Source organism: Pygocentrus nattereri, chromosome 17, assembly GCF_015220715.1.
Source record: "Pygocentrus nattereri isolate fPygNat1 chromosome 17, fPygNat1.pri, whole genome shotgun sequence".
NCBI lineage: Eukaryota > Metazoa > Chordata > Actinopteri > Characiformes > Serrasalmidae > Pygocentrus > Pygocentrus nattereri.
In genome coordinates this window covers 24932326-25076504 of record NC_051227.1, presented here as the reverse complement: position 1 = coordinate 25076504, position 144179 = coordinate 24932326, and the positions used below count along the sequence as shown (strand labels likewise).

General features: G+C 38.3%; 3 protein-coding genes, 1 long non-coding RNA gene and 1 other non-coding gene across 5 annotated transcripts in view; 3 read left to right on the top strand and 2 right to left on the bottom strand.

Annotated features, from left to right (window-relative positions):
* crppa (CDP-L-ribitol pyrophosphorylase A) overlaps positions 1 to 35596 on the top strand; it is a 37723-nt gene extending 2127 nt beyond the window's left edge. Inside the window, exons 3-10 of the mRNA XM_017696873.2 lie at positions 1400 to 1549; positions 4744 to 4848; positions 4977 to 5022; positions 6706 to 6803; positions 9162 to 9236; positions 9408 to 9500; positions 12110 to 12241; positions 29818 to 35596. Coding sequence (XP_017552362.1) covers positions 1400 to 1549; positions 4744 to 4848; positions 4977 to 5022; positions 6706 to 6803; positions 9162 to 9236; positions 9408 to 9500; positions 12110 to 12241; positions 29818 to 29922 — 804 coding nt within the window. The 3' untranslated portion in view covers positions 29923 to 35596. The remainder of the gene's footprint in view (positions 1 to 1399; positions 1550 to 4743; positions 4849 to 4976; positions 5023 to 6705; positions 6804 to 9161; positions 9237 to 9407; positions 9501 to 12109; positions 12242 to 29817) is intronic.
* An 18057-nt stretch (positions 35597 to 53653) lies between these two features.
* Positions 53654 to 64894, top strand: meox2a (mesenchyme homeobox 2a). The gene is made up of 3 exons (XM_017696874.2): positions 53654 to 54737; positions 60719 to 60891; positions 63461 to 64894. Exons 1-3 carry the CDS (start codon positions 54248 to 54250, stop codon positions 63677 to 63679), a joined length of 882 nt encoding a protein of 293 aa, XP_017552363.1. The 5' UTR covers positions 53654 to 54247; the 3' UTR covers positions 63680 to 64894.
* A 3749-nt stretch (positions 64895 to 68643) lies between these two features.
* Positions 68644 to 69308, bottom strand: LOC108427009. The gene is made up of 2 exons (XR_001857817.2): positions 69185 to 69308; positions 68644 to 68822 (listed from the first exon to the last, which is right to left on the bottom strand). It is a non-coding gene; the product is annotated as an uncharacterized LOC108427009 (long non-coding RNA).
* agmo (alkylglycerol monooxygenase) lies at positions 69299 to 118615 on the top strand. The gene is made up of 13 exons (XM_017696875.2): positions 69299 to 69655; positions 76635 to 76765; positions 77015 to 77166; positions 97943 to 98046; positions 98523 to 98618; positions 99937 to 100003; positions 100112 to 100177; positions 102266 to 102345; positions 103006 to 103140; positions 105934 to 106050; positions 108717 to 108799; positions 110259 to 110364; positions 117618 to 118615. The coding sequence occupies exons 1-13, from the start codon at positions 69533 to 69535 to the stop codon at positions 117693 to 117695; spliced, it is 1338 nt and encodes a 445-aa protein (XP_017552364.1). The 5' UTR covers positions 69299 to 69532; the 3' UTR covers positions 117696 to 118615.
* LOC119265827 lies at positions 116367 to 116523 on the bottom strand. Its single transcript, XR_005131758.1, has one exon. It is a non-coding gene; the product is annotated as a U1 spliceosomal RNA (small nuclear RNA).
* Positions 118616 to 144179: the final 25564 nt, after the last annotated feature.

Below are 144179 nucleotides of genomic sequence, written 5' to 3'. Positions count from 1 at the left end.
GTACAGTGGGTTTAGCAGGGTCTGTGCTTCCATCAGTCATCATTCATAGTGATTTGATGTGAAATGGTGTATTATAAAGAAACATCAACTCTTTACAGTGGTAATAACATTAACAAGGAATAGGAACAACAAGATGTATCCATTTGTTTACAGTCCAAAATGATAAGTAAACAAATCTTCTGAACTTTTATATATACGGCTGTAATATAAAAAAAAAGTTTAATTTTTTTCTTTATAATGTTCTGTGTGTACATATCCATCATGACAGATTTACAAAAATTACATTTTAGACCAAAACCTCATCCCAAATCTATCATAAAACAATGTTTCTGGCAACATGCAGTGTATTTAATATTTCATGTGAAAGCTTTCAGGCATTAAACACTTCGGACATCTGGTTCCTGTCACAACCTTATAATTGTGACTTTCTTTAGAATGGTTTCACATCAAATCACTGATGGACTTCTTTCATTTGATTATGGAGAAATTTTGAAAGATCTGTGCAGTTAAGTCTTGAGTTGTGGCTTTTTCACATCTACATTGTGAAAACCTGTCAAACATTTTCTTGACAGGTGTGAACACTCCACCCATTTTTAGGTGCGTGCCAAACAAATGAACCATGGTCTACCAGAAATCATTTGTCTCAGTTCACTTCCAAATGAACCCTGGTTCAGTTTGCTGCTGGTGGGATCACATTTTTTGTGATAATCCACACCAAACAAGGGAATTCAACATCATAGCATTGTTTTCTGCTATGTCAGTGCTGTACTGACTGAGAGTTGCTCGTATTCTCCTTGCTGCAAGGGCTGCTGCTAATTAGGCAGACAATGAAAAAATAATAGCCAGACAGTGTATTTAATTTTAGCACATGGATCATGAAACGTATTGCATCAGCGACCTTATAGGTTAGATTAAAAGTAACAAACCAAGAGCAGACAGCAAGTAAGTTTTATTATTCCTGTCTTGATTATGATACACATAGATGATAAACATCTCTTTTTTTTGTTGCAAAGTAGGAGTTTTTGCCAAATGTGTGGTAAGTGTAAAATAGCAGTGTTTACATCCCTGCAAAATTCTGACCAATAAACAAGAACTTGTGTATAATTTCGCTGCGAACAAACCAAATAAAATCGATACAGTCACAAAAACCCAAACTCTGCTTTTAGCAAACAACCTAGGAATGAAAACAGACCTAGCCTTCTTCAAATGCTGTTCTTTTTAAAAAGTTGCAGAAGTAAAGTATGTTTTTTGCAGGAAGAAGGAATATGTTTGTCTTGTGCAGGAAGAAGCTGTGACTTCTGCTGTAGTCCATGTTTAAAAGTATCTCAGATAGTGTTCAAATTTTCCATTGTGCTGTTTGAACCTGAGAATGAATAAAGCATGTAGACTCTTTTGTCAGGCTTCAGGAGCCATCCGTCCTCTGGTGTCTACGGTGATTGCCACTACCTCAGAAGGCTACTTGGATCATTCTCTGGAGAGAACGAAATACAGAGCCAGTGAAATGCCCCAGGGCTTTCTCTATGACATAATCTTTCAGGCCTACCAACGGGTAAGAAAAGCGTATCTGTCATAAATGTTCCATGAAATGTGTATTGCATCTACATGCCTCTTGATTTACTTGCTAAGATTCCTTTTCAGTACTGTTTTCATCATTTTTAAACCATCATGTATGTCTTTAGATTGAGAATAATGAACAGCTGTCTGTTTAAAGGGCCTTCAAATCAAATCAAATCACGTTTATTGCCACATCACATTTACATAGGTGGAGTGAAAGTGAGTGAAAATCTTAGGTGCGTAGGATTAGAGTGAGTCTGATGGGATGTGGATGAGGTGGTGATTGTCCGTGGAGATGATGACTCATAGGTGCAGTGACAGGCCTATATACTGATAGACCAGTACTACTGGCTGTTTATCAGCCTAATGGCCTGAGGGAAGAAACTGTCTCGGAACCGGCTGGTTCTGGACTTTATGCTTCTGTACCTCCTCCCGCTCGGCAGCTGTGAGAACAGACAGTGGCTTGGGTGGGTGGAGTCCTTTAGAATCATCCTGGTCTTCCTCAGGAAGCAGCTGGTGTATAAACGAAAGGTTTGGGAGCTGGACCCCGGTGATGTGCTGGGCTGTCCACACCACCTTCTGCAGAGCTTTCCGCTCAATGGCAGTGCAGTTTCCATTCAGTAATGTTCTCTTAGACTAGCATATTGCATTTGTTCACTGTTGCTGAAGGTTACTGGAACTCGGAGGCTCATTTGCTCGTGAAATTGTGTGTTCAACAATAGTCAGGTTTCCATCCAGCTCTAGAATGGGATTCATTATCTAAAATGTCTCAAACAATATGCAAATTATGCTGAATTTCCACCACCCCTGTACAAGAAAATGAAATATGTGTCATATTAATAAATATAGACCATGTTTACAGATAAAGCTTTAATGTAATTCTTGTTGCTTTCTTGTTTAATTTTATGCCTGTGTTTCACCCATTGGCAGATATAATGGCTCTGGACATGCCTGTTAATAAGCTGCAGGTGTTTTAGCTCTGTTTGTCTAATCAGAGTTATATTTTCCTTTAATGAAGTACATTTAAATTTCTTTGTCAGTAAACTGGAACACTACTGCCTTTTGTTATGGGGTGGGGGGAAAAGCGAAAATGTGAGCGATCATGTGACTTCGTTATTTATTCTGTAACTGTGTTTTGATGATAAATTACCACCTTTCTACAGCCCCTTGTAGATTATCTGCACACGTTCATTGTTAACAAACTTTTAAAGTTCACAATAATACTCATACTGTGTCTTAAACTACATCAACATGTCTGTGTGACCGTATGTGAATGCTGTTTGCTGGTTGAAAGAAGTTTTGATGACACATTCTTACAGAAACAATTCATGCTATTTGGGGGATTATTGAGTTCTAGTGTTTGCTAGGAATTATCATTGCTGCTCCAGTTCTAAGCTAAATAAGCAAAATTTAGACTCTTAACATGTCTGGGCTGATTGACTACATGTAGGGTAAGTGGAAAATGGTGTAACCTTGATTTTTTTGCCTTTCTTATGTAGTGAGTTATGTAGTTTAAGTAATTTGTTTATTTTTATCCAAGCATGTAGTGTCAAGTAAACATACAGACTTTTTTGCAATTTCTTTACTAATTTCTTTCAACATTAGCTGCTTCAGGTAAGTCTTCTCAGTAAAAGAATACATGGATGGAAACTTGGCTATTGTTTTTGGACTCTGTCAGAAAATCTTGCATGGTCTCTCTCAAAATCTGTGAATTTTTTTTCAGTCAGCTCATTCTCAAAAAACAATCTTGGCTGTTTTTGTGCTTAAGCTCAATTACCTTTGTATAAGTTTGATAGTACACCTAAGAAAGAGAAGGAAACTGCACATTAGGTATAGAAAACCAAAACTAAAAGGCCTTTTTCTGTAGATATATTTTTACCAGTATCAAAAGTTCATACATCATTTCCTGTGCTAAATTGTCTAGATTTTTGTGCTGTAGGACTTGAACAATGACATCATGTGTTATCAGGTTAGAGTATTTAACCAAAAAAATGTACAAACGGGGATATGAAGGAAGGATAGGAAGATTTTCAACCATTTTTCTTCACTGGCACATTGAACGTACGCATTTACTGCACAATGTATTGTCTTTGGCTCTGTTGTGGAACATTAAGAGTCTTCTTGGTATGCCATGATTGTCATGTTGCATTTTAAATGAGAATGAAAGTCTGCAGATAACTGCCCTAGCATAGAGGCGTTGTCAGATGGCTAGCTCTGTCTGTCGAGGCATGCACTCGGCTGATATCCGACACTCTGACACTTTAGCACTGCTGGGCCTTTTTTCATTCATCTTCTGCAGTGAAATCCTTTTAAGAGTGAATATATAGCTCACTGCTTTTCAATCCAGAAGCTGTAGATCTTCTAGCAAATGACATGAGGTAGTTCAGACATCATTTTTACTTCATTTTAGCTGCATTTGCGACTTCGAGGTTGTAGGTTATTGCGGTCTCTCTTTAAATTTCAAAAAGAGCCATCAACAGACTGTTCCATTGTGGCCAAAGGCCATGTGTCGGAGCTTTTGCTGAGGTGCTTTCTGTTTGAGTGATGTATTCACAGTGTGACATCCTTTGAGGCTGATGGAACTGTGGTAGAGGAAAAATAGACACCCAACCCGCGGTGTGGTATACTTTAGTGAAAGCAAAAATGCCAAAGGTTAAATGACTGCAGGACCCAGAATGTTTTTTTCCACTAATTTGCCTTGAAATCACTGATCCCTGTGAAGGAACCTCACCCTTATGCTGGGGATAAAATATGGCCATGCATATTGCCTTCATGATATCTCAGGTGGCATGATTTAAACCCTGTAATATAAGTGCTGTCTCAGAGCTGTGAGCTAACAGTTCAGATTTAGAGCATTTACTAGTGTCCTAAGATTCCTTTTGGGGTGGGGAGGGGGTAGACAGTGACTCAAATGGCAACAAGGGGAAACCAAATGATTGACACTGAATGGTTTAAAAAACTAACATGGTAAATGGAATAAAAAGGCCTCTGGGTGAATGGGTTTATCCTGTCTAGTTTCTAGTTTCATTTTGAGTGGACATTCAATCTGTGTGCATATTTACCTTCCTCCTCTTGTGGTCCTCTTTGGCTATTCTCAGTAAATGAGTAAATAAGCCCACTTCAGTATTTACTAAACATGAACAAATGGGACGGTGCTTGTTTCTGTTATGTCTTGATTTCTCTTCACAGTGTAGCGAGTTTGACTTTGAGTTTGGCACGGAGTGCCTGCACTTGGCCCTGCAGTACAGCGGCACCAATGCCAAGCTCATCGAGGGACCACAGACACTGTGGAAAGTAAGAGATGATGTTTTCATTTTACTGGATCTCAATGCGATTAATGTTGTCTTTTCTTATTTACAGATTAGTTATGAGCATTAAGTGGACATTCTTTTGTTTGTTTTGCTTCTGTTGCTCCTGTGCAGGTGACATACAAAAGAGATTTGGCAGCAGCAGAGTGTGTTATCAAAGGTATTTCTTTTTGAATTACAATTTTTTAAAGTACTTAAAGTACAATTTGGGATTAACATTTAGTTTTAAAAACACACTGGCACGAAGTATTGTTAAACTTTAGAAATATTACTTTGTAGTAAGCAAACAATGTCAAATCATGATTCAGGCATGTTACATTAAACAAAAAACTACGCAGAGCGTACAATACACCGACAGTACTGTTCTAAAGTCAGAGACCACCCCTCATTTATGGAAACAACAGTAGTTTCCAAAACTGGAGTTCAAAAAATTATTAAAAGATGTTAAGAAAATGGGACTTCCAACAACCATGCAAGACCTGATGGATCACCAAAACTGAATAAATGTTTTTTTCTTCTTTGAGAGATCAGGCTCAGCTCTTCAGATCTGAAAAAAAAATCCATAGTTATTTGCATCCATCTTTCAACTGTGAGAAGAGAACTCAAGGCTATGGATCTGTTACCTAGAAAAGGGAATGTACTAAAGAAAAGAAAATAAGAAAATTTGCAAAGCTAACAAAAAGGCTGCTGGTGTTTTCTGAACACTGGACGGACCACCCCCTGTCCTCAACATCACTGAAAATGTTGGTAACTTGGATTGTGAGAAGCAGACAATTTGCAATTTGCAATTTCTGAATGCAATGCATCTCTTGAAGAGAAGGGAAGCTGAAATAAATGCAAAGTGTGAGCACACTAAATACTGAAAATTGTGATATTATATTTAGCTTTCAATTTTATTTAAAATTCAAGTTTGCCACATTTTCCCTGATGCTGAAAAATAAATAACTTTAACTGAATGCCTGTTTTGACTGGAAATTAAATGAAGAGTAGACTTTTTGTGAAAAATTGATAGATATGCAACAATAGTCCCCACAAACAGCCCACTTGATTCTGTTCAGTCCACATCAGAGTATTGGAACTGCTGTGATAAATTATTTTTTCAAAAGGAGTTGTAAATGCACCTCATGTGCTTATTACTCAGGATGTCGGTGATATTTTACTGGAAAATCTCAGCGGTACCTTTGCTAGGCCTAAGGTTATAAGGTTTTTTTCACTGTTATATGATGGTTTAATTGTGTGTGCATATTTATGTGATTGTGTGGATTGATGCATTAAGGAAAATTTCCATTCTGTCACTTGCTCTCCTGGCTGTTCTGCCTGGGTATTACTTTATGCTTGGAGGGCAGCCCTGTAACATAATGCCAAACTAAGTTTAGAGTGGAAAAACAACAAATTCTTTAAAGACCCCATCCATGGAGTGCTCAGCTTAAGCTCATGGTTAATGACTTTCTCAGGTCAGCCTTTATGATGTTGGATCTTTGTCTGCATTTTTGAGTGAAGCAGTGCATCTATAGTTATGGTAAAAAATGATTAAAAAATCAAATTTAAGTGTTGTTGAGTTTTAAAAACTCTTCAGAGGTTTTCTTTATATTCTTATTTATTCTTTGTTTGCAGCCTGTGAAGAATATTTGTTCATTGTAACTATTGATGCAGTTACTTGGTGTACAATTCTGGGTGAAGTAATGAGGTGTAAAATAAATGAAGGGTTTAGTGATTTCTCCTTCACAATCTAAAAATCAACACACTGCTTTGCTAAAACAATAAATCAGATCTTTTTTGTCCAAAATTCATTTGCAGGTGTGTTGAGTGAAAGACTCTTATGTTCTTTATTATCTATTTTCAGAGACTCTCTCGCTGTCAGCATGCCTCATCTCAGGAACCATGGCAGAGACCGTTGAGCTGGCCAGCAAGCTCCAGAAAAACTTGGCAGCTCACAGCATGGTAGGTAATGAGAATGATTTTCATAATAAGTCATGAGATGATGATTATTGCCATAATGTCTTTTGGAATCGGCACAACTTCACCTCTCTGCTTAGCAAAAAATTGTTTCTGCTTGGGTGGGCTTGGTGTGTCAGACGTTCCGAGCCTAATGTCTACTTGGGTAAGCTTGGATCCCCCCTCCCCCACTCAGAAAATACACACACGCCACAAACTCTCTCCCCATGCTCTCACCTGCACCGCATGAAAAGTTGCAGATGGGGAGTCGCTATGGCAGTGCTTGCAGATGTAATGCTGAAATGGATATGACAACCTGCAAAACTGTGACCGCCCTGCCATTTGTTTTCTTTTAATCCTGGAGCCGGCCCAACTCATCTCAGGTCCCCACATTGTGGTCCTGGCTGTGGTTACCCTGGACAGCTCAGGAGATCCATCCTTTGAAGGCAGGCATTGACAAAGGGGAATATGACGTGCCTCGCCATGGTTCTACATGCTGAAAGTCCTTCCTCCTTTGTAGCTGTGCCAAGATCTAAATCATACAGTGCCAAGTGTCCTCATTTTGGTAGTATTTCGAGCTTGGAGACACCACAAGTCCATCTTCACCTGTTTTGACTGATTGTCCCCAGAAGTGAGTTGTCATTCAGGTGGCAGTTTACATGTTATCCTCCTTGTATGCTTGCATGTGACTTGATGCAGCCCTCTGCAGGACTCCAGGGAGATGAAAGAAAAGGAGGAAATGGTAGATGAGGGGCTAAGTTTGTAACCAAGCCATGTGCAAATCTAATCCACATTAGCAATGATACTCTCGCTGATACAGGACATCTGTGATACAAACCAGTTCCACGAGTGCAGGTGGTGTAGGCTCTGGGCAGGTGTTGTTTTGTGCCACATAGAGCTGAGGGCTAAGGGAAAAGATAACGGCAATCCTTTTAGCAAGATCTAATAATAATGGTCTTGGATACAGAGGGTGCCATGTGAAACTGCCTCTGGGGAAATGCGCAGTAGCTGTTGAAAGGTACTGTTTTTGACATTTGATGTAATGTGTCAGGGCAATTGGAGGTTCTCTACATTCTAACCCAGTGGACTAAATCCAATTGTTTTATCCATGCTTCACCCACAGATACTTTCATTCATAGTGAGAGTTACAGGGTTGGACAGGCTTTATAGAATGTTGGCAATATCGCATCAACTTAATGAGAAATTGGAGTGCACAGATAATTTTTATGAAAATACTGTGTTAATAATGTCATGATTTTTTTATATGTATGTGTATGAAATGTTCATGGTCTAACACTGAATATACATTACAGCAAAGTAAAAAAAAATATTTTATTTATAGTTTATATTACATTAGATTACATTAGTCTTGATGGAAGACCTGTTTATTTACTACCACGGGGAAAATGGTAAGTTAGCCTGGTAAGTTTCTCCATTAAGACTTAGCTTGTTTGAAGCATATGGAGGCATGCTAGCATATTGGTGAATTAATTGTTGTGGTTTCCAGTCTGCTTCGTTTCAGTTACCTATGCCAACACAGCCCGGTACTGGACCCACACAAATTATTATTGACCATCAATTTGTAATCCAAAATATGACTTTTTCTGGAAAATTTAAATGATTATCTAAAAAGCCTCTCTAGAATTTACTATTCCATCGTTTGTACAGTTGATTGAGTGGATATAAAACGGATGTATTCAGCGGCCCTGTAATCGTTACCAGTGTTTCCAATGTTTGTGTCATTTCTTGAGGGCAAACAGCAGGCCTTACGTCCATTCACTTAGCATTTTGCAAGAAAAGCTGTAACAGCTCATGTTCAGTCCATAATTAAAAGACGTTTCATACTGAACCCGGTTTAGATCAGCTCGGAAAATTTAATCTCATGGCTCTACACTCCAGGTTTTAATGTTTTTGTTTTATTTGAAGCCATGGTTGGTTACTTTTCAGCAGCATTAAAGTGCCCACATGTGTTTCCTGTAACTGTTTCTTATTTCCTATTTACTCTGTTCTTTCACCATTGATATTGGTCAAGCTTGTGTCAATCACAGATCACACTTGTTTATTTCTGTTTATTTCATCTCTGTGGGGGAGGTTTGACACGATTAGATTCAGACAATGTACTGAGTAATATTATGTTTATGTTGAAATAAAATGTAAGAAAGATTGTGCTCATGATTCATATGCTGAGCATGTGTTCATAGGCGAAGAGCATATGTTTTAAAATACTCTTTTGAGACTCATTTAATAGTGTGATTTACAATTGAAGACTGATAATTGCCTATTAGGAACTGAGTAATTGTCAATTAGTTAACATTACAGGACTGTCTTTTGGTTACTCAATGCTTATTGTTTTGTGTTTTGCAGACATTGGATCTCCATCCATTTGTGAAGGGAAATGATGAGTTGCTGTCAAAGACCAGGAACTTCATCCAGATATCTGTATGTATATTCCACTTTGTGCTATATGCCAAAATTATAAAGACTGCACACAGGTTATTGCGTTAGCTGAAAAAAAGTAATTAGACATTAGACTTCTGAAGTAATGTTGCAACTAAGAGCGAAGCCTGTCTTATTATTAACACGTTTTATTGAGCTGTGCTCTTTTTATAGGCCAGAAGGGAAAGTTTGTCTGAAATCACAGAGATGGTCAAGGTTTTGGAGGAGATGAACCATGCCCTTTTGTATCCAGTGGTTATTATATGGGTATGTGTGTATTTGTCATGTTGGCTTTGTCTGTGCCAATAATTACTAAACACAAATAATTGATTTAATTTATTTGGTTAAACAGGGTTTAACCAGTTTATTGTACATTATTTAATTGATTTTATACAGTACTGTGCAAAAGTCAAAAGCCACCTTTCATTTATAAAATTTCCAGTTTAGGGTGCTATCTAGTAGAGTGGGCAGGATGACAGAAACATGCAGTACTGACCCATGATATGCTTAGAAAAGCATATTGTGACATATTCTGATGTATTTTATCACGCTAAGTGTTGTGATGTAACCCAGCCCTAATATTAAGTACAATTTCTTTTTTCTTTTTTTTTAAGGTTATTTTTATGGAGTTTAAGGATGTCTAAGTAAAAAAGGAAAAAAAAATGAGAGCAAGATTTTGGGTGGACAAACTAAAACTGAAATGATTGTTATATTTAGTTGTTAAAGCTCTGTGTTTAACAGAAAATAACATATGTTTTCTGCTTTTTTCCTGATGCAGAAAGATGGATAACTTGTACTCAATTGGCATTTTTGACTGGAAGTTAAATAAAGAAAGAGTGGTCTCTGACCTTTGCATTGTACTCTATATTACTGTTTCTTTTGCTCATCTTACTCTTAGCATGCTAGCCAGTAAAATGCATGCAGTGCTGTTAGATTTTACATTCTTAAAGGCATTTGAATGAGAAGAGTATATATGAATACAGGTTTTTAAGCATGAGAAAGACCGAAAGTATTTTCTTGTAATTCAAATATGGAGGTAGCGTTTGTTGATGAAGCCACCATGTATGGACCTCTTTCACATAACTGTGTTGCACAGTTGACCATTAAACCCCTGCAAACACTGGTGGAGCTGTTTACTAAAACAAGACTAGCTACACTTGTGTTGAAATTTCACAACTTAAAGTGACTTTTTATATTACCTTAGTGTATACCTGCAACAAAAATATTAAAAGTGCATGACCGCTAATCCATGATGGACATGTACTGAAGGTAATTGTAACTTCTGACTGAACTTTTTATTCCATTTGGAGCCAAATGGCAGCAGCAGGAGTTGGAAAAACTTTGGACAGTCTGCATGTTGGTCGTTTTCCAGTATGTCTACTGCAAAACAAATCTGTCTTAATCATGATAAATGTCATCCCAGTGCGACTTGATAAACCCTCAGCATGATTTGTGAAAGAAATCCTAGCTTCTCAAACATATTTTGAAAACACACTCCTGTGATCATAAGGCTCAACGCCAGTGCAGCCAGTGTTTCAGAAAGGAAGTGTTGGCGTTCCCATTATAGCTTTATCTAAAACCCAGGTGGAGGTGAACCCTCTTTCACTGTGATGGCACCTAGTTATCTTCACATGAACCCTGTATGCTTAAGATATAGTCCATACCTATATTATAGTTTTGTTTTTGATTATAACACAAAGTTATCTGAATCTTTAAGGTAATGTATTTATATACTTTAATCCTCCATCTGCTGCTTGCCATTTATTGCATTCCACTTTAGGGTAAGGCGTGTTAATCAAGTTTTCTTTGCAAAGTCACTTTGCTCACAAGAGCTCACTTTTTTCTTGCATTTTATTTTTTCCCCTGATGTCAACATAGGACATATAAACGTTATGTGCAAAAAACAGTCATTTTTACTTGAACATTTTCCAAACTCTCGTCATCTCTTTGAATTAAACAGACTGCTTATGTTATTGTGCCATATTAAGACTGATGTATATAAATTAGCTCTGTTCTGATTGACTGTCCTGCATTGTAGCCATTTGTAAATCCATCTGGGCTGAAACACTTTTTATAGCTTCAGCTTGAATGGACAGTGGTAAACTGCAGTAGCCTAAATAGAAAGATACATTTGTAAGTATATTGGTTTTCATCATATCACAAAAACGAACAGGTTTCTTAGTTTTCAAATGTGGACTGTAACTGTTTACAAACTACATTTGACTCTTTAAATGTTTTAATAAAAAAATGAGAAACGTCTGTTTTCCATTGCTTGGGCCTTAGCGGTTAGTTTCATGGTAATGCAAAGAACACAGTTGATAATACTTTTGTTTCATTTGAGGGTTTTCCGTGTCATGAGATTCGGGTTTAATTTGTCGTTTGTCAGCTTTTGTTGTAATCTGTCATCTTCCATCATTTCTCAGTACAACATGAGCTCTGTGATGAATGCACTCCAAATTCATGGAAAATGAAATGGTAGTTAATTGACAGTATGCTTATAGTCCGCCTATGTCAACAGCGCATTTTGTTCGAAATGGAGTTGCAGTAAAAGCTCCAGTGTTTTTAATTGCCTACTTTGAAGTTTTTTTGCCATTTACACAAGCACCAAGTTTCTGAATAAACAGAGAATACTGCAAGATGGATTATGTTTTAGAGACAGCAGCAGCTAATTTGAAATCTGTGTCAGTGGAAATACGTGCTAACATGCATCTTTTCACGCCCAACACCTGGAACTAACTGGCTTGTTGAATTACCAGATACTAAATGTCTTTTTAATAATGCAGGCTTTGTGTTTATTATTCCACATATAAGTGTTTATGGCATGGTGGTCTCTTTTGTTGAGAGATGTTTTATGCTTCTCAATTTTATGTTTATAGGTTCATTTATGCATGTCAGAAGAGCCATTCCATAGACAAAACCCTGATGAGCTGAGTTCCATCATGGACATCTCCATGAAAGCCAAACAGAGGAATATATTACTCTACGGTATTGAGGTTATTCACTCAAAGGTAGGTCTCCAGATGTTATTAATTATATGTAAATCACATGAGTTAAATTATTTATATTACACTTATATATTAAAGCACTCAAAACATGAGAAATGATCTAACTGTTGTTACATTGCTGGACTTTTAAAGATTAAATGGCCATGTTGTTATGCATGGGAATGTTCATATCACAAAACAGCTGGGAGCTGTTGGAGATTACCTAGGTGTCTTTTGACAGAGCCAGAGTTGGCCAGAATGTAAGTCTATGAACCACAGAGATTATATGGATTCCCAATTAGTAAGCCGTTCTGCTGCATGTGTCTTACACTGACGTCAAAGCATTGTGTAATTAAAAACGCTGCACCCTACATTCGTCATCCGGAGGCCCGAGAGGTTCCCCTTCCACATGTGAGTTTGATTCGCCTCCTTGTAGCATGACCCTTCTTCACGATGCAGAGCATTCCAGAGTTCAGGGTCGTGTCATCTGAAGCGATATTGTAATTCGGCTCTTCCAGCTGCAATCTCTTTTAGGCAAGGGAGTGGACGGAGATGATGTGTGTTCAGCATGATAAAATGCTTATCATTATGAGATAACGAAAGTGTATAAATCATTCTTGTGGACCCAGCGATAATGAGTATAATTCCTCCCAGATGCTTCTTATTCATATTTTTCAAAAGAACTGCCAAGACACTTTTGCGAGCTTCGACCTCATGTCCAGCTAGGTCCGTATTAATTTACGGTTTCATAATTTGGAGGCCATGAGTCTTTATCCTGGATGTATTATTATACACCACATTTATTTGTGAAGCAGTGCACTGAGTGTTGTTGCTGTGACTCACTGTTGTAAACTGTGCTCTGAAATGATTATGACAAGCACAGAGGTTATGAAATGGCAGGCAGCAAGACAGTTGAAGAATGTTTCATTGGAGCCGTTAAAAGACAGATTTTTTTTTTTTTTTACACAACCAAATGTTTATGTGGTGGGGTCTCCACTCCTGCAAAAGGATTATTATTTTAAAAAACACTGGTATTTGATAAAGATCAGTAAACATTTTATTATAAATAAAGTTTCAAATGTCTTTTTAAAACATCTTGCTTTTTTAATCTGGGACATCCTTGTTTTTGCCGTTTCCTATTAGTAAAATGAAGCTTCTGTCATGTCCTATTTCCTTCAAGGCCAAGATATGTTTGCTATTGCCTCTAGCTGCTGATGTATTTCATTATCCCACTGCTTTTTCAACAAATTCTGCTTGGCGAGTTGTATATAATTTGACAGATTCACTCAGCACTTCAGTGGGTCTCTTTCTGCTAAACCTAAAGAGACCTCATTGTGCTGTGAGGGAAGGTCTCATAACAGATTTAGCTCAAGAGTTATAATTGAATTCAACTTGTCCTGCCACCCCTCCTTGCCTTCATCTGTAATCAGTGATCATTGTATGGTAGGAAACACCATATTAGGTCTTGTCTGGCCCTTCCATGTACAATATGGGATCCTAAATGTGTTAGAACTTCACATTTGCTGATCTTGCTAACAAAAATTACTCTTTAAAGGTGAATTCCACCATTTTTAAAATTTCTTTGTAATTTATAATACCAGTCTTAAAAAGGTTGAAACATTAGGTAAAATGCAAATAAAAACAGAAAGCTATGATTTTTAAATTCACTTTGACCTGTATTTGAATGAAAACAGTGCAAAGACAAGATAATTGATGTTTTGCCTTATCACCTTCATTGTTTTTTGTAAATATGCACTCATTCTGAAATTGTTGCCTGCAGCACATTCCAAAAAAGTTTGCACAGTGTCAGTTTAAAACTATAAATGTTGCTTAAATGTTCAAAAAACGTCTTTTTAACAGGTGGTGCAATCATGCTTGGGTATAAAAGGGGCATTAAGGAAAGGTCTAGTCTTCTATGAGCAAGAATGTGTCAGGGTTCACCACTTTAGCCAAAAAATACAACCTCTTAAGAATAAGGTTCCCCAGTGAAGGTTGCAGAGATTTTTGGTATTTCACCCTCTGCAAAGCATAATAACAAAAGACTCAGGGAATCCAGAGAAATCTCTGTGTAAAGAGCAAGGCCAAAAATCACTAAATGCCTGTGACTGTCAAACTCTTAGGACCACATGGGCTCAGGAATACTTTGACAAACCGTTGTCAGTAAAAATCATCCATTGCTGCATCTACAAATGCAAGTTAAGACACACACAGTGGACACACAGTTATGCACAGTGGAAATCATATGTCCTCAAAGAATACAGAAGCGGTGCCAACTGTCTGGGCTCAAGCTCATCTGAAATGGACTGATTCACAGTAGTAACGTATTGTAATGTGATGTGTCAACCTTTCAGATCATTTATAGAAATAATGGATGCTGTGATCTCTGGGCCAAGAAGAAAAAAGACATGCCGATTGTTTCAAATGCTTTCAAATGCCAGCATCTGTCATGGTATGGGGAATATAAGTGGGTAACTTGAACATCTGTGAAAGCACCAATAATGCTGAACCCATTTTAAAGCAACATACACTATATTTCCAAAGGTATTCACTCCTCTGCCTTCACACGCCTATGAACTTGAGTGACATCCCATTCTTAATCCATAGGGTTTAATATGATGTCTGCCCACCCTTTACAGCTATAACAGCTTCAATTTTTCTGGCAAGGCTTTCAATAAGGTTTAAGAGTGTGTTTATGGGAACTTTTGACCAATCTTCCAAAAGTGCATTTTTGAGGTCAGACACTGATGTTGGACGAGAAGGCCTGGCTTGCAGTCTGTTCTGAAGGCTGGGCTTGCAGGTGTTCTGTTGAGTTGAGGTCAGGACTCTGTATAGGCCAGTGAAGTTCTTCCACACCAAACTAGCTCACCAATGTCTTTATGCCCCTTGCTTTGTGTGCTGGTTTGCAGTCATGTTGGAACAGGAAGGGATCGTCCCCAAACTGTTCCCACAAAGTTGGGAGCATGAAATTGTCCAAAATCTCTTGGTCTGCTGAAGCATTAAGAGTTCCTTTCACTTGAACTAAAGGGCTGAGCCCAACTCCTGAAAAACAACCCCACACCATAATCCCCCCTCCACCAAACTTTACTCTTGGCACAGTGCAGTCAGACAAGTACTGTTCTCCTGGCAACTGCCAAACACAGACTCGTCCATTGGATTGCCAGACGGAGAAGCATGATTAGTCACTCCAGAGAACACGTCTCCACTGCTCTAAAGTCCAGTGGTGGTGCTTTACACCACTGCATTCACTGGTTTGCTTTGCGTTTAGTGATGTAAGGTTTGGATGCAGATGCTCGGCCATGGAAACCCATTCCATGAAGCTCTCTACACACTGTTCTTGAGCTAATCTGAAGACCACATGAGGTTTGGAGGTCTGTAGCAATTGACTGTTGCACAGGTGGCATCCTATCATGGTACCATGTTGGAATTCACTGAGCTCCTGAGAGCGACCCATTCTTTCACAAATGTTTATAGAAACAGTCTGCATGCCTAAGTGCTTGGTTTTATACACTGTGGCCATGGAAGTGATTAGAACAGCTGAATTCAATGATTTGCATGAGTGAATGAATACTTTTGGAAATGTAGTGTATGCTGCCTTCTTGACAGCATCTTTGTCAGGGACGTCCATGCTTATTTCAGCATGACACCACCAAGCCACATTCTGCATGTTCTGCACAATAGCAAGAGTGCAGGTGCTAGACTGACCTGCCTGTCTTCAGCTGAAAATATGTAGCATGTTATTAAGCTCAGAATATGAAACAAAGCTCTGAATGCTTGCACAGCTAAAGATTTATATAACAGAAGAATGGCAAAACATTGTTTTCAAGACTGAATCAGTTTGTCTTCAGTATCCAAACAGTTATTAGGTGTTGTGGAAGGAAAGATGATATAACACATTGGTACACATGCTCCCATCCCCACCTTTTGGAACCTGTTGCAGGCAATACATTTTGAATTAAATTTACTAAAAATCAACAAAGGTAAATCATAAAATATTATGTTTTGTATCATTTTTAGTTTAAAATAGGGCAAACAAAATGTACTAATCACTGCTTTCTTTTTTTATTGTAATTTCACATACTGTCTCTTTTTTGGAATCGGGCTTGTAATGGTTGAAATGTAAACCAAATCAGTCACAGAGTTTTGATGTGAAATGATGCACAGATGTAGTGATTGTGGGGATGCAAGTAAAGGACAGGAATGGGACCCACTGGATGCACATTTTTAAAATAATTGAGTTTCTGGGCTCCTGAATGATATCATCTTACTCTGTGGCAGATAATTTTGCTTGTTTTAAATAGTAATGTGTAAAACAAACTAAATTATCTGCCAGTATAGTGAGATCATTTGTCACAAAGTAATCCACAAATAAAGAAATGAGTAGTGAGAATACTTTACTTTATTTACTTTACTTCCAGGAAGTAAAAAGTAACATAATCCTATTACATTTTGAGAGAAGTAAGTACTAACTTGGAGCAGTTTCCCTGCTGAACTTGCATGGCTTCATTTGATTTTCCTTCTCAACACCCAGAAATTACAAGGACAAACCTCCTCTTCATAATGTAGATTATCACTTAAATGCCTTGTTCAACCCAGTCTATTGGTTGTGTCATCATGTAATTTAGAATAGTCTATTTTAACCATGGCCGGAGGTGGAGCTGCACTTAAGTCACTAAAAATGATTGTAAAAATAGCTATTTTTAAAATGTGTATTAATATTTCAGAATGTTATTTATCAGTTTGTACAGTGCCTAATTTTTATTTTCAATGGCCCTTAGCTTCAGTGGAGTTAAACTAAAATGTCTGGTTCCCAGGACCACTGTAGCAAACAGTTCTGACACTGTAGGTTTCACTAGAATTGCACATTTTATATCAAACCACAGAATTTCCTGAAAACAGGAGAATTCCCCATTAATGACCCGTCCATTGAGAGGTTCTTTAAGACCAGAGCACTCCAATGGGGCAAACGCAAACAAACACAAACATTCTCAAGTTGGCAGTTGTCTTGTTCAGAAAAAGAGCTACCAAATAAAACATTCTAGTGCCTTTAAACAATCAAACAGGAGTGTGGCACACCAGCCAAAGTTTCTGTTTGTTTGTGTTTATCTGGTTGCTGTACTGTAGCTTTTTGGGAACCAGAAGAGGTTTCGCTGTGACATCGCTCTAAAGAATCCTTTGTTTTTAAGAGTGTCAAACTTGTATTGTTTTATTTTACAGTTAAAGTATGCACCTCAGTTTTTGTGGAAATCTTATGAAATTGAACCGACTACAAACATAACATCCAAGTCCAGGGTTCATACCACTGTGTTATGAAGATGATCAGATGGTGTGAGTAAGACGATTTTTGACCCGATCAATGTTTCCAACAGTGACAGGAAGTGTCACCGGATCCCTGTTGCGCTGGGCCTCGGTGACCTGTCACTCGCTGAAAAGGCTTGTCACGATGATATATGGACCCACTAATCCCTTCAGTGAGAGCCCTGCTGTTTACCCTCCCTCCGCTTCCTTCTCCTCAAAGAGCCTGGCCAAGGAATCCTAAACCTGAGAGGAGATTAGCTGCTCCTTAAAAAAGAGAGAATAAGGGAGACTCTAGAGAGCCATTCTCTTACCTGCTCAGATCCACCACTGAATGGCAGGTTGTGAAATAGGACACTTGGAAAGTGGAGTCTTTTCACAGGAATTTGGCGCATCCTGAGTTCTATATTGCATTCTCCCATTCTCCCAAGATCCTTTAGGTAGTCTCTACTGTAACCTTCATCCTTTGTATACGAGAGCTACACTATATAGGCCTGCATTTCATGAATTCCTGCAAAACCTATTCTATTCTACACATACATACACCCCCCGCCCCCCAACAGTACATTGCAAAGGGTTAGAAACTTGAGAAAATGACTTTAAATGATTTTAAAATGCTGTTTATGTGGTCATTAAGTGTTTATTTGCTGAGCAATAAGCAATAACATTAGAATTAACACATAATGTTACATTAATAACACAAACAGTAAGTAGTGATTATACATATCAGTTTGTCCTTTTAACCATTTCAAAATCTCTCTTTATGCTTGCCCAGTATTATTTGTAGTTATCATTCAGTACTTAGTTTGGCTCAATCGGTGCTTCATTATGTTAAATTGAGAGTGCTGGTGATGTAAAAGAACAAATCCATGTGATGGAGCATCCAAGAGACATCTGTAAAATTGTTCTTCAAACTAGCTCAGAAGATAGCAACTGCTTTTTTGAAAATAAGAGATTCCTATTACTTTTTACAGTGTTTATGCTGTACTGGTGTTTATTCTAATATGGCATTTTTACAAGCAAAACAATCTCACTGCCAAGATTAATCCTTTAAACAATGTATTTAGGTGCCAAAGACTTTTGTACAGTGCTATATATACAGTCTGTGCAAAAGTCAGAGGCTACCCATTTATTTATGTTCCACTTAAAATGTCCATTAATTACATGTTATTCATTTTTTTGTTGCTGGAGGGAGAAAAAAAGCAGAAAACATATTGAACATAAATTTACACAGAACTTACACGTTAACTAACTAACTAACTATCTAACTCACTGACTGACTATTTTACTTTTTAGTGTGTCCACTAAATAGTGGAAATCAAAGAAATCTGCAGAGCTGTTTATCCACAAAGTTCAGGCTTAGAAGTTGGTTGCAGTTTCTGTTGCTTATGATCCAAGTATTCCCAAATACACGGATGTTGAGGTCAGGACTGTAGAGTGACCAGACCATTGTTGTGAGAACATCAGCAGTTTCTTTGTTTGATTTCCAGTTTTTCTTTTTTTCTTGTCTACTTCCTTTTCTCAGCGGATTCTTGACAGTTGCACTTCATTTTAGACTCATTTAGACTATTTTTTCAGGTGTGAAGCAAGAAGTAGAGCTTAATTTTTTTTTTGGTCTCACTATGATCAAAACTTTAAATACAGTTGAAACTTTAATTAAAGTTAAATCTGCTGACAACAGTTTTGGTGGTCTAACAGGTCTTGCAGTCTCATTAGGAGTCAATTTTTTCCTACATTATCTAATAAATTTAGTATTTAAACTGCTGCTTTTCCACTTATTTGTTAGCTACTGAAAAATTAATAACTTATTATGACTGATGCTGTTACACTTTTGAAGTGCTGCAGTGAGTAATGTTTGATTATTTGAGCTTGAGCAAAAAAGTCATTTAAATTTAAGACAATGTCTATGTACGCCAGTGCCAGAATATAAAGAGCATATGTGTCTAAGAAAACAAAACAAGCTCATTTTATCACATCGGTCAATGGAACGCGTTCCATATCACATCAATCAAATGAAAAATACACATGGTTTCTCCTCAAGGCATACTTGTGGGACACTCTTTTCTGCCTTAGATCATTAAAGCATAATTGATCTGATTTACAGTCAAGTGGTCATCATTCATACCCAAAATATTTCCACTCTGTACCGATGCCTAGTTGTTGCACGTTTGTTTTCCATCAAGTGGAAAAGCCAGATAAGTCTCTCTAAAGGCCTGATACATCTGCACTGACAGTTCCAGAATCAGCCTACTGTTCCCTGATGTATTAACATAGTGTTAGAGGGAAAAGCCACAGGAGATCACAGGAGACTGTGGCGACTCATGCTGGATATCACGAGCGATCTTTTTACGCCTGGAGTGCTCCAGATGTGTGCTGGCATGTGCAAATGTGAGCAGGCAGGGGAAAAATGTAACTCATTGAACCACTGTTTACCCAGCTTTGATTTAGCAGATTACACAAAAACCATGGATGGGCTGTCCGAGCAACTTTCACGAATACTCGTGCTTAGTCTCGTTGTGAGACAACATTCCGACCTGGAATAATCACAAACAAAAGATAAGTTCTTATGGAAGACATGAATACTTACTAGGTCCTCTGAATTGGTTTGTAAACATTCAATCAGCAAAAGAACACTGTGGTGCACTTTGTACGTGCAGCCTACGTTCTGGGAGCACTTGTTTTAAATTTGTGCCGACCACCCACTGTCATGCGCTGAACATCCAGTTGTTGGTAATCTTGTATTAAGTTTTCAGCATTTAGCATGAGGCTTGGTTAAGGGTCTTCAGAACAGGCTTCACCCTCATCAGTCTCCTTACTCTATATCCCTGTGCTCAATTTTAGATATTTTTATTGTTTTAATAATTTTCTTTTCTATAGTATTAAAATACTCACCTGCCAGGTTCCTGGGTGAGTAGTTCAAGTGCACTTCATTCAGGTTACAATTGCTTTTATGTTTTAAATAACTAATCCTATTACATGTAATCAAGTAGTTGGATGCTCTTCAAACCAGCTGCATATATGCAGCTGTTCATATATGCAGCTGTTCAGTTTGTAATCACTTGTCATATTCATAATTAGTGCTGTTATACAATAACTTTTGCAAAGCAGTACTATAAGCTAAATATGTTTCATTCAATATATGAATTTTTGTTGTTTTTAAGGTTTAAGAATCTTCAAAAGGTTATTAAATTATAAATATTTTGTGATGATCTGTTGTTAGTAATTTCTTAGTAAGTTCCCTTAAGATTTGGTCACTGTATTTAAAATATAATGCATTCGGGGTGTGAGTTTTAGTATAACATTATTTTTGGTTTTTATAGCTTTCTCAGTCATTATGGAGTGATATACTTGCATATTCTCTATTCATATTCTAAATATAATAGAATCAATTTAGCAGACAGGTTTTAAATGATTGAAAAACGCTGTGTATGTTGTAAACACATCTTGTAGTTTAATTCATTAGTATGGCCTCTGATGCTGTTTGCCAAGATTTGACCTGGGCTCTGAAACCACTCATCTGATTTTTGACTCAAGCATAGATCTATTAGTTCACCATGTGTTAGATATGTGCTTTCCATTTGGACCTTGTTGTAGTATTTTGGAATATTCGTTGAGAGTATTATGTACTGACCATCTCCACATTCCCACATGTTCACTTCCGCTTGTCTGTTAATCACAGTTGTTTAGTCTAGGTTGCAGGCTTGTTTTGACAGCCGTGTAAAATGCGAAGTCTGTCACCAGTTTTTTTGTCTAAGGCTGTGATAAAATACCTAACAGTTTTTCTTCCTGAGTTAAGGTGCTCTGCTGCTGCATGGAGAGCTGTGAGGGATGCTTTTTGGTGCTATTTCAAAAGTTTAGTCACTTAAGGAAATAATATACATGACCCTGTTTGACTGCTAATGTGCCGTGTGTATACATGTCATGTATGTTGCCAGTGGTTCATTGAGGGTGTAATAACTATGGAAGTTTTGTTTCTCCATGAGGGCTTTGGGATGTCATAACACATATTTTCACCGTCCCTTCAGCCCAGCAAATGTAAGAGAGGGTTGTAGTCATTGTTTGTAAGTGTGTCTGTCGCCAAGTCGTACAAACACAGTAATCACTCACTTGTTCAAATAGAAACGCATTCACTTGTAAGGCAACAAAAGCTTCCTGTATTTTCTTAGCTCCGGTGCAGTGTATGTGCCTGATTATGTCTAAGGAGCTCTAGGTAAAAAAGAAGAGGATATGGACCCAGACAGCACAGACAGGGCATTGTAGAATCCTGTTTAGTTAGACGTGGTGAACTCTATAGATAGCCATGTTCTATTCAAGCAGAAGGCGGAAATTTGCCTTATCACGTTTTTTTCTTGCTTTACCTTAGTTTATCTGAGCTGCTCATGAATCAACATTGTGGAGAGCAGGGCTTGAATAGAAATATAAAAGTGCTGGCAAGTTTGAGAAGCACACACAAAAGAAGTCAAACAATCCAGGATCTTTTTATATGAGGTGAGAGTGATTAGGGATGACAGGGTCATCATAAGTACAGGTATATATTTAGACACCGTTCCACACAAGTATTATTCTTTGGATAAATAAAAAAGATTTTTTTTTTTTTTCAAAAAAAAAGGGAAATTAGGCTATACATATAGGTATATAGGCTATACCTGCTAATTAAGCGATTATACGGTGTGGTAAAGTCTTTTTCTGCTTTTCTGTTCCTTAAGCAAGGTTCTAGGGCTAGATTCAGATTAAACTTGCTATGAAAATAGAACTGATTATTTATATGGCCAGATTAAGTAAACAAGCTAAGACAACACTGCCCTTTGTCCCATAGCTCTACTTTCAGTGCTGTCTTACTAGAATAGAATAGCACAGTCATAAAGGCAATCAATACCTGGTTTTGAAAAAAAAACCTTACTTCACTCTTACATCAAAGATTGCCTGTTAATCTACATGTCAACCCTGTGTTAACCTTACTGCTGAGACAGATTTGAGTCCATCTATAAGGAAAGTACCCTCTTAAATACATGGCACTACACCAAGGACTACAGTGGGGTTTAGGCCCATATCAAATCTCTAGAGCTGTCAGTAAATGGGCTTGAAATCTCTGTCATGGTCTTACCCTCCAGCTACTGCCCACTGAATGGGTTGGAGATGGGGTGGGGGTAGTCTGTACCCAGCACTATCATAATACCCTAAAAGAAATACACTGTCAGAGAAAGAAACATAATACTGGTTAGCCAGAGACATGACTGCTTTTAAGTCTATTGTGGCTCCTGTTCTTATGATATAGTGCAGTGGTATTGGGAGAAGTGCAGTGAGAAGTTGTTTTGCAGTTTTTCTTGCAGGTCACATACCATCATGAGTTCAGCTTCTAGACATCAACCATTTAACTATGGCTGATGTAAGTAGTGATTGTCCTTTTAGTAACAGTAAGTTGTTTTTGAGGCTTGCTTGACATTGTGTCTTGGTAACAGTGCAGTATATTCAGTTGTATTGCAGTGTATTATACTGTATTGTTGTATTGTGACCAGCATGTTAGCTTGTAGCTTTTGTGTTAGTTTGGCACAAATGCTTGTAGGGTGCTAGATCTGGACATTATAAGGCGTAGCTTTCGTTTCAAATACAATACTTTTAAATGTTTAATGCTCAAGTGAAGTGAAAATGGAAACATCAACATACGGCACATTTTTTCACATTTCTTGTTGAAAAATGTATCACATCTAGACACAATTGTATAGTATTGAATACATTTTAAAATATTACAAATCATTACATCCATATCCAGCACTAAACTACCTTCTGGTGGTACACTCTTATATTTAAAAGTGCTTAAGGGTTTGTTTGGAGCAATGCCATAGAACAACCATCTTTCAATAGATGGCTCTTTGAAGGAATGCTCTGGTGCTTTTCAACGTAATCTCTATCTGCCACATCCTTCCTTGTACTTAGTAAAAGAACAGAAAACCTGTTGACTCAAAACACACTTACAATAGAAGCATGGGCAGGTGCTGTAGCAGGTACCCAGTGTCTTCTTTTATGTGTTTTTTAAGTTAGCCTGTTTTTGTTGAAATTGCTGTCCATGGTAATCGAGTGCTACCAATGCTGCGGGTAGAGATTAAGTCGAGAAACGCTTTAAGGAACAACCCATTGAAAGGTCTTCTTTGATATTGCTTGAAGGAACCCTTGTGGTACCTTTATTTTTAAAGTGTTGTTAGAGACCGTTACTCAGTCACACTTGTGTTCCAGCCGTAAGTAATTTATGTAGATTCAGATTTGGAATATGTGAGCTGGTGGTGAACTCATTTAGTAGTGTCTCTCTCTTATTGATCTGACGCTTGCGCTGGGTATTAATGTTCTTCTTCCAGCTTTCCAGTGTAGCTGGTCTTAGGAGGTTGAAGGCCATTATAGCAGTGAAGCTGGCCGAGATTTAGGGAAAAAGAACAGCAGAGAAGCCGGGTAGCTGGCTGCAAAGAGGCTGATTTAACGTGACTGAGTGGTGCAAATTGTCACTGTTAAGTTCCTAATTGCTGAGGCTCCGTCTTCAAAGGAAGCGTTGGTGCGAGGCGGTGGTGGGTCGCTCCGTGCTGATGGAAAGGTTGATTGCAGCTGTGGAATTTTCAAGGACAGTTAGAGAAGGGCTGCTCACTGTGTGGTCTGTTGGCATCACCGGAGTCCTCTTTTCTTCTGTGATTTTTCCATTGTCAAAAAAAATCCAGTCTCGCTTACTGCCTCTTCCTTTTTTTAGTAATGAGTGTACAATGCCACATAATTCAAATGATGTATATCGTAATCCCCTACACAATAGATATGTCAATTAGCTTGTGTTTATCAGACCAGTCACTTATCTCAGTCCCGTCACTCATAAATCTTTCATCCTCTATTGGCCTGAAAGCCTGAAAGAGCAACAGCCAAATTTTGCTTTTTACAATTACACAACATTGACTCACCTTTTTACAATCACACCAGTAATAGAAACCTAAAATAAATGGAAAAGCAATACTTTACAGTCCAAATAGTAACCAAATATCCAGTAATGATCAAATTATTCTGATTTAAATAGTTTATGTTAAGCCATAACTGTCATTCAGTTACCACTATCCAGAAAGTAGTCAAGGGTAACACACAAATCTTTTTTATGTCTTTCTATTCTGAGAAAATGAGATGAGTCATAACTGCAAGTGGTCCAGAGTGGTGACCAAGTTATCTTCAGATGTGTTGTCCATTTACAGAATATTTGCGGTCAGTGGAGATATTAAAATGACGGGAGACAAATATCTGAAGGGACCTTTCAGTGAATACTCTTTATTAAGGAAGCTTTGATGTATTGCAGGATTTTGTAATGTGTAATGTGCAAAGGAAGCAACTGCATAGGCTTGGAGCTACATGGAGCACCACTGAATGTTTTATTCATCTCCTAAGCCTGGAAAAGACACTGAGAATCAGTGGAAAAGTCCTCTCACTTACAAACGACAAGGTCATTGCTTCTGATTAGATGGTTACTTTCAGAGAAGTCAGAATTCCAAGTGTTATATTTCCTCTTTCTTTTTATGTATGAGCCATAACAATAGTCCAGAATAGAGCTCATTAGCCAAGCCTCTCTCACTCCCCCTGGCCTGCTGTCAGTTCAGGGTGGAAATATGGCAGAGTGGGAGAGAGAGTGTGTTCTTCACACATCACTTCTTCTCCACCCAGCTCTGACTGATTTACAATGCGCTGAGTGTTCAGTGCTGGACCACTTCAGATCGGAGTGTTTTTAACCACCAGCATGCCTGTCTGACCTCTCTGTGGTTCAGGTTCACTTTTGAGGAAACCAGTGCAACCAGAAGAACAAGGAAAAAACTCACAAGAAAACCAGTGCAGAAATATGTTTTTTATTGGCCTGAAAATATTGTTAGATTGTGTTTATTGTAAAAAAAACAAAAACATCTTTTTAGTTGTAGAGCTGCACAAAGTTCAGTACTTTCTCAGTGCTGCAGTTTGGCAAACTGTTCTCTAAATTCCCAATATCCTAAATTTCAATACTTTCAGTTATTTATTTAAATAAGCTTGCACTAAATTGACATTTTATTTTACTCAAGTTTGAGTTTTGTATAGATTAAAACATTCAGTCCACCTGTTATTTATACAGTGAATGTCTTTACATGCATTTAATAATCCAATCATATTCTGATTTCTGCAGTTGTCTGATTGTTCAACTGGTCATGTAAACTGATATATAGAACATTGGTTCTGTATAGAGCCTTTTTGAAAATGGTTCTACATAGCACCAAAAATCAATTTTCTACTATTATAAGCTTGACATTATAACTATAGCAGAACTCTTTGATGCTATATAGAACCATTTTCTAAAAGGTTCAGTATAAAACCATATACAACACATTCACCATCAATCTGAAGAACCATTTCACAATACAAAGAACCCTTTAAGCCTGCAAATGATTCATGAGTATTCATGGTTCAAAATAGAACCATTGTCTTTACTGAAGAACCCTTGAAAAAACATCTTTTTCAAGAGTGTGGTAACTTTTAAAGGTCAAAATATGAACTAAAAGTACAAGTAGTAAATTAGTATTTTAAGTTAGTAATACATTGTTTTGGACATGTTGAACCTAATCTGACAATCTTGACATTTTTGGATTTGGTTTAGGAAACTAGCAGTTTCTTTGACGTTTTCATACGATATGTAATTTATATTCCACTGTCAGTATTCTACAGTGTATATTTCAGTATGGACATTTACAGACTTTCAATCTTTGATCCTCCTTGGTGATCTTTCACTGGTTTTCATGACTTGTCTTTTTTTCTTTCTTTCTTTTTTTTTTTTTAATTTGTGTTTTTCCAGTGTTGATGTCGTGTCACCCCAATAACAGAACTAACCACATGAACACTGTTGTATTTAGTTGTGGTTACACTTTTTTTAGCATTATAGACAAGGCTGAAAACATTTCTGTGCAAAGTATTTTCCACTGACCTCAGTAACACTTGGGTGGCTTTCTCCAGTTTTGTTTTTGATTCCCTGACTTAAATGCCCTGTGCACATATTGCAGAGCAAATTGCAACAAATTCTTTTGATAGTTTTATGTATGCATGTCTTATTTTCATACAAACACACTCTGATCAAATGGAGGGACTCCATAGGGAGTTGAGGGTTAACAGGCTTTTAAAACAACTGTGCCTGTTGACTGTGCACAGATGTATTGGCTTCAGACCATCTTTTTTTGGTTGTGTGCTTCTTACCATTAATTTATTAAGAGGAATAGTGACTTTGTCACATCCTTAAGAAAAACAGGAAACCTCTTTTAATCATTTCCATATCAGGGTTAAATGTAAATTTTAAAATTGTACTGCAGTTCATGGGAAGTACTGGGTTTGGGCACATCGTCAGATCATATTCAGATGTGCGTACAGAAAGTATTTATTTAGAAAGTGAGTGGTGATTCCTCTCCAGGCTTTCTAACAGACTCTTCTGCAGAGAGAAATAAGACATGTGTAATAAGACATGTCTTTTAAGTCATATAGAGTCTGATATAGATGCGTTTGTTAGTGACATAGTGCTGTTACAGTTGCCCAAGTAAATATCAGCTCAAAGAACCAGCAGTGATTAGCTGACAGTTTGCATGATGATAATGCATAAATTTAAATAAGAGACACGTAGGAGACAAGAGAATCTGAGCCTAATAAACTGATGCATTTATATTCTTTTTTGACATTGTGTCTTAAGTTGTTTAAATGTTGGCATTTTAAAAGCCCACCTTATTTTTAGTAAGATATTTGGAGTTATTTTCATGGTTTTTTAAGTCCATTATTAATATTTGACTTTCTTTGACTTGAATTATTCAAAGAGTTTCTCAAATAATCATTCAATTACTGAATTACTAATATAATCAGTTATGACAATCATACATTTCACTCTCGGCACATCTTTTCTACATTTCTTGTCACTACTTTATAAATGAAATGTTCTACGTCGTAGCATTTATTATGGTCTAAGCAGTTATTATGAAAACCATGACCAAACCACCAACTTCAAAACCAATAAAGTGTGTGGTCAGTAGCCCTTAGGAAGCCAGTAGTGCTGTGCTTTAAAGGGGCATTCTACCAATTTTTCTAAAATTGGTACATAATGTAAACAAATTAATTCAGAGCGGTTTGATGTGAAGTTAACCATCCTAGAGAAACTCTATAGTGTTCACAGCAGTGGTGACAGGAGCCAACTGTCCAGCTATGTAAAGACTACATGCAGAGCAAAATATTACCTAATGATTTTCAAGTGTTTTACCATTATGGACATAATATATAAAAACTTAAAGGACAAATGCAGCTTCATTGGTCATTTTGGATAAATAAAATGGCTTTATTTGTGTTGTAGACATTATGACCTCTGGTTTCTATCACCACTACTGTAAAAATGTCTGAGTCAGGTCAGTTTCCCTGCAGTTGTTGTTCATCCCTCCTCTCTTTTTTCTCATACTATATTTAATGCTGTTTTATCAAAGCTGTTTGCTTTTATGTGTGTGTTATTTTACCACTTGTGTTGAAAAGCATCCTTGAGTCTATGAATGGCATTCTGCATATTATAAGGAGTGTTTCAGCATGAACTGCTTGAATGAATCAGGAGACAGGCCAGCCAGTCAGAACAGATATCGTTTACATACACTATATTTCCAAAAGTATTCACTCACCCTTCCAAATTGTTAAGTCCAGCTGTTCAGATCACTTCCATGGCCACAAGTGTATAAAACCAAGCTTCTAGGCCTGCAGAGTGCTTCTACAAACATTTGTGAAAGAATGGGACGCTCTCAGCAGCTCAGTGAATTCCAGCGTGGAACCGTGATCGGAAGCCACCTGTGCAACAAGTCCAGTCGTGAAATTTTCTCGCTAATAAATATTCCACATTCAACTGTCAGTGGTGTTATAACAAAGTGGTAGCGATTCGGAATGACAGCAACTCAGTCACGAATTGTTAGGCCACATAAAATGACGGAGTGGGATCAGCGGAAGCTGAGGCACATAGTGCGCAGAGGTCATGCAAAGAGGCTGCAAGAGGTGGGCCGACATCATATTAAACCCTGTAGATTAAGAATGGGATGTCACTCAAGTTCATATGCATGTGAAGGCAGACAAGTGAATACTTTCAGCAATATAGGATATATCAATCTAGAAAACACAATAACAAAGGCAGCCTGATTAATTCCAAAGGATAAAGAGAGGTTGGAAAAGGTTATGTAAAAATGAGTTATGATAGTTTTAAGTATTTAAAATCACAAACGTCATAAGTGGACTTTAGAAAAAAAGAAAATGCAGGATACAGCCAATATGTGTGCAATATGTCATAAATAAAGATGTTTTTACAACCCAGTTAGTGTATAATGTTAGGAGTCAATGCTTTTGTATTAATATTGAAATATAAGTACCAGAAGTGGGATTTCTATCATGAGTCGCCAAAGTGTCATGCAATTGGAATTTATTTAAAATAAACCCTGACAGTATGATACAGTTTATTCCTGCGTGGAAGTGACTTGAAAGTAGTATGTCTGTTGAGTTCAAATGAACCTGAACAGGGAAAGTATTTTATGTGGAAACTCCTAATATTATATCCAAATGGATGTTCCATTCGATTTCTACGTTTTTCTTTTATTTCCACACACTAAACCAATTCAGGTGACAAATTAGAAGCTGAGAGACTTGGATGGACTTTATTTGTTGGATGCCCGTTAACAGCTGGTGCAAGGCACTAAAAGCTCTATAACTGGCCATTAAAAACATACATGCCACAGAAAAAGAGGCTAGACAAAAGGCACAAACGAAACACGAAACCAGAAGTCCACAACGGGTGGGCAGGCATTTGAAAGAAAGTGGAGCATGACTGACTAAACGAATAAAAGCTCTTTGGTGTCTAGTGTGCGGTCTTCTCTATGCTGCCTAATATCATGGCCTGTAAACTGTAAAGAATGCTGAGGAAGTATCAAATGAGACATCTTTTCCATGAAGGGCCTAAAACACTGTAGACACTGATCTTTCTCTGATGCTGTTTAGGCTAAATATTAAACATCTGTGTTGCTCAAATGAACCGGGCCAGATTATATAATAAACTTGATTATGGATCACTTGTTTTATTTGAACTGCTTTCTCACAGTGATTGGGGTGGTTCCTGTTGACTCCTTCAGGCATTCTCTAAGCTTGTGTGGTTATCTGAATCATGTGTTTCTTTTTCAGTGTTTTGTTCCTGAGTTTAACGTCTTAGTTAAAGGACCAAGCTTCGTAGAAGGGTTATTGTTAATATTTTGAACTAAAAAGCTAAAATTATGTGTTTATTGTTTCAGATTCCTGAGCTGTGGGAGAGGTCTGTAGAGAGACTGTCAGAGATCACAGCAGCTCTCATCAGAGACAGAAACCCTGCATTTACTGGACAATTGCTACAAGCCTGAGATAAACACATACAGACATGCATTACACATCAGTCATTCACTAAACCTGCACTACTATTTATCTGCACCATGCATTATCAAGCCCTCATACACTAAGACAAGTTGTTTAACAAGAAGTTTGGTTGTTTGTTTAAAATTGACGGAAGATTGTCTCTTATAGCAACTACATGGAAGTTAGGCTGGAGTTTAATCCTTTCAACTTTAGCCTTATTATTCCATTATTGATTGTAAAGGAATGAATCAGTGAAAAACTAACCTTTCTACTTTTCCTAGATGTCGGCAATCAGCCAAGACACCTTTCAATGCAACTTTTGCTCTTTAGTTTATTGCTACAAGTCTACAAGTCTAACGTTGCTAAAAATCATTAGAATTCAATAGTTACCCAAATCATTTCTAAAAAAAAAAAACATTCCCGAAACTTCTCTCAAACTGCATCCAGGTCCTCAATAAGGTCCCGTAGACTTGTCAATGTGGTTTAGGACGTGACTTACTGTTAAAGTTGTGCTGTGTCTACTCCCCTTCGCATGTTACACAGGCATAGGGAAACTGCATAATGTTTGTGATTTCTGTTGATTTCGCACAATGCTGCCTAAAATGAGTGCCTGCTGCGTTCGTGAAAACTGTAAAAATTGTTCACTTCTATAGCTTGTATAAGTCGCTCTGTGTCCTAAACCACATCATCAGTCTTTGTGACTTTAATGAAGACCTGGTTGCGGTTTCAGTGGGTTGAGAGAAGTTTTAGGGATCAATTAATAGAAAAGTGTTGGTGACTTTTGACTTCTAGTGTTTGTTAGTAATATTAGCCTCATAGCACTAGCACTAAACTAAAGAAGGAATGTTTGGACACCAAACACGTCTTGGCTGATTGTCCACATCTAGGATAAGTGGAAAAATGTGTAAATTGTTTTTTGGTGAACCATTCTTTTAAGGCTTATTGTGCAGTAACTGCTTTGAAACTGCTGTGTATGTTCTGTAGTCAGGGAAGTCAGGACCCATCAACAGGTCCATAGACATTGAGGTTTACCAGTGACTCACTGGTGACTCATTATTAAAACATGATTCATAAGTGGTAATGCGCCCTAGATATATCAGACTTGGTCAAAATCATGTTTTATGGTTTATGTATTATTCTTTGTGTTTTCCTTATAGCAACTGCAGTGCCCTGCAATGTGAATGCTGCAGTCTGGTCCAGTCTCAGTTCAGGGTGAAAGCATGAAAGACCCTGTTTTTAAGCAAATATTGCCCTCTTGTGGAATAGCATGAGAAATGTATCCCTCTTTGGCACATCACACTATTACCATTAGGGGCAGTATGGGCATAGAAAATAGAAAATCAGCAAAAATGGTGCATGTTTTGCTCAAACTTTAATATCACAATGAAGATGAAATATTTTCATGAAAATGTGTGACTGTAGTTTGAACTGAGTGTAGACCTTCCTGATCATCATCTTTGTGACTAACGTCAGGTACAAACTCACTACTCTTACCAGGTATAATCGTTTTGGAATAGTTTTGAAGCTTTATTTCTATGTTCTTATTTTCTCATGAAATTTAGTCATAGTTTAGTTTTTGTTACTTTTAAGAGGCCTGTTTTCCTTAATATATATATTTTATATTGTATACTTTGGTTTTAACCATCAGAGTACGCTACCCAGATTTGTAGCCTTTTATATACTGTAAGTTTCTAAGCAATCTTTTTTCTTAATTATCATGAGCAGTTGTGCATTAGTGTGAATCAAATGCCTGTTTACTAAGAAATGTCCACTTTTTAAATATTTTTATACTGCTTTAATTAACTTTAATGACTGATTATTCATGTAGTTTTCATTTTGATGTGCTTTATGATTGAATTTATGACAATTTATAAGAGGTTTTGATAGGATCAATTATACAGAATTACTTCTAATGGAGTGAATGCAATTTAAAAAAATGTTTGACAAAATTACTCATACAGTTTTACTTAATTGTTATAATGGGGAAAATATAATATACCACTCGTAATACTGCCCAAACAAAAAAACAAAACACAAAAAAAACATCTTTGAGAACATTGCTGTAACAAAGATTCTATTTTTAGGTGTGTTTAGTTTTGCGTATGATGTTATTTCATAGCAGACACTGCTATCCTGATGCTTCTTTGGGACTTCAAACAGCAGCTTTCCAATTTGTTTGGCGGTTAGGCTTAACACTAGCCAGACCAGAGGGATCCTGCTGACCACATTTCATAAACTGGGCTGTTTTTATAGCGTTACCCTGGCTTGAGGAAAACAGGGCCTCAGATGAGCCCCTAAATTTGTGTCGGCACTCCGGGGCCAGGCTGGCCTCTCGCTCCTCCTGAGCCAACCGCTGATTGCTAATTGATTATGGCCTTGGGTTTCCCGTTGGCTGAGCCAGAGTGTGAGGTAATTATGGAGGGTGGCAGGAGAGCAAGAGCGTATTCTAACCCCCCCATCCTTTCAGCTAGCCATGGAAAAGAACAGTGCATAGAGCAAGTAGAAACCAACAGAAATAATCAGGAGCCGGAAATCATCCTTTAGTTTTCTTTGAGTTACGTCTACACCTTTGGCAAGAAATGTGGGGGGAAAAAAAACCCAAAAAATAATTTTTTTTTTCCTTGCAAAGCAAGACTGTATGCACAAAAGTACATTTTTGTAAAATTCAAATCATAATAGCATAGCTCCTCTTCTACTTACAAACACACTTGAAAGGTTAGAATGTGCACTTTTTACAAAATGTCTCTACTTGTTTCAAAGGCATATCAATATCAGCGGGAAACCGTGTCGTAACAAGTCTGTCCCGAAATAGCTTGCACTTCATGTTACCATGTGTTGTTGGATATGTGTTTATTCTTGTGGTATAGTAGAGAGCTTCAGTTTGAGCATTAGCTTATTTGAAAGCTTAACAGGAACAAGCAAGTGAACATATCACACTAAATCCTGGCATCATTTCACTGGCTTCCAGTGTCTTTCAGGATGGATTAAAGTACTGCTACTGGTTTTAAAGCACTAGATGGATTAGCACCATCATGCATTGTCTGTCTCTGCATACACCGAGTCATTCTTTAAGATCCAGCACTGCAGACCTGTTTAATGTTAGACAGACGGCATTAGTACAGAATTTTAAGAAGCAGTGAAAGACATGCTTTTTTACAAGCTTTATTTTTTGTAAGTTTACTGCTATTATTTCTGTTATTATTGTTGCTGATTTTACTTTTATTACTGTTTTTGTTATTCGTGTTTCTTATTTTTGTGTTATTTTACCATATTTTTGTTTTTTCATGTTCTTGCATGTTTTTATTTTTTTAATCTTTTTTCTAAACAGATTAAAACATGCTTTTTTGTTATTACTGGTGAGAACTATGACTTCTAACGGTTAATGTGCTCTGTTTTCTATCAAAAGCCCTGAACAGCTGTAGCTATAGAAGCTAAAGAAAACAGCTCTCAACTTCAGTGCTAAAACTTATTAATGTGCTGTGTTGCCCTCCCCTCACTTATTTGATTCAGTCTTCCTATGGGCACTGTTTTAATTTGTTCCACATTTTCATGTGACATATACATATGTGAAGTGAGGGTTTTTTTTCTTCTTCTTCTTCCCTTGTTCTTGAGACTCAGCAGGGTACAGGCATGGTGAAAGACAAGAACGGCTCTCAGTGTGAAGCCACCGCTCGTGATTGAGATGGATTAACCACTTCTCAGGCACTCTGGATTGTTTGCCTCTGAAGCTTCTTGGTGAAACGCACACAAAAACTCTTTCTGTTAATACTGATATCACAACACAACACATTTTTTTATTAATAGATGTATGAAGATCAGTTTCAATTTGTGTAATAGCATAATGGTACCCTTTACTATACACAAAGGCACTAGAACAGATTCCTTTCCACTTCCAATATCATGAGAAATAATTTTGGGAGTTGTGTGGTGGTTGTTGTATGTAGCCGAGGTGTCAGTTATAAATTATTATGTAAAACACAACTCTTAGAACTCATATTAAACCCAAGATAGCTTGTTGCTTTGTTTAGCTATAGTCAGTAATGACAGAAGGAAGAAGCTCTAACCTGTTCTACAGTCATTTTCAACACTGCTTTCCTGTGCTGTGATCATTTGTTGACTAATGTCATGACTGTTACAGGTAAAAGTCCTTATTTTTTCTCAATTATTGTCATATTTATCATTATTGGGATACTTTGCAAGGATGTTTATAACAACTTGCAGATGATCTTGCAGGATTTTAATGACACAATAGAGAGAACGAAACAATGGAATAGACAACAAAATTGAATTGCTATATATCGTTAAGCACAGTTGAAGGTGTACTTTGTTCATATAGTTTTACATTTTAACTGTCGTAAGTTGTAAACCCAAATTTGCACAAACGCAAACTGACTGCTGATTAGCTGAGGCTCAGCAATGGCTCACATGAATGGAATGAATATGCACTGATGCTTTTCTCTTTAAACCATTCAGTAGATTTCCCTGCATTGAGTCTTTTTAATGAAACACAGTCACCTGCTATGTTTTCAAAATGCAGTACTGAGTCAAAATCATATCGAGGTGATCTGATTCCCATGTTCTCCTGTTCTCCCAGCTGTGAGAGTTTGTGGGAAATTCACTGTGATAGCTGCTAATTGAGAACAGCTGTGATTCAAACTCTGAAGTGCTTGAGATATTTATTCATGAGAGCGGCTTCAGTCATTTTCTGATGTTTGAGTTGTAGCATGTAAAATGCATGGTGCAGTCAAGATGGAGTTCAGCTGAGGGTTCTGCTCCCCCTGGAGTTGTGCATTTCACATTCAGCAGTTTAACTCAGTTTGTGTTCTGAACGTCCTTTGAATTCCTCTGGTTCCCACCTGCTTAGAATTATAGGACAGTTCCAGCAGAGGGAGAAAAGACAGGAAAAATAGACTGTATGGAATGTATTCACCTAATGTACCTGTGTACGTATGTTTGGGAGATGTTTGTTATTTATTTAGTACAGGTGCATTTTCAGAAATGTTTTTTTTTTCCTTTTGCATTCCCCATGTATGAAAAGTAACAAAGGTTGAGTAGAATATGAGTGGAATGAGGGGGTGTATGTGAGATGGCCTCAGCAGAACATGACCGATGCTCAGTGCCTGGCGGCCTCCCACTGTCCTGCAGAAATGATTTATGACTGCAAATCACTCACACTCACCGCGGCCTGTAGAATCTGCAGAGACACCGCTAGACACCGTATTCTCTTCTGCACAAATGCACAAGCCACAGATCTCATATTAGCAAAGTTACTCTTTATATTTTAAATACAATTTATATAATTAGAGAGGCAACACTTCTTACACCTTCTCTTCTTTTATAAGAGACTTGCTTTCAGTTTTTCTGCAGGATTTTTTTTTTCTACACCTGCAAAGTTCAGTAAAGTTGGTTGCGTTTCCTGCTTCTCACGATCCAAACACTCCCAAATATATTCAGTGATGTTGAGGTCTTGGTTCTGGGGTGGCCAGAGAACACCAGCAGCTTTTTGTTTGATAAATACATCTTGGATCTTCACAGCAATGTGACTGGGCTGATTATCTTGCTGTAAAATGAATTTCTTCCCAAACATTCTTCAAACATTTTCCAGAAGATACTGCACGATGAGTTGTTTGTACTTGTCAGCATTCATGATGCCTTTCAATTAAAAACAAATCCAGTCATCAACTCCAGACTTACATACTGCCTTCTGTTTCTCACCAAGATCTCACATTCTCACAAAAAGCTTACTCTACATCTCAGATGCCCAATTTCAATGATCTAGTGCATCTTTTCTCAGTATTGGCTTCTTGATAGGTACACATCTTTTCAGACCCATGTCACAGAGTTGTCTTTGCACAGTGACTGGACAGAAGCACCTGTGGATTGCTTTTTTTTTCATATCTGAAGCAACAGTGAAGCTTTTTTTTAATACTTACTTTTCTTTGACTTTTACTGTCATTATGTATTATCTTAGATTTGGGTCTGTATTTACAAAGCGAATCAAAGTATGTGTGCCAGGAAGGGAATTTGAAGGCATCTGAGGTGTGTTTGAGTAATTGCTTGTGTGAATGTTAGCTTCTCTTTGAAGAGTAACAATGTCAGTGAAACCTTTGGAAACAGCTTTTGTTGGGAGAAAACAGCTGTAAGTCATTGGTTTTAGGATTGGAAGCATGGAGGAGTTAAAGTGGAAGTAGGAGTGAATAAATTAAATACTGACAGACTTGATGGTAAATTTCATGTTGGAGGCGTTGGTGTAATTTTCTGTTAAATATGTTTCCTGCTTTTTTCTGTCCCTGGAAAATGAATAACTTGTACTTAAACGCCATTGTGACTGGAAAATGAACACAACAAAGAGGTGGTCACTGGCTTTAGTGTGATGTGTTAATGTTGATAGTGTTTCTGTATAACTGTTGAATAAATATAGGCGACTCAGCTGCTGGAACTGAAAACATTTTACAGTATTGACACTTTCATACGAACTTATCAAGATGTAATAATAACTGTGTTGTCAGTTTGTAAATATAGACCTCGATTACACTAGGCAGTATTGTACTGGTTTCATGTCACCAGGGACTTTAAGGCCCATTGCCAAGCCAGTGTTTGACAGTTTCTGCTGTTCATGAGAGAAAATCGGCTTAAGGACACAGAAAGTACAATCAATAAACAGTTATAATCCAATTGTAATAATATAAATATTTATGACATTTAAAAGACATTGGCATTGATGATGCATACTGATATATAAAACAAATAATTGGATGACAAAGATATTCAGCTTTTGCCTCAGTTTACCAGCACTTGACTAATCCTCCAAGAGCACTGAGCTTTCTAATTGGCCATTCTGGCCTTGACCTGGCCATCAGGGCTCGGTGCCCTGCCTGACCATAGCGCTGCATGCCTGTCCTCTTGGGTGAGCGTTACACACTGCGCCATAAATCCTGGTGAGGACTGCTGACTTCACAGAAGCAGTTGTGTCAGCACACCATTGGGTGTAACAGAATCCCATCTGACCGCCATTTAGGTCATTTCCTCCCTTTAAGACCCCATATTACAGCTCTAAAGGTAGGTTTTGCCCAGAGTGGAGCCCTGCGCAAAATGGAGAATCTGGGTAATCTAATTAGAGGCCGAGGATGGAGGCCCACAGGCCCTGAGGCTGGGGTGAAGTGGGGAAACGCAAGCCCAGAAACTATGCACCGCAGGCTGCAATGTGGTAATGTCTGAGGGGCTAATTCTTCCGCAGGACACAAAGCAGGACCCTCGTTGGATCTGGAGACGACGGCCATTTCCCCCTACCCTGATGAGAAAGAGAGGCAGAGAGAGATGGAGGGAAAAAAAACGAGCGAGAGAGAGACGGGCATGATTTATGCCCTGTGATTGAGACACAAAAATAAATGCAGGCTCTTAGAGAGAAAAACACAAGCCATAAAACAAAGTACAAGCTCAGACGTTTTCTCTCTCGCAACCTCAAATGATTGCAGTCCCTCTCCATCATGTCAAAGCCAATCCTTTTGGGTTTTGTCACAAGGGCTTTTATGATAGCGTCTTAAGCGAAGAGGGCATTGTTTCTCTTTAACTCCAGTTTGCCTTGGATGGAATAATTACAGATCTGGAGAGCTCTTCACTTTTATCAGAACTGCAGTAATAGCAAGAGTAACCTCATTTAAACAGTGACTATTTCCATCATTCTTCATTAAGCTGCAGCGCACTATTAGATGATCCTGCAAGTGCACCTCGTGTGGCTCTGTGTGGATGACAGGCAGAGTTCAGCCGGAGCAATCAGAGAAGGGTCCATCAGTCTTTAGATAAACATGCCGGATGGGTGTGCTACAGCCCATTTAGCGAGGAACTAACACATCATGGTGTGTTTGATCAGCATTATTTATATGACTCACCACAAGTATGGCATTGGGAGTTTCCAAGGCTTTCATGTGCTGGCAAGCTTTTAAAATGCACACATACACAGTCAGACACACACTCAGCATTCCACTCTCTCGCTTCAAGGTGTTTATTTACGTTGAGAGAAGCGTAATGATGTCCTGATTACACGTTAACAGATCTGACATCGTTTTTGGATGCTTGAAGTGACTAATGTGGGGTTAAAGGAGAATTCACAAATGATTCTACCACTTAAATTGCACCTTGAAAAATAGAATGTAAATTTTAAAGACTCAAACCACGTACTGATCCAGGGATGCTGCTCCATGTTTTACATGTGCCAGTTTTGTCCATCTTCAGTTGAAGAAGGGGGCTGACTTTCTGCTTTAATTTTAGGGGAACTTCAGCTGAACTTCATCCAAATCAGGTGAATGGAGTAGGAATTACATCCATTTTCATACATAATAATGCCCATTTTTAGGGGCTTGGACAATAGCCAGGTTCCATAGCCAGGTGTTATTCCCTCATTATTTCATTTAGGAGTAGCAGATAAAAACTCCAGAGTTTACTTAAAGATACATTTACACTCTGTTACTATTTACTTTTAATATCAAGTCCACAGACCAGTCACTGCTAATGAAGCAAGCTATCAGTAGGCTGAAAGAAAATCAAAACAAGCCCATCAGAAAGACAGCAAAAAACATTAGGTGTGGCCAAATCTACCATGTGGTACATTCTTAAAAAGAAAGAACACACTAGTGAGCTTGGAAAAACCAAAAGGCCCAGAAGACCACATAAAACAACTGCGGTGGATGACAAGGAAATTCTTTCCCTGGTGAAGAAAAGCCCCTTCACAACAGTTGGCCAGATCAAGGACACCCTCCAGGAGGTTGGCGTATCTGTGTCAAAGTTAACAATCAAGAGAAGACTTCAGTAAATACAGAGGGTTTACCACAACATGTAAACTGTTGGTAAAAACAGGAAGACTCGATTGGAGTTTGGCAAATAACAACATCTAAAAAATCTTCACCATTCTGGAACAACATCTCATGAACAGATGAGACCAAGATCAAGTTGAAGAAGAGAAGGAAGTGCTCTTGATCCAAAACATAGCAACACATCTGTAAAGCATGGTGGAGGTAGTGTTTTAATTGATGATATGATTGCTGACAAAAGCAGCAGGATGAATTCTGAAGTGTATAGGGCTGTATTATCTGTTCAGATTTATGCTTTGACATTTTCACAAAGCTCATGGCAGAATTTGTAATAAAGGAGCATGATAAGCTACGCCCTGCAGTAATATCCATAGAATACAGCCTGCAGTGTTAACCAGTACCAGATTCATGCAGTCGCACTGAATTTGATTCGCTAATCTCCCTAGGCTGAAGTTAGCTTCTTATTTAAATATCCAATCAACCTTAAATAGTGCAGCAGTTGAACACAAGTACTCATATCTGAACATGATTTCTGCATAATTTAAGATGAAACAGGAAATGAGAACTTCAGCTTCAATCTCTATCCACTCTATGAGTCTCAGAAAACCGGGGGCATATCGCTTGAGGTGGGGGCTGCTGGTTAAATGCCTTAATTTCTACAGATATACACTTGGAGGTAACATTAATAATTGTGTTTATATGTATGAGGTTATACTTTATCTCACAGTATCCAGTCCACAACACCTACCAGCTCACCAGGAATTCTTGAAACACTCCCGATTACCCACTCCAGCATTTGTTGCTTGTGTGAAATAAATCATTTTACTTAATGGCTGTTTTGATCAGAAACAAAAAAGGGTGATCTCTGACTTTTGCACAATAGTGTAGTCATAGGCATCAACTATGGAGGCAATTGGGTCATTCGCCCCCTCAAAACTAAAGATGGGGGGCAATGCTGGAGAAAAGCCGCGGTAGTAAACTGCAAAGATAGGTCTGAGAACAGCACTACAGTGAAACTGCATTTATCAGTAGAGATTTTAAGCATGCAAGTTTGCCATGGCAACCAGAAAAGAGTGCAGTTTTCCAGGAGTGTTTCACTTTGGGTTCTTTCCCCTCATTCAGGGGTGGCAGATTCATGGATTTCTTGATAAATTCAGCTGGTTTAAAAGAACAATATGGGTGAATATGTTTTTTGTTGGACAAATTTCTAAATGTACTGCAGCAATGGAAAAAGTTATATATTTTTTTTTAATGAATCGTCTTATGAATGTATATTGATCTTTGTGCTCAATAGCTGGAAACCTAATGGTACAGGCGGTATACCAGGCTGTATCATTACAGGCTATAAGCACAAGCTATAGGAGTTGATGAAAAATTCTGGTAAGTTTGAAGTAAAAATTTCTGCTGTCTGTTCTGTCTAACGCTGCGGGTGCACGAGCGGCGCGGCAGCGTGACTCCTACAGATTCACGCGTACACGTTTAGCCCTTTGTGCTGAAAGAATTTGCATTCTTGAAATTATTTAAATAATGACGTTGAGTCCCTTCATTGGTTTGGGCTGCTGTGGGCGCATGGGAGGTGTGGCCATGCAAAGCAGGCGCATGTGGAGGCTCTCAATTGGCCACACTTGTGGTAGAAGGGACATTTAATGTTCATTGTTGTTGTCGTCTGCTTGTTATTATTGTAGATGTGTTACTTGTGCTGTTCTGTGCTGGGCTGAGGGGTCTGTCATGAGATGTGTGTGTGTGTGTGTGTGTGTGTGTGTGTGTGTGTGTGTGTGTGTGTGTATATATATATATATATATATATATATATATATATATATATATATATATATTAGGGCTGTCGAAGTATTAATTAATTTAATAAGCATTAATTAACTTAATAAAGTATTAATTAATTACGTATTAACGCGATCTCAATTTAACGCGATAAAAAAAAATAGTGCCGTTAACGCAAATCCTATTTGGCCCTGTGAGTCATGCGTAGTTCATGTTTAGACTTGACCGTGCGCGGCATTACGAGTAGAGGAGTGAGTGGCTGTTTACATGCAAAGATTTTTGCCAATCCGACTGAAAACAATCGGATTAGACTCAGACTGAGGTGTTTATGCTCCCTCGGTTCAACTGTGTGATGAAAATCTTCGTTTACATGCCCACTACAAGTAATCCGACGCAAAGTGACGCGCATGCGTGGAGTAGCGCTACCATGACAGCGAACATCACGTGGCGCGCTTTAAACTGATGTCCGACTCAGAAAAACGTCCGTGCCACGCCGTCTTTTAAAGCTCAGACCATAAACTTCGTCTCTGCAGACCAGTTTCTGCTCCGCCATGTTAAACGGTGTAAGCTTTTCGCTATGACGCGCATGCGCAGCACGTACTTGCCCGTTCCGATTGGAGCGTAATCGGATTCAGGCGTTTACACGGCTAATATTCTTCTATTTAACGGCTTATTTAGAGGTTTACCCACCTCGTTCAATCGGATAGAAATTATATTCCAAATGGCCTCAATCGGACTATACTATTCCAATTGAGGTGTTTACATGGACGTATTATATTCCTATTGAGCTTTATTCGGATTATTAATGGATTATTAGGCTCTAGTGAGTAGCCACGATTACATACTGTTTACATGCTGTAGCACTGTGGTACGACACTAAATGTCTTTAATGAAGTCCAACTTTGGGACATTTATTTTTGTTTGCGCAGTGCTGTGAAGTCCTATAGGCTGTGACTGAATACAACTTCAGCACAATAGAAGTTTTATTTAGTTTTTATTTTATTTTGGTACACATATCTGAACTGAGACACAGTAGTGTGACTACATGTCTTATATTTGAGACTACAGCTTCCTGATCTATTACAAATCCAATGTTGTGTTTTGTAGGTTCAGTATTACTGAATAGTCTGTGAGTGAATAAAACTCCCTTACAGTTTTCTCTTGTCCCAGCAGATTTTAACATAAGTACATGTAGCATAAAATGTGCTCACCATTTAAATTTTAACATTTCACTTAAAAATCCTTATTTTCTATAACATTTACACAGATAAAAAAAAGGGATTAATTGCGATTTACGATATTCTGAGTGTGACAGCCCTAATATATATATATATATATATATATATATATATATATATATATATATATATATATATATATAATATCCATGGGCCATATTCTCAGGGTGGTGAACCAGTAAACCCAGCTGTGACACCCCGCTGTGCCTGATTCGCTTCTACCAGTGGCACAAACTAAATTTGCTACATTTCCTTTGGGATCAATAAAGTATCTGTCTATCTATCAAACACTTCAGAATCACTGCCATGTCACTATTACTAGCTATAGTCCACTACTCAAATAATGTCTGGTAAACAGCTGTCCTGTGGTCAGAAATTGACCAATAATGAATTAGGTAGAGGGTGGTTGACAAATTGTGGACGACAGCAAATGGACTACAGTCTGTAATTGTGCACCTATAAAGAGGACCTAAAGTGGTCAATGCATTTCTCATAAAGTGTATAAGCTAATGTGGGTATTCGTCAGTGGAGCCTATAGTTTCAGACGGTAATAACAGGTCTGTAATGAGAGAGTCTTTAATAAGCCTGCTTTGGGCATTGCTTTAGATACTGTTTGATTGTAGGAGTAAAGTTAAGCAGCCTCGATCTGTCTCAGTTACAACAATTATTCTGTAAAGGAGTCTGGAAACAATCTGAATCTGGAACAGACTGGAATTGAATCTGATTAGTGTTCACAACCGAAGCAGTCAAGGTCAGAACAACAGTGTTAGGTAGTGTTTAGTGTGATTTTTGCCCTGTTGTCTTTAATGACTGCTGTCTAGCCATGGGCAGAGAAGATCTACTCATATTCAAGCAAACTTGAATTATTTCACTTTGGTGAAAAAATGCCTGAAGCAAAAGTAACTTTCCAAAATAACCTGAGTAGAAGTTCGAAAGTAGCCACTCAAAACACTCAGATACGGAGTAAAAGTGAAGCACAACTTCTTAGTACATCCAGCATCAGTCAGCATGGAAGTGAAGACTGTTAAGCTCTATTCTTCTCTGACTGACTCACACTTATAACACAGAATGATGAGGAGGTGTGCAGTACAAACGCTGTCAACAAAATACCATCATGGAATTTAATACAAAAAGGAGTAGTAGCTAAATTACAATGGCATACCTACTCAAAAAATGTGTAACGATTTTCTATTTTTGTTCTTCACACTAGTGCTTCCTGTACCTTAATGCAGCTTTACACCTTCTTAGCGTCCTCTCAAGCAGCATTGTAAAGGAGATATTTCAGAAAAATGTTTTTCTTTATTTTGGAAATGAATTCATAAATCAATTTGTGTTTATATTTGTTTTAGAAACACAGATTCCACTGATCTTTCTATAATTAAATATATAAATATGCATACATTATGTGTGATGTATGTATGATTAAACATTTATTCAGAGTGGTTTACTGTGACATGCTCAGTTCTTGAGAAACTTACTGAGACAGATGTGTTCACAGTGGTGGTGCTAGCAACCAGGCATCTGAAGAGTTTAATGTCTGTGAGAAAGTTAGTACATGAAATGGTTATGAATTTGCTGCCAGATGCTTGAGACATTGATTTATGATAGTTTTGAGATAAAGTTTTGGCAAAAAGTGTATTTACTGAAGTGTATTTTCTCATCTAATTTATAGTGGAGAGGTACATGCAGGGCGTTGCAAGACAAAATAGTGTCCAAAGAAAACTGTTATTATTCCTTCTAAGTTCTGTTTTACCATTGTCAACATTGTGCACAAAACTCAGAAGATATGTGTAGGTCCTTTTGCCATTTTGGACAGTAAATCAAACAGATATATTTGCATTATAGACATTGTGTCCCCTGGTTCCGATCACCACTACTGTAAAGAAATCTGAATCATTACGTTTCACATTAAACCACTCTGAATGACTGTTTACATCTCACCGCTTGAAGCATGCAGGAATTTAAAAAAATCACTGGAATTCCCCTTTAAGCATAAACTGTTTTTTTCAAATTAAAATATATTTAAGAGTAGAAAGAATAGAAAACTCTGGAAATTAGTACTCAAGGATGTATAAATCCATTAAAATCTTACTTAAATACATGACACAGTGTACATGTAACTAGTTACAACCCACTTCTACAGCTCTGCCAAGATGTTTCTGAGAAATCACGACAATGGAATGAGTGGCTTGACTTTGGATTTCTTTCTCTCTTTTTCTCACAAACAAACACGCACACAAACAAACACATTTACGGCCATACACTGAGACTCATGCGGAACTGAAGCTGATGAGGTGAAGCACTTAACCTCTTCTGCATTCTCCATTTGCCCCCTAGCTGGAGCTGGCAGAGGCTTGAGGGGACTTTCATGGAGACTCCAACGCATTTCAATATCCTTCCATTGTCCTGAGGCTGCGTCATGGCCTGAGCATGTAGCTGGAGGTGGGATGAGGATGGAGCTGGCTACTGGTCCAGGCCTGATTAGGACCTGATGGGATTGTTGTGTAGGGAAATGCTCCAGAGTCCCGCTTCCCACTGTAACAGAGGGAAAGGCCGGCATAACGACTCCCCTGGGCAATATATGTGTGTATGTGCATGTGTGTTTGACCCCAGCCAGAGAAAAATGTAAGGGTCACTGAGTTCTGTTGGCTTGGATCTAAATTTGACTGACAGCACACGAGGCGAAACCAACCATTTTAGCTTGGCTCATTCCTCACAAACCATTACACTTCCATTTGATGGAGGTTATTTTTGTTTCACATGCCAGATACGTGTACAGAGCTACTGGATCATCAGTCGACATGCATACCACACTTCTGTTATATTGAACTGTTATGTCTTTTAATTCACCAGAGGTTGATTTCAATTGTAAAATTCAACATTAGATTTTACACGAGTGATAAAAACTTCATGAGCATTTGAAAGAAAACAATGTGGTGAACATTACAGTTCTAGTGTATGTACTCATACTGCATGACACACTTTTATCTGTTTTTAATGACTTCTGTGCAGACCTATACTCCAGTAAAAGCACGGTTACTTCTGTCAAACAATTCTAAATAATTATAATATCAGATTTTCAGTATTTACTGTGCCCACGCTTTACCTTTATTACAGTTTCTGTTCTTTTCAGGATGCTTGCTTTTACTTTTACAGAAAAATCGGCATGGATATTTTTCCACACCTCTAAAGTTCAGTCTTGAACATTTCTTACATTTTCTGCTTCTCACAATCCAAGTAATCTTAAAAACATTCAGTGATGTTGAGGTCTGGACTCTGGGGTGGTCAGTCCATTGTTCTGAGAATGCCAGCAGCTTCTTTGCTTGATTTGCAACTTTTCCTCCTTTTCTTAGTAAGGGTTTCTTGACAGCTACACATCCTTTCAAACTCATAGTGTTCAGTTGTCTTTTCACAGTGGAAGGATGGACAGAAACACCTGTGCATTTTTGTAATCTGAAGCAAGAGTGGAGCTTGATTTAATCCTCAAATATGAAAGCTTTCGTGCTGTTTCTCTAATATGACACATGGTTAGCAGGAGCCCCTTTTTCTCTTTTAATTATTTTTTTATAAACTCTAGTTTTCGAAAATTCACATTTTTCACTTTTTTCCTTTCACTTTCTCCTTCCTTATGCAAGTAAGTTATCTTATTTAATTCCCTCATAAATATGGCCAACTACATTTAGGGGCAAAATTGTGTAAATTAGATTGGAGCATTGCTTTAATGTACACATGCAGGCTACATCGGTTAAATCTGCTACTGTTTCTGTATGCCATCCTCATAAGCCTGGTCACTGCAAACCTACAGCAGTTATTTCCCACCCTCATACACCCTGCCAGCTCTGCACACAAACATCAGAAATCACACTACCGATAACCTGTACAGTCAGAGATTACAAATCAAGGCAGGGGCATTGCTAGGGCAGTTTTTAATGTTATTTAGGCCCCCTTCCCATATAAATATACATTACTAGTTCAAATCATCTATAGTTTATTCTCAATTTTCAGCTGCATCATTGTATCGTTATTACATATTATTGCCCCCCCTAGTATGAGCTTAGTCACCCTATTCATGAACCCCTAGTGACACCCCTGAATAAAGGCATGATTTTCAGACTATTTAACAGTCCATCGTTGTTTTCCTAAAGATGAAAGTCAAGTTTACAGCTTTGCTAAAAAATTTGGTGTTACATTTTGTGAATATCTGAAAGCAGTTTTTTTGCTATTATCATCTAATTGATCTAAGTGCATCAGAGTGGCTTACTGACTTTTGCATTTCATTTCAAATGCATTTCATTGCATAAACTTTTAACTTTCCATAGAGTAACGCAGTGAAAAATGAACCCAGTGACTGCAGTGGGTTGTGCACCAGTAGGGGTCACCAAATGCATTCAGAGCAAATTACCAAACTATTAAATTGCTGAGCACAGCAATCAACACATTTAATATTATTTCACTGGCTATGATTAGGCCATAAACAGTACAATGACCAATCAGAGGCTATAATTTTTCAGGTTTTGTACATAATGCTTAATAACAGAGTCACCAAATATGTTCTTTAAATGTATTTACTTCTTCAAAGGTTACCTTGCTGGTGTTAGTATTGTTATGTAAGTTAATGACAGATGAAAAACTAATTTGATGAGCAAAGCAGCTAAAAATTCTGTCGTGCATTAAAGTATTGGGATTCATATCAAATCAAAGCAATTTGGTTTTATTTCCTCAGAACTGAGTGACGTGTGGACTTTATGAATGAAGCGTACATTTGGAGTGGCGCCTACAGAAAGTCAGAGCTTATGCGGCTGTTTTTTCTGATGAAGTTCTACCTCCACATTGAATATCCATTAGTCTGCTCTTGGAAGGAACCTCCCCCCCAGTAGTGCAGTGGGAGACCTCCGGGACTTGCACTAAGGGACTTGGCCTGCACCATAGGCACCAAAAGAGAGAAGGAAGCCATTAAATCATAAAAAGTTGACTTCACTTTTCAAAATGATTGGCCTTATTGAAACAGTATGGTGAATTGCGAATAGGGGGCTGGTGGGGGGGAGATAAAAAAGACTCAGTTGGTGATGTAGTTGGCTAGTACTGTATCTGTGCAGCGACAGTAACACTGTTTGTGGGTGAAAGGAATTAGCCAATTTGTGTGACAGACAGCACAAAAAATGCTGCAATTGCACTGAAAAGCTTTTATGATTTATTCCCAAACTGTAGTCAACACAATTGATGGACAGGCCTATTTTTTAAGTGTCCTCACTGTGAGGCAAAACAGGATGAAGGCATGCAAACTACACCAGCCAATTAGTCTCAGAGGACATATGTTTAATGCCACAGTGAACACGTGGAATCTGAGGCTGGGGCTGCTGGGTTTTGTAGTCCCAATTACAGCACATTTGAGTGGTGTTTGTGGCAAGGCAGTGCTATTGAGTATGTGGTGTGTACAGAATACATCTCGGTTCAGTCTCTGTTGAATTCTCTATGTTTAGAGAGTATGTTAAATATAATTCTATCTATCTATCTATCTATCTATCTATCTATCCATCCATCCATCCATCCATCCATCCATCCATCCATCCATCCATCCATCCATCCATCCATCCATCCACAATAAACTCTTCTATATCCTGCCCATCAAAGTCTGGGGTCTAGCTTTTTAGAATGTTTTAATATAAATGAGCATGGTTTCTACATAACAACTTAACATCTATATATAATTACGCAACATAGTAAAGATCAATCCACTTTTTTTTTGAGGAAAGCAATATCACATGTATAAATATGTGTGACAATATCTGTGACAATACTCCGTAGGGGGGAATAACCAAAGGCAAAGTCCACACATTCTATCCCCTTGTTTTGATGTCGGCACTCAAACTTTACAGGTGTTAAACAGCTTATAGATCCAAAGAGTTTCAGTAAGTGCTTTTTCTGCAATATTTTGGAATGTGTTAAATCATTTTTAAGGCAAAACCTGCTCTTCTTATAGAGTAAGATACGTTAATGAACTTTAAGGAAGCAAAATAAACCAAAACCATGAGAAAATAACTTTTTTTAAATGTTAAGTCAACCATTGTAGGTATTGTTTCTTACTCTTAAGAGACCATGAAAATCAGATATTACTTTACTTTTAACAGGGAGTTGGTAAATTGCTGTTTATATTATCATGATTTTAAAGCCTCCACTGTTACAGTAATTAAACTCTCCTGCTAGTTATATTTATTCTTCACTGGAGGTTCAAAAACTAACAAAGATGAATATGGTCTTGATTTGATCAGTTATAGTTAGAGAATGTGCTATATGAGTAATGTCGTACGATCAAAAGCTCGACTTGACATTAGAAGAAAATGCAACAAAGGATTAAGAGCTCAGTTATTAATGTCTAGCATACTGTAAGGAATTCAGGAGTATCTGTAATATTTATTTGTATTGTAAATATGGGCACAATTTTAAATCATCAGTCGTCTTGAATATCAGACAACTAAAGAAGTCAGGGAGGGAAAATTTACAGAAGAGAAAATGAACATTTCACTGTTTTTATTGAGTATTTTCATCTTTTTGTGCAAGAGTATATCTGTCAGGTCTAAACATTGAATATTTACATAATTTGCAAACACAGGCTGTCCTTAATATGGTGTGAATATTTCATACTGAATGTTTTTTACATTAAATTAATAAAGTTTTTTTTTTCTTCTCCTGAAAACTTACCATTTTGGAGAGTTTTGTTATGACCTCAGTGATAGGCAATGCATAATCCAAATGAGTCTCAGCCAAAAACAAATTAAGATGAATATCTAGAGGTTTTAAAAAGCATGCAGATCATAACATAGAAATTAATAATACAATTATAATCTCTGCTTATCTATACATTTGTTGGTCTGGCATTTACAAGTTGTTCAATCTCAGTAGAAATAACAAGCAATTTTCATATGTACATTATTACAAATGTCCAATAACAACGTCTACATGCTTACTCTTATAATCCAGCAGATCTTCACCCGCAGGATGGTCATCAGATCAAGTCTGAATGACATAAAAGAAGTTGAACTTAACTGATGCTACTTTTATGATTAAAACAAGACAGGATCAGGATAGCTCCTCGCGTTTTAAAGCATTTCGGCTTTGTGAGACTTGTGAGTCTTAGTTGGAGCATAATAATGAACGGTCTCGAGCCACATTTAACATGATCCTGTTACAGAATACAAAGTTTGTAAAGCATCATCAAAAAATTTCATGAAAAATAGAAATGACATTTTACATTACGGGTTGTTTTATACATTAAAAATGATTAATATATCTGACTACAGACTAATATTCACCCTGTGGTCATACATAAATGAATATCAGCGCTGATATTCAACTGATTATTAATCAGTAGCTCATAAACTCACATAATGCCTAAAATGTGATGGAGGCCTTAAGAACTTCTACAGGAAATTCAACAAGCACTATTCACTCTTCACAACCATTTTTGTTTGTCGCAGTCTTAAAATGTGCCGCTTCAAAAAGGTGCTATAATGCTTTTGTTATGATGTTATTTAATAATGAAGGACAGTGACATGAATTGATAGCAACGTAATGAAAGATAGTGGCTTGCATATTGTGATGATGTGGAAACTTTCATCCTCAAGACCCATATCTGATGAAGAGCCACATTCTATTTGTAGAGTGAAAGCAGACAGAAAGGTTTATTTGCTATAGTGTCACTTCTTTTCAGTGAAGATCGGTGAAGGAACATCAGCATTCAGCAACCTGTCTTCACTAAGCCTGCTTTCCTTTTCATCCTCCATTATTGAGTGCCATGCAAAAGTTGACATGACAGCGAACTATGCTGTGCTGTGTTAACTTAGCACGCACGGAACACACAATATCCCCCTTTTTAAATCATCCAATTATCCTATCAAGACAAACCGTAATGTGCACTTCTTTGCTAACGCTAGCTTTTCCAGACATCTTCATGCCCTAAAGTCAAAGCTTTATACATTTGTTTTGATTTATTGGTGATAAATCAAAGTTCTTCTTTATGTGTATTTTTACATATGCTTAAGTCTGTGTGCAGTTCATGTGCTCACTGCCAGACAATAAACTGTTTGTACTGTACTATACCAAAAGTCTTTGGCAACCAACAAAAATGTTTAAAACTAGTTATCTCAGTAGTTAATATGGTTTTGCTGGTGAAAACACAGACAATTAAACAAGTTCTTATTAGGCTGTCAAAGTTTTGAGTTATTTAAACTTCAAATAATACGTTGAAATAGCATAAAGCCAATTTTTTATTTGTTAGCTTACTATTTAAAGTTTTATTAACTAAAACTTTAGTTAATTAAGTGAAAAACCTGATAAGACTTGTTTTTAGAAAGTGTTGATTAGAGGAACACAAAAGAAAACAAGTTTGGTTCCGGAGTTCTTGTTGCACTTCAGCCATTAGATGAATTTGTAAATTTATATCAGCATCACAGCTGATTTCATCTGATTTCGAATTAATGGCAGGTGTTTTAGGGCAACTGTAAATACTGGGCTTCCACAAAGAGTGGTTCAAAATCACAATGAGTTGCTTATTTGTTTATTTTTATTTATTTGAGCGGATGTTAATGCTCACTGCCTGGACAAACAGCTTTGCATCCCATTTTCTCATTCACATAAGTCTTTTGCACAGAACTATATAGTATCTTCTAAAATTACGCACAAACTGCTGCTTTAACAAAAACTTGCACACACTACCCCCGCTTATTTCTTTGGCCTTAGCCAAACAAATATAGTCCCTGTGTCTCCATTTTTGTATTTCTACATCATTTGAGCACAAGAGTTGTCTTTTACATGGTGTGAAAATTTAATGATGAATGGACCAATAGAAATGCTCCAAAATAGCATTTCATTTTGGATCTTGACAGTATACTAGGAGTATCTTCCCCAACATTACTTTCATCCATGTGGATGACATACAAAAAGTTTTCCATTTCTTTTTCTCTCTCTTTCTGTCTCTTTCTCATCCATCACACTGCGGGTCACATTAGTCCAGCTGACTTCATGCTGAGAGCAATAAGGTGGTGCCTTAGGCCTGTGTCTGGGCCCACTGAGTGCACTGACTCAACAGACACCCTCAAGCCATAGAATTACCCTTCACAAGAGAGCAATTTCTCATACACAGGTCTGCTCAGCATGTACTGTGTCCTCTATCACAGCTAACACAGCAAACAAACAGAAGCAAGCACTCACCTTAGCTATGTTTTATGTGGCGCGTCCTTACGAGCATGTGATGAGAATGATGGTCTTCTCTCGTCTCTTTTCTCCTCTTTTCTTTTTCTTCCTGCAGTTCAGGCTTGTATCTCCCCCTCAACTGTCTGTTAAAGCCATTTCCCCCAGCGCTGCCTTTTATTTCCTCTCTCTCATGGGCAGAACAGGCCTCAGTCCCTTTGCTGTGGCCGGGTGATGCTGTCGATGGGGGATGCCACTGTGTGCTATTAAGACACTTTGTGTTTAGGGACACATGCAAAATTATTGCCATATGGTCATGTGGAATGACTCTGATGACGACATTTACTTCAAATCATAAAATAAATCAAACAAATCTAAGAAGCAAAAAAAGACAAATGCAATACTGTGCAAAAGCCAGAGATCACCCTTCACTTATCTAATTTCCAGCCCCAGTGGCTTAATGTAAGTTTTTTCAGCACATTTCGTATGGAAATATATATTAAATGATCCACTTGCATGAGTGAAAAAACACCAAAACTCCCCCCATCAGATAAACATGTACTTGAGTTAAAGTAGAGCTACCCAAGGTAAAATATTGCTCCAGTAAAAGTAGAAGTTCCTCCCTTTAGACCTCCACTTGAGTAAAAGTGCAAAATTATTTGCCTTCAAATGCACTTAAGTATTGAAAGTAAAAGTACTAAATGATTAATTATGACTTTAATGTCTTTTACCATATTTGTAACAAGACTCTGGCTTTATCAACTCATTTTAGGTGAAAATACTCCAGTGTCACTCCTGATAAACCAGTCTTTTAATAAAATGTCATTAATCCGTGACGCTGATGTGCATTAAACTTATCATAAACACAAAACGCTGAAGGCAAACAATTTCCATTAGTAGAACCAAGTGGCTATGAAATAACTTTTTTTTGAACAAGCAAAGTTTCAGTGTAAGATTTATTTACAACTTAGTTACAAGTTTAAGTTTAATAAAAATTTGCTTTAAATTCAGGATCACAAATGAGTTTCCTTTACTATACTGCATCTATAGGTCTCTGTTTATAAACATAAACTAGCCAAAACTAATTTACTATAAAATGAAATAGTTTTTGTATAAATTCAGAAAAAAAAACATGCCAGTCACGACAGCATATGTGTACATTTTTCTATAGTGTGGTTTATTTACACAAAGTTGGGTTAGTTTCCACCAGTTATGTAGGAATAGACACTCACAAACATTTACACTGCTGCACTGACGCTGAACCATGTGCTTGCACTGGGTCGGTATGTCCAACAGGTCAAAACAAGCTCAAAACAAAGTGTGCACTGTGCCCTGATTGGCATTCTTGCTTCATGCTTGTTTCTTTTTGACATGTTACGGTTTTATACAGACATAAATCAAAAGCATTTTTGATTTCACATAATGTAGTTTAGTAAAAAGTAAGATATTTGACTTTGAAATGAAGTGGTGTGAAAGTAAAAAGTCACCCAAAATGGAAAAACCTCAGTAAAGTACAGATACACAGAAAAAATACTTACGTACAGTAACAAATTACATTTGCTTAGTCACTGTCCACCACTGCAGATAAATAGTACTGTCATCTTTGGAAGAGAGTAGAAAATCAGACTCCACTTTTGCTTCAGATCAGAAAATATCCACAGGTGTTTCTGTCTATCCTTCCACTGTGAGAGGACAAAGACATTCGCAAATCATTGGACTGGCCAGACCTCAACATCAATGAATATGTTTGGGATTATTTGGATCATGAGAAGCAGAAAATGCAACCAGTTTTAAACATGTTTGCATTTCTACAAACCGCACTGGTGCCTTGGTTCATTACAAATTGCTTCAGTTCCATCAAAAGTATATAATAATACAGCCAGCTTAGCTCACAGTCATATAACACTAGTTGGTTGTGTAGTTCGGTATCTCACAACACTTTACAGAATAATCAATAATATTTTGATCAGCAACAGTTAAAAATATTCAACTGATTCAAACTACAGATTAGTGCTGTCAACATAAGATCAAGTGTAGTTATAAACAGTAAAAATGCATGTAGATATAAGCTGAGAGACTGTCTCTATATGCTTGTAATGGTGGAAAATGTCACAAAATATCAGGTTATTTATAGTTATATCCGGCACTAATTTTCCAGTCTTGATTATTTAAGTAATCATCTTAAATACAAGAAAAGGCTCAGGCCACATCCCTGCATTCTATTCCCTAAAATGAGGAATCATTTTGAGGAATATTGACTCCTCTGTACCAGATTAAAACATGCATCCATGCCCTCCTTAGCTAATACTATAATTTTGAAGAAGAAGAAGAAGAAAACAAAGAAATTGTTAGAACAAAAAAAGACAGGTTCCATCTGCAGTGTTTGAAAAAAAAAAATAGCAAAAAAAAAAAAAAAGCAAAATAAATGAACGGTATCTCATCTATTGGTACAGATGATGAGAGTCAGATCACACAGTCTAGAATGGATCTTTGTCTGAGCTGTGGCCATTCTCATGGCCCACTCTGTAGAGCTGCTCTGGGCCAATGGTGTGTATGTGGTCAGTTAGTGGTAGCATGGGCTCCATGACCCAGCCTCCCTCTCACATTACAGCTCTATTTATAACACCCCCAACACCCCCCCCACCACACCCCACCCGTCCATACACTCCCCTCCCAGTGTGCAGCTCTAAGCCCCAGCCCATAGCCCCAGCCCCGGGCACTGTGAGGAAGCACCTTCCCCTCCCGTCCTGCTCCGCTCCGCACTCCGCTTCAGCTCGGCAGCCGACATTCTGCTCTCATACAATCCTCAGCTGCTGCTGCTGTTTACTCAGCGCCGCCTCACAGCTCTCACCCGCCGCACGCTCTGGATTATCACATACACACTGGGGCATGCAGACACACAGGGGCAAACACACACATATATATGTAGATGCAAACACTTTTCTTCCTTTTTTGTCATATTTTTTATGAAGTGAGAAGAAAACTTTTTTTTTTTTTGGTTGAAAGTTTTTTATCTGGGATTTGACTTTGGAAGAAGAAAGACTTCTGTGTGGCCTGTCTGTGTTTTCATTGCATTTTTAGGAGTCTACTTTTCAGTATCTATATTTTTAATATTGTAAATCGTACAAAGTACACAAAATGGTTTGTTTGCTGAACAGTCTGTAAACTTCCGTTGTTTTTTTTTTTAAAGGTTCTGCTTAATATTCGTGTTACTTTTTAGGACACCTTTTATGAAGTGAGAAGAAGGGAATTTATTTAACTCTTATTTGGGAGGGGCTTTTTTGTGATTTTGCATGAAGAAATAAAATCTGGTTTTGCATGCAATGGATCACAGTCTGTTCGGCTGCCTGCGCGGCCCTCATGCCCCTCCTCAGGCCCTGCACCCGGCCTTTGCTCTGCATGGACGCCCCGAGCACCTCTCTTACCCCGACCTTTCCTCTTCCTCCTCCTCATCCTCCTGTATTGTGAGTGGTTATCCGGGTCAGGACGGCCTATTCGGGGCTCACGGGCACCAGCGTGGACCTCCAACCGCCCAGCAGCATCACCCTCCACCACAGCAGACCGGCTGGCACATCCCGCAAATGCCCAGCGTATCGTCAGCTAGCGCACGCCTGGGCCTGGGCATGACGGCCCCTGACTCTGGCTCTTCAGACATGGCCCCTGGAGGCCCCAGCCTCTGTGCCAGCACACCCAGCCTGGTCGGAGCCGTGCCCTCTGGGGCCTCCTGCCTGCCTGGGGGAGATTTCGGGCGTCACACACTTTCTCCAGCTGAGGCAGAAAAGAGAAACGGGAAGCGGAGGAGTGATAGCTCAGGTAAGGGGTGGAAAAAAAACCTAACTGTAGCTGATTTTCTAAAAAATTCAATCAGGCGTTTTAAAGAAAGACTTGTTTATGGACTGCATTTTTTAGGTGGATACATATTAACATTAGGGGCCAGATTAAGGAACATGAATTATGCCTAGTCTTGGACTAAACTGTGGGTGGGTGACTCACTATTGGAAATCCTTTAATCTAGGAATAGGCTTAATCTGTGGTTTTCAATTTTTATTTATTATTATTATAATTTTTTGTTTATTTAAAAAGCTATAAGAGATAATTTTTTTATTCAAAAAAGCACACAAAATATTTCTTTATATTATTATTATTATTATTATTATTATTATTATTATTATTATTATTATTATTATTATTATTGCCTTCCTTATTTACAAACTAAATTGCTTATCATTGAAGAAAATGCCTGAAACACAAGCATCATGGAATGTTACTTTTCCATTCAGTGTTAAACAAATAGTAATAAATTCTCACAGACGGCAGGGCTTTCAGCCTGGTTTGTAGTAGCGTTTTTGGAAAATTAGTCTCCCACTGCTCGGAAATGTGGAGCAGTATTTTTGTGCGAGAGACTTTTGTAGGTGTTGGCTGACATGCACAGAAGCAATTATTTTGACTAGAGCCGGGAGCAAAGGCCAGACTATAACTCTGTGTGGGCATCTTACTGTTCGCATGTTTCACTTTACAAACCATCTGTTTCATCTCTGCACTTTTTAGAGAGCAGAAAATGAGGCTTACTGTAAAAATTAATGTCAAGGACTGTAAAGCAGAACACCACACCTATGCAGCACCTATGAAGACGCTGAGAGAATACAGGCTTATAATATAATAATGTAATATAAGTCTTAATGCAACAGTTTTTAATTCTGTGTATTTTTTTAATGAAGTAGGTTTAACTGCAGAGAGAACGCAATCTCTATAAAAGAGAACAGAAGTGCAGTAATAGGCTTCTGTACCACATGTGTTCTTTCACTTTTTTTTGTTTCTTTGACTGTGGAAGCTGTTCCTAAAATGGAAAACTGACTTTGCCAATAGTTTTACATTTAATTCTAAATAATGTGTAATTTATTAATAGGCAATCAAGACTGTACATGCTATAACAACACCTGTTATCAGAAAAAATAATATATATTCAAATGTTTAATATAGGTTTGTTTATCAGCAATTATATATATGGCAGATTCTAAAAGCCAGAAAATCCATAATTATCTTAGTGTTTGATGACATACTGCAATATCATTACTTTTATCATTTCTATACTTTTATATAAAAATCCATCATTTCAAAAAATTGACATTGGTCATTTTTCTCTCTGCCGTCCTTTTGTGCTGCACATTTGTAAATCTGGTTGAGGCATACACTTGGAATGTCAGGGAAAAGGTTCAAGTCACTCAGTGAGAGCTGTAATGTTTTCTTTGTGTGGAGAGTGCATGTAGCAGCTCATTTTTGGTGTTTGTGGAACTTGGCTTCTAGACCTCTGTCAGTTTAACTGGCCGGCATGCACATAAACTAACAGTAGATGTGAGGACACCACTTGAATGCTGATTGAGATTTCCCCTCCACAATGACTACCACTGCTCTCCTGTATGTCGGTATAGAGTGCAGCACTAAAGTATTAGTTCTAACGAATAAGCTGCTCAAATCATTTCTGCCATGCTGCTGGCTTTAGGAGAACTATAGAGAATGGAGGGTGGATTTTACAGCATTTAATACACACTTCCAACTCCATAGATGTGAACTGAACAAAACTAAGTGGAGATAATTTCCAGATTTTTGAAAAATATACACATTTTAAGAAATGCTTTATGTTTGTGTTCAATTAGGAATCCTACAAAATGTAGAACCACCACAACTGATGTTACATTAATCTGTCCCATAAATAACAACCCAATGTCTCGAAAAGCATTGCTCCCTTCCAGGAACTGATTCAATATATAAATGCATAAATTATTTGCAGCACAGTTTCTTCCTCTATATGTGCATTGATAACAAACTGCACAGTCCAAAGAGCAAAGAGAGTCCTATAATAATGATCAACAAAAATGTCGAAGTTTACCTTGTACACAAATATCCAAATAATCACAATAGTAGACCTGTCTGTTTCATTCAATAACAATAACAACACTGAACCAAACGCTTATTTTATAAAGTAGGCCTTTGACCTCACCCCATGTACATTCACGCACACACATTTATTCCTGCGTACTAAATATGGTGCTGATGAAGCGCTCCTCACACAGCTGAGGCAACAAGCTATTTAAACAGTACTGTTGATTGATTCCACTGAGATGATAATGTTTCTCTTCTGGTCATGCAGAAGAGGGGAGACGAGTCCAGCACAGTTTAGTCCAGCACAAACTCTAGAGGACTTAATCTCTCTAGAACCTGAATTGGTCACTGCTGGTTTTCTGGAAACTATATTCTTCAGTTTGATGCCCTTCAAATGCATAACAATGTACAGGGTGAGTCAAAAGTAACAGGACACCGTTTTATTTTATTTTTTATTTTATTATCGACTTTTATCTCTGGGGTCATATCAAACAAATTGTGTATGCTGAGGAAATCCGCAACAAACACCACCTTCAGCACCGCATCGTGGAGGCTTGTGACAGCATAAAAAAAAATAAAATAAAACGGTGTCCTGTGATTTTTGACTCACCCTGTATACATCAGACTTCCAGATGTTAGTCTGACGTTTACTGCCTTTATTAGCCTTAGTAGGTACACTTAAGAAGCTGCATTTTCCTCTAAAGTGCGGACAGATGCTTTAAGTGACAGGCCTATATTTGCACAGTTACTTTTTTCAGTCTTGTGCAGCAACGCAGAACATATGCACTCTAAAAAGTAATGTATTAACTAACAAAATGTTTACTTACGTTACCTGTTTTATAACTTTTTTCTGTCATATTGTTTTCTGATTTAATGTATTCTGTGTTAAAAGTGTCATCTCCAACTGAACACAGTGATGTGTCTAGGTAGACAGAATTTGTTGTTTTTAACACATCTGTTTTAAGAGTGTAGCCTGTTATCACAATACAGAGATTTAAAAAATGATTTAACGGAAAAGAAAAAATGAGATCTTTCATTTCTTTCAAGCGATCACACTGTAAAGTAATTATAATGCACCGTGGCTGGGGAACAAATAAAATGGAACACTTATTTTACTGTTAAGGCCAGATAAAACATTCACATTAGGACATCTGGAGATACAACACAGTGTGTCAGATGTGCATTTCTTTAATAAATCATCTTCAAAGTAGACTTAAGGGCAAATTAAAACCTTCTGCAAAACTAGCAGTGGAACAAGTGAAAAACAAATTACTATTAGACTCATCAGCTGTTTTTTAACTTAACTTCTTCTGCTGCCTAAAATCAGTAGCATTACGTAATGATGTAATAACTTCAAAATAATCTACTGAATTTTAAAAATCATCTACAGATACACAAAGGCAAAGAGGCAACGTGTGGCACTTTTTTCCAGTGCAGCTTTTTTTTTTTTTTTTTTTTGAAGTGAGATGAAAGTTAAGGCGCAGGCCTAATTGCTGCGGTGTAGCCGCTGCATCGTAAAGCTGAGAAAAAGTCGTTTTAACTTGTGGCTGCGCTGTTCACAAACAGCTGCTCGTGTTAGTCTTTCTTCTTCCACAATGGCCGTGTTTAACCCACAGTAACTGTGTCTCTCAAAGCCTGTTTCAATCAGACCAAAACGCAGCTAGACACAGCGGCCAGAAAAGGCCTGCTAAAATTACAGCCTGCTCCTACCTCTGGAGGTCAGAGAGAAACGTGACTGCTGAAATGGACCATTCAGTGTCCCAGCCATGGAAGAAATCAGTACATCTATAATACGCTGCACCTGACAAAATCATCAGTTTAACGAAAGCATCATAGCCTAAAGTGCACATTTGGCATGATTTCTTTATTTCAGTAATCTTGGCTGTCCTACATTACTCCAACACTCCTTAGCTTTTATTAGTTGCTGGATGAAATGTTCTTTTAAGGAATATTTAGTGAGAATTATTCTTTTGAGGAAGTAGTCATATGCAAATATGAAAAAGCAGTTCTTTTGATACTCCATATGTTTTTTGACAAAGTGCACATTACAGCCACATAGCTATGAAGTGCTTCTAAAACCTTAATGGTCTCTTTCTGAAATCCGTCACTTTTGGAAATGTCTCGTGTGCGTTGAAATAGCAGAGTTGTTCCCATGACTTGTGGATGGGGCCTCGTTAAAGTGGGCTCTATTTACAGCTGGGTTTAGGATTGCCAGTTGGATTAGCACAGTCTCTACAGCCACATATGAATCAGAGAGCAGAGGTTTTGTTGCCTTGATGTGCAATTTGCAACTGAGGCATGGCCTCAAAAAACATACCGCAAGATCTAGTCAAGTGAAGGGCATACATTTCTTCTTCTCTTGCAATAATAAAAAAGGACAAAGAACTGATTTTCTTCCTTGCAGTTTCAAAACAGCAGAAGCCACTTTCTTAGTTGCTTAATTTGACTTTTCAGCTTTCTCAGCCCACTGTTTGACATCTGCACTAACTCAGTTCACTCTTTAGAGCAGCTTAACACTTAAACTTAAACAGTAGTATCACATAGGCATATGTGTGAGCATTATGTCATCCATAGAAAATTCAGAAAAACAGAAAATGCACTGAAACAGAGAGTGAGGTGGGGGCCTGAGAAAAAGAGAAGGGAGAGAAAGGGAGTGAGAGAGAAAGAAAAGACAGACAGAGAGAGAAAGAGAGACAGAGGAAAAAAGAACGAGATAGAGAGGAGATCAAGAATAGGGGAGAGAGAAAGAGAGTGAAAAAGGAGAAAAGAAACACAATAGACAGTGAGATGACATTGAGAAAGATAGACAGAATAGATTGGGAAGAGAAAGTGAAACAGAGAATAGATAAAGAGAAGAGACAGAGTGAGGTAGAAAGAGAGAGCAACAACAGAGAGAAGAAGAAAACCAGAAAGAGAGAGAAGACAGAGGGAGATAAAGAAAGGGAGGGGGGGGTAGAGATTGAGAGAAAGGGAGGGAGAGGAGAGAGAGAGAGAGAGAGAGAGAGAGAGAGAGAGAGAGAGAGAAAGAGAGATGGGGAGGCAGGAGAGAAAGAAAGGGAAAGAGGGGATCAAGAGAGTGGTAGAGAGACACAGATGATAAAGAAAAGCAATGAGAGAAAGCGAGAGAGAGAGGGAGAGAGAGGGGGGGGGGGGGAGAGAAATAACACCACTGACACTGATACAACTGAGAATGACTGTGAGTGAGTTGGCAGTTTGCGAGTCACGCAGTGAAGACGCTTGTAAAACGTTGAGGTAAATAAACTAAGGAAACATATTTTTACACTTTCTCCAGAGCTGTTTTGTTCCATATTAAAACTATGAGGGTAACAGATTCCATTAACAGTAAGGCAAATTAACTCTGCACTGGAAAATGCTTTGTCGAAGGCCAGTCTATTGTAAGAGCTCAGTGACCAGCAGCAAGCATATGACCCCTCACTGCTGGACACGGCAACATTCAGCTGGCATTAAGAAAGCTGATATCATATAAGAGCACAGTATTTTCCCTACTTTTCTTTTCCTCTATTTTATAAATAATGTTTTATCAGTTAACACAGCCTCCTTCTACATATCCTGTACATGTCCTGTTGATTTGACCAAGACAGATATATTATCATTTATAATCTATGAGGAATTTTGTTCTTTGCCATTCCAAAGAATTATTTTCTTTTGTATTTTCTTCCCTTAAGCTCTAAGATTGCATCAAGAGAGAACCTCAGTATTTATTGTTCTTCTTTTTGTTCATCTATACCAAATGTTTTATGGCAAGCATAATCTTTTTGTCATATGAAAGTGACAGAGAAGTTGTTTTATTTGCTTTTAGATGAAAACATGGCAATCGTTTGGAATCATTCAGAAATTCTGCTCTTTATGTTTCGTAATACATGCAAATATTTTCCTCCTTTTTTCATGCCCAGAATCCCAAGATGGGAATTACAAATCAGACGCAAGTAGCAAGCCCCGGAAGGAGCGGACGGCGTTTACGAAGGAACAGATCCGCGAGCTGGAGGCGGAGTTTGCTCATCACAACTATTTGACCAGACTGAGGCGTTATGAAATAGCAGTAAACTTGGATCTCACTGAAAGGCAGGTATGACAACTCCAGGCAACTTCATACCTGGCCATCCATCATTATGTCTAAAGCTACTGTGACTCTTTTTTATGGTACGGTCTGTGTGCTGTTCTATGCTGCTGTGGCGATGTAGAGGGACTATCCTATTCCAGATGTTTCTGCAAGCTCCCTCAGTCAGGCTATAGAGAAGAAATGAAGACAGGCAAAGCATATGCTGTCCAGCTAGACACTTCCTCTACAATCTTACAAATTGGCCTCAGTGTAGGAAGTCCCTTTGTGTAGCCATGTGTGAAATAAATAACTCGAGACACTTTTATTTGGCTAGAAGAAAACATGGAATGCTGTAATCTTCAAATTGCACTGTAACACATCTTTAACCATGAAATAACTGTAGATCATTGAGTCCTAAAGACCTAACCACAGTCTTGCTAGTTACATGTACATTGACTCATTGTTTTGGATCACTTATGTGACTTATCTCTACAGTTCTAGGATCCAACCTATTGTCTGTATAATTCATCATTCATTAACCAAGTTATATATAATAATAATGTTTGATAATAGTATGATTGTCTAATTAATGACTAATTTTCAAATTCAATTTCTTTATCAATGAAAAATCAAATTTTAAAGAAATAAAATAAGTGACTAAGTACTATATCTTAAGACCATTTAACATGTTTAACATGTGAACAGTGCGATGAGGAAATAAAATATAGCCTAATAATAATCTAAATAGCAGCGAAACATATTTACAGTAAAAAAGGGACAGATTCTGACTCAGTTTCAAAACTTATATTAAATTGATTATAGCTTATGTCCATTGTTTTTGGGGGCATAAAGGCCATATGTTATGAATAAATCTCCTCACCTGTATGTTTCAGATGTTCATCTGAGTCAGTTTGACGCACTTACAGACCGAATACAGCATCAACATAGCGTTAGCCCAAATGTTGAAAGTTGTGGCTACTATGTAGTAGCATTGAAAAAGCATGTAACGTCTGATAAATCGTGCAACAGGGTACTTCCAATCCTTGGTATTTAATGTAGCTCTCAGCTCACATGGTGGGTTTGACATGTGAAGTCTCTGATTTGGAGACTTTTTTCTTGGGTCACATTCTGTCAGCATAACATTAACCTTGCCACACGACGGAGTAAGTGAACCCCATCTTGCTATGTGATCCCTGTGTGAACCAGCTCCCAGTGAACGAGGCCGTGCAACCTCTGGAGAAATATGACTTTACTGGGGCCACCAACACTGAAGCTACTAATCACATCATAATAATTATAGGAACAATAATACCTTGTAGTAGTCATTATAACATCTGTGAGCCTAATTATAATAGCCAGCCTTCTGGCTCACTCTGATGATTTTTTGAGGAACCAAGTGCTTAATGACCCACCAAGAGAACATAATAAGTACTCTTAACTTGTCAGGAGTGGCATGGAGAACTCTCCATGCTGTGGGCAAAACTGCAGAGCTGGCAGATATATTTTAAGGTCAGTCATCTTACGGTGCTGACAGCAAGGGCCCAGGTGGCACATCATATGACAATATTCAAAAATACAAAATACTTTTAAACACAATTAACTTCAATACTGCTTTAAAACATTCTTTTAGTTCCTTAAATAATTTAATAAAATTCTGTTAATTTTGCATTCAGACCAAAACTTTGCGTTTGTGGTGGCATAACTACTTTTAAACAATTAAAAACAATTACTTTTAAATTACACTTTAAATGTGTAATAAAAATGAGTGGTCTTGTGGTGTCTGTTAACTTTACATTTAGCCAAAACATGCAGTTGTGAAGATATGGTTAAAGCAAGGCAGCAAGTGAGAATATAGCTGTTGCTGCTTTCGGATACTTAAAAAACATTGCTCTCATTTGGCTTAGCAAGATGGATAAAGTCTGAAAAACCCATACTGATTGATGGCACTGCATGCACAAGACCAAACACTAACATTTGTGCTGTTAGCTGATTTCCGCATCACATGATCCTCGTCTGCGTCCCACCAAAAATAAATTTTAGAGGAGGGAGGTCCAGTCCCCTGCACGCTGACGCTCATGGCCATTGAAGCCTCGCTCACACTGTGCTGACCATTTAAGAAACAGCTTTGTCATCATTCTGGGAAACGTAAATACTGGTCCCGACTTGACGAGTAAGGGGAAGTGTTTGATATCACAGAACAGATGTGCTCTGTCAGTTAATTACTGCTAATATGGAAATGCCTATATAAGACCACTTTCTGTTACTATGTTATGGTATGTTTATTAAACACCTTTAACACACAACACTTCAAAAATGTGTGTATGAAACTGCATACATGTACTGCACTCATTTGATTACCTTATTTAAGCATTTGCATCTTATTTAAGCACTCACTAAGGGATATTAACTTACTTAAGGTCAGTGAGTCATGCTCACTGTGTGTTTAGCTCAAACGTTAACTGTGCCAAAAGTAAAGCCCATCAGCGTACAGTGTGGTGAGGCATACTCTATAACCTTTATTCCTACCAGTTAGTTCATGTGTTGTGCATTTTCAGGGCAAGATAACGGCACTTTGCTACTCTTTTTCACTCTCCAGGTGAAAGTGTGGTTTCAGAACAGACGAATGAAGTGGAAGAGAGTGAAGGGTGGACAGCAGGGGGCAGTGGCAAGGGAGAAAGAACTAGTCAATGTGAAAAAGGGGACCTTGCTGCCCTCTGAGTTTTCGGGCATCGTTGGACTTCACCACACAGCGGACTCCTTGGTCAACGAAGACAGTCATGACAGTGACCTGAGCTCTGAGCATGCTCAGTTATGATACAAAGAAGCAACAGCTGCCCCTGAGATGCTGCTTTGGGGTCATGTTTTGTCCTAGTGCCACGGTGGTCAAGGCTGCTCTTTATGAAGGAGGGCCCGATAATAGATCAGCAGTTCCCCCAGGGCTGCAGAGCAAACCACGCAAGAAGACAGCGCACTTGTTTTCTCTCAGGAACGTCCCTATTACGACTGCTGGTAGCTGATAGCTGAGTGACAACATGTATGTGCACATGTACAAGGAACTGGTGTGTCATAACTGACCTATGGTATGACTGTGACATATACTTTGACATTAGGACACTAAGAGAAAATTTATGATTATCAGGGTCAAAGTTCCTTGCCATAAATTGATAAACATAGTTTACAAGCTGAGAGGGTTTCGATACATTGCACTCTCATTAGGTTTAAAGAAATGGCTCATAGAAAAAATCAAATATACCCAATTTACTCCTTACCCCAAACATACATATCTACCTCTGTCCCAGTATAGACTCTGAGAGTTCTTTGTTTACCCTAAAATAGAATTTAAAACTCTAAAATCTTTCAAACTTGCAAAAGATGAATTCAGACTTCAGAATCTGAATTCAGCTCTCACTCGTCTCCTCTTAGTATTATTTCTTAAACAGCAGTATCTTCACACACATTAAAGCAGCTTACACATGATCGCAGCTTTCTTTGTATTTTAAATAATCCAAAATGAGGGACAGAAAGCTGCTTATGAATTATGAAAATTATAACAAAAGAAGATGAAAAATGCTCAGTGTTGCATGACTCTTAGCAAACAAAATGCCTTGTAATGGTACATTTTAAAAGTTAACAAGGGAAAAATCTTATAATCTTATCCAGATGCTCTTATACAGAGTGACTTACAATTTTACAAATTTTCTACAGAGCTAGGTGAAGGTAGTAGTGTTGGGAATCTTGCCCAGGGACCAGGATTGGTGTATGTATATATAAAAGCCGCTCCTTTTAGGTTGCAGGGGGAGGTGCCAGTCCATCACAGGGCCTAATTGGTATAGCATTTAAAATGTGTAGAAGTTTAAAATGCATAAATTCATTAAAATGATTACTGCAGACTTCATAATCTGAACAAATCTGACTGCTACTATGGGGAAATATGAACAAACATACAGTCACATGCAAAAGTTTGAACACTCCTGGATAAATGACTAATTTTGTTGCTTTTCTAAGTGGAAATAATTCATCCTTCACAGGGAAAAAAACTTAAGTATGGCAAATGTGTAGAAGTGTGTTCACTGTAGAGGATATGTCACTATTTTCATTCAATAATGATAATAAATAATAATAAAATGATAATCAATGATAATAATAATTTTTAAAAAATCAATAAAACATACCATTCAAACAGGGGTTGCACAAACTTTTGCATACAAACAATTCCCTTGGTTAGGAAGAGCATTACAACCTGGTAAGATATTAAACATCTTATAAGGTTATTGTCAATAGGCAAAACTACTCATTGACCAACATGATCCATATGCATATGTATATTCATAGCTCTCCCTCATTGGATGGATGTATGGCAGTAGACATCATTGCATGCATAAAGGGCTTCCTATAACTAATTTCATCTGTTAAACTGAACATTTAACAAAAGTAATTGCCATTTTAACAGTAGTAAGGCAAATTTTGTAATCACTTATTGTATTAAACGTCTAATTCTAACTGTTACACATAAACTTGTCTTGTCTGATCAACTATGCTTGGGGTAAATGGAAACATTCTGCACTGAAGCCTAAAGGCTAATGTAGCCTTGTAATGGGCATAATGGAGGTCTATGTCACACAAAATCTTTAGAAAACTAAAGAAGCTAAGAATGTTTGGAGTGAGGATAAATTGTGTAAATTAGATTTTTTTGGTGTGTCATTTCTTTAAAATGAATTAAAAAAAAACCTTAAATGTCATCTGTAATTTGGTCAAAAAGTTGAACATTCCACAAAATGTACCTTTCATTGCAACATTGAGAAGAGGTCAGGTCTGTGCTTTGGTTTGCACTGTTAAATCGTGCCTTCATTGGTTTTTACTGTATGTTCTGAATCGCTCAGTGTAAACAAAGCAAAGACGCTATCAAGCCGGCAGGAGAATCGAAAGGTTTTCCAGTTGTGTAAATATCAGTATCAGTATTTTCTTATCACCCATCAGCTGTCAGTTTCATATACAGACTTATACGACTTACATCCTAAATAAAAATGCCTTACGTTGCTGCCTTTATTTTTTTCCAATCTGTAGTTGCTTTCTGCACACTGGGTTTAAAACATGGTCAGATGTTCTTTTGAACTTCATCTGAATACAGTTTTAACACTTGCTGCACATGCATTTCGGACTGCTTTGCCTTATCCTGTCTGTGACTCATCATGGCTAATGTATGCCAGGACTCAGTGTGGAGCCAACATGAATAAACCATTGAGGAAGCAATAGCACGTTAGCATTGGAGAGAATGCTAAACTACGACTTCTCCTCTAGGCTGGGTCAAGACTTCTGCCAGAGACCTAGAAAAGGGTGTGCAAATGGATCATATTCTATTACAAAGGTCTGTTTGAAAGTTTGTTATATGATACATCCCCTGTCACCACAGTGTGAGTACGCATCCTAATTGGTAAAAAAAATTTGAGTGTCTAAACACAGGTTTCCCCTCCACCATGTGACTCAGGGTGTCGATCAAAAGAACCATATGAAAACTTTTTTTTTGTTATTTTTAATTAGTAAGAAGAGAAAAAAAATAAACAGCAAAAGAAAAATATGAAGGAAGCACTGCATGAAACATTGCATGAATAAAAACCCACCAAAATGAACACATGGCCAGATCTGACATATGGGTGACCTTTGGTGACTACTCTCGGGCACCCATTGTCCAGGGGCAACAAAATGTTGCTAATTATTTGTTAACTTAAACACTTTGAAACTTTTGCTTTATATCTATTCACACACTGGACTAGTCAGTCAGGCATAAGTATCCAATGGGCATCATCATTATGTGTCTTAAATTTGGTGGATGGTGGCTTCTGCATGTAAAACGTGAACAACATACAAACCTTAATTACAAGTTTGGACAGTGTGAGAAATGCTACTAAAAATGAAGGTAGTAATTAGTAAACTATGTTTGACTTAAGTTGTTAAATTGTTCAATTGAAAACAGTACAACAACAAAATGTTTTGATGTTTTACTTTCTGAACTTTATTTACTGATTTTTTTTTTTTTTATATATGCAGAATTTAATGCCTGCAACAAGTTCTAAAAAGTTTGAAAAGTTCTAAAAACATTCTAAAAATGTTATTTAAAAAAGTCTTTTCTGCATTCCAGTCTATCACCTGCACTCTTTAATTGCCCAACCATGCTTTTGTTTCATGTGCAGAACATGGTGTTGTCATGGACTTCCATTAAAAAGACATTGTCTTGAAGGCAGCGTATGTTGCTACTAAATGTATATTTATTCTTTCAGTGTTAGTGGTGCCTGCTGAGATGTGCACATTACCCATTCCATTAGCACTAATACACCCTTATACCATGGCAGGTCTTAGCTTTTGATTTTTATGCTGGTAACAGTCTGAATGACCATTATCTTCTTTGGCTTGGAGAACAACATGTTTATTATTTCCATGGACAATCTGAAAGGTTGACTTGTCAGACCACAGTACACGTTTTCGCTGTGCATCCGTCCATTTTCAGTGAACTTGAGTACAAAGACGTTGGCAGCAATTCTGGACATTGCAGACATTTTATTTCAGCTGTGCATAGTACAGTCTTCACTCGCATTTCTGGATGCAGTGTTTATTGACAATGGTTTTTCACAGTGTTCTCATGCCCATTGGTGAAATCCATCACAGAGGCATGCTGGTCATTCTGAGAGGTTAGAAGGTCACATGAATTCATTTGTGGTTTTTGGCCTTGCCCTTTACTCACAGAGATTTCTGTGGATTCCCTGAATGTTTTGATGATATTATGCACTGTAGAGGGTGAAATGCTTAAAATTCTTGTAACCACTCACTGAGCAACATTGTTCTTAAAACAGCTATTTCTTTGCTAAGTGACCTCAGCACATCTTTGCATTTAAAGGACTAGGCCTTTCCTGGATGCTCTTTAATCCTCAGTCATGATTTCATCACTTGTTTAAGATGTTTTTGAAACATTTCACCATGTTTGTAAAAGATTGTTTTAGCATCTTACCCACCGTGCATTGTGTACTTTGTGGGGATGAGGCAGCACTCCTAAATCTTAATCTGACCCTGATTAAATGGCTTTATAGCACTTAGGGTGTCAGCATGTTGTTCAAAATGTAATCACTAAAGTTTGTCTATTCCTTGGGCAAGACTCCTAACACCACCTTGGCCTGCCTGTGTAAAATGATCAAATTGTAAGTCGCGCTGGATAAGAGCGTCAGCCAAATGCCATAAATGTAATGATTTTTATAGCTCAAAAGAATTTCAATTACGTCCAATTCATCTCTCATCTTATCTTAGATGCATCATACTCATATAACTAGTTACCTACTTAAAGTAATATATTTAACTTAACCTACCTGCTTTGCTGAATGCAGGTAACTGATCCTGCTATGTTTAAATGTTTAAGTGTAATTTGTCAAATATGCTACAGGTCACATTTATAAGATATAAGGTTTATAAGACCAGATGAACAAACAGGTGTGCTTTAGCAGCATGCTGTGTGCACTATTAGCTAATATATGGAGAGGAATACTTAATACTTACTTGGCTAATCTGTTAATCTGTAAGCCTATCCCAGCGGTCATCGGGCAGAAGGCAGGATACACCCTGGACAGGTCGCCAGTCCAACATGGGGACCTTTACGATTCAAATTATTTATCCAATACATTTTCTTAATATTATTAACAAAATATGAAGTTAACAAAACATATGGCATGGATTATTCCTCTGTTAGCGTACTATTTAATGTTCAAATCAAAATGTTAAGACAACCAGATTACTTAATTAAGTTAAGAACATTTTTATTGCAGTATGTAAGTTTGCATGATACTTAACAGCAGGTTTATAGCAAGAGCATCGCATGTGCCAGTTTACTATTGCAGTCCTTATATCTGGTTTTGCCTTATTCTCGGTTACCAGCAGAGGTGCTCACACTCGCTTGTTTATGTGGCCAGTGTCCATTCCTGCCAGATAGAGGAGGAAAACAGTTGCCTTTGTTATTTTTTTTTATTTAGCATGTCAAAACTTTGACTTAGTATCTCAAAATAATGCCTTATTTTGAGTGTCTCATTTTCTCAAGATTTTGTGTCACTAAGACAAGATTTTGACATTGTACGTTGAAATGAGTTATTAAATTTCAAGAAAGTAATTATTCATCAGAATAATTCGACATAATTAGTTAGAGAGTTGGGAAATTCAGTCATTATTTCAAGTGACAGTCATTTTTTCGACATTAGAAAACATAAAATTGATGTAGTAAATCCAAATTTTGAGAAAATGAGTTTTTATTTTGACAAGTTTTTTTTTGAGAAAACCTCTGACATACTGCTTCCAGAAACAGGGACGGAAAAAAAATCATAGGTGAGTTTTTCATCCTCTGGCTGGCTGGACTGTAGGCCGCACAATCTGCGTGTAGTTATCACTGCAGAAATCTGAGGCAGTAGTAGAACTTCTGGTTGAGCTGCTCTTCAGCGTGGCTGTGGCCTGCGCGGTGTCTGGGCCAGACTCGCTCTGCTGCGTCATGCAGGCCATCCCACAGAGCACGAGCACCACGATAAACATTCACCATGAGTACAAAAGTCAGAGCGGCTGTGCTGACAATACAGTTCAGCGCACAACAGCAGGTTAGAAGGCGTTGTAGGAGCCGGTGATCACCAGCACTTCACAGCTCAGCATGGCCCAGCTGGAGAGCGGCGACGTTACCTTCTCACAGGGTACACGCATGCTGTTTTATCTGATGACGCCGAATGAGACTTCATTCTCAGACGTGGACAGCGTGCCGCGGTACGTTCAGAAGGTACGTTCGGGTTTTAAGTGACAGCGTTACGCTGCAGGACAGTCTCTGTTCAATACACACTGCGCTGTTTACGCAACTTCAGCGCCACAAAGCAGCCATGGCAGCGTGGCGTGGAGCTCCTGGCTGGCCGTGTCTCAGCAAGCACGGGCCGCCCCGCGCTGAGGAAAGCGCCTGCAGCCTGTTCCGTGGACATGAAGGCACTTCTCTGTTTACATGTCATCTGAGAGTAGGAAGTCGTTTTTGACACGCCAGCAGCTCGTCTGTGGTACGACTCAAGACGTGGGGTGTGTCTCAAAACGAGCCCTAGTTCTACACGTGCTGCGCTACAGTTTAGGGGACTAGATTTACTGAAACACTGCCGCACACCACACATCCGGACACGCTTCGTGATGTGAACAAACTCCACACTGGGCTTTCGCTGAGGGCATTTTATACAGTTCAGTCAATCTTAAGCCCAAATTCAAGCTGGTCAAGTAAACAAAAAGCTGCTCTGTGAAGCTCCCTCAAATAAAGTAGCATTTTACTGACAGACTGGCAGTGAAAGCCTGACTGATAGGTTTAATAGATATATGATGGATACATTTAGTACGTACATACAAATTTGGAAGGGCCTACAATAACAATTACAATAATAATCATTAATATGTAAATGTATCTGACCACCGTTGAGGGCAATACACTGCCAAACATGTGAGAAGTAACCTAAGGAGTGGTTTGCTGCATTATATATAGATACATACATTTATATGCAAAGGTTTAGGCGTTTGGTTCATTTTCTAACTGAAAATAAGTTACACTTATTACCTCACAGAGAACACACAACTGCAATATTAATACACCGTCACTGTATATTTGCTTAATTTAACATATGGGGGTGAAGTAAAACATAAAATATAGCCTGTGCAAAAGTTTATAGTGCATTTTGAATTTTGTTTTTTTTATTCAGAATATGTTAAACTCTGCTAATAAATAGAAATTGTGCAGTAAAATTTTCTGAAAAATCTCATTCAGATTTGATTTTAACTTTTTCCCAAATCAACAAAACATGTCATGTGACTGGAGTATAACTTTTAAATGCAAAAGTTTCTGAATACTTGAATCCGTAGTACCTGTGTTCTGTGGTTTTCATTTGTGAAAGAACCTGTGCATAAACACATGCATGCTGAGCAGGCTGAAATGCAGTGTGAAAGAGCTGTAGGTACCTCACGTAGCTTTACTGCTTTACGTTTAGTCATTTGATGCATTAGGCTGGTTGCAGGAAATGTATTTTCTGGATCTTAATACATCAGAAGGTGCTTGTACTTGGAATGCAATTGAAAGAGAATATTGTGCACTTTAAACCACATACTAGTCATACAGTCTAGAGCCAGAGGTCTGTCAACACTGCAGTTTTATGCTCTTCTTGAATCACATCATTAGCTTATGATAAAGTACTTCTTGACTTGAATCATATGTGATTAAAGGTTAGAAATCATGAAGCTATGGGTGGCTGGGACTCGAGCACTGGAGTTGGGAAACATTGCTTTAGGCCTGAGTTTCTCAGTGTCACGATTGGCCCCTCCCAGTCCTGTCCATGTGCTCGTGTTGTGTTTACTTCCCAGTCCTGTCCACGTGCTTTGTTTTGGTTTTCAGTCCTGCCCTCTTGTTTCGTGACTCCACCCCTGATTTTCTCCACTTGAGTTTCTACCTGTCCCTTGTTTACCCTCATGTATTTAAGCCCTGTGTCTTTGTTTGAATTGTTGTTTGGATGTATTGTATTGTATTGTTTTTCTCTTCTCTTCTCTTCTCTTCTCTTCTCTTCTCTTCTCTTCTCTTCTCTTCTCGTGTTGTTTGGTTCTTGTTTGAGGTTCTGTGTTTGTTTACCATGTCTGCACCCCGATCTCTTTGCGTTGGCTCTATGAACGCGGACTGTCATGACCATGGCCCTGGATTTGCCCTCAATAAAAGTCGCTTATCTCACCTCCTCACTCTCCGGCGTTATGCTCAGTCTTGCTTCTGGGTGGGTTCCACTGCAAGAATCAGTGATTTTCTACCTCAACACACCTGATCTAGTTCAAAATCTTTCGATAATCAATTGATGAGCTGAATTGGGTGGTTTCTGCTGCAGAAAATGTAGAATCCAAGTCCTATAGTTGTGAATAATGGTGTAGCGAGGGACTGTCTTACACCGTTTAACTTTGTCCAAGGCCCAGAATTAATTGCTCTCAGTGTGAGCACTTTTCTCCAGAGAGGGGTAAACTGAAGAGTGCTGATAAGACTATTAGGCTGTTGCTGGTCTCTGAATAATTACACACAGCATGAGTTATAGAGTAATGTTGCAAGAAACAGTGTGTGTGTGTTTTTTTTTTTTTCCATTTTGGTCACTCTAACACTGCATTTGCTAAAAGAAGGCCAGTATCTTGCTGAGCTGCAGAATAAGTGCTTACAAATTAGTATTCCAATCATATAGTGTTGTAACATGCTTTTAACATATATTGTCAATGTTCACTTTCACTGTGTCTTCTCTTATAACACAGTTCTCCGTTACTGTATCAAAATAAGAAAATTATCAGAGCAGTTTGCAAGGCATTTACCGAATGACTTTTATTTTATCTTTCAGTTTCAACACACCATAGAAATCATATATAAGACATACAACAGAGCAGTCAACCTCCTGGGGCACCTACATTAGAAAATATTTTAAATGAATTCCTTCCCCTCAGAAATAATCGCTGGCTGTCTTGACCAGTCGTAAATCATGACACCACATCTGGCCAATGTGAATATGGGTTTTGAATTTAAACAGTTGTAGACTGTCAGGACACGAGCAGGAGATTCCAGCGGTCCAAAGGTTGCACTGTATCTGTAGACGTATATCCGGGAGTATAGATGCAGTTGCTTTGCCCAGTGTGACCATCTACTGTTTAATAGTTCTAGTCTAATCTTACTCTGCTTGTTTTACAGTTTAACAGACGCTGAGACTTTTTCAGTATGGAACTGTAGCTGTTGAATGAGAAATCAGTCTTCATGCCCAGACTGTAAACTCCTGTACCTGCTTACGTTTTCAATGGGTGTGTGTTTTTGGTTTGTTTATAACCGAATCAACACATGTTTGTTATTTGAGGTAAAAGGCTGATGTTTAAATGGGCACATATAAACATATGAATAAAGAAGAGACAGTTAACCGCACAGCAGGACTCCTAATTGTTGTAATTTTGTCACAAACATGCCGTCATTAACTTATGCAGTCCACTATTGTTGCACAACTTTATTTGGTGTCTGTTTCTCCTTCCCAGATTGTGTGTTTGTGTGTGCATGTATGCATATATACACACAAAGCCACTGATAGAAATGCGTATGTTTTGCATTCTATTACGAATTCTTATTTAATACAAAGTTTTTATATTATGAGTGTAACACTATAAGTGAAAAGTAGAAGGATGTTGGATGTTTCCACGAACTTCAGAGTTTCTTATTATTTGGTATGTTCCCTCTTTTGCTGAAGCTGGCATGGGCTCCTTAAGTTTGTGCAAAAGCCTCTGAAGAGTAGATCAAATTCACCTGAGAATCTTCTGAACATGAGATTTAATAGAGGAGATAGGACAAAAAAAAATTCTGACCTTTTTGTATAAGGTCCCTAACATGGTCAGTTTCATAGGTTTGCTCCAATTTGAATAGTGATCTAAAATTTTCTATTCAAATAGCATTTTTTTTGCTTCAATATGTGATCTGATTCAATTTACCACCAGATTTGCTTGAAATCAGCTTGTTGTGACTCAGCTGTGTTTGTATTTTCACTGCAAAAACCACAGTTATATGAATCTCTTCACAATCCAACTAAAAAAGCAGAGAGCAAGAGAGCGAGTTCACGAGAGAGAGTCTAAAAGAGTCTAAAACACTAACATCTGTTTCACAAATGTAATTTTGCTGATGAGATCTGAGTTCACAGACACAGCTTTCTATAAAACCATTAAGAATCCCTCAACAATTTTCACAAGCCCAGAATATGTTACTGCTTGAATAATAGCTGTTTTCATTTATCCTTTCTTGTTTTCAAGAAAATATACCACTAAAACTGCATGATCTATGGGATCAAATAAGTCTTTATGAGAAAGAAATGAAAAACATCATAAAGACACCAAAAGGGTTGTTTGGAGTGACGCTATAGGGGAATCCATAGCCTCTTTCTGCAGGCCCCCTAGTGGCTACTTGATCAGCGGAATGAAAGTTAACTGGGGTACCTTTAATTAATATGATGAAATCCATTTTCCCCCATAACTCTATTGTAAATGAACTAAGACACTGTTGGCTCTCTGTGTTAAATGCTGTGACTCTGTAGAGCTGCTAGTGAGCAGTGAGGGGTGAAGGAGGAGGGTGAGAACCTTCTGCTGTCATTCACACCTTTCTACACTCTTAAATTCTTGATATCAAAAATAACTGCCTCAATTAAAATAGCATTTGAAGACAATAAAAACTCTTTTATAAACGTTGGCCTGCTTGCTCACGTACAAAGATCTGGTTTGCTTCTGATCTTGTAAATCATACACATTTCCATTAAAATAGCTTTTTGCTAATTATTTTATTGTGACTGATTCTGCAACTAACAATCTATTTAAAGATTCTTTAGGGAACCAAAATGGGTTCTCCTGAACACTGATCTAAAGAAACCTTCTGGTGCCTTTAAACAAATCTGTCTCATACAGTCCCAGTCAAAAACAACTTACCTTAATAAATTAACATTTGGGTGAAAGCACTTATTTTGATAATGTAATATAATGCAAGGACAGCACAGTACAGTGCTAACATTTCTTAGCTACAGTCAGCAACCAGATGTGGTGAAGTTTGCATGTGACGGAGGGTCCCAAGTGATATATCCTGCCCTAAAGTGTACTTACACTTACACACACACACAAACTTCCCCTTCCACCTGTGTGTATCTGCCATGCCTTGTCCCACCCCCGCTCTAGCCAAACACTGTGAACGTGCATGTGTCTTACATTCCACAGTGCGAAGGGGGACCTGACACTTATTGTTGAGTTTAACCAGTTTCTTTTACAGTGGGTAGCATTACAGCATTATAGAGAGGTTATATGGAGAGACTGAGGACTCTTCCTTATCATTTTTCCCTGCTTTTGACTTTTGCTCTTGCTAATACTGATTTATTGATTTTAGTCTTTGGCAGTATTGATAAAGAAAAACCTAGTTAAAGGCTCCAGGAATCTAAATCTGTATGTTCTTTCTGAAAAGGTTAATGTTAGAAAGAAAATATATATTTAGGTACACAGATGTACCAAGTATGTCCCATGAATAATTTTCCCATGACCAGCAAATGTGTGATGTATTTTGTGAATGTTTCCTCACCAATCACAAGGCTGGTGTGGCTTGTCCTGACCACACAGCTTGAGAACACTGTGTTCCCCCACAGTCGGAGAACTTACCCCAACTCTGAAAAACTTACACAAGAAAGTTAATAAATGATATACAAAAGCTTAAACTAGCAAGAACACCCATCATCCACTCATTCAGGTGGCCTCACCAGTATTCCAGGAATGCACAAGCAGCTATAAAGTGAGCAAGAACCTTCTATAAGATGTCATCCACATAAAAGCTGATAAAGTTTTAAGTGAGGTGTGGACACTGTGGGGACAGTCTTCTACACCTTCATATGTTAAGCCTGTTTCACTCTTGTCTCCTCACCCTTGCTGTTGTGTCTAGTTGTTACATATTGATATACAGCATTTTAGAATGAAACTCTTCATTTATAAAATGTAGAAACTGTGTTTAGATCCACCAAAATTCAAAAGCAGTTATCATATCTGTATAGATTTTGATATAAATGTGCCTCCCTAGCTAATTGCAATGCACGCAGTTTCAGCCTGGTTTGAAAGAACAGTTGAAAGTACATTTAAGAAACACAGTAAGTAGTACGTTGCCTCTGTGGAATTCAGTTTTTTGTCTGGTTTCGATGAAAGGGTATAATTGATGCAAGAGAAGAAAACACAAACAAAACATAAACAAAATTAAACAAGTCTAAACATGATAGTCATTTAGCATAAACTCTCAGTACCTAGTACTCCAGTACCTGTATTAAACACTGTTACCCACATGTTTCATAATTACTTTTGGGACATATAAAACCATGTCTTCCTCTTTTTTTGCGTAGTTTTAGAGCTGTGTGCACTATACATGCAGTCGGGTACAAAAAAGTTACATTGTCTTGGTTTTTTTAAGTGAAAATAAGTGCATGTCAACTACAAAGAACACACCTATGTACATGTTTATATCCAGTTGCTGTTTATTTGCTGAATTTAACATATTAGTTAAACAAAAATCTAAAATCTGGCCTATTATGGCACCTTTTGTACGGTATGTTTTATTTTTTCTAATATGTTAAACTCAGCAAAAAATAGAAAATTGTGCAGTAAAATTAGCGGAACGTTCTTTGTAGAAGATTAATTTATTTACATGAAACGTGTAATTTGACTGAGGATGTTCAAGCTACAGTTAAAGGGAGACTTTATTTTTAATCCATGTCATTGTCTAAGACAAACAGTACATACTGTTATATACACTGACCAGCCACTTCAGTAAGGACACCTCTTTGCTTCCGCACTCTTTGTCCATTTCATCAGGTCCGCTTACCATATAACACTTAATTCCTCCAATTACAGACTGTATTCCATCTGTTTTTCTACATACATTGTAAGCCCTCTTTTACCCTATTCCTTAGTAGTCAGGACCACCACAAAGCAGGTTATTCCTGGGTTGTGGGTTATTCTCAACATTCTCAGAGACCGGTTGGTCTCTATTGTTCTGTTTTAAAACCGTTTTGTGTTTTCCACAATTGTCCCTTAAAAGTACCACTGTACCTATAAGGGTGCATTTATATTGTTTGTACCTTGAAGAATGAAAAATGTATCTGCACAGTACCTTCATTTCTAACAGTGTACAACTGAAACAGTGAACTTAAACACCCCTGATTCACTTGTGTGTTGTGTAGGCTACTCCTTTCTTCATTGGTCTGGTCTTGTTAGAGGTGTTTGTGAGTTGGCTGAAAACTGGAGAGCTGCTCGTCAAAATCAACGATGGAACCACATCTCTCTCAGCAGGAATGATATCCAGACTACCCCAGTGAGTTAGCCAAAGCTTTGGTTTGACATCATGTTTCTATTTGAAATAGCTTCATGCCAGTTACTCACCTTGCACAAGCAGAATACCACATGCCTTTTGACCTCTACTAATATCAGTTCTAACCTGAAATAACATTATTTATAAATTGTAATTGTAAACAGCTATTACACTCTAAATTGCTGAGATTTTCTTTTCTTGTTGCTGGTTAATCTTTGGATTTGAATTAATTACACATTCTGCTTCTCTCAGTGTCTTTGTGAGGAGTCTTGAGGTGTCCAGCTACATCTATGTTTGGAATAACTATCACATACTGGAGCTACCCTGGGACTCTGCTTGGACATGGTGGTTGGCATTTCTTGGTGTGGACTTTGGATATTATTGGGTTCATCGATGCTGCCATGGTATGTCGTTACTCGCCAAAAGTTGCCTTTAAAAGGCCATACAACTAAAATACTGTGATGGCTGTTGCATTTACTGATGTCAGCGGTTTTTCCAGAGTTCTGCGTTTAACACACACCCAATTAAACCAACAAGCACAATGCAAACGTGCTGAGTTGTTGTGAAGTTATAGATCAGGTTACATCAGAACTAATTTCTCTTGTAATCTCTTACATTTTTGTACTTATCATTAAAACTCAAATATCCAGGAACTACTGACTGGTCCACTATTTTAATACATATGTTTATAATTTAAGAATACCTGATGCCCATGTACACATTAAATAACAAGCCTTAGAATGTAATAAGCCTGAGACATCATCTGTTTCTAAATATGAAGCAAGCTAGCAGTGCATTTGCATAGATTGCTCTGTTGTCATTCTGAAAAGCTGTGTAAATTTGCTGATCAATTTGCCAAATTTTCCAAAACACTAAGTGTTTTTTTGGCTCATGGTGTCATAAGGTATAGTGCAAAAGTTATTCAGGAAATATTTCTCTAATCTACTGCATAAAGAAGAGGAAATGAAGAAGGTGAACTTTCTAACAACTGTGCAAGACGTGGTAGACCACCAAAGCTGTTACCATCAGATAAAGCGTATTTAAAGCTTTCATCCTTGAGAGAGAGGAGAAAGGTTTGCTTCACTCTTGCTAAAGATTAAAAGAAAAAGGACGTGGTTCTGAAAGGATGTGTAACTGTCAAGAAGCTGTTACTGAGAAAAGGAAATAGACTAAAACAGTCATTTGCACTAGAACACCAGACTGGGCATCTGAAATATGGATTTTTTAACTTTCGAGTGTAAAGAATTAATTTGGAGTAGCAGAAAATGCAAGCAGCTTCCAAGACTGGACATTGGAGGTTTAGAAGAATATCTCTGCAAGTTTCCTTGAAAAACTTTTATAAACAATAGAAACAGTGATGAAGGCAAAAGTGGGACGCACACACGCGCACACACACACACACACACACACACACACACACACACACACACACACACACACACACAAATTATATTTAGTTGTTGAGGCTTTTGTGTAATTTTATGTTAAACATATGTTTTTTGCCTTTCCCCCTGACACTGAAAAATGAGTAGCTTGTTGTAAATGGCTGTTCTGGCTGGAAATTAAATAACCGAAGGGTGACTTTTGGACAGTACTGTATGGAAAAAATAATTCAGCTATTACATTCACTGAATCCATATAAAGTAAATACAAGTGACTAGCTTTTCACCCATGTCAATATGACACAAGTACTGACACTTTTGCTATGCTGGATGCTTGAAAACAATAGAAGGAATTGGGTCCATACAGTGACTTCAGTAATGACAAGGAATGCTGAGGATATTAAGTGTTGCCATTTACAAATTCAGAACATGCATTTTCTAGAGCATCACTGCCTGACCCACCCATAAAGCTATTTTAAGTTAACATTTCCTGTACACATGTGTGAGCTACATTGAGCACTATTTTTGGCTGGGAAATGCTCTTTTAGGCCACCTTCATAGACAACCAACTGTATTCTTAAACTAACTCTGGGCCCAATAATTCAGATTGGCCATTGGTCCAATAGAGCTTTCTGTTAAAAAGAAATATTACCAGTATGTCAAAGGCTAGTTTACTGACCTCATTTCTTACCGCAGTAGTTAATAGGGGTCGTTGCCCTTTTCCTTCTAAGGTTAAGTACATGGTTAACATATGTTACATCTATTTCAGCCATTTAGGATTTAATTTTGATAGGGCAACAGGACGTTTTTCAAATTGTGCCTCTGCAGACTTCAGCGGGATGGAGTGGAGTGATGAGGTGCTTGTGGTTGTCATGTTATGTTTTCCATTGTCCAGAGCCTGTTCAAGTAGTAGGAAATGTCATTTATGCCGGCGGTCTGCTGCGTCCAATTTGTACTTTTTTTCTTTCTTTTTTTTTGGAAGTTGGAGGAAATTATTTGTCGAACTTTCCTGTTCCATCATTGCTTAGGATGGCTTCTCCTGCACATTGTAGGGTTAGAAATAGCTTCCAGTAAAGACATAAAGCCACGGCCTCTGCCTTTTTTCCTCTTTAATATCTGTGTAATATCTGTGCAGAGGGTTATAGTGGAATGCGACCATATTAAAGCCATGTGATTGTGATTGCAGAATGGGGATGGGAAGTTTTATCTACTGTAAAGTGTACAGTAATTCACAACTAATGTTCTGTCTTTTGAATAAAGATATAAAATTATAATTAAAAAAAATATCTGTAGTAAAACTAGCAGTCACAGAAAATATATTTTTTTCCAGTACAAAAACTGTGAAAAACTGACATTGTCATGAACATTTGATTAATCCATGAAATATTTAGGAATAAATTATTCCATAACACTTAACTTTAGGACAGTATTCATAAGGCTACACGCTAATGTAAGCCTGTCATGGCAACTGGCAGAAACCCACATAGACATGTAAACCTACGGCATCACTTATTCCAGTAGGCATCATTTGTCATTAAGTTTTCCTTGATGTGAAGTTTACACAACATCTAAGTCAGGTGACATTCATATTTCTTGACATTAGGCTATCATGAAACCAACTGGAGTGAATTAATAGACTTTATAGCTCAGTGTAGGTCACAGTGACATAATGCTGATAAAGTCATATTATGACTTAGCACATCAAGCTGGATGGACCAGTGTGGGCATTTCTCATGGCCTTTATGTAAAGTGAGTTTTATTTTGACATTTAAAATATTTAAGCGGTCACTTCATCAGTATTATGTCACTGTAATATACACTACGCTACAAAGCCAGTGTTCTAATGTGCTATGAAACCTGACATCAAAGCTGGCAAAAGCAGTCTTTATGACCGATAACACATATTAGAATAAGACTTTGTAAATGTTTATGCTGGTTCTTTGTCAGTCAGCATGATAAGTTTATGCAGGTATCATGATTATGTAGGCTTATTAATACTGCCCTGCAGTAAAGTGTTACTAAATATTCCCATCATAAAATAATCTGGCAAGTCAAAATTCCATAAGAAATGTTTCGAGGCTTTTGGAGCATTACAGCAAGACATCAAGTAAAGCTCTTTATTGCATGTAGAGATCATGAAACTGCAGTGATCTTACACAAGTGTATGTCAGGTTGCCAGTTTCTTTTCTAAATTTGTTTCTGACCTTCAACCTTCCTGAAAGCAGTGCTAACAATTTAGCCATCTTTGTAGTTTCCGAGTTTCCCAGTAATGGCTTCAAACTGGTTTTCATACTCAATTTAGCCTCCACTGGTGCATGGGAATATTTATCTATTATCCTATTTTTTTGGGACATATAAGCCATAAATCTTTATTTTGAGCAATATAAGCTGAAAAAGGGCAGAAATATGACCATCATAAAAGCACACAGACCCCAATTAGTACCGTTGTAAAATATGAACACTTATTTTATTTATTTTTTTATGGGCATTTCATATTTCTCCCCTTCATGTAAAACACTTAAAAGAGGTTGTTATTTGTTTCAAGCTGGAAAAGAACGAATGGAAGCACTTTCATGTTACAACTTCTTTTTTCCAATGCCATGCTTATTGAGAAGACATTACTGTAATTTGGGCAGTAGTCTAGGCTTACAGTCATACAACATAAGCCTTTCAACCTCTCTGATAGTCAGGTATTAATAATAATAATAATAATAATTTTAACTCAGAATATATAAACAAACTGCAGATTCAGTTTACAGGTTTAGGAATATATGTCAAATATATTGTTATTATGATTGTTATGCAGTACTGTTAAAACTCTATGATCATTCAAGCATTGGTATTTTATTGTCTTCCTTTGTCTTTCTTTGAAGTGTCTAAAGTCTGGAGGCTGTTTGCATGCATTCTGGCCTCCTGCGTTTTTTCCTATTACTTGCATTATTTTCCAGCTGTAGCTCCTGACTGGTCTTTCCTTACTGTCATCCACCAGAGCAGAGCAGTGCTGTCTTTCCGACCGTACACTGCCTCTCGCTCCTCGTTAGCCTTTGGCTGCACTTAGAAGAGACGACGTTTATAGCTGTTTATGTGTGTTTCTGGACTCAGGGGAAACTGGCGTATCTTTCCTCAGTGTAAGAAGGAGCTATAGTGGTAGCAGTTTTCCATTATTGGTTAATTCCTTTAACCCTAGACTCGTTCTTCAGTTATTAATCTTAAGATTATTATTCAGTACCTGCTATGTAGGTAATTTGTAATTTATGTAGGTGTTGGAGTGAGCAACTGAAATTTAGGCCTGCACACTGAACAAGACCTTGAGTTTATTGATTTTAATTAAACAAAGAATTTCACTTTTTTTTTGCCTTAATAAACATTACTGTTGGTGCACAGCTGGGTTGATCACCAGTTGCTTATGACTGGGCTATAAGTTTAGTTTTGTTGCCCTGGAGTTTTGTTGATTTCATGATGAACCTGTTTTAGCATTCAAATTCAGCCAAATTGAATGGATTTTTAAACGATCTGAAGGGTCTCTGAACTATAGTGTTTACTCTGAAGCAGGTCAGGGACAATATATAGATGTAGTGGAGTCAGTGACAGTCGTCGTGGTTCTGTTTGTTTTCTCTCTTATGTGGGCCGACAAACAGCCACTCTGCTCTCCATATGACGCTATTTCCAGAAGGTTCTCTGGAAACCTCAAAACAACAGCCTGTTCACAAGCTCTGCACCAGTGTTGTTGATCAGTGAGGAGGAAGCCTCATAGACACTTTTAAGATTTTAAGAGGTTTGAAGAAATGACCAAGAAAGGAAGATAAAGTGAAGATGTGGGAAAGACGTTTAAACAGCTACCGAGACAATGTTCTCCTTCAAAGCTGGTGCCATCAGTGGACAGTTGGCATTAGTCATTGATCATCTTCTGTAATTTTATGCTTATTTTCACTCTGAGTTTTCAGGTCTGTGGATCAGAGCTAAAGGCCTGTTATAACGTGCCTCAGTATCACATGAAGTGGAAGCGAAGTGCCATTCTGTTTGTCTTTATAGTTTCCTTTCTGGCTAAGGCATTTAAGTGAGATGTGCTGTTTTCACGATGGGTGGATCAGGGATTGTAAAGCTGAAGAGCAAAGAAAAACTAGTCACAGGAGATGGTACATCCTTCACCACCTCACCTCTGAAAATGGTTTACAGTTGGAGAGGTGTTTACAGTGCCTTGGCCACTGGGGTCTCCAAATAAAGACTTTGATCACATCAACATGGGCCTTTCTGCCTGTCGTCATTCAGGATATTGAGGGTGGATGGACTTTTGTGTCCCAGAGCCAAGTTTTATTTTTATGCATGCTCTGCATTTGAGGACATGCTAATGCTCCAGCGTGTGCTAGTAAATATGAGTAATAGTCAGTTTAGGCCACACTATCTGACTGAAAAGTATTCAGCCTACATTTTCCACCATACACCCTTGAACTGTTTTTAGATATATGGTTCTTGGAAAGCCTTTAATTGATTCTTCTTCTTAAAATAATTCTTTACATTCATATATTTTATTTTGAAAAATGGTCTGTTAAATCTGTTAAAGTGTTGTTTAAAAGTGGTTCCTCTATGGCTCAAAGGCTTTTTTGTCACCTTGTAAAAATGTACTGTTATCATTCCACTGACCACTAGTTACTAAGTAACAATGATGGTCGCAATACTAAGTGCTGTATTAGGCAGAAGAAATCACTAATATTAAATCTCAAATGTGAAACAAAGCCCAGGGCATTTGTGTTTTCTCTTTACTCTGCAAGACTGTTGCACAAAACCAATAAAACCTGAAATCATGTGTTATCATAAATAATATCACAGCTGTGATGATCTATTACGTCGTAATGCGTTTCACGACAAACCCCTGTTGTGTTTAGAATCGTGTTGAGGTTAACCGTAGGTAATGAGGGCTTATACATTTTATCGTTGTCAGCTATTTCTGTATGCTTTTCTGAAGGAATCATTCATGAAAAGCATGATTAAAAACTTGAGACCATGTGACAACAGCGAGTGCTTTTGTCAGTGTAGAACGTCCTCCTGCCTGATGCTGTGGAAGCAGCGAGGTGTTAGCAACTGCAGACAGCCGCAGTCGCTAAGACAAACAGATCGCGTCAGTGCCACTGCGGGACGTCCCAGAGGCAGCTGGGTCTGGATGTTATTGTTTTCAGAAGGAATCCTCACGGTGGAAGGTGGCGGGGGTTAACCCCGGGCCACGGGGGCTTCATAAATCTTCTCCCGCCACTGGAAGTCCCCGGCCGCTCAGGTTGGAGGGTGTACAAAAGAATCAAACCGGTCAGGATGTGGAGCCAGGGCTCTGGACGAGTGAGGTGTGCCCCCGGGATGCTGAAATAATATCAACAATAGCCAACGAATCAGCCTCTCTTCTACAGAAGTGTGTGTGTGTGTGTGTCAGGGCCAGGCCAGTGCAGTATATGGTGTGTATCTTGCTGTGTTGAAGGTTTAATGTCTCTGTAGACGTAGTCAGCCTTTCCACAGTTACTTATATATCCATAGCTCCTGTCGATGCTATACAAATCACCCAGTTCTCCTCGGCTTCATAGTCTAACCAAGAACCCCACCGCCTTTTTTTTTTTTTTTTTTTGCTAAAATGATCTTTTCAAAGCTAAAAATGTCAGATGTCCTTTAAAACATGAGCACACAGGAGGTGTCAGGTGGAAATTGCCACTGGAGGGAATAACTGTGCTGATGGGCACATCCATTCTGGAAAAAGATGAAGATGCTGGAAACACAAGTTTAGCGTGTAAATGGTGCTGGTCAGATAAACTCTTTAAAATGAAAGTTGTCTTAGGTGTACAAGTAAAAAAAATGGTATGGAACTTTTAAATTATGTGTAACATGTTTTATTCAAACCGACACGTCTCATTCATAAAAACTGTTCTTTACAGGTTCTTTAGGGAACTAGTAGTGGTTCTCCTATGTCGTTACACCAAATAACCCTTTATTTTTGTTTTTAAGAGTATAGGAATAGATGAATGATGTCTTGGTGATACTATTGCTTTGGAATTGTTGTTTATTGTTCAGTAATGTGGCGCCACTGTTCAGTCTTGATTCTGATGTTTTTGACAGAATAATTTATGATTAATCGGGTAATCAGAATTTTAACAAAGGCGAAACAGTAAAAAGGGGTGTACCTAAACAGTAACTAACCATGCAGTCTTTTACACATACCAGAATACTTTATTACACAAAATGAATAATAAGATCTTATAAAAGACTTCATTAACATAATATATAAGCCATTATGTGACAAAAGGAGATATAAATAGGTGTGTCCTTCAGGCTCTGTTTATTACTGTAAAAAGAAGCGGAAGCTAAATATAAAATATGTATTTTCATCATGCAACTGATCAGTGCTGATTCCTTTATATTTATAAATATTATTTATTTTATTTCATTCACTCATTTTAATTTACAGAGTAATTGGGTTTGTCACAGCCCTCATAGTGCAGTAGTACTCAAACTTGATCTTGTGATGTCTTTTCTGTTGTCCTGACCAAGTCTCGGGCATGAAGGTATTTGTCATCAGGCATGTCTTGGTCTCAGGCGCTGGTGTCGCCAAGGTGAATCTCTGTATTACTGTTGCTAAGTATAACTGTACTTTTTGTAGTTATGGTTTGTGTGGAGGGGACATACACTGCATTTTTGCCATGTTTGTGTCAATTCCAGACATCAAAGCAAAAACGAGCTAGAAGTGCAGACTTTGAACCTGTCAATACAGAATACAGATCGCATGACCTTGTATTTCATTATGTAAAGTATGCAATTCTACAATGAAACTTTTTATGATAAAATATTTAAAATGATAAAATAACTGATAACACAGCTTTTTCTTTGGCAAACTCAACTTGAGGACACTTCAACTCAGCCCAACTCAAAATTCTTAGTCAAAAGTTCTTGCAACTTTCTTTTCAAGTTCTGCTTCTCAGACATGTAAACAATATAGAATTAGTTTTTTTACTTAATGTCCTGATCAGCTGTCACTCCTTCCATCACATAATCCCATCAGGCATTTTCTCCTCATGGGCTTCAAGATATTGACAGCTGTGGCTTTGCTGGGCTTTGAACTTACCACCTCCTAATGTTGGGATTAATTATTAGACAGTTACACCTCATGTGACCATATTACCTTTTAAAATTAAAGCATCAAATATTTTCTACAGTGTATTAAATATTTAAAAACACAGAAATCTGAATAACTTCAGTTTCCAAGTAGTGCAACAGACTAAACTGTCGCCCCATCAGTGATTTTGAACCATAGTTTGCCATAGCCATCCATAAGTGATCATCCAATCACTTATTGGAAATAAGTGATATTGAATATTGGAGCAGAAATGTTTAATGGTATCATGTAATATAAAGAGTTGTGTGAAAAAACTGACTGAAAACAAATTCTTTATTATTTAGTTAACTGAGATGCAGAACTGAAAAATGTAAGTTAGGAGAACTTTTGACTAAACTAAGAAGTTTTAGCTGGGTCAACTCTATTGTCCTCATGTTAACTCAGGAAAAGCTGAGTAATCAGTTACTTTATGATTTTAAGTTGAGCTGACTTTTTTTTTAATAGTACATTTAAATGAAAGCGTGTTTAAAAAGACCAAAATATCTAGACTGGAAGTAGATAAATACTAATTATGGCCTAGTCTTAATCTTGACTTAATCTTTGACTAATTTATTCACATTTTATACTCGATCTCAACTAGATACCGTCAGTGGTTTTGGCTACAGGCCTAAACCCTATAGTCATGACCAGTAGTCTTAGAAATCATAACTAATGGAAGACCCAAGTAAGCAAGTTTACAATTTCTTCATGACCCACCATAAATATTTTTTAAGCTGTAAAATAAGGGGATGGCAGTGTTCATTTTAAATGCTTTGAGTTGGCTAGCTACTTGGAAAAAAATCACAGAGACCCTCATTCCATCTTTCTTCTGGAAAATATTATAAAATTGCGGGGGGGAATTGGATATCCTCTTTATTTAGAGGGTGCAGGAAGCATGATAACTAATGTCCATGTCCTCAGAACTGTATTTTTGGTAAACTTTCAGTGATTCCTCTGGAAGCTCTGGCCTTGGAGACAGGATTTCACCATGATGCATGTGAGGGATGCTTGCTAGCAAGTCAAACCACTTAATGTAATCCCACAAATCTCTCCTGGTAGGTCTTTCACCTTAAAGTGCGTAATGCTGGCAGTTTGACATTTATCACACCTTTTAAAGGCGTCTTTAATATTTAACAGTTTCGCTCAGCAAGTGAAGACAGTGTAAAGTATTGCGGTGACACAGGAGGGATTGGTTGGCGCTGCTGTGTGTTTGTGTTGGCATTTCTTATTAGCAGTCAGCCTGTCCACTCAGTCTGGGCCTTCACAGCCCATTGCTAGTGTGAGTGACGTGGCATGCAGCCTCCTGCCACTCTGCAGCACACTACCTCATTTACAGCACTGCTGCTGTACAGGAGAAGCACTGAGGGTGGCACTTGGGTGGACCTGCTGGGGGTTCTCACTGAACATTCACAGTGTGCTTCCTCATGTAAAGTGGAATGGTGACCCATAATAAACTAAGTTAGGGGGTGGGTTTAAAAAGCCTTATTAAATGTCCTGTAGGGGTGCGCAGTACATTGTTTTTAAATCATTATCAACATATTTACCTTATTAGTGATTTTGTAGAAGGCTGCATATGCAAATAGACCTCTAACAAATCTTTTTTATTGTATGCTGTGAGCCAGTTCTAGTTCCAGTTGATTTTCTGAGGGTTTCTTCAATATATTGCATTGCAGGTGCATTGGATAAGAAGACAATAAAAACAGTATTACTCTTTTATTCATATTGTGCAGCTGTAGTATAGTGTACTAGAAATAACTAGAAATTATGTTCAGAGATGAATTTGAGTACAGTGTGATATAGTCAGTAGTGGACAATAACTAAGTACACTGGTGTGTGTTTTGTCAAGTAGCTGTACTTTATTAAAGTATTTTACAGACTTTTTAAGTCCATAACTTTCTGCACAAATGTATCATTAATTGTTGCACTAAAGTGAGTGAAAACTAAATCATTATCAGAAAAAATAACCAGTCAAAGCACCCTTTTCATTTAATCATTCCCTAAATATCAGTTGCCCAATCATAGCTAAGCAACTACAACCAATGACCAGCTTTCTGAACCAAAAAATAAACCATACAGTGGGTGTAGAGTATTTTTAAATTGGTATCCAAAGAGTAGACATTTAAAAACAAGCATTTTAGTACTTTAACACAAGTATAAATAGATGACTGCTGCTTTTACTTGAGTAGTGTTTAATTCAACTACATGATTAGTACTTTCTCCAAAACTGGACATATTTTTATATAAGAAAGCAATGACATGTAGACATATGAAAGATTTGACTTTGTTATCATTAAAAGCAGAGTTAGGATAACAAAACTAACATTAAACTTTAACATTATAATGCAAATTTTAATATTAGTAATCTTAGCAAAAATGTTATACTTTCAATTCTTCTACAAAGAAACCCTCCTTGCTTTTATGCAGGTTTAGACTGAGTGCCACTGACACAGGATCAAACACAGTGGACACAGGATTTGTCACAATTGGCCCCTCCCAGTCCTGTCCATGTGTTAGTTGTTGTTTTGGTTTAGTCCATGTGTGTTTGTTTTGGTCCAGCCCCCTCATTTCATGACTCCACCCCTGATTGCCTCCACCTGTTTCCCGCCTGTCCCTCGTTTACCCTGTGTTATTTAAGCCCTGTGCTTTGCCCTTTGTTTCACTGGTCTTTGGTGTTTGCGTTGTTATTCTGGTTTGTCTGTCATGTCTGCCCCCCGATCAATCCGAGTTGGCTACATGAACCTGGACTGTTTAGATGATGACCCTGGATTTGCCCATAATAAACATCACTTATCTCCACATATGCGTCCTTGCTCCCAACCGCTACAGGATTAAACATGGTGCAACTCACATAGCGTGTAAGTTGAGGCTTAATCTATGTCAAATAAAGGAAAAATAAACATGCAGAGGAACTGTGAATGTAATACAAAGGCTGATGCTCCTTTGATTAGCTTAATGCCTCCTTCTCAGAGGCAATGCCACCTGAGGCCCTTTCACCTGATGTACATGAAAGGAGAAATAGTTTTACTTGTTTTTTTTTCCTGAGATCTCAAGCTATTTTATTTAAAACCTGTCCCCGTAATCTGAGAAAACCACCATAGCATACAGGTGGCTTCTTGTACAGGCATGATATGTGCCTGCAGCAAACATTTCTAGAACAAATCTCACCTGTGTTAGGTACAGTAAATGTAGAGTTAATATAAGACACCAAGCCAGCCAACATATTTAAAACTTTTTTTTTATGTCCATGTGTCGGAATACTAGTGTCTTCCAATAGTTGACATACAATAAATCAATAGATTAAATAAATGTTAAATGAGTTTTGCCTATTCATTTAGAAGAGCACTGAAAAATGATCTTAGTTTTCCCTTCAGCTCTGACTTCAGAAAGTTGTATTTGAGTGCAGTACTTTGTACTGAACAGTTCACAAAAAGACTCTGCAATTCTTTGATTATTCTGATTATTTCTGAGAAAAGTGTTCAGAAAATCAGTGTCAGTATATAGATCATTTCCCTGATCTGCTCCATTTCTGTTATCTAATCCTTACATATGTTACAAAAACAAGTCATTGAGACTGTGGCCTTTACCATAGTTTGTTTGCCTTTGATCCTTACCAGAGTTTATGTCCAAGGCCAGATGTTATATAAGCGCAGCGAGGGACGTGGAGTCAGGAGTGTTTGATTGTACATTTACAGTCTTGAAAACTACATTCAGTAGAATCATGTACAGATTAAATTAATGAAAATACAGATTGAAGTAATCATTAGCAGTCAGTTATTGGCAGTGAAACATGGTAAAAATTTGCTGTTAATTATTTCTTACTCGTAGCTTATTGTAAAAGTGGAGCAATTCTGGCAGATTTTAAACTTTCAGTTTGTACCACATTTGGGTTTGTAAGTAGAAGAGGAGATCACTTATTATGATATGGACTTGATGACAAGTTTTTGTACTATGTAGGGCCTTTTTTACCGAAAGGAAAATAATCCTCTATGTTTTTGACATAAAAGTAATTGGAATAAAATCAGAACTGCAGATTTTAACTTGCTGATACAGAATGTAAATTAAATGTAAATGTAATATAGTTTGGATTGTCAAACAACTGTGTGATTTACCATGTCTTATTTTTTTAGATTTAAACTTTAAAGGTTTTTTTACTCCTATATAAGTGGACAAATTAAGTTTCTTCAGCATGTAGCTGTTACTTTCAGTAATTCAGTAACATTATTTTTGTCGAGTTCACATGCACTGAGCATGAAAAGCACATGGTTGCTTTTGTTAGGGCGGCATGGTGGCGTGGTGGGTAGCGCTGTCGCCTCACAGCAAGGAGGGCCTGGGTTCGATTCCCCGGACAGGTGACCGGGGTCCTCTCTGTGTGGAGTTTGCATGTTCTCCCCGTGTCTGTGTGGGTTTCCTCCGTTTTCCTCCCAGAGTCCAAAGACATGCAGTCAGGCCAATTGGACATGCTAAATTGCCCCTAGGTGTGAGTGACTGTCTGTGTCTGTCTGTCTGTCCTGTGATGGACTGGCGACCTGTCCAGGGTGTATCGTGCCTTTTGCCAGAAGACTGCTGGGATAGGCTTCAGCACCCCCCCGTGACCCTGATGGAGAAGCGGCTTAGAGGATGGATGCTTTTGTTAGTTTGCTACTTGTTGATTTATTTATAGTTCTCATGTGGGCACTGTTCATTGTAGTCTCCTGAAAGTGCTGAAGGTGTTGTTTTAAAGGCACTGTATTTGAACTAGAGATCTACAGTCACAGATCCTATCATGGGAACATGTAGTGCATGAGCAGCGTGGCTCCAGCCTGCATTACTGTGATTGGTTTGAAAGGGTCACACTAGGAAAATACATCAACAGTATGGATGCACTGATATTTCAGCCACTAACACATTTCAGCTGAAAGTGGACAAAATTGGCAAAAGTGGAAAAGTAGTTTTCAGCTGACAGAAAAAGACAAAGATTATGACTGAAGAAAGATTAAATAGGACTAGAACAAATCTAACACCTAACAACTCATTTGAATGATAATGAAATCCTTTGCTGTCCTGCACTGCCCAGGTCCATTCAAGCTGTCTGAGCAACAGCAGATCAACAGTGGGAAGAAAATCAGTCACATGGAATTATTTTGCAGTTTCTATGACAAGCAATTTGTAATTTCTGTTCAGGCCAAGTGTTAGGTAAAGCCAGCCGGCTTAGTATGCAGAATACAGCAAAACAACGGAAGCGGAAATGAAAGTCCCCACTACCACAACAATGCCATCTGAAAAAATTCACAAACAACAAAGTCACAGTGTTATTAAAAATGGTAATGGAATTCATTGCCTTGAATAACATACTGTGTTGTTGAGGACATGGGATTTTGTGGTACATACTGTAGCCAACATACTGTAATTGTTTCAGTAAGTTTATGTATTTATTATTTATTTTTATTAATAAAAATAAGTGCATTTTCTTTATTACCTCAGAAGTTTTATGTTTAGCACGTACTTTCAAAAACATGAATAAAGCACCAACCTTTCCTTCAGTTTTCAGTTTTTGGCCAAGTGTGTCTTCGATTTTAGTTTTGCCTTTGACTGGGAATTTTTATCCATCCATCCATCCATCCATCATCTTCCGCTTCTCCGGGGTTCGGGTCGCGGGGGCAGCATCCTGAGCAATGAAGCCCAGACCTCCCTTTCCCCAGCCACTTCCACTAGCTCCCTGGGAGGGATTCCGAGGCGCTCCCAGGCCAGCTGGGCGATATAGTCACGCCAGCATGTCCTGGGTCTTCCCCGGGGTCTCCTCCCCGGTGGACTTGCCTGTGACACCTCCCAAGGGAGGCGTCCAGGAGGCATCCTAACAAGATGCCCGAACCACCTCAGCTGGCTCCTCTCGATGTGAAGAAGCAGCGGCTCTACTCCGAGTCCCTCCCGGATGACTGAACTTCTCACCCTATCTCTAAGGGAGAGTCCAGCCACCCTGCGGAGGAAACTCATTTTGGCCGTTTGTATTCGCGATCTCGTTCTTTCGGTCATTACCCAAAGCTCATGACCATAGGTGAGGGTGGGAACGTAGATCGACCAGTAAATCGAGAGCCTTGCCTTATGGCTCAGCTCTTTCTTTACCACAACAGACTGGTAAAGAGCCCGCATCACTGCTGACCCAGCACCAATCCGCCTGTCAATTTCCCGCTCCCTTGTACCATCACTCGTGAACAAGACCCCGAGATACTTAAACTCCTCCACTTGAGGCAAGAGCTCATCCCCGACCCAGAGAGGGCTCTCCACCCTTTCCCGCGTGAGAACCATGGCCTCGGATTTGGAGGTACTGATCCTCATCCCGGCCGCTTCACACTCGGCTGCAAACCGATCCAGTGAAAGCTGAAGTTCACATCCTGATGTCCCCAATAGGACCACATCATCTGCAAACAGCAGAGATGTGACCCTGAGGTCACCAAACTGGACACCCTCCATCCCCTGACTGCGCCTAGAAATTCTATCCATAAAAATTATGAATAGAATCGGTGACAAAGGGCAGCCCTGACGGAGTCCAACTCTCACTGGGAAAAAGTCTGACTTACTGCTGGCCATGCGAACCAAACTCCTGCTTTGTTTGTACAGGGCCTGAATGGCTCGTAGCAAAGAGCCATGTACCCCGTACTCCCGAAGCACCTCCCACAGAATACCCTGGGGAACACAGTCGAATGCCTTCTCCAAATCCACAAAGCACATGTGGACTGGTTGGGCAAACTCCCATGAACCCTCCAGAATCCTGGAGAGGGTAAAGAGTTGGTCCAGTGTTCCACGACCAGGGCGGAACCCGCACTGCTCCTCCTGAATCTGAGGTTCGACTATAAGCCGGACTCTCTTCTCCAGTACCCTTGCATAGACCTTACCAGGGAGGCTGAGGAGTGTGATTCCCCTGTAGTTGGAACACACCCTCCGGTCCCCCTTTTTAAAAAGAGGCACCACCACCCCAGTCTGCCAATCCAGTGGCACCACCCCTGATGTCCACGCAATGTTGAAAAGGCGTGTCAGCCAAGACAGCCCCACAACATCCAGAGCCTTGAGGAACTCGGGACGGATCTCATCCACCCCTGCAGCCCTGCCGCCAAGGAGCTTTTTAACTACCATAGCGACTTCGGCCTCAGTAATGGACAAGCCTATTCCCGTGTCCCCAGACTCTGCCTCCTCACTGGAGAACGTGTTGGTGGGATTGAGAAGGTCCCCAAAGTATTCCTTACACCGCCCAATGACGTCTTCAGTCGAAGTCAGCAGCACACCATCTCCACTATATACAGTGCTAGTGGCACACTGCTTTCCCCTTCTGAGTTGCCTGACGGTTTGCCAGAATCTTTTCGGAGCCGACTTAAAGTCACTTTCCAAGGCCTCACCGAACTCTTCCCACACCCGGGTTTTTGCCTTGACAACGACTGAAGCCGCAGATCGCTTGGCCTGTCGATACCTGCCAGCTGCCTCTGGTGTCCTACAGGCCAACCATGTCTGGTAGGACTCCTTCTTCAGCTTGACGGCATCTCTCACCTGGGGTGTCCACCACCGGGTTCGAGGATTACCGCCCCGACAGGCACCAACTACCTTGCGACCACAGCTACAGTCAGCCGCTTCAACAATGGAGGAGCGGAACATAGCCCATTCTGAGTCAATGTCCCCCACCTCCCCCGATATCTGTTCTGACGGAGGTGTGAGTTGAAGATCAATCTGACAGGTTCTTCTGCCAGACGTTCCCAGCAAACCCTCACTATACGTTTGGGTTTGCCTGGTCTGACTGGCATCTTCCCCCACCACCTGATCCAACTCACCACCAGGTGGTGATCAGTTGACAGCTCAGCTCCTCTCTTTACCCGAGTGTCCAGTACACATGGCCACAAGTCCGCTGACACAACAACAAAGTCAATCATTGAACTGCGGCCTAGGGTGTCCTGGTGCCATGTGCACTTATGGACATCCTTGTGTTCAAACATGGTGTTCTTTATGGACAAACTGTGGTTTGCACAGAAGTCCAAAAACTGAACACCACTCGGGTTCAGATCAGAGAGGCCATTCCTCCCAATCACACCCCTCCAGGTCTTACTGTCGTTGCCCACGTGAGCGTTAAAGTCCCCCAGTAGGACAATCGAGTCTCCAGGAGGAGCACTTTCAAGCACCCCTTCCAAGGACTCTATGAAGGCTGGGTATTCTGAACTGCTGTTTGGTGCATAAGCACAGACAACAGTCAGGACCCGTTCCCCAACCCGAAGGCGTAGGGAAGCTACCCTCTCGTCCACCGGGGAAAACCCCAACATACAGGCGCCGAGTCGAGGGGCTATGAGAAAGCCCACACCTGCCCGCCGCCTCTCACCATGGGCAACTCCAGAAAAGAAAAAAGTCCAGCCCCTCTCAAGGAGATTGGACCCAGAGCCCAAGCTGTGTGTTGAGGTGAGCCCGACTATATCTAGCCGGTATCTCTCAACCTCGTGCACCAACTCAGGCTCCTTCCCCACCAGTGAGGTAACGTTCCAAGTTCCAAAAGCCAGTTTCAGCAACCGAGGATCAGAACGCCAAGGCCCACGCCTTCGGACACTGCCCGATCCCGATCCTCTCCATGGATCACCACCTTATCGTGGTGGAGAGGTTTGTGTGCTTGAAAGACCCTAGGAGCTATGTTGTCTGGAGCAAAAGCTCTTGGTAGGGTCTCCCATGGCAAACTGGTCCTAGGTGACAGGCCAGACAAAGCGTGATCCATAATAACCCCTATGAGGACAACAAAGCAGGACTTGTGTACCCTGCCCGGATCAGGGTTACCGGGGCCCCACCCTGGAGCCAGGCCTGGGGGAGGGGCTCGCCAGCGAGCGTCTGGTGGCCGAGCATTCACTCATGGTGCCCGGCCGGGCCCAGCCCGAAGGAGCTACATGAGTCCCCCCTCCCATCGACCCACCACCGATGGGAGGGGCAGTAGTAGGGGTGCGGTGCATTGTGGGAATTTTTATTTCAGTACATTATTGATTTAATAGTGTTAATTTATCATGTGAAAGTGTTATTAACATGATAGCTTTGACAGCCCTATATACTGCTCACAGTTACGCATGTTATTATGTAATATAGTACATATAGTGTACATTTAGTATATCAAAATGACCATGATAACCTCTAGTGATTACTAAAGCAGATGCAGCACATATGCTTCACTAAAGCATGTTGTCATCTATAACATATGTGAATGTACTTATTCCTCTGAAGAGATCCTTAATAAGAGTAAATTCAGCAGGAGCTCAGTGTTTTCTGACCACACCAGAACTGTTTTTTGTCCATTGAGTAGTCTACATGAGCTGCTGTGCTGCCTAAATGCAGCTTGCCCTCATCTGTAGAGAAAAGCTCTGGGTCTGTGTGCAGGCCTGACTGCTCAGGCTTGGTGGGAAAGGCTTTCTATGGCATCGGTTCTCATCATTAAAGCGCTTCCCCTCTGAATACAGGCTGCCAAACTATGCAGCGTCCAACCGAGCCCAGCGCGCAAGGACATGGATTGCAATGAGGCCTAGCTGTACATACTTCCTACCAGTGACACCCTGCATCAATCTTCCTCTCTTTCACTCTGAGTGGGGAAAGCACTGGCTCATGCACACTATCAAACAATGGCCAGTGTGTGCGTCTCTGATAGAACTTTCATCTGATAGTCTCTTACTGTGATGGACGCAGTGGCTGGAAAGTGTAATGGAATGGTTTTTGCTCATGCAGACACTTTGTTAATGACTTGCATGGTAAATGACTCTGGAATGTATCCATCAACCTGACTGGGGCCTGGTGTAATGATCACTGCTGGAAAAACATTGTTGGGACCAGTTTTAGGAGGAAATCAACTCAATTGATCAAAACCTTTTGGACAGTTTAGCTATAACTCAACACTTTCAACAGTGCCAAAATTTTAGCAATAACTGACAACCAAAAAGCTCTTTTTGATTTTTTTTCTTAGTTTTTTTGTTTGGAAAACATTCTTTCATAGCAGCTCTTCAGAGGCTGGACAAGCTTTATTGAACATATCTCAAAATATGGAAATTCAGAGGAAATTTTGATTTTGTATGTGTAGTTTATTTTGTATATGTGTGGAAGGTCATGTTGTTAGGATACATCATGACTTGTTTTTTTTGTTTTTTTTTTGCTGTGTAATCAAGCTAACGTTAGCATTGTGGCAAATGCTTTGTGGTTTTGATCAGCTACAGCAACATAGACCAGTTTGGTAGCTTAATGCTTAAAATTGGAGACTCAGTATAATGCATTGAATATAATGAAGCCTAAACTCATTGGATTGAATGAGATTGAATGGGATTGAATGTTCTGTAAATCTTGTTTGGCCTCGCAGTCAAAGCTATGAAAACATTAATGCAAAATTGAGCGGTGGGGTGGGAGCAAAGTCTTCTCCACCATCTGACTTTAAGCAAGCTCATTTTTGGCTGGTATAGTTGTCAAAATGTAGTACAAAGCTTATATTACTGATAACGTAATGTGGAGTGAAATAAGCATGTCTACTTTCGTTCGTCTAAGGCAAACCCTTCGGTTACTTCATATGAGAATACATCTTTGCCTATTATCAACTTTGAGTTTGTAGCCATATCCCATCATTCAGAATGGCTGAGCTGCAAAAGTGCTGCCAGAATTCTATGATTCTCATACATTTTATGTATCTAATTAAACCACCAGTAGATGGTTGTTTAGTTGTAGTGATGCAGTGATGACAGAAAAGAAAAAACTTGTCCTGCCTGCATGCTATGCAGTCATTTTCAGCATGCATTTACGGAATGATGACCATTTGTTGACTTTGCCCTAACAGTTAATAAATAGCAAGTTAATAATTAATTAGCATCGCATCTATCACTATGGATGGATTTTTGCTCAAATATTTACAGTCATATGCAAAGGATTAGCATGTCGTTTCAATGACAGTGTCGTATAATATCAATGAAGCGCGCAAGCCCCAGAGACTCATCCAAACTGGATCCGAGGCATGTATCCTTGACTGTAAGTCTAGCTGCTCAGCCTGCTGTCAGTGGTGTGGCTGATGAAATTTTCTGAATGGAAATTGTGTGGTGCTCTCCCATGAGCTTGGCTCTAGCCAGGTAATTTTGACATCTTGGCCTGGTGCCGCTGCCTGCTGGAGGGCAGAGAGAGAGAGAGAGAGAGGATAGAGAGCTGTTCTTACACTCCCAGCGCTCTCTGTTTGTTCAGCTGGTGAGCGACTACTCGCTGGGCTATCCATGTCAATGGAGCTCACGTTGAAGCAGCACTCATTGAAGCAGGCACTGAAGCAGCAGGTCCTATTTGAACAAAGAAATAACTGAAAGGGACATGTGAAATTTATTGGTATTAAGACATCTATACAAATATTAACCCCTTTTTCTCAAACAGCAACCACCAGCAGGCCACTTTATTTGAAACCTCTGCTTTGCTGGTGTGCAGTCAGCCGTAGCTCATCTGTTGTTTCATGGTTTGTGTCATTTATCATCAGGCCTACGCCAGGGGTTAGTTTCTGACCACAGAGCTGCTCTTGGCTTTTGGGCTCTTGGCTTTTTAACCACTCTTAACCAGGTAGTGACACTAGTGTACGTCAAAATAACAGGAAATCCAGCACCATGCACACTACCACATCACTATTGTGCCAGTCGCTGCTGTAACAATGGCTCTCCACTCAAATAATGTCTGGTCAAGAGCAGCCCTGTGGTCAGAAACTGACTAAAACTGCATGGGGTGGAGAGTGTGTAATTGTACACTAATATAGGGGACATATGACCTTATAAAGTATTTAGTGAGAAAACAAGGCCAGTTCTAAAAGCGTTTTATTGCTGGAATGTTGTGCAAAGATAGTATAATTGATCCAGCAGAATCAGATATGCTTAAGATGCTCTGCTTCGTTTGTTAATTTCCTGTTGATCCAGTAATATGAGCTTTACCAAAAAATACCATATGGACAAGGTGGAACAAGAAGAGTTACTTGAAGCTTGGCAGGCATGGTTCTGTGGATGATGAGCACGAGGGCCAACGCAAAGATTAATGTTCCAGAAATCACAACAAAGCAGAAGTGCATAAACTGTTGGAATGCAACCAAGCGATTGCTCAACAGGCCATGTTCTTTTACTGTGGTTTATTACATCAGTGGCAGGCCCAAATTTCACTCATCATTGTCATTCATCCAAGTCATCTAAAGGTAGCGGCAGTGCTTTCTAGGAAGTACAAACACATTCTTTTGTTGCCTGAAAGTGGACATACTCAGAGGTTTTTGTCGTTCACAGTAAAACCAATAGCTAAAAAAATCTCTATTTGCCTATTGCCACAAATGCAGTCAATCAGCCAAGATTTGTTTAGTGTTAAATTGAATCACCATTACTTAACGTTTTTATGCAGCTGGTGAAAAGTGTGGGATTTAGATATGCACAATTTGTACAGTGCTAATGAGTAACGATTAAGTGTCCATTAATTCTTACTAACAATAATAGCTAGTAACTACATTAACCTCATCTAAAACTAAAGGAGCTTCATACACCAAACATCCTTGGACTAATTGTCTACATTTGGAAAATGTTTTTTTTGTTTTTATCATTAAAAATCACTTTAAGAGAGAACTATAGGAACTGTGCACTGAAGAACTCAGTGTTCAGCAAAGGCACAGTGTTAAGTTAAACTGTAATATTTCCTTATCTGTGTGTGTTTTAGAGCTGAATATTCTGTGGGCCGCTCACCAAGTTCATCACAGTTCAGAGTACTACAACTTGACCACAGCGCTGCGGCAGTCTGTCACCCAGCAGTGTGCTTCATGGGTAAGAGTTCCAGTTCTTGAGTGAGTGATTAACACGACCGCACTGTCTGTGCACTGAAGTCAAAACAAGTCTTCTCTTCTGTCTGTCTGGCTGTCTCATGAACTGTACTTTGACCTGAAGTGTCATTCACCTTTGCATAACTAGAACAGTGAGTGTTTGAAAGGCTTTAATCATAATGATAATAATAATAATTTTTTTTTTTAAAGTTTCTCATTGATAATTAAAGCAGCCTTAAAATTATTTTAAATTTTAGTATGGTCACAACACATTCTTGATCCTTGCATTTATTACCTAATGGAGATGTAGGTGATAACCTGCTGGTTGAAAATGAGTTTAATCTGTAAGCAAGCTCACTGATGTTACATGAAGAGGGTGATTTGTTCCTACTATAACCTCACACTTAAATGTGTATTTTTTATTGTTAGTGTGAGAAATGACTCAGGGTTTTTTTGTTGTTGTTTTTGTTGTTCTGGCAGGTTTTCTACCTTCCAATGGCATTAGTAGTTCCGCCGTCAGTTTTTGCTGTGCACATTCAGTTTAACCTGCTCTACCAGTTTTGGATCCACACTGAGGTAAGCCAATAATCTGTTAACCCCCTTAATGGTTTTGGGCTTGAAGTGTTTGCAGCATGCAGTACCTTGATACATCTGGTATGCTAAGAGTGTTACACTTCTAAACACTAAAAAGATTTTTTTAATGGCCTTGCTTTCTCTGGTTTTCTACTGTCAAGACAAATGAGACTAATTCTCTCCTTTCCCACAACATTAGTTCCTTATTGGATTTTAATTGGTTCTTTTGTATACTTTGAACAACTCCAAATGCCTATATTCCATATCACTTTCCAGTCCAGTCCCAAACCTGTGTTCCCTAAGAACTAATGAACTTTTATGAAATATTCCAAACAGAAGCATAAGCATACTCTTGCCATTTGAGCAAAAACAGGGCTATCAGTTTTACAGTTTTGGGAGTCGTTTAGGGGAATGGTTTTGGAATCGCTTCCATCTTTTAGAGCGCTATTAGTGAAAATGGTCTTCACATCCACGAGTTTCTGAAGGATATAATATATGCCTATTTTACTGGCTTTTTTGATGTAATGTAATTTTTTGGCATGGGATTCCTAGACATAATCCAACTTTAAAACACAAACCAAGCAGAGCAACCTCATTTCATTCAAGATAAAATTCAGCTGCAGCCAGGCTGCTCATTACATGGAAATAATGGCCCATTGAAAAATCATGTTCACTTGTGCACAGTTCCCAGTTGCATTTGCAGGTTTAGATTCAGACATCAGAATCATTACTCAAGTCAAACACCTAAGGGTAAACTGAACACCTGCGCAACATATAACCATATATACAGTTAAAACGGCTTGTTATGTGGTGGGAAATGAAGTGGTGTAGTATGACCACTGAAGCTGAAGTATCAGCCTTTTTGGCTTCTTTAAAGCTCTTGTACTTCTCTCCAACTTTGTGTTTGCTTTATTTCTAATCTGTATTGTTGTTTCCATCTGGAAATCTGACCACCATTTTCTTTCCATAGATAGCCTAGCTTCGAGCAAGCTCATCAGACAAGAAAACACTTGAAATGAATGATGTTTCATGTCAGACTACGTTAACGAACATGTGAACCATACAAGCTTTTGGGTCCTGCACAATTCCTCCTCAGTCTTGTTCGCCAAAGCAAAGACAAGGCAATCAATAGAAAAGATTAATGACATGTGTGAGGCTAATGCTACGATGTTTATGTCTCTGTTTAGCAGCGCAACAGTTGGTGCTGCGGGGGTCTCACAGTTTAAATGTTTTTTTCTTCTCATTCACTTGTATACCTGACACTAAACAATCAAATCAACTGTGTTGATTAACACATGACACAAATTCTTTCTTTTACCAGATCATCAGAGATCTTGGTCCTCTTGAATGGATCCTAAACACTCCCAGCCATCACAGAGTTCATCATGGTATGGGATATCCATGTGAAAACCTTTTGTGAACCTTTTTGATTTACAGCTAAAAACAATCAGTACCAGCCGTGTGTCAGTATTTGAATTCTGCTTGTCTTTTTTCAGGACGAAACCTTTACTGTATCGACAGGAATTATGGAGGAACTCTCATTATTTGGGACCGACTCTTTGGTACGATGGATAATGTACTTATATAAACACAGAAGCGTCCAGTACTAAGTGTGATATCAAATCTAGCTGCATTTAATTTCTGTTCTTTACTTTTTGGCACCCTGCTGTTACTTTACCTCTTCTATCCTTCCAGTCTAAAAATCAACAAGTTACAGCTGTGTCCTCCCAATAAAAGCTGCTGCCGAAGGAATCGGCAACATTATGTTCTCCTTTAAACAGACTCTAACATTCAAAGAACTACCCAAACCATGGCTAAAGGAGATGTTACTGAAATTAGATGTAAGATATTCCACTTGCCTACAGAATAAGTAAAAAAAAACTGGCTCAAAAAGTTATTAAAACGTAGATAAAATGGGACTTCTAATGACCACGCAAGACCCCTGTAGACCACCATCAGATAAACAATACATAAAGCTTTCATCTTTGAGAAAAAAAAATCTAGCTCTACTCTTGCCTCTGATCACTTGTCTCTGTCCATCTTTCCACTGTGAGGAGATATCGCACTGCTATCAGTATGAAAGCATGTGTAGCTCCCATGGAGCAATTCTATAATATAATATAATATAATATTATATATATATATATATATATATATATATAAAACTATGCAAACAAATTTTAATACATCATGCTGTACTTGCAGAAAATACAGAAAAACCTTAGCAGGAAATGAACTCCACAGCAAGATAATTACCCCAAACACATTGCTGAGAATGAAGAAGCTGTTTGTGTTTTCATAACAATGGATTGATATGGAGCTAAATTTATTCCAAAACTTAAACTAAAATAACAAAATCCTCAAGAAAAATGTTAAGTATCAAAATGCCCAAATGTTGGACTTTTGGTGCAAATACAATGATGGTTAAATCAAACGTAATTTTTCATTTTCACTTATTTTTATATTAAAATATTACTCATTTTGCATGTTACTGCTTTCTGTTTCTTTCTATTTTCTAGTTTTGCTGTAATGCAGTCAGTGTCACTCTTGTTTAAAATATATAGTTTGGAGATTGAAGTGTATTGGGTAATCAGTTGTAGAATGAAACTGTACTACCTTTGCGATGCTAGCACTAACTGCCCTAGCAGTGTCAGCTGAAAGGCTAACTAGCTTTGTAGCTGTTTAAATCAGTGTTTCTTAGCCCTGCTTCTGGCAACCAAACAGCTCCATATGGTTTCAACTGTTCCTTGCCTTGTAACACCTAATTCAATTGATTACCAAGCCCTTCATGAGTTGATCAGGTGTGTTGGGTCAGGAAATCACTGAATCACTGCCTTTCTTCCATTTGTGAGTCATTTCATTTTCATTACATTTGTAGTTGTTCATAAGAGCTCTGTTAATAAGAGATTGACTGAAAAATAAGCACTGCATATGTGAGCCTGAAAAGCTGATGCTGGGCAGAAAGTTTTTTTAGACCTACTTTATTAAGTTACTGTTTTAGCCACATTATCTATGCAGTAATTTGACTTTATTAAATAGACAAAGTAAGCAAGCTGACCTCAAGACCAGCAGAGAGAACTGATGGTGCTTTGACATTGCACTGAGTGCAGCAGCATATATTATTTCTTTTCATTGATGTATCCATCTAAGATTAAAACAGGGCCCATTAAATTGTTCAAAGGAAAGTGGTTACATCCTCCAGAAATGGCCGTGTGGCATATAGTATATAGCTCTGGCTGTGTACTGGAATATTTGGCTGGAGCGGTACGTCATCTGAGTATCTTTGGCACACTGGGGAAATTCATGCAAGTTGCATGCTGCATACTACTTACTACTTACTTAAAGCATGCAGTGGGGATAGGTACAAACATAGATGTAACTGTGAAAGATGTAAACCAGCTTTGATTGTGCAACCAACTTTTCAGACTGAACCTTGGAAGTATTTGTAACAGAGCTTTCGAAAAACTGAAAGCAAGTCTCACCAAAAGAAAGGAGGCTGCTGTGTAATTAACTGTTAAATATGTTTTTCATGACCCTGAAAAATAAATAACTTAATGGCTTTCTTGACTGAGAAGTAAATAAATGAAGGTTTCTGACTTTGTGACTATGTGAAATGCTGTTATGATAATGTTTCATCATTTCTCTTGAAGGAACCTTTACTCCAGAAGGTGATAAAGTTGTGTATGGACTCACACGCCCTATTAACACTTTTGACATCCTCTCTGTCCAGGTTGGTTCAGTTTTTTTTTTTGCATATTACTTGAGTACATATTGTACAGTGCTTGTACTGTTTTCTTTGAGCCACATAGATGCCTGAACAACTTTTTATTTGCTTTGTTACAATTGTTTGCTGCAATAAATCCACCAAACACTGCAGTACCACAGTACAGTGATTACTCTCTCTCTGTATTGTATTGGAACCTCTAGAAATGTAAAAGTCCCTTTGTGAAAATATGAACATTGTAGTAAATGAGTAGATCAGTTATAATGACTTGCAGCAAAGCATACAGCCCCAATCTCAAAGTGTCAGGATAAATGTAAATATGTGCTCTGAGTTCTCTGTTGCCTTTACTCTCCTTACCTTTCCCCACCAATGGAAAAGCTACACTGTAACCATAACATTATTACTCCACTTTAAACAAACCACTCCGGAAAGGTGAAAGAGTCGGGCAGAGACAAAATGGAAGTTGCATTTGATTATTTTCTCTGCACTCACCTCTGGAAACGGACCGCGAGTGCAGTCTAATCTGTGAAAAGAGACATTTCAAATCTGGATTCAGTGTCAGAAACAATAAGAATAATGTTTGTCTTTTACATTAGCTTTTTTACTTCTTTGAAATGATTTTCAATCTGATTTTTTCAGTCACTTTGTTCTGTTTTTTCTCTAAAGTTTCATTACTACTCTTACCTGTGGGAGCAGTTCCTCAAAGCTGACGGTATCGGACACAAATTGTCCATCATCTTTAAAGGACCGAGCTGGGCTCCAGGGAAGCCTAGACTGGGGGACCATGCAGAAGTGCCTATAGTAAGAAAAATCTGTACTTTCATAAAAGCTTCCTAGCAACATTGCAACTTTACAGCCAAGGCATTTAAATGACACCAGATGCTGAATCTACATGTTCTGTGTTGTTATTTATACAATGGTTTGATCTGATTGGTTACTCGACTCATGATGTTAGATCTGATAACAGCGTGTTTTGTTACCATAGCTTACAGAGTTGCCAGTTGCTATTTAGTAGTGGTTGTTAATACCCACAACTGCTGGAACTACCTTTTTGGCCAGTGTTAAAAAAGTAGGAATGCACCAAAATGTCAGCTAAATTTCAGATGAGAATGGATAAAAAAATGGAACCAAAAGTTGAAATAGTTCTCCAACAATTGTGTAATAATTCAGCACTTTATTGTTAACATCTTAATGTTAAAGATCAGATCAGAAGCAGGTCAGTAACAAAATGTGTTGACCATGTAGGACTATTTCACAGTGTTTTTAAGGGATATTGGTAATTGGTAATCATTGATCAATCATCGAGTATTAAGAGGAGTTACAACACTGAAGAGCTTCTCCACTACAGCTTTGATAGCACTTGAAACATGACAGCCTTTTTTTAATTTATTTATTTATTTATTTTAAGTGAAAATAAGTCCAACACATCCTGTACATAGGACACACTCCTTCACTTTCTAATGCAAAATTACTATCATTAATATCATTTTCCTCCTTTTAAAATATTAGGGATGATAATAATAATAATAATAATAATAATAATAATAATAATAAAACATAACATGCATGTTACATTTGCTGAATAATTATTATTCATATTATATTATCAATATTATATTATGAGAATAGAGAATAATTGTGCTAAAAAAATTGCAGAAAAGTGTCAAATTTAAGTGTGTTCTGAGTAGAGGACATGTTTTCACTTAAAAGAAAATCAACAAAAAGTACTGCGAGTGCGTATCTGAAAAAATGTCCAGGCTTCTTTCCTTTACTTTTTTCTTTACTTTGCACTCAAGTTGTTGATCTATGTTTGTGGGAACACAATCCCTCTTGTTCCACTGCTTAAACGTTTAAGTAATGCTTGAAACAAACAAAATGATCTGCTAATAGAGTGTGGTAATTTCACTAGATTTAATTACTTATAAGGAAAAACGTCTAAATAAGTTGAATAATTTAAAAATATTGTTGCAACAATTTGATTTGACTTGATTTATCTTTCCAAGTAATTGTTTTTTGCAGTGTGCAGTTCTTTCTCACTGTTCACTACACGCTTTGTTCAGCAAAGTCCTGAACATGACCTCCTCCCAACATGAAAAAGGCAGGCTTTACAGCCCTGTGCCAAAATAAGTTTTAAATGCCTTTGTGAAGTGAAGCACAATAGGCTCAATTTTCACTTGTTTTTAAAAAGCAAGGGTTTATGGGCTACATCAAATGCCAGGACCACTTCTTGGGTGACAGGGGTTTGAAGTCTCCTCATCAGGAGCAGCAGTGGTCCGCTTTGAAATGGGGCTGAGTGTGGTTCGTATTTAGCCATTCACACTTTGCAAGCAACAGAAAGCCTCTCATTCCACATTGCAATTAAAGCAGCCCTAAAGGGTCCTGGTGATCCCGAGCATGTGGCAGTGCTGGAATTTGACCGAAATACCTTTGAAAGGTGTGGGACGAGGAGAGCTGGGCCGTGTCTGTTCATACTCCTGTAGAGAATGGAGGTCAGGTTGGATGATTTTGAGTTTTGAGGTAAAGCAGATCAGTGCACACTGCTGGAGCCACTGGGGCTAACCCACATGTGGCTGCACAGGAGAGAACCTCAAGAATGCTTGAGAAACCACAATGACTTCATGGTATAACACATCTCAAATAAAAAAATAGATGTAATTTTTTTTTTAAACGGCAGCTGCCTTTTACGCTGTGTCAAAGTTTCGTGATGAATGGACCAACAGAAATGGTCTAAAATGACCTACAGTGAAAGTTAAAACCATTTTTTTAAAGATATAATTATTTTTTATGTAAATAACATGTATACGCTGTTAATAAATATCAAAACAAACAAAATAATTACATAACATATAATAGGTATACTACATACAAGAAAGAAGACTGATTTTGAACACTGATTTTGCACAGGCCATGTTTTTTTTAATGTATTTATTTATTTTCAATACTTTACATTCAGCAAATAAACAGTAATTGTGCAATAAAATGTGAAGAAGTGAAGACAAAATCAACAAAGCATGTCATTTGATCAGGTCACCCAAACCTTTGCATGACACTGAGTCACTTATCTCCATTATCTCGATATATCCATACAGTATACCATATAAACCACTTTTAAACATGTGTAGTTGAGACATAAGCATGCTTAATTTAGTTTCCACTGAATTCAAGTGTTACTAACTGGACTGTATAAACAGTTAGTACAGTTTACTGTATAGACGTAGAATCTCTCGTCTGTCTGAATGCGTAACTAGGCCTCCAATGTGTAAGTGAGATGAGTGGTCAGTTGAGATGCTACGTGCAAGTCTTTTCATGCTCTTCTGGTAAGCTGCCAGTAAGCACTGTTATATGGGCTGGCTCACAATCTTAAAGCAACAGCCACACTTTAACTTGACTGAAATACTGCTATACAAAGTTTAACACAGTACTGCATGGCAATCTAAATGAGTAACATCAGATAACAAGCCTCAGTCTTTATCATACTAACACAAAACCTTTTCAGTGCCTCTGTGCATTGCTTTCATTGGGAGTGTTTTGATCGTAATCTTGTATATAAGAAGACTAAACTTTAATGGAGCATTATTTATTTATTTTTTTTAGGTCACAGGAGAGGAAGTGCCACACAATCCATACTGGTCACTTAGACTGCAAGTCTATGTGCACATACAGTTCCTGCTTGTACTGGGCGTTTACAATGACTTATTTGCAACACAGTATGTAAGTATCAAAGACGTACATATTATACCCAATCAAGCCACTTTTATTTACCTTAAATGTTGATGGTCGAACGACAAAGATTAAGACTTTGATTATGTTAAGGCTTTCATGCTTATGCTAATCTCTCATTGTCTTTACTGGTTCATTGGAAGCTTTTAATTTGCTCTGTGCTTAACACTAGTACACAAGGTCTATTATCAAAGCTCAGTCAGACTCAGGCTCTCCCTCTCATTATCTCAATTATAATTAGGCCTTTCACTAGAGTATAGAGACAGGCTGCTTTTAAGTAACCTTTGTCTATTATTTTCCATCTCACTCCCCCCCCCTCAACAAAAACACAAAGACACTGCGTCCTCCTATTGGTATCGTTGGAAGTGTGTGTTCCCCAGGCATAGTTTTGGTTAGCCAAAATGTGTGGACCCACCCTGATTCCCTGCTGACATGAAACGTCGTGTCTTCCTGTGATTCCTACCTCTGTGGCGTTCTCTCAGTTGTGGCTCACTGAGAAGTATTCTCTCCCACTGTCCCTCCCTTTTACCAACCAATAAAGCAGCCATAGGTGGTCCAACAGCCAATACAAATGGTCTGAGAGCCAAGTCAGCCATTTCCCATCACCCAAAAACCCTTCCTGCTGCATCAATCACCCTTTCCAGGGAAAATAGCAAAGTAAAGCCCTCAGGCTAAGCAATAAATAACGTCAAAGTGTGTATTTATACCTCCATGTTCGGTACACATTTATTTGCAGTGACAAGTGATGCTACAGCACAGCTTAGTGGTACTTCAAAGCAAAGAAAACATTTAGTTTTCAGGCCAGCTGAGTTACCTCTCAATTGCATCACCCATATTGAACCATACATCTTGCTAGTTGTTTGACTAGCTGTTAATTATGGAGGCTTATTTAATTATGGAACTCAGCAGAACCAAGGTTCTAGATTACCAGCCAATTTGCAGTGTTGAAAGTAATAGTAGTAACGACCATAATGTGAACAACTTAATCTTGGTGGCCTTGGGAGGTGAGGAAACAATAACACAGTTCAACTATGACTACAGTTACTAATGAACACACAGATGGGTTAATTTTTTCTACACTGTTGCTTTGTGTTATTCTTGAAATGGGATACCAGGACAAATTAAAAATTAGCATGCTGAAAGGATATTTAAAATGTGAGTCAGACCCCAGAGACTTAACTCACTGTGTTTTCACAGAGCTCCCACTGAGCCCTGGACTGTGTCACATATAGGTAGTGCAAGCAGTAATAGAGACTTTATAATACCTCCTGTCTCATTTACCCTACACTACTGTGAGATATATAAATGCTAAACCAGACAAAACCTCATTTAATGTCCTGTTATGCTATTGTCAAATTACCACCCAATTGTCATTATTAAACAATTACAAGCAGAGGGTAGTTTTAAATACACTTTAATTAGCCTGACTTTTTCCAAACTCACATCTTGTAGAAGACCACAGCGGAATTACACTTTGGTGTTTCATTGTGTTTATGGTTCTGTATGCATGCAGTCTGATGTACAGTTGTATGCAAAAGTTTGAACACTCTGATTTTAGTGCACAATTTCTGCTTATTTGTTGAGTTCAACACACAAAAACTGTTATTACTTAAAAATGTATGTTCTGACCTCTGTTAAATTTAAACTTCATTATGGGAAATTATGTGAAACAACAAAATCTAGACCACTGGAAACTGTCATTTTCTCCTAGAAGTATTCAATGAAATATAATGGCTCAACTTTCTACACAAAAGGTATGAAACTGTCACTGGGGCAGTACCCTTCTTGTCACTGGGGTGGTACCCTCAAGGTACTCCACCTTGACTCCACACACCCCATCTCGTCTCCAGGATTTGTATTTTATTGTTCTGTTTTGAAACATAAGGTTATGAAAAGATACAAATACATACTTTTCACCTGGGACTATTTAAGCTACACAGTTGGACCTTAAACCCACTGTTGTACCTTGGAGGGCACGGTTACATTGTTTGTGCCTTGATGAATGAAAAATGTACCTGCACATTTCCTTTATTTCTAACAGTGTAGGAATTCCTGTCAAGATTTGTACTGACTCTTTAGCGACTTTTGAAGCATCTGTTGTATCGTATTGTCCTCATATCCCATGTGTGTGTTCTGTAGCCTTTCCCACAAGATCCAAGAGCATGCAGGCTTTTAACTAGGGAATAAGAGTCCTTATAAGAACATGCTAGAATGACACAGAATGAAACTAAAGATACAACATACAGCATTTTGCTAGCTCAGCTGCAGTGCGTATGGTCACTCTGAGTAATAGAGTCTGAACTTTGAGGAACTGCATAATACTCCGGGGAGAAATATGTCCAAGGCCCTTTACATGAGTTGAAGGCAGTGATCCACACACATCAGCCATGCATCTACAGTAGTTCTCATGTGTACCAGGGGGTCACTTTCTAAGTTTATAGGTCAGCCAGATTTAGCTATTAATAGCTTCATGCTCATGCCGGTTGATTGTGTAACATTCATATTGTTTTATGATACACATTATTAGTGTAATGGGGTTTTCACAGGCTAGTTTAGAGATATGCCTGGGGAGATTAGGTGGGCTGGATTTAAAGAAAAGCTGAGCGAAGACACTTGCCCTGTACTGAAAGATACATTTCTTGCCTTTGTGTTTCTAGCCGCTGTCTCAGATGACCATCCTGCTGATAACTGGCTACATACTACTTACACTCACCTCCCTGGGTTACATTATAGAGCAAAGGTACTCTTCATTATTTTGTACATATAACATAGATGGTAACATTAGTTTTCTGTGTAATGATGTAAAATGATGAACAAACACTGTGCTTATATAATAAGGCAGTAAACCTAAGGAAGCCATGCAATATAGAAATTGTCCATGGTTAAGGGGTGTTACAATATAATAACATACACAAAGAACTAAATGTTCAATAAATAGTTTAATTCATTATTATTACTAGTTGCAATAAACATTTTCTGTCAAGCAGGGCAATTTGGCTGTGGTTGCCTAGCAACATAATAAGCAAAGATTATTGAACATGTTTTTTTAATAAATTTAGTGCAGAATTCTGTTAATGTATGTAATCATACTCTTAAAAATAAATGTTCCACAAAGGGTTATTTGCAACAGTGCCATAGAACACTAGTCACCAATCCTCCTCCTGGTGATCTACCTACCTGCAGCTTTCATCTCTGGCCCAAACACACCCCATTCAGCTAATCATCAAGGACTTCTGATAGAAGTAATTAGATAGATCAGGTGAAGTTGATTAAGGTGGCTAAAATCTAAAATCTAAGCTAAGAACAGTGGAAACTTTCGTTGAAGTGTTTTGCCATACTGTCATTCTCAAAAACAGAAAACAAAGAATTCTATCCAGGGATGTGGAAAGCAGGTGTGCTGCTGAGGGGGCTGCATAATCTGGAGATTTCAGAATTAATTCCAGAAATAATAACTTGAGCATATCGTAAGGACATATGTGTGCTTGTTTTATGGTAGAAGTTGCATTTTATTTCATTTTATGTGTTATTTATATATTTTTAGAATCTACAATAGCCGTGCGCTGTTAACCCTACATTTTCATTACAGTGAGCTGAATCTCTTCACTCATCAGCTGTTTGCTCGTTTATGGGAGTGACACAATCAGTGTTTACGTCAGTGATTTGATGTGTCAGTTGAAAGTGTGTGTTGCTCTCTCACATTATAGTGCATTATGACATTGCGTATGTCACATATATTCTGCCTAAAATTACCATGACCACAACTTAAAATACCTTCCTGGGTCCATTTGTATCTTTAAAATTGTAACCTAACAGGAGACGACAAAAACATTCTTAACCTGTAATGTAGATTAATGTACATGATTTTATTCTAAGTCATTTTAGGGCATTTCCTTTGGTCCTCTCAGCATGAAATGTCAGAGCAGCTTCTGTGTGAATGATGCTGAAAAATAATCATTTAAAAAAATGGACACAGTTTTGATATTACAGTGATAGTATCAAGTATTTTACAGTACTTCGTATGTGAACTCAGCCAATCAGATTTTAGACCAGAAACTTTCTGTTTTGTTATATCATGTTATGATTGAAGGTTACTGTTATGGACAAAGACACCGTTTATTACTATTAGCCAGACGATAAAGAAAGCATGCTAGGTTTCAGCAGGTCCACAGAATTAAGATATATGTTGTCCTCTTTTACAGACCTAATGCTGCTGTGTGGGAGGCGCTGCGTTGTCTGATCATGATGGCCCTCTATAGGTTTGGCTATGTCGGCCCTGTGGTGTCTCAACTGGCTCTGGCCACTGAGGTAACTTCAACTTACATGTCTGTCACACACAGCAATACAGGTGGCTGTATGGCTTTTTATACAGAAAAGGCACAGTTTTATTTATATAACATAGATCAGCAGGAGTAAAACACAAAATTGCTTTAATTAGAGTTGGTGAGAGTGAGTAGAGGTTGCTTGAAGGGTAAGCGTAGGTGACTGTTTTGTGAGTGTGCGGTGTAGATGGAGCGTATCAGCATACAGGTGTGACAGCGGCCTATTATGGCCGACCGCATTTCTCTGTGTGTGTGTGTGTGTATATATGTTGTGTGTGAACTGGCACCAGGTTCCACTACACAGCACAGTGATGTATGAGTCCAGATGCATGGCCCAATTGACCATAAAATTGCCATGTGTTTCTGGCTCTTGTGACGGGGCTGTAGATCGCGACTGACCCCTCATTACTATACCACCTCCAACCCTCCTTCTCCCCCTCCCTTCATCCCTCCTTTTCTCCCCACCACTGTTTAAAGTAAAGGCAACACTTCTGGAATCAATTAGCCCTGTCTGCGGCTAACTGAAAAGGGTTGATGAGATTTACACGTGAGACTTAAATTGTTCCATTTACTTTGTGACCATGCATCTGTAGACTTAGGTGCTAAAACACCCACTGAATATATTTATTTCCTGCAGATCTGTAAGTAAAAAGGCTATAGCTCTGAGAAGGTTTCCCACATGCAGTATAGGGGGCAAGTGAATTCATATGTGCAGTCACCAGAGATTTTTAACAAAAATTCAACCTTGTCTGAGATGGACAATGTGTTGGTTCAGCTTATGGTGTGCTTGATCTGAAAGATTAGAATTAGTTATTCTCCTTTCATATTCCTACATAAAGGGTACATTTTGAGAGCAGCATTTCCCACATGTGTGAAACAAGCACTGTGGAGGTTACCTGAATATATAGATATATCAATTAATCATAGGATTTAAGTACTTATTCAGGTAGTTACATTGGACATCAGACAAGTGAATGTTAATCCTCCCATATTTATCATTTTTTGAAGTAAAGCATCTCATGGACTTGGCAAAGGGAAGGATTAGGTTGTGAAAATGACCCCATGTGATGCTTTGCATCAGTCACACTGTGTATCATTATTTATTCATAAAATTATAAGATATTTTCCCATTGGAATTCATGAAAATGGCAAGAATTGCAAATTGAACATTTAAAAATGTTAAATATACAAGAGCAGCTGTTAATTTACTTTGTGCAGGTGCCCAAGTATAGCCCATGTGTGGGAAATACTGGTTTAAAGATTGTTTGTTTCCAACTGTTTTATGTTTATGGTTTTATAAGACAATGTATTAAATCAAACTTGCCTGTGCAGACAGTTTAGCTTTTTTAGAACAATTTAAAAAGTTTCAGTAACAGTAAAATTAAAGTATACCTTTGATTTCCCACAAAATAATTTGGGAAACCCTACAAAACAGAGCCAGTACAGTAGAAGTCTTTTTTTTAAAGACGAATTGTAGTATTAAAACCACATGCTGGTATTTATTATTGAGAGAGTTCCCTATTAAAGCAGCAGGACTAGCCCATAAACTCAGGTGGCAAGGTCACACCCCCCCAAACGCAGGCACACCCGTCTCTTAAGCACACTCTCTCACTTGTTTACACATACATGTGTGCATTTTGATGAGCCATGTGGTCCTAATGGAACTGCAGATAAATGATGTCACACATGGCCTACAGTTCAGGATATGGGACGTCCCAGACGTTGCATGTCTCACAGTAATTAAGGGGGCTTCTCTGCAGACTATGAGTGGTGAGCTCATACCAATGTAAGTGGAACATTTGAAAAAAATACACCTATCTCTTGGATGAACCTCAACTGCTCTCAGCAAGATCACTTTCCACTCTGGGTTCCACTCTCTCACTTAGTCTTACAGGATTCTTGATTAGAATATATATATATATATATATATATATATATATATATATATATATATATATATATTTATTTATTTATTTATTTTTTTTAATTAAGATTTCAGTTCAGACACACCAACTTTGTACAGATTATTATTATTTTTAATTTCTTATTTAGTTTAAATATTATTCCTTTCAGATTTACAGGCACAATGTACATAAATACATATTTCTGTAAATGTGCCAGTTTACTCAGTTTGGATAATCTTCAACTATAGTCCATAATTAGTCCTTATAACTTCAAAATGAACTTATGGGACAAATTTCCTACTGAGTAGGAAAGTTTGTGACATCATAATTTCTGGAAATTATGATCTTGAATAGCTTGTAGTGTGTGCATAGTAGCACATTACAATAAACCTTGTTGATAAAAAAAGACAAAATAGCTTGAAATCAAGTGCTTAACATGTGGTACAGCTTCTGAAACAAAATAATGGACCAAGCTTGTGACTCACTCACTTCTAGCAGGCTGAAGATTCTGCACATGGCACCCTGAAATATCTTATGTGTGTATTATTTAAAAGGGAGGAAAGTGACCTGAACCCACACCACAGCATTCTTAAGGTCACATGGCACAATATCTGTAGACATTGGTCACAGTGAACAAGGAGAATAGGGCACTCATTTTATATGCTGATTGAGTGTAAATGCTGTAAAATCAATGATTTCTTTTACATTGAGAAAATAGTTGCTCAGTTCGTCACAATTTTTATATCATTAACTGTCCAACCTTATTCTCAGTAGAGGTGATATAATAATAGTGGCCCACAGCTTGATTCAAGGTAGCACAAATAAAATGTGTGTCGTGCATCAAATCTACTTCTTCTCTATGAATCTGAGACTCATGATGTGCAGACCTCACATAGAAAAAAAACGTAGCATGAAAAAAGCTATTCTCTATGCTGAAAACATCAGGATCACAGCATCGTGCTGAGCTGAAAATCTTTCATTGGAGTTTAGGTAGGTGAGCATGTGTTCCTTCCTGTGTTCTTTCCATCCTCTGCTTTATCAGCGATTAAAGATAATATTTGTGCACCTCCTTTCTAGAGGGGGAAACATAACTACACTGCTACAAAGAACATTTAAAGGAAAAGGTTAGCATAATATTATGAAGGCTTCCTCATGCTTATCTTTCCGTAGAACCTGACACACTCAGTGAGGGCACCACAAAAGTGGAATCTGCTCTATTCTATTTTGTTCCACCTTTTGCAGTAATTTGAATCTAGAATTATGGCCATCACTGTCAATTCTATTACTAACCAAGCAATCTAAAGCTGATTATTTTGACAATTAACTGAAAAATCTGAGCTTTTTTTCTGACCAAACACAAAATAGCATAGACTTTAATGCATAGACTTAAATAAATATATAAAAATATATTTTTGGAAAAAAGTACTAAGAGGTCTTCTGAAAATTTGGCTTATTATCTGATTAATTTGAATAGCCAGCAACCAGAGAGTGGTGCGTTCAAACCCCAAGACTGACTGGGTATACTTGGTTGTGCCTTTGGCCAAGCCATAAACCATTTACACTTAAATCAGTCATCATTCATTTGCAACATAGGATCTTTAGATCCACCCATTATAGCATTCTAAACTTTTTTTACTATAAGTTATAACAGGCCAATGAAGGTGTTTGTTTGAGCACATGTGCTTCATTGTTATCAGGGCACAGGTTCAGGTGTCCATGCCTTCCATTACAAGTCCCACGGGAGCAATCCGTCTTTGTCCTTCTCTCAAGAATCCTTCCTATTGAAGGGATTTACAGAGGCCTCCACACCATGGCAGAGGCTGCCTTCATTATTACATCAAAGTTCAGTGGGGCTCATTTGGCACAGTGCAGGTCCTTTAGCTTCGTTTAGCCCCTACAGCTCCTACATCTCACACAGCTACCTGAACCAGCAGTGATCTCTATGAAAGGGGCCACAACTGCTATCCAGACGTTGAGTTTCAGTATCAAAAGTCACGCAATGTAAAGCTGGATGAAACAGGTGCTTTTGCAATGTATTTTGTTCTAAAAGCAGTGCATTTTCCAGTGTCTTAGAGGGAAAGCACAGTTTGGTGACACATGACTCCACTCATCACTTGCTAAGTGTGTTAGAACAGGGAAATCGCCAGGCTTTTCTGGACTCCTGCCATCCAGGACTGGAATTGAGTCCTTGAGAGAACTCCCTCAGGAGTCAGTTCTTGTGCCAAACTTCTTTATCCTCTATATAAATTATCTTCCCAAAATTAGGTTTTGCAAACTCATCAGTGTCTGGCAACGCAAGTAACTTTGATTTACTAGAGTTGGTGCTCACTTAAGATCCTTCAAAACTGAACCAATACTGCAAAATCCAGTGTCTAACACCAAGCCCCACACAACATTCTCTTGTGTATTCCACATCTACACCACAAAAGCTGCCAAATGAGGGTTCAGTGAAACTGTACTGAAGCACACCACCAACTCAACATACTTGGAATTGACCCTAGATAGGACTTTTATCCCTTAAGGCACATTTGACGAGAGTGGCAGCTAAGGGGAAATCCAGAAACAGCCTATTCCATGAGTAGATTTTATATGTTTTGCAGAGCTGCTGTCTGGTCCAGGATGGTTCAAAAGGTCAGATTTCCCTCATTTATCAGTCTATGCAGGTATTTTGTGATCCATCAGTTGCACCTCTCCCAAAAAGACATTCAGATTGGAAAAATCCTCCTCTAGTAGACTTAGTCTGTCTGGAAAAAGGAATAGGTCTCCAAAGATGTCCCAAACAGTGGCCTGGTGACAGACCCTACTCCCAAGGAGAGTGGTCAGTACTGAATAGATTCAGGACTTGCCATAGCCCTTGTCTGGCCATGGCACAGTACAATTACTACAAGGACTAACTATAGGGCAGCAGTCCAAACCCACTGTGTGCTTGAGGAGCAAACAGTGGAACGCACTGATAGGACTTTGATGTTCTAGCAAATTCCAACTGTGCCTCTCCAAAGACTACAAGGATTAGTAATTTTCCATGGATCAAATCCAGAAAGGACGTTGCATTCGTAAATAAATATATACTGGATCTGGACAATATAGATGCTTAGATAACATGTACTTTTATTTTGCTTATCCAGCCACCTCAATCAAAAATATGGGGTTTTCCATGCAAGATAGCTACTTCCTGTCACTCAACATATCACCAGATGCTGGTTTACTTCTGGGATTCATGATTGGCTTTAACCATCCAGATACTTAATCAGTAGTAATGTTAGTGAGAATAGGTTACGGCCAAAGATTTACATTTTATCCATGACTCATTGTGATTGTGCTGTTGTCCTCTAGCCAGATGTTAAATGCTTGCTCATGGGCTAGTGCTGATAGCTGGTTCATTTTGTGATGATATGGGCAGCTGATCTAATGGAAATGAAAATCTGTATCTACTTATCTTCACTTTAAAAAGACACATTTACCTATGGTATCTGTTTGAGCATGTGTTATTGTTTTCTGTTTAAACATGTTTTGTGTTAAACCTAACACAGAATATGTTGGCCTTAACTGAACACATCAATATGTCGGGTGGTTTTGCTTTCAACACATCTGTTTTAAGAGTGTGCTTGTGAATAAGAATATGGTGAGACTGAATCCAGCAGAGGGCTCTGCATTTCTATTAGTGTGTGGGACTCAAATGCCTATGCAGGCAGTGCATGTTTCTCATGTGTTGACAGTTCATATTGACAGTATAGTTTGGGAACTTCCCATTACGTGCTATACACTATAGAGCTGAGAGCACAGCTTCAGTGCTGTCTTCTTTTCTGACTGTAGATGCTGTAGAGATGTCGGTTTGACCCTCCTCTCTTTGTGTACTGCTGCTGTATTATATTTGTTTTTGTTAGTGTTTCTACTGGCATGGAGTTAATGCAAGTGTCCTTTATTTGTGAATGAGTGTTTTGGATGGACAGCATTATTATGAATGTTTTGAGCACATGGCTATGAGAAGCCATTGTAACATGGCTGTGCATAAAAGAAGAGGCCAAATAGTCTTAACACTTAATTGCACTGATACAATTAATTAGCTCAAGGACAAGGCATAACTTTGGGGTGCAAACACATTCCCCCCCTACCAGAAATCATGCAGTTGAGCTTCCCGCATTTGGGGAATTCGCAAGGGTCAGCACCACCGAAGTGCAATGGTGCCTCACCCTGGGTGAACCATCTTTGTGATCATGGTATCGCCCCAGTCAGTCAAGTATACTAGTTCTAAAGCTATTTCAACTATTAGCACCACCGCAATCACAGATACTGTTGATGCTAACTATGTCAGTCTTAGACTAAGATTTAACAGTATTTACTGATCAAAATCTACAGTCTCTTATGGTGTAGGCAACTTCAGTCGGAAATTTCAGTTGTATCCCCCCGCCCCCCCATTCCTTCAGGAACTTACACCTATATATGTAAGTCCTAATTTTGACAATTGGCACCACTTCATTTAGCTACAAGATGAAATACAGAGACGCCTCTATTTGAAGCAGTTGACTATGATCCTCTTTATCATTAGTTGGCCGTAAAAGACTAGGTTTTCAACTTGGCTAACATTTGTAAAGTCATTTTGTACTAGATAACAGACCCACCAGGGAAAGTAGTTCTCACTCTAAAGCTGAGCTGGTTTTTCAAAAATCTTTTTAATCTTAAAGCAGCGATGGGTGGTTTCAGGTAGCGAGGGGTCAAGGATCACAGGGACATTCCAGGTCCCGCATCTCTGTCTCTCATTCTCTCAGAGGGAAACAGCTGTGGAGCTCTTGAGGAAACTCATTCTTTCCCATCAGAGAAATGGATGTGATGGACAGGGCTCGCTCTTGGCCAGAGTTAAGAACGCGGATGCAGTTTATGGTCCAGAACACTGGGGAGGAGCAGCGGTTCCGCCCGGGAACACTTTTTGGCAGAAACTCTTGGCTCCATTCCTCAGTGACCAGCGCCGTTAACCCCCTGACACAGAGCTAGTGCATCATGGGAGATTCTTTGGCCTGGAGCTTAACCTTTTGTAATGTTTTTTCCCCTTTCAATAGCCTCCTTTAGCATGCGATTGTAATGCTGTGGTTTAATAGATTTTTGGTCAAGCCCACATTTTACACATATAGTACATATAGTTTTGAACTTTGGTGTCTAAGATGAAGTTCACAGATTTTACAAAAGTATTTTGTTCCTTTTATTCCCAACAGGTTTACTATTGTGTTTGTCTTGCATCACTCTTCATATGTTTTAATGCAGAAATATGAAGACATGATTGTAATAGCACTGTGTTATGTTTTATATAAAGATGTATAACATATATATTTTTTTCATCCAGGTTTTTGTGTCTCTGTCTGCTCTTTACTGGGGCGTGCAGTGTTTCACCCAGCTGACAGGCAAGGAGAAGCACCACTAAGTGTTAAATGAACAGACAAAAAGTGATGCTGTTATGCTATATTCTGAGTATGCAGTCTTTAATTGTATGCATTAGTTACTCTGTATATGGTATATTTTTAATTCTGGGATGTTTACTGTGTTTCCTGATCATAACAATGCACACAATTATTCAAATATAAGTGCTAGATAATCAGCATTTGGTACAATATTTTAGGTAGATTATAAGTGAGCTACTAAGAGTCATTTAGCTTTGCTGGCATGGCAGTGTACAAATAGGCTATTAGCATTACATTGCAACCAGTGAGTACAAAAAATGAAATGTCTTTTGCTGGCCTTTGTGCTCCTTGTGATACTGTTATACTGCCATCTATTTTTTTATGTTGGCTGATTTAAGTAATAAAAAAGTCATTATAATTTAATGCACAATTTAAGCCATACAATAAAATGTATATTGATATTATACACAATAATATGGGGGATTATTGAGGGATATAAGATTTTCAGTATGATTTGTATCAGACGTATCAAAACCAATGAGTATAAGGGCTTAAAGGGGAGCTTCACCGATTTTTTTAAATCAGTGGTTGAGATGTAAACAAAGTCATTCAGAGTGGTTGGTTTGAAAAACTTAGACTTTTTACAGAGATTTTATTTACAGTGGTGGTGATAGGATCCAGAGGTCATAGTGTCTACAAAACAAATATAGCCATTTTATTTACAATCCAAAACCACTACTGAATTTACACGAGTTTTTATTTGTAATCTTGATGAAAAAATATATTTTTCTGGGGACTGTTTTGCCCCTCTGCCATGAATGGATTAAGATAATGGGTTAATAATAATAATGTTTTAGGCTGAAATGTGATCACAAATCTATCATAAAACAATGTATCAGGCATCATACGTCGTATTCATAACCATTCTGTGTAATAACTTTCTGTGAGGGAGCTTTATAGGCATTAAACTCTTCAGATGTCTAGTTCCTATCACTACGTCTGTGAAAGATTCTAACTCAATAGGTTAACTTTAGAATGCAGCATTTCAGATCAAACCACTCTGAATGACTGTTCACATCTTAATTGTTTAATTATGTAAAATTGTTTTAAAAAGGTGGAGAGTGAGTTTAAGAGTGAGTTTCCTGAAGGATTTATTATTAAACGATCATCATAAAATCATATACACAATCATAGAAAACTGTAGTGTTATCTTAACTCTGATGCTTTATGTAAACTAGGCTTCTACCCTGCACACTTCATACTTTAACTGTAAATAGTTCAGAAATATAATACCTCTCGATTCCAGCCCTTGAGCTTTCTGGGATAGCAGTAATATTGCTCAAAAGAGAAGCAGCCACAGAAGGGCAGTGTTTTTCATTTCCAACACTCATGTACTGTTTTTTCATCACTATAATGGCTTCCATATTTGATATTTACTGCATTATTAAAACATATGAACACTGGTGCACATCTACTTTATATACTCTGTATGATGATGTTGAATTTTATGAAGTTTGTTAAATATTCCTTTAAAAATAAACAAATGACTTAACCTTCTTTAGTTTTTGACCATTTTGTATGAACCTGCAACTGTATAACAGGCCACAAGGTGACAACAAAAGTGCTACACTTTCACGAGAGATGGGATTCTCAGTCCTGGAGTACCCCTGACCTGTGTAGCTCAGCTGGAAAGGCTTGTTGATTAGCTGGTGAGTTGAGTCTTGAAACAAGACAAATGCGAAAATGCGAAAAGGACCATTCAGATCTAACATCAGAATCCAAAATTCATGTTTCCAGTTTATAAGGCTAACTGTGCACCTATACGGTGTACCAACAAGGTGGGTGTAAGGACATCTAGAGTGCACCACAATAACAAAGTTTTATTAAGGCAATTGATCTCTACAAGGTAGTTGTAAGAACTCTAAGCCAGAAGGCCTTTAATTACATACTTGATATACATGCAGAAATGCATACTACATATAAATGCATGAAGCAATTTATATATTACATGAAAAATATTAAATCTAAATATATATTCAATAGCTGAATACTAAATATTATTGCGTATTACATAGAATAGGTGTAAGTACATACTACATAATCAGTAGTGACAATAGCTGAAAAAACTAAAATTTTAATCTGATGACTCCAATTAACTACTGTGTATTGAGAAGGTGCAGTGCATGCACAATGGAAAAGAACTGGAAAGGAGTGGAAAGATACCTATGGGCAGTGAACAGGTGGGTTAATATTGTTTAAGAGAGACATCACTTGTCGCTGTCCATCAGAGTACTGGTTACCATGGTCACCATCAGAGAAATTCTTAAATTGATGTGTTCTCCATTAAAAAGTAGGTAAACCTTAACTTTATCTCACACATAATTTAGTTTGTTAGAGTGTTGCCTGTTTTTCCTCAGGCAAAACTGTATGCAGGTGGGCCTCCAGGACTGGAGTTGGGAAACATTAGGTTAGGCAATAGGAGGACTAATACTTGAATGCTAGCTCAACAACCTTGGATCAACAACTTGCTGCAGTGTTGAGTGAATCCTCTGAGGAGACAGTGCGAGAGAATGAGACACAGGGAGGGGAGACGGAGAAAGAGAGGGAGGGAGAAGCAGACTGTGCATGTGTGGTGGAGATATGATCACTGCGGATGACTAGTGGATAGCTAGCACACACAGGTCTCTGCAGAGCATGCACAAGCACACAGGTACTGAATGACATTGAGACCACAGGAGGGGGGCTATTGCAGGCTTCAGTGTGACATCACTGGGTACAGACTTTGACACACAGTGGCAGCAATTCATTAGGGGAGGAACAGCTGTAAACATCTGGCTATTAACATGCTGATGTAGCATGTGGCTTCCTGTACAGAATCTGAAGAGCAGCAGGTGAGTGTAATTCTGAGTGTGTGTGTGTGTGTGTGTGTGTGTGTGTGTCGAGGACTTGATTACATCTTGTTACTAGGAACTTATAGCAGTCTTTTATAGCAGTCTTATTAACCAAACATGATTGAGTCTGTACAGTCATAATTGATGTGGTGTTAAGCAGGTCAAGATCTAAAACTTTAAAGAAAAAGTACTTGACAGTTGTTAACTTGCACTTGTTGTATGCCAACACAAGTATAAGAATTAAAAATAAATAAATACAGTGGCCTCGACAACTAACTTTAATAATGGAAAAAAAATATTTTTCTTCAATCTATATTCATAAATCTTCATTCAGTACCTTGTTCAGCCTCCCTTTGCAATGATAACAACTCTTGAGTCTTCTCCTATAATACTTTCTGAGACTGGAGAGCACATCACATGGAATCTGAGATAATTTCTCCACACAGAACCTCCAGATCATTCAGATTCCGAAGTCAATGCTTGTGGACTCTCCTCTACATCTGCTCTTACATGGTTTCTATGGGGTTCAGGTCAGGGCACTGGGATGGCCATGGCAAAATCTTGATTCTGTGGTCAGTGAACCATTTTTATGTTGCCTTTGAGGTGTGCTTTGGATTGTCCTACTGGAATATCCAAATATGGTAGAGTCTGGCTGACATGGTCAGGTTTGGAAATGAATATCTGCTTGTACTTTATGGACTCCATTATGCCATCTATCTGATCAAGTTGTTCAGGGCCTTTGGAAGAAAAACAGCCTCACAACACCACAGTTCCACCACCATACTTCACAGTGTCCATTTGAACCATCCTCCTGTGTGTGGGGTCAAAATAGATATTATATAACAGGAGAACATCTCCAGATAACATTAGATAACATCTCCAGTTGTTTTTAACCTCTTAATTATTGCCCTGATAGTGGAAATAGAAATGTTTAACTCTTTAGATATTTTCTTGTAACCACTTTCTGATTTGTTCAGGTCAACAACCTTTTGTTGTACATCTTTGCTGTGTTCTCTGGTCTTCCTCATAGCGACAGATGACTAGGAATTTCGCCTGTTTTTCACCTCATATTTATACCCCTGTGAAACAGAAAGTAATAGCCAATCATTTATGTCCTGTGAATAACTTTCCAATGTCCATTACCAAAATTCTCTTTCATTGTATAGTGGGTAGTCCTGATCCTAGGTAGTACTTAAGTAAGCTTTACTCTCGCCAATCACAAGGCATATGTAGCTCCTCCCCCACACACTTTGACTAAACTATTTTTCCCTCTGGTTTCTCTGTTTACGTCAGAAAAACTTACACAGAAAAAGCTATTGACCAAGCAAAAGCTAACCTAACTAACATAACTGATAGTCAAACTGTCTCTTCTGTCTGTTTGCTTGATTTCCCCACTGTGGGACTAATAAAGGATTATCTTTTCATCATTCATCTGGTCACTGCAGCACTCCCTGGAAACTCATTTTCATTAATCTTTTATGGTTCATTAATATAATTAGTCTTCTATGTAGCACTAATCACACATTTTCTGTAGATTACCCATGCAACCTATAACCAACAGCTGTCTGGCGGAGGAATGTAAATTATACCCTATAACAGCTAAGTGCTTTACACTTTACAAGTTTGTCCCACCATCAGTTCTCCACTTGCAGCAGTTTAATTTATACATAAAGGACACATTGACTCTACCAGTGAAAGACACACACAGTCCTCAGTCAGCACATCAGAGTCAATAGTTACTAAAAGCCAATCAATACAAATATGTTTTAAGCTTGAATATAAATTCAACCACAGATGTCTGGATGATGTCAGTTGGTAGAATGTTCTAAAGCCTTACCACCACAAAGGCATAGCAATGATCTCCTTTAAGCCAAAAGCATATTAATTAGTAATTGGAAAGCTGACCTTGCATGAGCATGTGGGCAAAGCTTATGGACAATGTATGTAGGTGTGGGTCTATTTAGTGCTTCAAAAAGAATTAAAGTCCACTTATACTGGGTTCAGTAATGGACTAGGAGCCATGGGAGGGGTGCTAAAGCTGTAGAAATCTCTTTTCTTCATAATAATCAGGATGCAGCATTTCCCTCTGACACTGTAGGAGTCTAAAGCTAATTTGTGAACTTTCACAGCCAGTCTGATTGGAAGCCTTCTGTGATATAGAACCAGCATAACTACTAAAGACAGGATACTGAGTTTTCAACTTAAAGTTAAAGGCAGCTCAATTTGTTTTCACTTTAAAGGGACAAAAAAAGAACTGAAAAGCAGCACTTCATGCCAAATCCAGATACCGCCTTGTGCATTTAGCTTCGTTTATCTTAGCCATGAGACAGAGGCTGTTCCTTTTCCTTTTTTCTCAAGGAGCTTAGAAACCGTGGTGATTTGAAGCAAAACAAAGACTACAACCCCTGGCAAAAAGTATGGAATCACCAGTCTGGGATGAGCACTCATTCAGACATTTTATTCTGTAGAACAAACTCAGATCAAAAACATGATGCAATAATAAGGTCATTCCAAAGTGCAACATGTTGGCTTTCAGAAACACTAAAAGAAATAAAAAAAAAAAACATTGTGGAAACAAAGTAAATGTTACTTTTATTGAGCAAGCACAGGGAAAAAATATGGAATCACTCAATTCTGAGGAAAAAAATATGGAATCATGAAAAACAGATAAACAAAAGAACATTTAAAATACATCACTAGTATTTAGTTGCACCACCTTTGGCTTTTATAACGGCTTGCGGTCTCTGAGGCATGGACTTGATGAGTGACAAACAGTAGTCTTCATCAATTTGGTGCCGACTCCCTTTGATAGCAGTTGCCAGATCAGTTTTGCAGGTCGGAGCCTTCTTGTGGACCATTTTTTTCAATTTCCACCACAGGTTTTCAATTGGGTTGAGATCTGGACTATTTGCAGGCCATGACATCGACTGAATGTGTCGTTCTCCAAGGAATGTCTTCACTGTTTTTGCCCTATGGCACGATGCATTGTCATCTTGGAAAATTATTTCATCATCTCCAAACATCTGTTCAATTGAAGGGATGAGAAAACTGTCCAAAATGTCAACATAAACTTGTGCATTGATAGAAGAATTAACCACAGTCATCTCCCCAGTGCCTTTGCCTGACATGCAGCCCCATATCATCAAGGACTGTTGAAATTTGGTTGTTTTCTTCAGGCAGTCCTCTTCATAAATCTCACTGGAACGGCACCAAACAAAAGTTCCAGCATCATCACCTTGTCCAATGCAGATTCTTGACTCATCACTGAAGATAACTTTCATCCAGTCATCCACAGTCCATGATTGCCTCTCCTCTCCTTGCCCATTGCAGTCTTGTTCTTTTCTGTTTAGGTGTCAATGATGGTTTTCTTTTAGCTTTCCTGTATTGAAATCCCATTTCCTTTAGGTGATTTCTTCCATTCCATGCTGTTTGTATTTGGTCCATATCTTGGATACAGCTGACTGTGGCGAGCACATGGAGGGCTGTGTGGCCCTCCAAAGAAATGCCACCCCACACCATTACTGACCCACTGCCAAACCGGTCATGCTGAAGGATGTTGCAGGCAGCAGATCGCTCTCCACAGCGTCTCCAGACTCTGTCACGTCTGTCACATGTCCATTCCATGCTGTTTGTATTTGGTCCATATCTTGGATACAGCTGACTGTGAACAGCCCACATCTTTAGCAACCATGCGTGAAGAGTTACCTTCTTCAAGAAGTTTCACAATCCTCTCTTTTGTTTCAAGAGACATTTCTCTTGTTGGAGCCATGGTTCTTGTCACGCCACTTCGTCCAGCAGCCCTCCAAGGTGTCATAACTGCAGGTGTTTTTACCTGCAGACTAATGAGCAGATCTAATCTGAGGCAGGTGTCCATTTAGGGAAAGGAAATTGACTGGGTGTGTCCTTATTTTCTATCTCCAATTTGAGTGATTCCATATTTTTTTCCTCAGAATTGAGTGATTCCATATTTTTCCCCGTGCTTGCTCAATAAAAGTAATGTTTACTTTGTTTCCACAATGTTTTTTTTTAATTTCTTTTAGTGTTTCTGAAAGCCAACATGTTGCACTTTGGAATGACCTTATTATTGCATCATGTTTTTGATCTGAGTTTGTTCTACAGAATAAAATGTCTGAATGAGTGCTCATCCCAGACTGGTGATTCCATACTTTTTGCCAGGGGTTGTACCTTTTTACAGGCCACCTTTTTACAATTAAATTATGGCTTAATTTCAGCACATTATGTCTTTAGCAATTGTCCATTAATCTATTCGTAATAAGCTACCTGCCCTGGTATTGCTACACACTTTACTACTGAACTGCTTACAAATCACCCTGATGTTGGAAACTACTACCAAAAAAAATGGGAAAACATGGAAACTTAAACAAATTAGTGGGGAATGCATCTAAATTATCAGTGTATTTATTTGTTGCTTATACAGTCCTTGAAACCAGAGCATGTTTTTGGCTCTTGTGTTACCGTGTATAGTTCATCAGTCTGCTTATAAACTTCCTTCTTCATGTTTGCAGCCTCTGTTCTGTTTACTCTTCAGTCCACATGGGACACACAAATACCCAAATCAGCTAGTCAGCAGGCTCTGATCTCTGTGTAGTTTGTAATTAATGGACAATGACCCTCTGCACTCCAGCATGTTGAATTCAAAATGAAAAATAAAGAAATAAATAAATAACATCTGATAAATTGCACTTGTAATGTTTTCAGAAACTGTAATCTTATAAATGGCCAAAAACTCAAAAGAAATGTATTTTATCATGTTGGTCAATTCAACTCCAGTCACATTTTAACTTTAAACCAAACATGCCATGTCATAGAATATCCAAAAACGTAAATTTCCCGTGTACTATTGATAACGTACAAAAACTGGTGCATGCTTTCTGAGATCTCAGTTGGTGATGCCGTTCTGTGGCCCATTCTTAAAACTGTTTTTCTGTATAGTCAGAACCAAAATGTTGAGTTTCCAGAATATCTGCATTCATGACATTTTGCATGTCCAATTCTTACCGTGTTCTGCTGGATGCTACAGAAGGAAGTGTCTTCACAAATAAGTAAACCTTTCTACCATCATCCTGTCATTCAACCATGTGCACTATTATCTCATTTGCATGTCTAAATATAGTTTTCATGCAAAATTACCAATACAAAACATATAAGCAATGTATCAGTAATTAACTGATGGAGATTCGTTGTGATTTCTGTTGTTTTAAAAATGACCTTATTCACGTGTGGTGTCTCATCTCTGATGTCTGTTAGCAGATGCTGATTGTAGCCTGTCAGGCCTTCTCTTTCTAGCAATGATAAACTATGTACAGTTTACTGTTTACTATGTCTCTTGTTGTTATGATTATGTCACAGAACAATAGTGTTTGTGAACTTTGTGAATTTTTTTTGTTACACATTATTTATAAAATATTATATTACTATTGTCACATGACAGTACTAATAGCTGAGCACATTTTCCCCCATGAGCCAAGATCTTAATGCTTTTAGAACATTTCGACATGCTTTCAAGCCAGTTTTCAGCGCTGCAATACTGGTTCTGACTGACTAAAGATAGACTCACATCCTGCACTGAAGAGATTACCAGGGAAAACACCTCAAGGAATGAAAATAATTTGGGGAAACACCTTCAGGAAGCAAAATAATACTGTTTTTCTTGTGACAAAATGACACTGTGACACAAGATATGATCTCATTTCCTGTCTGATACTCACTGTTGATACTTTTTTGCTGTATCTTTGCATCTTTGTAAAGTAAGAATGTTCCATCTCACAGTTCTAAATCACATTTAAGCCTTCTTTCCGTAATGAACCTAGATGGCTGAGCACATCATGCTTATACTGTCATGAAGCTTTGAAGAAACTGATTTTAAAAATCAGCCGTGATGCACAATTGCACTACGATTTATAAATGTAAGAAAGATTAATTTGTGCTGTGTATGATTTCATACCAAAATAATAGTACTGGTCATCATGAATGGATCCAGTAATGTTGCCAAAAATAATTCTGTAAAAGCTCAGGGTCAAACTGTGGTTCCTCTTGTATGCAGAATCATTCCTCTCAAAGTGGAGAAACAGTGAAAAATAAAACACGTCTCTCCTTTAGCTAAGCTACATGGGTCACAATTAATTGGAGAGCCTTTCATTACATATGCAGGGAGCAGAGAGATAATGTGAATTATTAATAATTCTGAGCCTGCTTCAGCCACCACTCGGCCATGACATCCTTCATGCTAGAACAGTGTGATAGTATAGAATCACCGCTGCGTCTTACTCTCTATCTATCTATCTATCTATCTATCTATCTATCTATCTATCTATCTATCTATCTATCTATCTATCTATCTATCTATCTATCTATCTATCTATCTAACAAAAACATGGACAGCTGGTTACATTTGGCTTGCAGCATATATTCAATACTGTTGCATTCATTGCTTATGTTCTGTTATGTTTGCTGTATGGTAATGTGGTATACTTTATGCAAATAATTAATAGTGCATTAACAAGGTCATATTACAGGCCAATAATTCCCCATAGAGAACCATAACCTACCCCACTATAGGTGCTCACCTGTAACCCTGAGACACAGGCTAGTTAAAGGACATTATTATCATGGAGGCTGGGCCATCAGAGGACAAGCTAAATTACTCATTTACAGCATTTGGCAGATGCTTTTATCCAGAGCGACTTACAGTTTAATCAGTTTACACAGGTAGGCCAAGGCGGTGTTAGGAGTCTTGCCCAAGGTCTCTTACTGGTATAGTATAAATTATATACATATATTTATATACACTGCTCAAAAAAATAAAGGGAACACTCAAATAACACATCCTAGATCTGAATGAATGAAATATTCTCATTGAATACTTTGTTCTGTACAAAGTTGAATGTGCTGATAACAAAATCACACAAAAATCATCAATGGAAATCAAATTTATTAACCAATGGAGGCCTGGATTTGGAGTCACACACAAAATTAAAGTGGAAAAACACACTACAGGCTGATCCAACTTTGATGTGATGTCCTTAAAACAAGTCAAAATGAGACTCAGTATTGTTTGTGGCCTCCACGTGCCTTTATGACCTCCCTACAATGCCTGGGCATGCTCCTGATGAGGTGGCAGATGGTCTCCTGAGGGATTTTCTCCCAGACCTGGACTAAAGCATCTGCCAACTCCTGCACAGTCTGTGGTGCAACGTGGCGTTGGTAGATGGAGCGAGACATGATGTCCCAGATGTGCTCAATCGGATTCAGGTCAGGGGAACGGGCGGGCCAGTCCATAGCTTCAATGCCTTCATCTTGCAGGAACTGCTGACACACTCCAGCCACATGAGGTCTAGCATTGTCCTGCATTAGGAGGAACCCAGGGCCAACCGCACCAGCATATGGTCTCACAAGGGGTCTGAGGATCTCATCTCGGTACCTAATTTCAGTCAGGCTATCTCTGGCGAGCACATGGAGGGCTGTGTGGCCCTCCAAAGAAATGCCACCCCACACCATTACTGACCCACTGCCAAACCGGTCATGCTGAAGGATGTTGCAGGCAGCAGATCGCTCTCCACAGCGTCTCCAGACTCTGTCACGTCTGTCACATGTGCTCAGTGTGAACCTGCTTTCATCTGTGAAGAGCACAGGGCGCCGGTGGCGAATTTGCCAATCCTGGTGTTCTCTGGCAAATGCCAAGCGTCCTGCACGGTGTTGGGCTGTGAGCACAACCCCCATCTGTGGACGTCGGTCCCTCATACCATCCTTATGGAGTCGGTTTCTAACAGTTTGTGCAGACACATGCACATTTGTGGCCTGCTGGAGGTCATTTTGCAGGGCTCTGGCAGTGCTCCTCCAGTTCCTCCTTGCACAAAGGCGGAGGTAGCGGTCCTGCTGCTGGGTTGTTGCCCTGCATCTTCATTTTATTATTATTTATTTACATGGTTTTTGGAAGCATTTTATAGTTTTCATTTGTGGTTCATAGCCAGGGAAAACCTGGATCATGCTTGAACAGCTCTAGGAGAACAGACCTCTCCTGCCACCTGCTGGACAGCTGGCATTGTGTCGCTGCTTGCTACCTCTTTTCTTGAACAAAGGGAGATTTGGTAGATTCAGGTCATGTTATAGTGTGACTCAAAACAGTGAAATTTTACGTAAATCTGTTGTGTTTGATGTGGAACAGGGCTGGAAAATACTTGAGTGACTGTACTTTGTTCCTGTGCTTAAGTGTTATTTTTGGAAGAGCTGTACTTTAATCAAGTGTTTTTGCAATGGAATACCTATGCCCTTACTCAATTACATTTCCAAGACAAGAACATGCTTTTTAATCCTTACGTTTTATTTAGACCTTCAGAGTGCTCGCAACAAACCTGTGAGATTGTTTTTTTTCCTTTGCAGTCAAATACCAAGGTCCATACCACGCTCAGAATGGAAATAAGACAATTTAGATTTATTAGTCAGCTTTAAAGTCACTTTAAATTGCCTAATTGAAAAGCAAGCAAGTAAGCAAACAAACAAATAATGGCCTTTGTTAAAGCATTTACTTTTTATTTTTGTGTAGTTAATATTGTGTAAACATTGACTTTTTGAATTTCATGTATATTTCTAGTTCTGTACTTCCACTTTTGATTAGAGAGTTTGAGCCATGCTTTCACTTAAATATAGTGTCTCTGCAGATTTTTTACCCCATGATTCATTCATTAATTGTGCATCATTCATTTTATTATACCTTTATATGTCTCTCTCCCTCTCTTTCTTTCTTTCTTTCTCTCTCTCTCTCTCTCTCTCTCTCTCTCCCCCTCGCTCTCTCTCTTTCTATATATATATTCTGAAGTTTAAGAGCTGTAAATATGCAGAATAATGTGCTGAGCTTTATATTCCTGGTGAGCACACAGGGGCTGCGTTCTGAACTATTTGCAGCCAGTCTAGAGAGACAGCCGTGCAACTAGCCTATAACACGTTACAGTAGTCTAATCTAAAACTTGAAGTAACTTCTCAGAATCTTGTGAGGACAGGATGTGTCTTTTTGGACATGTTTCTCAAGTAATAAACAATATAAAGTAATAGAAACAGATATGCATATGAAATAGTCTATGAAAGTTGCTAAAATGCTTATGCTATTATATAACAGTATTGTAAGCACTTGTTACAAGGTGGCATCACATTCTTAAAGCATCTGTAACATGAAAAAAAGAACATACTATTTTGATGTACTATGCATCATTCACTCTCCAGTCGGTACACATCACATATGAAAACTAAGCTGCACAAAAGCCTGTTTTTAATGGAGTGTCACAAAAAGGAGTGCACTTTCACATCTCCACCTATTCAGCCTACAGCATTCACAGTGAGGTTATAGGGAGTGTTTCAGCCTGGACTGCTTTGTGAATGAGACACAGTGGAGGTGGTTTACATGTGTCAGGCTTCCAGGCACTGTAATTAAAACAGCTTGTTTAATTGTAGGAGATAAAGAGATGTTGGAAAATGGTTGTGTAAAATGAACAAGGACTGCGGAATTCATGTGAAATTCATGTGAATGTGGAATTCATGAAAAAGAAATAAAATATAACCAAAATGCAAGATGTAGGCCTTTTAAAAATAAGGGTTTTAAATAGTTCTTGGCTGAAATGTACAGTTCTAAGGAAACAGTTTGCATTGGTATAGAACCTTTACATTCTGTGGAACCAAAAGTGATTCTGGCATTGCTCTAAAGAGTCCTGATAGAACATGATATTTTTAAAAGGACATACTTTTCAAGCAAACTCACACCATAAACTCTGTCCTGCAAAAGATGACGTGTCATGCCACACTGAGGCAGTAGTGCTCTTCTCTGGCTGGATGAGTTCGATGCTGTGTGACCTCTAGATGGAGTAGCAGCTTTAGAAATGTAGTTTTCGTATCTAAAGTCACTCCAGCAATACATATATCTCTCCAGCTGCAGTAGGTCTACATTTTCTTTTTCTTCAAATTTTCAAATATACCAGCCTCCATTAAAACACAAGTGATCATTTTTAATAAAGTTATTATGAGCCCTCTCATATGAGACATCTTGCTTTTTTATGTAAAGTCTCAGTAGTTCTTTAGCACTGCCTGTCTACACTGAATAAATCACAGCTTGAGGCCATTTGACTTAAATAAATCACACAGTTTGCCCACCAACATATGGCAAAAAATGAATGGACATATATAAAAAATAAATAGCACTGTGTGCCTGTTAGTCTCCTCTCAACAGAGTGACAGACAGCATGCGTGGAAACTGAAGAACGTCAGCGAGTCTGTCTGAATGAGCTGATTGGACTGAGCTAAAAGGCCTTTGCTGCTCCTGTTAGTCCATTAACTTACACCAATGCTCAAAACTCATACAGTGATTCACTGACGTGTTAATTAAGTTAATGAGTCCTTATAATATCATGTCCATCAGATGATTTTCACACGTTTCCATATGAGTAATCCTGAATTTATACTTTTTGTCATTTGAATTGCACTTTACATAATCCTGTTTAGAAGCTTATATTCTAAACACAATATTATAGATTTAATTAGGAAAAGTTTATTGATAATATAACAATAAATCATTTTTCAATATGTCACATTTACTGTTACAATTATTATTTACTATTACATCTACTAGTATATTAGTATTTATGTAAAATTTTGAGTAATAATCTTATTAGTAACCACACAGATGTGATGTGAACTTCCCTTTTGCTTTATGACGATTCTAAAGAGTCATAAATGAGTACAATGAACAAAAAGAACAAAATATGAGAGTCTGCGTGCAAATAAATTCATAGGCATCTAATCACACATGCTAATAAAAACATGTCCCTATCCATTAAGGCTTTTCTTTGTGCTTGTAAGTGTCCTCTTGCCTTTACTCCAGTCTGCAAGTGCACTGTGCGTGAACGCTGTGTAGCTTGAGCACCATCATCTTGCATCAAAACATGCGTCAAGTCCAAGAAAAACAGTGAGGTGCGTCCAATTGTAGTGTTTAAAAATCGGCACGCTTGGATTAGCAGTGCTCCACGGAGCTTAGGCCGAGGGCTCCTTTCAGCTAATGAAATTACAAACAGATTCTCTTTCTAAGCATTGCTAATTACCAGATTAGCTTTTTTCAAAAGACATGCCTAAATACGCCAACAATACAACTTCATCAGATCTGCCTTTGTCTGCTTTCTTTCTTTCTTTCTTTCTTTATTTCTTGCTCTCTTTCCTTTATTTACAGCCTTTTTCTGTTTTCAATACCTTCCTTCATTCTTTCTTTCCTTCCTACCTTCCTTTTTCGTTCTTTTTTGTCTTTCCTGTTTTTTTTACTGTATTTTTTGCTTTCCTTACCTTCTTTTTTCTTTCTTGTCTTTATTGACAGCCCTTTTCTGTTTTACTTACCTTCCTTCATTCTTTCCTCTCTGCCTTTCTTTTTTCTTTCGTTCTTTCCTCTTTTTCTTTCTTTCTTGTCTTTGACAGCCTTTTCGTGTTTTATTTACCTCCCTTCATTCTTTCCTCTCTGCTTTTTTTTCTTTTGTTCTTTCCCCTTTTTATTTCTTTCTTTCTTTCTTTCTTTCTTTCTTTCTTTCTTTCTTTCTTTCTTTCTTTATTGACAGCTTTTTTCTGTTTAATTTACCTTCCTTCATTCTGTCCTTTCTGCCTTTCTGTTTTCTTTCATTCTTTCCTCTTTTTCTTTCTTTCTTTCTTTCTTTCAGCCCTAGTATTTGTACTTGACACTTCATGAATGTTTCTTTTTTAACAGCTTTGCTTTTGTCATTTTTGGACTGACTGAAACTGTAAGAGCCACTTAATGGCAAAAAAAAGAAAAAACATCACATGCTGCAAAGATCTGACAGGACTTCACTGAGTCACATGACTGTAAGTGTTAGTCAGTTACATTATAATTTTTTAATTACACCAATGATTCATGAATGATTGCAGTGCTCATAATGTAATTGCAGTAAAATATGGCGTTTACAGTAAAACGCTGGAATTAGGTAACAAATCATTTGTACAGAAATTCAATCACCTGATAAACAGATTCATGTCCCAGTCTTGGATTACTTCAGCAATCAGGCTGGTTTTGTGTACGGCAACAACAAGAGACATTCCAATAGCAAGAGTAATTCAATACATGGCAGTAAAGGATGTTCTAAGTCAGTTTAGCGCCTGCACTGGTGCTGCTGGAAGACTGTGTTTACAAAATTACTGTTGGATCTACAAGACGTAATCTCTACTTAAGTCTGTTTTAGTACAGTTTAATATTAATTGTATTGATAATGTATTTGTTTTGTCTTATCAGGTATTAAGATGTAATCAGTAGACTTGTTTATTGATCTGCACATGAAAGGAGATTGTTTTAGTCTCTTGAATGACTGCTGTGCCCTTCACCTTCACGATAAGTGTGCTCTATATTAAAGTTGACTCTGAAACATATTCTACCACAAAAGCTCTACTGTGTAAGACATATATCACACTTTTGACTTCAGAATAGTTGCTACATTAAAGAATTTTATTCTTATCTGCTTGTAATTATTGATCTGAATAGACAAAGGGAAAGACTCCAAATTGACCCCAGCAGGATGCCTTGAAAAATGCACAGAGTAGGGACAGGGCTGACAGGTGAGTGTTACATGTGTGTAGATGTATCATTTTTCCGGTTTTTGTAATCAGCGAATTCAAAGTCTAAAACTGAAAAACAGTATAACAAAAAAAAAAAAGAAAAACAGGTTACAACGACGCATCAATTTACCATTAACCTAGATATACCATATGGTCAGTGTGCATCTGTTGTTACATACAATGTAATCTATTCTGCTTATTTTATGGTAATGAAAAGCTTTAAACGAGATCACTTGTAGTAAAATCCTGTTTTGACAATAAAACACTTGGTTAGCATGTACAATAGTTTACACCAAAGTGGCCTGCTGCCAGAATGGCTGGATGTCTGCACCAAGTGTTGGCAGAAAGTTAAAAAAAAATGATGAATCATGTCCTGGGTCATCCATCTCGGCTGGTGCCGGTTAACCAGCGTAATAATCAGGATTATTATTTATAATTAGAGGAAGTAATGGATCACTCCTCGCCAGACGGGGGGGCCTCATTAATTCACCTGGGCCTGCTGGGATTGTTTCGACGGGTCTCACTTTAAGCGCTTCATCTGTGTCACTGTTCGCCGGAAGGCGGCTCAGAGGCTCAGGATTAGCCTCGTTCGTGCCCCTCTCCCTGCTTCATCCTCCTCTTCCTCCCCTTGAATGCTCCACCAAAGCCATGTGGAAAACCAACCCCCGAAATTCCAGACCTGTCATCAGTGACAAAGTGCAATCCTGTTTAGTGAGGATGCCTAATGGAATAACTTTAGTGCTGATATTGTAACAGGAGTACAGTGGACAATAAGTAATGCTGTTGGCAAGTCTGCACTATACTTTATAACCTGCTACATTAGGACCCTTATACAAAAGACTTTCTACAAGATTCCTAAAAGAATTTCAGAGGAAATTCTATTAGTAAATACTGAACTTTGGGTTCTATTTGAGTAAATAGGATTATGGTACTATCTAGTTCTAGGTAGTGTAATAGATAACTTTAAGACAGTACTGCAAGAATGTTACACAGATCTACATATTATTATTAATACATAGTATTAAACAGCTCCATAGACATAGATTTTACAGTTCCATATAATATTACTACAGTACTTTTCTGTAAAGAAAATAATTGCTCAATGTAGATCTGACATTTACTGAAGGCCTTTTATATTTGGATTGTAGGTGCACTTGCATTATTATATTGCTTTATTTATTTATTTATTTTTGCAAACCTGACAATTCTCAGTGCACTTAAGATAGCCTTCGATGCATTTTCTTCTCAGACAACTTTTTAATTACAGATGCTGCAAGCAAGGTAAAGTATATCAACAGTATTTAAATCACAGCTACATATACTTAGCTATCATATGTGACATATAATATGGTCATCATCATCATCGTCGTTAACCGCTTAATCCAGATAGGGTTGCGGGTATAATATGGTGCATGGCAAATATCAGTCAGTTCTAATCCTGTTTGATCCTGATCATGCACACCCATTGAAAATGAGATATTTTTTCACTTAGATTCCCAGACTATGGATTGAATGAGCATGGCTCATTTTTCTCACCCCTAAAAGTAGTAAGAAGTAAGGCCTAGCACAGTGACCGTATCGTCAGATTTGCGACATTTTTTGTCATTAGTTGTATTTGCACAGCTGTTATGCTTTGCCACTCATGAAAAACTATTCATCTAAATAGCACACTCTTTAGTTTCCATGATGATTCCATTAGCATGAGTAATTACCATGAGTAAGCCACCAGGGTTCTTTTTCTGAACTAGTGGCCTCTAGTTACTGATCATATAAGGCCAAATCCTTAAATGTGACTTGACCAAGTGGATGAAATGGAACTGAAAAGAAAGAAAAGGTCTCTATCTGCAATAATGACTTCTCCTAAGACATCTGCAATCTGTGCCACACCCACAAGTCAGCCAAGTTAGAGACATTTTCCAAATGTTTTCAACAAGCATCATCTTATTACATCGTTTATCATTTATCAATCAGTTTCCAGTATCTTCTGAACTACCTGCAAGTGTATAACCTGAGTGAATTACAGGCTTCGTACCACCACATACACATACATACATAGATTTAATTTAATGATGCACCGATTAGCCAATAAATACAAATAATACTGGGCTACCTCTATTAGGGGTTTGGCAATGGTTAAGTGAACAGCATACATAAAATCACTACTCATGTATTAATATTATCTCTATTTATTCTAATATTAGGGTTTTAAAGCAAGTAAATGCTTACTGCCCAGATAAATAGCTTTAGGCCTACATTTAACTTTTTTGTTTTATGATTTTATATTGCTTGTTTGGTTTTATGTATCAAAAGCAATTCTAATAAATTTTTTCTTAACCATTTTAACCTCTCTTTATCCCTGTGTTTAAACAGGACACTTTTGTTACTGTGTTTTTAATACTGATCTATGTAAATTACCTCCCTATTGATTGGCAGCTCTGTCCTATGTCTCATTCTGAAAACAATCTGGGCTAAAAAACTCCATATAACTTTAGCGTAAATGGGCAGGGCTAAACTGATGTAGACTGAATGAGTGGCTAATAGTAAATGGTCATGCAACATATGGCCAGTATGGATTGAATGGTTAGTCCACACATCCTCTACTGGAAAGTAATATATGGCATTTCTTCTTATTTTAGTGCAATTTTTTATTTATTAATTAAACAAAACATAATATGTGCCTAATAGTGGTGGCGTGTTGTGTGTGTGGTGCTGGTACGAGTGGACCACAGCAGTGCTGCTGGAGGTTTTAAGCACTGTGTCCACTCACTGTCCACTCTTTTACACGCACCTACCTTGTTGGTCCACCTTTTAAATGTAAACTCAGAAACAGTAGCTCATCTGTTGTGTTGGTCATCCTCTAGTCATTAATCAGTCATCACAGGGCACTGCTCACAGGACGCTGCTGGCTGGATATTTTTGGTTGGTGGACTATTCTCAGTCTACCAGTGACACTGAGCTGTTTAAAAACTCCAGCAGCACCACTGTGTCTGATCCACTCAGACCAGCGCAACACACCCTAACACACCACCACCACATCAGTGTTACTGCAGTCCTGAGAAAGATGCACCACCCAAATAGTACCTACTTTGTGGTGGTCCTGTGGGGGTCTTAACCATTGAAGATCAGGGTGAAAGGGGGGCTAACAAAGTATACAGAGAAACAGATGAACTACAGTCTGTAATTGTAGAACTAGAAAGAGCACCCATATGGTGAGAGGAGCTGATAAAATATACAATGAGTGCAGATATAAGGAGGTGGTTTTAATGACGTGTACATATACATATACATATACATACATTTCCACTATCATTATTTCTAAGAGTTTCAGCCTCTTTAGATCGTTTGCCAGTGTTTAACAGTTTGATGAATGTCCACATGGGTTTTTGCTTAAGTTCAGCTCAATGTTTACAGTAGATTGTGTTTTCTGATGCTGCAAGGCATTAATATTGAATAACTCATGCAAGGGAGGCTCTTGCTCTCTCTGGCCTTGCGTTAACGACAGCCTTTATTAGAGGGTTAGTTCCGACATCACAGCCACTGGAGAAAACAAAGCAAGGCAAGGATGTTTTTGGAGCTGACAGGCAGCCCGTAATACCAGACTCATGTTAGTGAAAGCATCGGGCTGCTCTTTGCATATCAACAGTGGTGTCATGCAAACGCAGACAGCCAAGCACCTCTGTGGTTGAAGGGCTGAATTTGGCATTAGTATGCACAGGACATGGTCGCTTTTAAGTGCACCGCCGGCACAAGTGTGAGAATATTTGATGCTAATCTGTTGTGAGTATGCAATTCATATGACCAAGAAGATGGAAACAAAGGGTTACTGAAAAAAAAAATGATGAACTGAATGGTACAATGGAAGTCAAACATGAATTTGACCCTTCTTTTATATTCCAACTTGGCTATGGAAAGAACTCGTTTTTAGGCAAATTCTAAGTTCGAATAACTGTGGCTTCATGATACTGATTTTATGGATATGTCATGTATTTCAATGTGGGATATACAAAAGTTATTGCGTAGTCGACCTTGTGAGCCATTTTCATTGTGAACTATTGATTTAGTGCCGCTTTATGGATTGTGAAGCTTTCACAGCTAAGAGGGGCATGTATTGACTTCTCCTACCGCAGAAAAACGACAAAAGACATGTACTCAAATGAACTTTTTTCTCCATTGATATTCCAGATGACCTTGGCCTTGCATAACCTTGTTAATATTTGGTGAAGTGTACATAATACACCATGCATTAACAAGGTGACTGGCTGTTATGGGCTCGAAAGGCACAGCCAGCCCTGCGCTGTCCTGTCAATTACAGGCCTTGCTAACACAATTATGGCAAATTAAGTGTTTGTTTCTTCATATTCAAACATCCCCAAAGTTGCCTTTCATGTGAACAGTCGTCTGTTTGCAGTCTAATGTGGTTTTCCATGCCTGCGTGTCCCAGTAGGAAAGTAATTGAGAGGCCTATTTTGTGCACCATTCTACCATAGAAGGCCTCTTCATTCAGTTAGAACGTTATTATTGTGAAGGAACGGAAGACACTGGACTAAGTAACATCTCAGCAGATCTGATTAGTGTCTGAGCAGGCTTTGCTCTTACAGTGAGAGCGATACGTTTTATGTTGCCAGATGTTTGGGTCTTCCACAGACAGGTAGTAAAACATTCTGTCAAATGGTTTGAAAACTGTAACTAAGTTTAAAAAGGTCTATATCATAGAAAATCAAATCCTTCTTACCTTTTAATGAAATAAAGAAAAATCATGTTGCTGAAGTTTAAAGTGTTCCTTTCACTCCCCAGCCCATTCAATCTGTTTATAGAAACAGCCCATTTGGAATTGTTGTTTTTGTGAGGTTACAAAACCACATTTACATATATCTGCCTATTCAATCTACAAGACATGTACATCTGCTTTATGAATGAGGCTCAAGACAGAGCAACCAATCAGAGCAGAGGTCCTTCATCTATTTCCATTTTAAAGTTATTGGCAAACAGTCATGTTAAAAAAATATGATTGTTTTTGTTACATAAACTCACACAGTGGGATGGATTCTCGACTTTGTCTGTGATTTCAGGTATAGTCACTTGAAATGAACAGAAGGAAAAAGAAGGTTTTCATTTGCCCAGCAGGCTGAAAATGAACATGTAATTTTTGTTGTCTGCACCAGTTTATCTGTTTTATTTTCAACCAGAAACTTTCAGACATTGTTCCCTTTCACCTGAAAGATAAATTTTTCTTTTAGGCTTGCAAGCCCTGAAGTTCTTTTCTTCTATCACCAGGCTATTAGTGGTGTTCGCCATTAAATATCATCTTTACTTTAAAACCAGCCTTTATATTTGTTTGGGTACAAGTTTTTCCCCCCAAGTTACCCATAAAATACTTTTTTTAGTCGCTTATTTGTTGTCACTTTTCCAAAGGAGTCATTTTGTAATGTTTGGAGAAAAATATTTATGATTTACAGAAACATGGCTATTAAATGCGTACCTGTATTTTCCAACCAGCAAATAGGATGATTATGCTTCTTCAGAAATGGCACATTAGTAGTTATATCATCTGAAAAAATAGTCTGTTCAGATTATTTTTTAGATGACTTGTTCCTTGTTTAGTTCACCAAAAATTGCCTCAATTTTTTATCAATCAAAACAAAGGCAAGTAATGGAAAGGGAAGGTGTGTGAATGCCCTCGATAGGGACAGAGAATACGCTCCGGGGCATTGGGGCAGTTGAGGGGATGAAAATAGCAGCTGCTGTTTTGTTGCCATTACCTGTGTTCAGAGGTCAGTTTGACACCTGGTTGGTGCTAAGGGTCAGGCTTGACCAAAAATATAAAAAATGGCAGTTAATTGCAGCGTTATTAACAGAGTCAAGTTTTTTTTTTTTTTTGAGTTTCATTTGCATGTGAGCTGCAACCCATTTTCTCTTTCCTTGCCTGTAGGTGTATTGACTATTTTGCTCTTAGTTTAGTATTCTGCCTTTCTTCTTCAGATAAACACAGCCTGGACTGTAACCCTTCAGTTTGATACTTGATCCTGGCCCAGAGAATAAGTTGGTGAGGTTCCAAGATGAAGTGGAGGTAATGACCTGCATTTCAAAATAACACAATTAAATGTAGTTAAAAAAGCATTTTAATACAAAGGTAGATTGTGTACATGTTTGTACATTTTTATGATTAGATGATTTTATGGTATAAATCATAAATCCACACTGAAAATACACACAAAAGCAAAATATAGATCATGTGTTTAAAAACAAAATGCCACAATATAGTAATTAACAAAAAATAAAAAAATTTAAGAGCCCATATCATGGAAAACTGAACTGAACTGAATTTAAAAATGGATTGTCTTTGTGATGTCACAAAAACCCATGCATTTACGTATGTATGTCTGTTCAGCCTACAAAGTTGTAAGGAATGCTTCAGCTTGAACTGCATTTTGAATGAGGAAAATTGCTACACAGCCAATCAGAAAAGAGATCATTTACATATTTTAATCTTTAAGGCACAGTAAAAAACAGAGCAGGAGAGAAAGAAAGGTTAAATAGATAATCTAAAACTGAATTTTGGTACATAAAATCACACAACCATTACAAATGTACCTCCAGGAACAAAAATAAAAGACAAGGAAGATTGTTGTATATGAGCTCTTTAAGTTGAGCTTTGAAGACAGACTGAGCAGCGTATGCTCACAGTCCCTGGACAAACATGTATGCTGAAGCCTATAAACATGTATGTATGTTATGTAGGCCTAAATATGAGACCTATTTCTTGTTCCTTGCCTCACTCTTCCTCTCCAACTTTGTCTCGATTTCTCATACCACCATTTTCTTGCACACACACACTCAAAGACACAGACAGACTATGTCTGAATATCAATATAGTCCATTAACTATGTGGGACTACACTTTATGAATGGAGAAGTAAATAAGACTCCCTAAGTAATAAGACTAAATGAGGTAATCAAGAGAGCTGAGTGCTTTTTGAAATGCCAAGCGCGTCCATTACATTAACAAAGCCGTTTCTCATCATTGTGGCATGGTGCAAAGCTTTTCAAATTGACAATGAAATATGCCGTAGACATAACAAGGCTCTCGTGTTACAGAACGCTTCTTGAGCATTTGTATGTTGATGTGTCTTGAGCCATCTAAAATGTAATGATGCTTATTACACCTGCCGCATGTCAGCTATTAGCCTGAAATGTCAAGGGAAATATGGTAATTGACATTTGCAGCTTTGGCGACTCAACATTCATACATGTCGCAAAAAAGGTAACGAGGGACGCATGCCTGGACAAATGTTAGTCAAATAATGCAAATGTCTGATGCCAGGTTCAGACGCCTGGCCGTCTTATTAGCCAAAAGGCACTGCTGCTTCAAAAGGGAAATTCCTCACATTTTTCAAAATTTCTAAATAATTTAGTCGTTGGGATGTAAAGAAAGTCACTCAGAGTGTTTGATGTGAAAAGATTCATTGCAGATAAACTTACTGACTTGGAGTTTCTTTACAAAGGTGGTGATAGGATCCAGAGATCACAATACAGCCATTTTATTTACTATAAAAATGACCAGCGAACCTAAACATGTCTTCTGAGTTTTTAATGTACATGTAATCTTGATAATGGTAAAATAGTAATGAACCCCCTTAAAAAGTTTTTATTGGGTGTTGGTTTTCCCCACAATGCCCAATATGTCTCTCTGCCATGACGGGCTTAAAAAAAATGTTTAACCCTTGTGTGGTTTTCAGGTCATTTTCAATGTTTATCGAAAGAAAAACTGATGAACACTGAACACTGAATGAAAAACTTTGACATATAAACATATAAAATAACACATTTTCAGTGACTTCACACTGTGCAGCCCCCTACACATTTATATTACACATGTGCTGTTGGGGTAAACCTGTGGGGAATAAAAGTGTGGAGGTGCTGTTCCTTCACTCTGTTCTCCTCCCACATGGCCTGCTGTTAGTGTGTGTGTGTGTAGGTGTGTGTGTGTGTGTAGGTGTGTGTGTGTGTGTGTGTGTTCGAGGGCAGACAACATGGACAGGCTGCTAACTGGCTACAGCTGCTAAACCTACGCTGGCCACTTGTGATATTTAGAAAATATTTTATTTTTACATAAATTATGACTGTATTGATTTAAAAAAAAACAAACAGTAATGTGGTGGGTCCACCAGACTACTGAGTAACCAAAGCATGAACACCATGTAAGGGTTAAAGTAAGAATGCTCTGTAATGTAGCTTTTACAGGCATTAAATGCTTAGGATGTCTGGCTCCTATCACCATTGTTGAGAACTATCCAGTAGAATAGCGCATTTCACATCAAAACACTCTTTGCTTAAATCTATGCAGACATTTTTAAAAATAGGGGACGTTCCTTGTTTAGAGCTGATACTGATTTACACTGGCATATCTAAGATACAATACTATTATAATCATATTCATGACATGAACTAGATAATTGGTTCAAAAAGCAAACATTGTTTCTCTATTTCCCACATTGGCTATATGGAGGTTATAGTAAACTGTTCAATTTGCAATTTTTAATTCAGTCATTACAGATTTACTTGAATGCTATTTCATAACGATACATTTGCACTAAATAATAAAACCTGTAATGTTTTGAAAGCTGTAGGCACAAAAATGCCTAAATGCTGTGTACTATCAGCATGGGCCCCACAGTGGCTCAGCATGTGTTCCATATTCATCATTCATATATTCATCGTTATGCATTACCTTAGTGCAATCTGAGTTTCAGAGAGTTGACAAATGTAGCTGTTTGTTGGAGAATTAAGAGAACGTGAAAACCTCTGTGGATTTGAGTGTTAGATTTTCTTAGCACATTTGACATCAAAATATGCATTCCTTCTGAAAAAAAAGAAACTGAGAGAGATTACAGAACAAGTCAAGCTCATAATTACTTTGGAGATTATGCAAATGTGCAGAGATCTTTTCAGTAATGATCTGTCTGAACTCTGATCGCAAGTATGTAACAACCAACACATGGAAAACATGTTGATAACAAGTAGGAAAGTGTAATAAACACCTTAATTGCGGCAATAAAAATTCACAGCTTCTATTTTAAAATAGTTATGTATGTGATGTCATATGGATGCCATCTTCGCAGTGTTTATCGGAAAGACAATGTCATAAAACTTGAATTATTAAATGTTTTCAAACTGTAAAACTACTTTGGGTAAACTGATACTGTCTAAGGTCCCCGGAACCTCTTTCGGAGGAAGGCCTTTGTGTCAAATCAAGGCTAAAGAAAAAGAAAGAAACCTCAATCAAAGCTGTTCCATATAATAAGCCCTGTCTCGTCTGAGTGATCATCCTGTCCAGTGGTATTTTGGGTAATTAGGTACCATTTAAATACCAAATTTGAGTGATCTCTTTGTGGGAGAGGGGCTGTTGTCATTTCAATCAGGAGCAGGAGCTGTGGACAGAGGCTAATCACACAGGAGCTCCTAAGATAATGTAGTCCGTTTCCTAATGACTCCGCGCTCATGTCAAAGTCATTACTCTCCCAGAGATGGAACATCATCTGCCTGGACAAGCCGTAATTGGACTAACTGTTGAGCTATGAGGGCACATTACACATGTCCTTTTATTACGAGTTTTGCAGTGGTAATTATTGGGGTGGAGTAGTCGTTAGTGAATGGAGATGGTGAATGACTAACTAGACTCACTTCTACTGCAGTCAGTTAAAGAACGCCTTTGCTCTTCAGCTGCACGGCCGGTGCAGATGGGATTTAGCTAAGGTGCTGCGAGTTTTTTTTTCCCTTCTTTTGTTAGGTGCTGCCATCAAATTGAGACTGAAATCAAAGCGCAGACAATACCTTTGCTCTCTTGTTTTTATTTATTGTGCAGTTTGTAAGAGGAGCGCGATACAAACCTGAAGATATACCTGTCATTTCACCTTTTTTTGTGCTCGAGAGAAGAGAACCTTGTGGGATCAGAGGCATCCCTTTGCTCTTCCACCAGCAGCTACTTTCAAAGCCGTCAGAAGGAAAGGAATTGATTTCTTTGGCTTTCTCCTAAATTTTGCGCCGCAGGCTAGCAGGGGGTCCTCTTCGCGGCGGCTCTTTCAATCGAGGGCCTGGAGGAGAAAAAAAAAAAACTGGCCATAGCAGCTTGTTTTAGCTTATGGAGGAGAAGGAGGAGGTGGGGGGAGGAGAATTGCTTGACGAAACCTCAAATGTTTCTCAACTTTTTTCTTTTTCTCTCAGTTCTTTTTGGCACCTGCCCAAGTTTGTCACTCTCGTACCCTTTTCTTTCCAGAATGCTCTTGACTCGTGGTCCCCAAAAATAAAATCCCACCTTATTTGTTGGCAAATTCTAATCTCAGTGATCTATACTCCAATTTGATTCAACTTGCCTTCTTCATTATACATAATTACCAGTTTCTTGCCGTTATCTGAAATTGTATTTTGTTAAAATTCATCACAATTCAAATTTTCATGATGGCAGGAAAAGTCAACTTCCCATTCCTAAAGACTTAAAGGAATACTTTCTGAATTGAATCTGTGTATGTCAAATCTGTAGCATGTAACTGTTACAATAATTTTGATAAGATTCGCCAAACTCACTAAAAGAATCGAAAACCCTCTAACTCAAAAATACCTACAATAGAAGCCAATGGGCAGGTGCTGAAGCTCCATACTCCCTCAAACTCTTGCTTTTCAATGCTTTTCAACTTAACCTCTATATACCAAATCTGTAGCATATGATCAATTACCACAGACAATAATTTTGGCACATTTTCCCAAAATTAGTAAAAGAACAGAAAACCCACTGACTCATGCTAGGAAAGCTGGCTATTAATTTGAATTAAATTTGTGTTTCATTATGCTTTCCTGAAATGCATCAGTTGTTATCCATGGGTCACTATTTAACAGATGGATATTAGGCTGAACATGCATGAGTTTTCCTTTAAATGTATACAAAAGCAGCATTGTGACACATTCCCTTCAGCAGATGATGGCAATAGCAGTCGTAAGTCTTTTCCTATAAACA

Bases quoted from the DNA above. Each gene is read 5' to 3' on its own strand.
- meox2a (XM_017696874.2), top strand. From the start codon at position 54,248: ATGGATCACAGTCTGTTCGGCTGCCTGCGCGGCCCTCATGCCCCTCCT. The intron at 54,738-60,718 runs GTAAGGGGTGGA...TTTCATGCCCAG, and splicing joins GCGGAGGAGTGATAGCTCAG to AATCCCAAGATGGGAATTAC. The intron at 60,892-63,460 runs GTATGACAACTC...TTCACTCTCCAG, and splicing joins TGGATCTCACTGAAAGGCAG to GTGAAAGTGTGGTTTCAGAA.
- agmo (XM_017696875.2), top strand. From the start codon at position 69,533: ATGGCCCAGCTGGAGAGCGGCGACGTTACCTTCTCACAGGGTACACGC. The intron at 98,619-99,936 runs GTAAGCCAATAA...TTCTTTTACCAG, and splicing joins AGTTTTGGATCCACACTGAG to ATCATCAGAGATCTTGGTCC. The intron at 110,365-117,617 runs GTAACTTCAACT...TTTTTCATCCAG, and splicing joins AACTGGCTCTGGCCACTGAG to GTTTTTGTGTCTCTGTCTGC.